The following is a 142,321-nucleotide window of genomic DNA, read 5'->3' as shown; positions in this document are numbered from 1 at the left end:
AAAACAAATGCAAGAAGAAATGGATTTTTAACCTGTCCTTCCCTGAAATAAGCCACACTAAATGTTTTTTACACATGACAGAATAAGAGAAGCAGCCACACAATTCATTTTTATGAGGCTAATGAAATCTTGGTTCCAAATCTTAAGCTCAAAAAAGAAAAATACAGAGCTGATTCCTTAGGAACATAAATGAGAAAGACCTTAGAAAAATATCAAGTGAAAAAGTTAACAGAGTATTTTTTAAATTATCGTCACAAAGGGTTTACTCCAAAAAAGCAAGGGTAGCTTAAGATTAGAATATCTGTCAGTATATTTCACCACATAAATGAATTATAAGGGGAAAAAAAACCCACATAAGTCTAAAAGATGCCAAAATGAATGTGAAGTTTCACATTGTATTATGATAAATACTCTCAAAGCCAGAAATAGAAGAAAGTGCTCAACTGATTTTCGAGGCTACATACCCCAAATTGGAGCATGAAGGATAGTAGAAAAGAGGAATCTTATGCATTTCTATGAAGATAGGAGCAAGTCAAAGATACCACCTCATGCTGTGCGTCCTGACAAACGTAAATACATATATATAAATAAAATGCTATTTATACAATAATATAAATATATATTATTAAATATTAAATAAATATAATATACTATAAAATAAATATAAATTATTGACTAAATATAATAAACTATTTTAAATATAATATATAATATACATGTATCTGGAAGACTGGAGGGAGAGAGAGAAAGTTGTCATTATTTGGAGATGACCTGATTATCTGCAGAGAAAAATCAATCAACTCTAAAAACTAATGAGAGAATTGAGTTCCCAAGTTGAAGATAAACTTCTCAGTCACATCTGTCAACACTAATTTCATGTCAACACTAAATTAGAAGACATCATTGAATCAAATATCACAGAGAGTAGCAACAAACTAAATTTAACCTGATATGTAAGAACTGTAATTCATAATTTATATGTAAATTACAAAAACTGTGAATTATAATATTTTATTATTTATTATAATAAAAACTGTAATTTCTAATAATTTTAAGACATATTAAAGGACTATGATTTTTTTAAAACTTGAAAAATAAATAACCCCATTCACAGATGCGATAAAACTATTCAGTTACCAATTCTCCCACACACTGATCTAGAAATTCGGAAAATTACAATTAAATCTTACCTGGATTACTTGGAGGACTCTCTAATTCCAAAGTTTGTATGAAAAAATATAAGTTGACAAATAAGCTAAATCAACTTTGAAATACTGCAGAAAGAAGAGATTCACACTACCTAAAAACTGACATAGCTCAAAGTCAACTAAAAAAAACCCAAAAACCACATAGTGATATTGACACAAGACACAACAGACTACTTGTGTATATATGGACCTTGATACCTGTTCAAGCAAGCAGCAAAAACAAAGGACTAGATGATCCCACATATGGTACTAGGAAAACTGGAAGAAAAAAAAACCAACGCTGGGAAAGTTTGACTACTACCTCATACCATATTATGTCCTCAAGCATAAAATCCACATGGATTAACTACCCAAGTGTGAATGTAAAATCATAAAGGTATCAGAAGAGTACCTTTATGGTTTAAGGAATTACAAAATACTTAAACATAAAATAAGAATGGATGAAAATGACATCAAAGTAAAAACTGTCTTTTCAAGAAAAGACATCATAGAACAGAAGTAATAGACAGGTGAAGGTCCTTGAGAATATATTTGAAACCCAAACAGGTATATGAAGAGATGCTCAATCTTACTTTTAATTCTAAAAATGCATATTAAAACAATCTGAGAGAGTTTTTGAGGGTTACTATGCCACCTTTGGAAGAGAATACGATTCACTGCATGGGTTAGTATTCTCCCTCTCTTCTACTCTGTAGGGATCTAGATCACGAAATCGGAGAGATCTCATTTTCTTTAAAGACTGCAGTCAAGGACTTTCAGAATTATGCTTCAGGTGTTTCTTTCCTGGATCATCATCTTGACTGCTGGTGTCACCAAAACACACACACGCACGTGTGTCTAAGATACCACTTTACACCAGTGAGATTGGCAAAAATTACAAAATTGGATAATATCAGTGATGAGGAGTGTCTTCATCTGCTAGGGCTGCTATACCAAACTACCACAAATTGAGCAGCTTAGAAAAGAGAAATTTATTGTTTCACATTCTAAAGTGTTAAAGTCAGAAATGAAGGTGTTGGCAGGGCCATGCTCCTTCTGCAACCTGTAAGGGAAGAATTCTTTCTTGCGTCTTCCTGTTTCTGATCGTTTGCTGGCAATCTTTGGTGTCCTTAGCTCGTAGGCACATCATTCCAATCTTCTATCTTCACACCTTCCCTCTCCGGGGTGTCTGTCTCTTACACGTTCAAACTTACCATTCTTCTAAAGACAGCAATCATATTGGATTAGGGCTCAACCTAAGACCACATTTTAACTTGTTTACCACTGTAAAGACCCAATTTCTAGGGATGCCTAAGTGGCTCAGTGGGTTAAGCATCTGCCTTTGGCTCAGGTCAAGATCCCAGCGTCCTGAGATCGCATCCAGCTCCCTGCTCAGAGGGGAGCCTACTTCTCCCTCTCTCTGGGGCTCTTCCTGCTTGTGCTCGCTCACGCTCGCTCTCTCTGGCAAACAAATATGTAAAATCTTAAAAAAAAAAAAACAAACAAACTCAATTTCTAAACAAGGTCACATTCTGGAATATGAAGGGTTAAAACTTCAACATATCTTTTTTTTTTAAGATTTTATTTATTTGTTTGACAGAGAGAGAGAGATCACACTTAGGCAGAGACAGGCAGGGGAGGCGAGTGGGGGGGGGGGCGGAAGCAGGCTCCCTGCTGAGCAGGGAGCCCGATGCAGGGCTGGATCCCAGGACCCTGAGACCAGACCTGAGCCAAAGACAGAGGCTTTAACCCACTGAGCCACCCAGGTGCCCCTCAACGTATCTTTTTTGGAGGGACACAAATCACCCTCAACAGTGAAGAGGGGAGGCAAGAAGAGAAACACTAGTTCAGTGCCACAAGTGTGTAGTTGTGGGAGCTTCCTGGAAGGCAATCTGGCAAGTCGTTAATGGTGAAAACAAAGGTGTGTCTATCTCATGGTACAGCAGTCTCACTCCAAAGTATGTAGCGTGGGACAGGTGGACGAGTTTGAGGATGTTTATCTCAACACCATTTGTGAACATGGTTCAGTCTTCACAAAGCTTGGTAAATAAATACATACATACACACATAAAATGGGATCTAAAATACATAAATTTATAAGACAGTCATACACAGGCACACAGAAAACAGTACCTGTTTTGTAAGGACACAAAACTCTACAGACCAAACAAACATATTGTTTGCCTGTGAATGGTCGTCTATGTGGGAAAAGGACTGGGAGTAAAAAGGATTCTAGTGTACCCTGATCACAAACCCTGAACTAAACTACAAAGTTTCATTAACTTAACTCTCTAGACATGAAGTCTGAAATAGAAGGACAGGAAAATGCACTAAAAGAGCAAAATAAAAATGATAATGAAAAGATTAAGACAAAGCTGAAGCTCACTAAAGCATATTTTTAAGTGATATTTAATAGTCAAGTTTACTGGTGAATAACAAAAAACTTCATAATAATTTCCATCCCCAGGAATGAGCTTCTGTGAATTGGATATCATTTTTACTTTTTTGCTATATAAAATTACATTTACCTATCAGAACTATTGAAATGATCAGGACACAAGTCTTTCTTTCTTTTTTTTTTTTTTAAGATTTTATTTATTTATTTAACAGATAGAGATCACAAGTAGACAGAAAGGCAGTGAGAGAAACAGGAAGGGAAGCAGGCTCCCTGCCAAGCAGAGAGCCTGATGCAGGGCTCGATCCCAGGACCCTGGGATCATGACCTGAGCATGAGGTCTTTAACCCACTGAGCCAACCAGGCGCCCCAGGACACAAGTCTTAACAAGTTTGTTTTTCTCAAATAAAGGGAATAGGGGAGTGATTTAAAACAATCACATCAGGGGGCGCCTGGGTGGCTCAGTGGGTTAAGCCGCTGCCTTCGGCTCAGGTCATGATCCCAGGTCCTGGGTTCGAGCCCCACATCGGGCTTTCTGCTCAGCGGGGAGCCTGCTTCCTCCTCTCTCTCTGCCTGCCTCTCTGCCTACTTGTGATTTCTCTCTGTCAAATAAATAAATAAAATCTTTAAAAAAAAAAAAAAAAAAAAAACAATCACATCAGGGCGCCTGGGTGGCTCAGTGGTTAAAGCCTCTGCCTTCGGCTCAGGTCATGATCCCAGGGTCCTGGGATGGAGCCTCACATCGGGCTCTCTCCTCGGTGGGAAGCCTCGCTTCCTCCTCTCTCTCTCTCTGCCTGCCTCTCTGCCTACTTGTGATCTGTCTGTCAAATAAATAAAAATCTTTATTAAAAAAATCACATTAAATCTCCCTATTTGGTGTAATATGTATATCATCAGTTCATGAGTTTCCCTGCCCTAATAACGTGTACTAACCTGCCCAGGAGAACTGCTGGGTGATCAATAATAACATGGGCTTATTCAGGAGGATGTAGCTAAGGAATCAAGGAGGGTTCCAAATGTGACACAGTGTCACCCTTTGCCTCTTGGAGACTATTTAGAGATGGTTTACTATTTTAAACTGTATTTTGTCTTTCAGATTCATGGCATGGTCTCATTTCATTAATCAGTCCTTGAAAGCGGTCTGTACTCTCTTCATTATGTTCCCCCAGCAGCATCCAGAAAATCATGCTGCTCAGTGACCCGTAGGTGCTGCCCAGTTTTCTATAATGTCCAGACGTATAGCGCTCCACAGGAAAAGAAATAAGCAAAACAACAGTCAAGTATAACTTTTCAAGTACTAAGTGTAATTCTATTTTTAAAAATTACATTATGCCAAAAATATTTGGGGGAAAAGTCTAGACTCTAGAACAGGATTGCTCAATTTCTCCACTACTGGCATTTGGGCCAGATAAATCTCTGATACATGGGCCAACCTGTGGCCTGTAGGATGGCTCACAAAATCCCTGATCGCTGTCCACTAGGACTCAGTAGCGCCCCCTACCACAGCTGTGACCATCAAAAATGTCTCTAGATATTCTTAAACATCACTTGGGGGACAAAAATCATCCCCCAGATGAGAACCAACACTCCAGAAGAATAAGACTACCATTTTGGCCCAAAATTCATATAATGTAATATTACCTTATATGGATTATCATATATAATTAAATTAATTATACTAATTATTATTTATTTATTAATACTTATTAATAAAGTTAATGGACATTAATTATATGTAATTATATAGTACAAATTCACATAATATAACATTAAAGAGTGATGTTGGGCTCACAGGTAGGCTGTTGACTCAAGAAGGGAAGAGAAAGGAGGATCCCCAAGTCTATTCTTCACAGCCAGGTCCTCCCACGGCCAGTTTGCCCATACTGAACTAAGCTTTTTCATAGCCAACACAACTGCTACAACCTTTCCAAGAATCCATATTTCACAACCTAATAAAACTTGTTGGCTAGGGTTTTATCCCCACTGGCTCCAATTATAAGTGTTCTATAGTCTACCAACCACAGGCTAAACATAGCATTTCAGAAACCATAACTGGGACATTCCCTTCATATACAAAAAATGCCTACATTTATTCCAAAGTCATAATTTAAGATAAAATGTTACAGTCTAGGTTTTGAAATATAAAAACAACTTCAGGCATTAAAAAAATCCCAAAATTAAAAAAAAATTAAACACATTTCAAAGGGGAAGAACCATTCTGAATTGGATAGGTGGTTAAAAACATAAATATTCATAGTGCACCTAGAGAAAGCCTAAAACATTTTTACATACACCAGGAGGTGGTAGTATATTAAATACTGCCTTCCTTTCTCTCCCAACTTAAAGTCCAAGCCGTATGTCCCCCATGAATTCAGTTCCATGCAAGGTATCTGGCCCCAGAGGGCATAAGAGAGCTGTTGTAGAATTATTTTCCTTCAGCACAAGCGAACTACAGGACCAACAGCAGAAGAGCCCCAGGTAAGCCCGTGACCACAGTGACTTTGAGGGAGAAGTGACAGAGAAACAGACCCGGATCCCCACTGGAACAAGAATTATCAGCTTCCATGGCCCCAGAATTAGAGCAAGTTGGGGTGTATGCCCTCTATACCAGGGTCTAAGAGCCTGAAGAAACCTAGGAGCAAAGAAGTGTCCTGCTGGTGTCTCAGGATCGAACAAGAACCTGCCTGCCACATGGACAGAAACCACGGAGCCTCCCCCGCATGAGGCAGCCCAGAAGCTGGACCTGAGCTGCAACAAGGAGACAAGGGAAAATAACCACATGCCTGCAGGCATCCAGCAGCCAAAGAAAGAACAAACAAACAAAATCTTCCCAACTCTTCCTGAATTAGACCTACCGGAGGACACAGGCGACAACCTGAGCAAAAATGAGCACTTCAGGAAATCGAGTCAACATTAAAAAATCCTTCATTGCAACTATATGTGTGTGTGTGTATATATAATACATATAATATATGGAAATATAAATACTATATGTTACATATGGACTATGTATTATATACATGGAATATATGTTATATATATGGAATATATGTTATATATATGGAATATATATTATATATATGGAATATATGTTATATATGTGGAATATATATATAATATTTTTGGGAAAATATATGGGAGATATATATATATATTCCATCAACTTAAAAAAATCAGCACATGAACTGAGGCATCAGCACTACCAAGTTTCGAGACCTCAAAAAAATAACCACAGAGCAAAACAACAAAGGGACAGAAAACATGAAAAGATTTTGGGAAGAGCTGTGGGAAACCTAAATGCAAACAAAAGGAGTTACAAAAGAAGATGGGAGATGATCATTCAACCGAATTAAGATCGCTGTATATTAAGTGATTAGCGCAATCTCACCTAACGTTATAGCTGAGTAGCAAACACTTCATATTCCTAGTGTCAGGTGATGAAATATCCGTTGACTAACAATGCCAGAATTACAGGTCTACAGTCACGAGAATAATAGAAAACGATTTACTGGGATCTGTCATCAGAGATGTGGACTATGATCCCTGCAGCCAAAAAATTCCAGAGCCATTACAGACTGCTCCCAGTTGTCCTGACGGCTTCCTTGTCTTGCTCAGCATCTCCTCCCTCCAGAAGCGACACATCTAAGTCACTAAGGCTCAGTTCTCGTTCCACAAGAACTTACAGTGCATGCAAAGCCCTGAGTTCATTGGACATTTTTTCTTTCAAGAAATTTCTCCTGAGGGTGCCTGGGTGGCTCAGTGGGTTGAGCCACTGCCTTCAGCTCAGGTCATGATCTCAGGGTCCTGGGATCGAGTTCCGCATCGGGCTCTCTGCTCAGCAGTGAGCCTGCTTCCCTCTCTCTCTCTCTATCTGCCTGCCTCTCCGTCTACTTGTGATCTCGCTCTGTCAAATAAATAAAATCTTTAAAAAAAAAAAAAAAGAAAGAAAGAAATTTCTCCTGAGCCATCATCACAAGCTTCAGGCACGGTCTGGGTGGTTGGCCGGTCTTCTCAAGAAGCCTGTAGCATGAGGTGTAGCATGAGGATAGAGTTCATGAGAACTATAGTTGACACAACATATTGTGTGTTTGACAACAAAGAGAATAGATCTTAAAAGTTCTCATCCCAAGAAAAAGAAAAGGTGTGTTTAACTACATGTAGTGGCGGATGTTAACTAGACACCGTGATCACCATTTCACAGAATGTACACATATTGTATTACACACTGTCGGCTAATAAAGTTATATGTCAATTATATCTCAAAACTGGGAAAAAGTAAAATATTAAAGTTTCATTAACTAAGGAAAAAGTAAAAAAAGAAGCTTGTAGCAAAGACAGACAACTAATTATAACAAGTGAAGCTCTCTTCTCGTTTAGGGAAACATTCACAGGAGCATCACTGGAAGCAATTCTGATGTGGGAGAAATGACACGAGGACCAAAGCCAGGGTCTCACTGTGCAGCTTATCTTTCCTGGAGCAAGTTATTAATGTTATCTGATCTTCACTTTTCTTTTCTGTCGAATGTATTGTTTGAAGTGACCAGCACATAGGTACTCAATATATGTTAACTTCCTTTTTTTCTTTGAAAGACAAATTTTTCAGAGGTTTAAGAAAGAAACTCTTATTTATTGAATAGCTATTACATGCTAGTCCCTATTCCTTCTCTGCATCTCCCCCCGACCATACTCTGAGCTCCAGGTAAAGGAGAGGCCCAGCAGCCAGGCTGTGACAGGCAGGGGTGAAGCCAGGGCTCTATCCCTGAGCTGACTGTGCTAGCACAGATATTACCACAGGGGACAGAAATTCTAACTCCTCTATGGCTTAGCTTATCTTTCTTATGCTCATTTTTTGCTTGTAGTGCATTCACCATCCCTTTGTGATTTAAATTTTGCCTCATTACAGTGTGTGAGCCCTCTCACTTCAAATTTACAGTAAGGTAGGATTTTTCTAATTTAAATAAGGTAGCATTTATTTTAACTGTATGAAATTTGTCTCGGCAATACTTGTAATCTTTATGTCTTTCTACTCTTCTTTTTCTATGATTCACTTGAAATACACACACACACACACACACACACACACACACACACACACACAGAGGACTTCTGTCTGGTTAAACACAATCAATGAACTGGTAACACATTTCTTTTTGTTGCCTCCCACAGCACGGAAATTTGAGGTTATTAACTCAGAAGGACAAAAGGGATCTGAAAAGTAGAAGAAAACTTTGAACAAACTTTTGGAAGAAAGAAAGTAGATGCAGGACAGGTAGCTGACTGAGCAGAACAGAGGAAATTTCAACTTCAGGAGATGTGAAGAGATGCGACAGACAGCAGAATAGTCCAGTTCCCCCAGGAAAGAATCAGGACCTGGAGGCAACCAGATCTTCAGGTAGGGAGGGGCAGTGAGGAACGCCACTTGATATACAGAAACTGGTAGACAATGATCATCAGAAGCTTAAAAGAAAATTACAGCTTAAAAGAGACCAAAACCAAAAAAAAAAAACGAAAACAGAAAAGGAACTTTGAAGAGACCGAGACAATGCAGGAAGTAAGAGGAAAAAAACTGTAATATGGTATCTTCCAAAAGCAAGCCATTTGATTGCCATCATAAGAAAGCAAAGTCCTGTAGAAAAGCAAATACATACAGCAGAGAATCCACTGTCAACCCAACATTGTCAGCCTGTTCTCCCTTAGTAACAGGAACCCCATATTGGTAGAGGCAGTGATGTATCCAGCTAAAAATATTTTCCAGACTCTCTTGCAGATAATGGTGACCAATGAAAAGTCAGCAAAAATATTCAGCTGGGCTTCCAAAAAAGTTCTCCTTCATGCAACTAGCAGAACTTCCTTATGGGGCCTCACCTTGATCTCCTTATGGCCTGGATTTGCTAGCCATAAGCAGAGATGCTTGACACTTCTTAGTCCCAGATGATGCCAAATACTGAGTCACTGGTTACATCATAAGCTTGTGCCCCAAAATGACTCACCCCAGAAAGCAATGTCCCCTCCATAGTATTTCAGTTTTGCAAAGGATTTTAATATCACATTGGCCATTAAAAGCACAGAGAGGGCTGCTGTTAACTGAATAATGAAACCTGAATTTTAAATGACTTGGTAATAATCAAGGAGCCAGAAACTCATCTGGAATTTATTAAGCCAAGTAGATTCATTTCCTTACACAAAAAGGATTACTGTAAATTGCAGTGTGGCTGTCAACCACATTCTTTTTACCAGAACTTAGGCCAAATTTCAAAAGTATCAGCTATTTGGCAAGTTACACCTTTTAGGACTTATATTTTCCAAGTCTAAAAATGCTTGCAAATTGTCTTAAAACCAGGCATATAAACTTTATCCTTTGAATAAACACCTAAGAATGTATTTCCTTTATTCATGGAAACCATAAAAGCTTCTCTTTCTAAAATAGCTCATTAGGTTTGTTTTTAATAAGACATCACAAAATGTTCTTCTTGGAAATATCTTACAGTTGCTTCTTCCAAATTGAATACAGCAGAAAAACTAAATAAGATGAATCAAAGACACACAAAATATGAAAAGTAAAAGGATAAAGAATAATTGAGATAACAGAAGCATAAAGGAACTTGAAAAAAATTTATATGAGAAAAAGAAACTCAATGCACAGAATCTATACACCCCCCTCTCTAATCTGGAACTTCAAATAGAAGCTGAGTGGAGAGGAGCAATGAGTACAAGAACATATGGCAGGGTTTTCAACAATACAATACATGTGGGATTCTTCAACTTGCAAAGTCTCAGGCAAGCTGACTAGCCTAAGATTTATAAAAATCCACTGACAGAGTCAATAGGAAAGAAGTGTTAAAATGCACCTGGGGATTCCTAGAGAGAAGAGAATGACAGAAGTACCATAAAGAAACAGAATTCATTACTTTTAAGGTAATGAATTGGTTGTTCATTCCAACCTCAAGGTCTCATAAGGGATTTTTATCACAGTTTAAGAACAATATAAAAAGGACTCAATAGGGGCGCCTGGGTGGCTCAGAGGGTTAAAGCCTCTGCCTTCGGCTCGGGTCATGATCCCAGGGTCCTGGGATCGAGCCCCACATCGGGCTCTCTGCTCAGCGGGGAGCCTGCTTCCTCCTCTCTCTCTCTGCCTGCTTCTCTGCCTACTTGTGATCTCTGTCAAATAAATAAATAAAATCTTTAAAAAAAAAAAAGGACTCAATAAACACCCATATTCACAAATCAGAGGTTAGAGGTCCTTTTTTTCTAAACCTATCACCACCCTACAGTCCTCATTTTACGGTTATGGGAATGTAGGCTTAGAGAAGCTTAGGTTTTGTCCACCGTGACACATTTTCTCCAGCATCTGCCCTGTGCTAGCTACACCTATCCAGTGTTACCCCAAACCTTGCCACTCTCACCACTACACCATGCTGGAAACCAAAAAAGAAACAAAGACACAGCATTTTGAAAATGTACTTTTTCATGGTAACTATTTTGTACCTCTATTTAAAGTTAGAAGTGTTGGGGCACTTGGGTGGCTCAGTGGGCTAAAGCCTCTGTCTTTGGCTTGGGTCATGATCTCAGGGTCCTGGGATTGAGCCCCACATCAGGCTCTCTGCTAAGCAGGGAGCCTGCTTCCTCCTCTCTCTCTCTCTATGCCTGCCTCTCCGCCTACTTGTGATCTGTCTGTCAAATAAATAAATAAATGAAATCTTTTTAAAAAGAGAGAGAAAAGTGTTTTCCTTTCTCATTACTGTTTTCCTATTAACATGACTTTTTTATTTTTTTAGAGATTTTATTTATTTATTTGACAGACAGAGATCACAAGTAGGCAGAGAGGCAGGCAGAGAGAGAGAGAGAAGGAAGCAGGCTCCTTGCTGAGCAGAAAGCCTGATGTGGGACTTGATCCCAGGACCCTGAGATCATGACCGGAGCCAAAGGCAGAGGCTTAACACTCTGAGCCACCCAGGTGCCCTTAACATGACTTTAATTTTCTTAGAGTCATTAAATCAAAACTATTAAGATATCTTTTTCTGAATGTTAAAAACAAAATATCTTCATCAAATTATTGTCAGCTAAAAACCCTCAGGATAGGAGAGGCATTTTTCCAGTTTAGGAGAGAGGAAATTAAATCCAGAAGATTAAAGGAAATTAAATTCAGAAGATTAAACTCTAGATGATGTTTAATATACTAAGAGAACTCTACACAGCAGACCACGAGGATTCCCTCAGAGCCGCTGTCCTAGAGCACACCTCCCCTAACCACGAAGGGTTTGTATCACTAACACATCCAATAACAAACTGGAGTTAGGAGATGGTTTTGCTAACACAAATAAATTGCTTTTTTGAAAGAATATTGGTTTCTTGGTAGCTCTTTCTACCTCTTCTCTCATGGCCTGCTTGCCTCTAAGCTAAGACTATGCTAAGCCTTTAGGATTTTCTGAAGCTTAATTTGGCTCCCACACTACCACTTTGCGGCTATACTTTCAACAAGTGAGAAATTACTGTCCTGTCAGATTCACTGGCCTTGCTCCCACTTTCTTTTCCCATGTTCACTTCTAATCCTGAACACAGTTGGTACTCCTTCCTTTCCATCTTTCATGAAACCAATGCTTCCTTAAGACTTCTAACACATGCCAGGTTTTCTGCCTCACTTTCTGAACCTGACCTCCCTTTCCTCTTCTGGTCTTCTTAATAGAAGACCTACCCCAAGGCTCAGTCTGTGATCCTTGGTGTGATCCTTGGTCTTTCCCCTCCACTGACCCATTCCGTCCCTGGAGTTCCAACATCACTTGACATGTCATTTCAAGGAAAAATTCTAATTCCGTATCCACAATTTAATCTTGTAACTCTCCCTACCTTCAAATAAGTACATTCCACAAGTAGATTACGAGCTTCATTGTCTTATCCGTAAGACTACCCAATGGACCCATGCTTGTGCCAGCACCACTCCACCTAACTCAACTGTCCTCCACATTAATTTCCACCACCATCCTTTCGGTCAAACTCAGGAAGGACTTTGTCTATTAGCTTCTAAGTGCTTTTCTGATCCCCAAAGTCCCTGCAGATTTGGTGTCTAACATGGTCACATTAGTTCCCACACTGTCTTGTGATTGTATCTTCTCTGTCAGGACAAGCCCCAGAAAGAACCACTGTAGTAAGTGCCCTCTCCATCCCCTCCTCTCCATATCCTCACTCTAAACCCATCACATTCCAATAGCAGGAAGTTGTGCAGATCTTCATGTGAATTTACACATTTTATATTAAATCTGAAAACCTTCCTATGCTTTTTAACTTAACTCCAATCTTAAAATTAAAAAGCGAGGGAGAGAAAGAGTCCAACAGAGAGCAGAGCAGACACATGGAACAGTTATAGCACAAAAGGGTGTGTATGTGTAAAAACCACAGGCACAACCATAACAGAAGGAGAGAAACAGAAAAGGTAAACAAAGTGAGTTTGGCTTTTTCCGTTAGAAAAATCTAACTTCAAATACCGGTTCTACCAATATCAGCTGTGTGGTCTTGGGAAAGAAACGTAAGTTCTCTGAGCCACTCTTTTCTCATCTGTTAAAAAAAAAAATTATGTTTATAAAAAGAATACTATCCAGGGCACCTGGGTGGCTCAGTGGATTAAGCCGCTGCCTTCAGCTCAGGTCATGATCTCAGGGTCCTGGGATCGAGTCCCGCATCGGGCTCTCTGCTCAGCAGGGTGCCTGCTTCCCTCTCTCTCTCTCTCTCTCTCTCTCTCTCTCTCTCTGCCTGCCTCTCCATCTACTTGTGATCTCTCTCTGTCAAATAAATGGGTAAAATCTTAAAAAAAAATAATAATAATAAATAAAAAATAAAAAGAATACTATCCATTAATTCATAGGACATCATCTTGGTGAGGATTTTTTCCCTTTTTTTTGGAGGGAGTGATATTTTTAAAAGTGTATTTAGACAAAGTCAGTTTGCATCAAAACAGACAGTGAGTTTCAGCTTTCCCTTTTCCCCTCATTTCTTCAAAAAAGCTCTTTGGAAAGTTTCCACTTCTCAATTTTATGTGCCATTTCAGAATTCCAACAACAAAAAAGAAAGAGTACAGCACTTTGCAACTATGAGGGAGGCCTCTGATGTTTGAGTGGGGCAGAGAAAGAAATGTTCCTGTTCTCGAATTTTTTGAATTATTTTCATTTATTTCCAAACAGGGTAAAGTTGTAGCCTGTTTCTTTGTCTCCAGTTAGTACCAGGGTTCCTACTCAGGCTGGAGGACACTGAGCAGTGAGCGGCGAGACCTTTTTCATGACTAACACCCCTAAGTTGCCTGATGAAATACTGTCCCCCGTGCAGGATATTCAGCTAAGGCAGCTCATCCTCAAACGTTCTGGGATGTCTATTATCTCATGATTCTTGCTTACCTTTAGGCATCTTTACAATTGGTTGAACAAAGTCAATTGCTCATGCTTCAAACCTGTTTTTCTAAAAACTTCCTTTGAACTTGCTCAATACAGAACTGAAGTTGAAGAAAAGCAGACAAGTAAAAAACCTGGTATAACAAAACCAGCTTGTCTTGTTCGGGGAAGCACAGCCAGAGAGGCAGTCAAATCACAGCGTTAACAAGGTATCAGGTATAAAGAATTCAAAGACATTTGTTCATTCATCCATTCATTTGTCCAACAAATATTTATTGAGTGTCTATTAACTACCTGGCACTATTTGAGGCTTAAAAACAAAGTTCAAGTGCTTACACATAAGACACTTATCTATTATCTATTATGGTGAGAGTAAGAGCCAAACCAAAACCTATATCCTATAAAACTGTTACATGCTATGAAATGTAAGAGTATGGTGTGACCAGAAATGTTATTTTACAGGGAGAGAGGGAGGGTGGAGAGAAGAAGGGGTATCATTTGAACTGAGATCAGTTCAAATCCTTCATGCAGAAGGAACAGCAACACCAGGTCCCTAAAATACAAATCTTTGCACATCCAGGGAACAGCAGGAAGCCAGTATGACTAGAGCATGGTAAGAGAGTGAGAGCAGATAAGACAGCAAGGGGGGAATTGCCCATGCATGACTCTATGGATCACAGCTTAAAAACTCAGATTTTACTCAAAATAGTCATTGTGGGGCAGGGGGAGCAGAGTTTGAAATACAATCTCTAATTTACTTTTTTTTTTAATTGAATTATAATTAACAGTGTTTTTTAGCTTCAGGGGTACAATGTAATGTTTCAACAACTCTATGCATTACTCAGTACTCATCACAGTAAGTGTACTCTCGACTCCCTTCACCTGTTTCACCCATCTGCTACCTCCCTCCCCTCTGGCAACTACCTGTGTGTTCTCTGAGGGGTTTTTGTCTATTTTTTTTATTTTTTTAATTATTTTTTTTGTTTATTAATTTGGGGGGGTTGTTTATTAATTTTTTGTTTATTAAATTCCATATGAGTGAAATCATATAGTATTTGTCTTTCTCTGGTTTATTTCACTTAGCATTATACCTTCTAGGTTCATCCATGTTGTTGCAAGTGATAAGATCTCGTTCTTTTTATGGCTGTATAATATTCCATTGTCTATATGCCACATTTTCTTTATCCATTCATCTACTGATGGACACTTGGGCTGCCTCCATAGTTTGGGTATTGTAAATAATGCTACGATATATGCAGGGGTACATACATCTTTTTCAAATTAGTGTTTTTCTCTAGGTAAATAGTAGTGGAATTACTGGACCATATGGTAATTCTATTTTTAATTTTTTGAGAAGCCTCCCTATTGTTTTTCACAGTGTCCAGCAACAGTGCATTCCCAACAATGTTCCTTTTTCTCCACATCCTCAGCAACTTGTTATTTCTTGTCTTTTTGATTCTAGCCATTTTGACTTGTATAAGGTGATATCTCATTGTGGTTTTGATTTGCATGTCCCTAATGACTACTGATATTGAGCATCTTTTCATGAGTCAGTTGGCCATTCATATGTCTTCTTTCTGGTTTACACTTTTAAAGGGGAATCTGGCTGTTACACTGGAACCAGGAAGGATGGTGGAAATAGCAAGAAGTGGTCAGATTCCAGATATATCTGAAGATATGGCCAACTGAATTTCTTGACAGACTAGATGTGGAGTGTGATAAAAACAAGAGTCAATAATGACTTCTAAGGTGGAGACCTGAGAAAGTGGGTTAACAGTGGTGCCATTTACAAAGATGGGAAACACTGGAGGGATGAGGAGGTAGGTGATGGGGAGGGGGAGGAACTCAGAGTTTTGTTTCAAACTAAGTGGAATGTGCCTATTTGACCTACAGCTGGAAATCTTGTGTGTGTGTGTGTGTCTATATGTGTCTATATATGTGTGTATGGGAACACACACACACAGGGTTCAGGGGAAGGGAAGAGGGAGGGAAGGGAGATTAAAAACATCATCAGGACCAAGAATATAAACAAGGAAGTTATCAGCATACAGACAGCATATAAACTACGGAGTTGATAATGTCTACTAGGGAAAGACTATAGACAAATGAGAGAAGACAGGGCAAGATGAACCCAGGGATACTCTAATATTTACTGATCAAATAATTGGGAAGATTCAGCAAAGGAAAATCAGAAATATCAAGTAAAATTGGAGAAAAGTCCAAAGGATGGTTGAAGGAAGTATTTCAAGGAAGGTATTACTGTGTCTGATGCTTTTGACTGACTGACAATATTTTCTTTGGACAATATGGTAAGTTCCAAATTGATTACATACTACTCAAGAAATAAAGGCAAAACGTTTGCTTATTTTCTTCCTCAGGTAGAATGAAAGACTTTAAACTCTAATGAGAGAGAATTCCAGAATCCGAGTTTATAATAAGTTTGGCAATGAGTGCCCTTTCTTGAATATTATGAAACGGTGGTCTAACAAAAGAAGATACTTCCTTCCCAGCCCAGACATCTAGATCAAATTTCAACCTAGTCAAGAAGAGGAAATCTTTGATTGTGGTCTTGGCTTCAGCCGTACTTACTCATATGAAACACTAACTAGAATGTGTCCTCATTGAAAACACCACATGTATTCTGAAGCACTGCACAATAACAGTCTGCACAAGTTCTGGTATGTCCTGGGCTACTGAAATGTAGGTCAGTAAGAAATTGATACTTCTGCAACTAGTCATATAGAAGAAACTAATTGGATATAATTTATCGCCTCTTCTAGCTCAAACTACATCTCAGTGTCATCACATAAAGATGCTTCCCTTTTATAATACTTTAAATGGTTTGCTGAGCGTCAATATATTCACTTGGATATAGCAGAACATAGAAATCTAAAATCTGCAATTGGTCAAGAATGTCTATCAGCAATTCTATAGTTTATAGAATGTTTTCAGTTATCAAGTGCTTTCCAGGCATGGACATCACAAGATAGAGGCTGTTCTAGTGTGCAGGACTTATCATAAACAGAAAATAGCAAATCTTATAGCTTCAGATGGAATGAGGACTGAGAGCCCATTCCTTCTCTTCTGATTTACAAATCCTTTACCACGATTTACTGACCAGCGTCGCTCTGAGACAGTAGAGTATAGTGATTAAGAGAGCAGGCTGTGGAGTTAAATTACCGGGGTTCAAAGCCCCACTACCACTTACTAGTTTTAGGGTTTCCCTGAGCAAATGATGTGACCTCTCACCCTCTTTTCCCTCAAAGAAAACACCCTTGGGTAAAAACAGTCCTTCATTATAAGGGCAATACACTTGCCGCATATCTTGCACTTGTAGAACAAAGTACTAGCCCCCCTAATTGTCAGTTACTCACCTTCTCTTGCAGAACCTTCATAGCAGGTAACTCACTCTCCGTGTCAGCTTATGCTGGCATAGGACAGAACTTTGTTTATAGCAACACCTTAAAAAACTTGATGCGAGCTGAGAAAGACAATTTTCATACAGTTTCACTCATATGTGGAACATAAGGAATAGCACGGAGGACCATAGGGGAAGGGAGGGAAAACTGAAGGGGGAGAAATCCGAGAGGGAGATGAACTGTGAGAGACTATGGACTCTGGGAAACAAACTGAGGGTTTCAGAGCAGAGGAAGGTGGGGACAGGGGTAACCGGGTGATGGGTATTGAGGAGCGCACGTGTTGGGATGAGCACTGGGTGTTATACGCAACTAATGATGGTTGAACACTACAGCAAGAGCTAATGATGTACCATACAGTGGCTAATTGAACATAATAATAATAAAAAAATAAAGAAATAATAAAATAGATTAAAACAAAATACTTGATGCCAAAGTCTCATTGTGCCTGATCAATTATTACTAGTGTTGCCCTTTGAACCCATATAGAATTTCTCTCTCTCCTATGACAATGCCCACTGTACCAAAGGACAGACATAATGTGTGGCACTGTGCACCATTGTCTCAATGAACTCAAACACCACACCGATCATCGTATAAATTTAAATTTTTTTTAATTTTTTTTTAAAGATTTTATTTATTTGACAGTCAGAAATCACAAGTAGGCAGAGAGGCAGGCAGAGAGAGAGGGAGAAGCAGGCTCCCCGCTGAGCAGACAGCCCCATGCGGGGCTCCATCCCAGGACCCTGGGATCATGACCCAAGCCGAAGGCAGAGACTTTAACCCACTGAGCCACCCAGGTGCCCCCAGTCATCGTATACACAGAAATGAGAACCAGTCCTTGAGCACCCTGTCAGGGCAGATTTTGCAGTTTTTGGAAAGGCTGTTTATGGGATGGTTTCTGTGTTGTGAGTCACCTGCAGAATGCACTAATGCCTACCTACTTAGAGCAACGTGGCAGATTGAGCACGTTAAACCTGGGTTCGCAAAGTTGTGCACAGATGACAGCTCTTGTCCTTATTAAGAGCTTTGAGTACATCAAAAGTGCTTTTCAAAAAAGCACACCCAGTAATTACCTTCAGAAACTGAAGAGTAAGCACGAGTACACATATTTATCATTTCCTCAGGCTCTAATACACTTTTGACAGCTAACAGGCTTACGGAGATGGGCAAGCATTAATTAAAGAAGCCAATCTCTTGACAGGATACAAAACATTCACCACTTCAACAAGCATTTGAGAACTTTCTGCCAGGAACTAGAGGATACAGAACAACAGAAGCAATTCAGTCTGCAGATGCTAAGGGATGAAATCGTTTTCCTACAACATCTATTTTCTCTAAACTAAAAGGGTTGGACAAATTTATTAATGGTGTTTTTTCTTTTTTTAAGATTTTATTTATTATCTGAGAGAGAGAGAGAATGAGCAGGGGGGAGAGGCAGAGGCAGAGAGAGAAGCCCGATGGGGGACTCCATCTCAGGACCCTGAGATCATGACCTGAGCAGAAGGCAGACACCTAACCAACTGAGCCACCCAGGCGCCCCTGATGCTTTGTTTTTCTTAACTAACATTCTCGAAACTAGTACTTGTCTTTGGCTCAAATGCTATTATGCTGACAAGCAGTTTAAAAACAAAGGAGGAGGGGCACCTGGGTGGCTCAGTGGGTTGAAGCCTCTGCCTTCGGCTCAGGTCATGGTCTCAGGGTCCTGGGATCAAGCCCCGCATCGGGCTTTCTGCTCGGCGGGGAATCTGCTTTCTCCTCTCTCTCTGCCTGCCTCTCTGCCTACTTGTAATCTCTGTCTATCAAATAAATAAATAAAATCTTTAAAAAAAAAAAAAAAAGATGATGTAAAAGGAGAAAGTTAGTCTTAACAGGAGTCCCTTGCTAGCCAAAGCACTGGGGGCATCCAGACGGCAAGCATGCTAAAGCACCACCTAGAAGGCCACGAACCAAATGAATTGAATGAAGCAACACTCTCCCTGCCACATACCCAGCATGCTTTTCCTAGAGCGAAGAGATGCTTTCAGGACTTCTATGCTTTATAAATGGCTGAAGAAACATCCTCAAAATGGCCAGTTGTTCTACTCCTCATCTCATAATTCTGTTGAGAGGGTCTATCTCCAAACAACCCAGAAGAAAAACAAGACAACTCAGGAGACACTTCCTTAATGGTCCTACCACACCCATGACCTTTACCAGGCCAGGGGCCCTCTGAGCATTTTCGTGACCTCATAGTGAGGAGACAGAACCTCCTTGTTTCAGCTTCATCCTTTCTCACTGGGAAGAAGCTCAATGAGTCATCTGTTAGATAAATTGTTTAACATCACTAGGGATCTGAGAAGAGGGAGAACAACATGCATCGTTCACCTGTTTACTTAAAGAAAAAACATAAATGACAGTTTCCAGTTCTGGCCAGGACATGGAGAAGCTGGGGCCCTCAGCCTCTATGTGAGGGTTGCAAACCAGCACAACACTTTCAGAGAGTAACTTGGTAATAGGTCAAGGACCAAATAAACCATTTGATCCCTTTGACCCAGTGAGTCGACTTCTCTAACTGGTTCAAGGACACTCCATTTTATTGAAGGCACAGGCTTTGTATTTCCCCCCATTTTGAGAAGAGGCCCATTTCTAGCTTTCAGTGCCTGAGTACATTGTAAGATCCCGAAGAGCACTGTCCTGGAATCCTCCCAGCTGCCCAGGAAGTATCTTGACATGTGTGCTTATACCTTCTGGAGTCAGGCTATTCTAATGGCATTCCCGCCCTGGTTCCTATTTGTGTGAATCAGTTCCTTCTCAAGAGGACTCTGTGAGCACAATCATCTCTTGCCAGGCTTCCTGTCCTGTTTTCCAAATAAAGACATTGTGTTCAAGTAATAGTAAAATGCTACATAAAGTAAAAAGGAATGAACTGACAATCAGGATACTTCTTGGTTGTTCAAAACTACACTAAAAAATCTAAGATGCTGGAAAGAAAAAGGGTGGTTGCCTACAAGAGGTAGAGTCTCATGTGCCCTTCTGGAAGGGAAGTTTGCTGAGTATAAAAATGTTCTACATGTCGATTCAATTGCTGGTTACATGGGTATAAACATTTGACAGAATTCCTACAACCGTACACTTCAAATCTGTGCATTTCTCTGCCTATAAGCATTACCCGAGTAAAAATAAACTACTCCCAGCAACTCCTAAGAGTTGTGCTGTATACAACTTCAAGCTCTTACAACAAGTGATAAACCAAAGGTGGGCAAATGTGTTAGCCCCACTGCAGCCTGATGGTAATGCTGCCTCACTGTGAGCTCAGTCGACTCCCTCAGCAGACTGGGGCTGCCTCCTAAATGCTGTCACCCCGCCCTGTGCAAATTTCCCTGACGACAATCATTGGACAGAGCTGCTGAGTGTGTCTGCGTGTCTGTTCCTTGCGGGGCATGCCTCTGTCTGGAGGTCCAGCAAAGCTGCTAAGAATGTGGCATTTGGATCAATAAGCCTGGCAAGTGGCTGAGACAAAGTAAGTATACTGTATGCATTTTCTGAATAACAAAATGACTGAATGCAAGCCCCCATGAGGGCAAGCCCTAATCAGAAGGCAGGAAGAGAGTGACAGGGTTCTGGAGCAGGGCTGGAGCAGGAGAGAAAATGCTACGTAAAGAGGCAAGTACACATCAGCACCCAGAGGAAGGCATATCTTGCAGACAAAAGCACCCCCAAGCAATGAACTCCGCTTTAGACACTGAAGCAAGTGTCCCCTGGGAGAAGAAATAAGCTATGGTCCTTAAAACCCTATTTTTAAATTTTGTTTAAGCTGTAGCCTTCAGATTAAACTCTTATTCAATAAGCATTTTACCAGGCACCACGCCAAATCCTTGAAATAAAGATCCTGTCCCTGCCCTCGGTTAGCTCATAGTCTAATATGGAAAAATGGATAGAATTATACCACAGAGCAGAAAAAGAGAGCTCTAGACGAGCAAGAGAGGAGAGGAAGCAACGGATGGAGTGGAGGTGTGTTGGTTCAGAAAAGGCCCCACAGGATTTTAGTCCAAGCAGGGAGGACTGAAGAGAAGTAATGTGTGTTAGGTAAACAGAGAAGACACTAACTGGCCCCTCCTTCCTTTCGAAACAAGGAATAACTGAATTCCATGCACAGTAGCCTGGAGGTGAGAAAACAGCTTCCTGGACGGTAGGAAAACACAAGCAAGGATTAGGAAGCATTAATTGCTTTGCAGTCCGTAGGTCACTAAACAGGCACAACGAGCATGCAAGCGAGGTTCAGGGAAGAAAATGAAGCCGGGGACTTGAAGCATCGTTTGTTCCCAAACCTGAGAGGCTTTTTTCCTTTTTTTTTTTTTTTCACCCCAGTTTCAATGAGATGAAACTGACACCTAGTTCCGTAGAATAAAGTGTACCACACAATCACACAATGACGTCACATACACTGCAAAATGCTTGCCACAAAAAGTTAACACCCATCTCCTCATATAGTTACAAAAAGCATTTCTCTTCCTCGCGATGAGAAATTTCAGGATGTGCTCTCTTAACAATTTTCAGATGTACCATACGGCACCATTAGCTACAGCCATCATGAATTGGATGAAGTAGTCAAAAGGTACAAAATGCCAATTATAAGACAAAGAAGTACTGGATATGTGATGTACAGAACAGTGCTCTTAATCTCTATGCTATCTGGCAGCTAGGCAAATAATTACAGAGAACAGATAAAAAAAATAAAAATAGATAGGCAGAGATGAGATTGTAAGAAACCGTCAACGCTATGGTATGCTTCATGGTACAATGTCAATAAAGACTGTGGACTTTAAAATCTTTTCATGACTTGGGGCGCCTGAGTGGCTCAGTGGGTTAAGCCGCTGCCTTCAGCTCAGGTCATGATCTCGGAGTCCTGGGATCGAGCCCCACATCGGGCTCTCTGCTCAGCAGGGAGCCTGCTTCCTCCTCTCTCTCTGCCTGCCTCTCTGCCTGCTTGTGCTCTCTCTGTCACATAAATAAATAAATTCTTTAAAAAAAAAAAAAATCTTATGACTCTCAGAAAAGGAACTAACAAAATCAGGATTTTATTTTGCAAAAATAATTTCAGCTACAACAGCTAGTATAAGAGTTGCTTCCTAACATTTAAATTTTTAAATAAATTTTTACAATCATAGTATTTCCCAGTTTAATTTCTGCTCATTGAAATTATACGTAATTACCAAAAATGCGTTTATGAATTCAATGTTCCATCATTCTACATACCTTTGAAAAGCAACAGCACAAGTCCATAAAACCTTCATTTAGTCCACAGATAATGCTTGTGGGCACTGAGGACTCCTATTTCCCAGGCAAACCCTTTCAAACCAGAACACAGGTTGGAAACCACTAGCAGAAAGGGTGCAGTTTACAGAGAAAGAGGGAAACCACTTAGAAAGATTTAGGGATGGGTGGAGAAACAGATTAATTGGAATTAACTGAGTAAGGAGTTATATTCGGGTGCCAGTTTGGGCAATGAGCTCAACTTGGCATCCTTAGGTCTTTCCCCAGGATGACAGTGATACGGAAAGAATCAAACTCAGAGATAACAGGAAGTAAAGGTGAGCAAGGGGGTAGGGAATGAAGTTAGCCTGTTCTGCTCCAACCATACTGTATTTACTACTATATTTAAACTTCAATCCAGACAGCAACATTAACCCACAGATTGGAAACTGGTGACCAGCCAATGAGTGATAGATCCAGTTTTCCATGTCATTGGTATTTTGTCTGTTCACTACAAAGATTTTTTAGTGCACCAAAACAGAGACAGAGGCAACTGTTAGGTGTAGAAAATTAGAAGGTGCTACAGAAATTCTAAAATTAGAGGGTCCGGCTGGCAATTTCTGTTCCATCACCTACTCCGTGACCTTGCTGGAATCGGGCTTCCTCCCCACCTCCCCCTTTAAACTATTACATTATTTGGTCTTAAAACAGTGTTTAATCATAAACCAGCTCTGCTACATTATTAATGTTCCAAACAGGATTTCCAACCAGATAATAATCCAATAGCATTTTATTGAATTACATTAAAGGGTGACATTCCTACATTTGCTTTAAATTGAAATATTAAACTACCGTGAAGTATACATACACTACTAACCATTTATGCAAAATTTAAAATAGTCATAAAATTTTAACTGGTAGAACAACAACCACTAGCCCCTGCCTCGTCCTTTCTCCTTCTCCCGAAATAAAATAAATAAAACTTTAACTTTGGTTGTGGGAATAATACATTAGCTATATAAAATCATAGAGAATGGAAATGACATACTAACAAGGACATTGGCCATCATTCAAAATTTTATAAGGTTATTGGTGTTTATTGACCCCGGGATAGTCAAAGCTGCAGCTAAGAATAAAAACAGCAAAGTATAGTATGTTATATAAGTTTATATATATGAATGACCTGTTTATGCCTCAATATATGTAGAGAAAACTATGATAGGGAAAATGGAGCAAGAATATTAGCAAGTAGAAGAAAGACTTATACTGTAATCTTCCCCACTTTCCAAAATACGTTATAAAATACACTTCAAAATCAATATTTTATCTTTAAATTAGGGGTTCTCAGAGTTAAGAGGCAATTGTGACAACAAGGGAGTCATCCATTCTGCTACTTTTCGCAAGAACGATATTTTAAAATATGTGCTTTAGTTGTAAAGGCAAAGGAGACAAATCAATCTGGACACTACTGGGGAGATAAAAAAAAAAAAAAAAACTAACACTGCTGTCACTTTGAATGTCCAGAGCATGTGGAAAGTGTACATGAATATGTAAATTATTTACATATCCTCAGTGAACTCACTGCCTTGGTCCCAGTGGCAGTAGGAAAAAATGATTTGAATTTTAATCTCATTAACTATAATATAATGATATCGCAAAGTCTTTAGAAAACTTGTCTGTCTGCGAAAGAGGAACAAAACATGTTTAGATGGGATGGATGAGAGTGGGAAGATGAGCACGTGTACATGCATTATGGTATCTTTTATTGCAACACACTTCCCTCGAGTTTATTAGATGCAAACTTCTCCCAGAAAGTCCACACAATCACGAGCAAGCTACAACAAACAAGGAATTTTTAGATTTCAAAAATCTGTATACTAAAAAAGAAAAGTGTGAAATCATCCATATTTATAGATTTCCTGAAGCAAATACACAGCATGCAGATAGAAACTCCACAAAGGAGCCATGTGTGACCCAAAAATGTCCTCATATTTCTTTCCTTCTTTCTCTCTCTATCCCCAACACTCAAAAGCAAAAGACAAGTTTAATCTCTTTTCTAAAATTATGCAGAACAAATACTACAAATGGAAAATTACCTTTGGACGCCTTGGCTTTTCAAAGTTTATGAATGAGGGAAGTCATTTCTCTTAACTGCATTGCTGGAATTTTTCCACTCTCATTTCAATTCAAAATAGTGTTTATTCTTCTCTGGCGTCCCTATGACCTCCCCTCACATCTCTCCCCCCACCCCCATACCTTTCTAAATCACCTTCAGACTAGTTCAAAGTTCAGTCCGGAAAGGTCACCAATAGCGAACTTCTTGACCGCCCCCCCCCCCCCCGCCACTGTCTAGTGGGTAACGCTACTCACATTTCACATTCCTTTATTTACTGTTAGAAATGTAACACTGAAAGTTTATTCTCCTTTTCCCCACATATATACATTTAAGGACAAATGCATTATATTTAAACACTGGGTGCTTTGGGATTCTTAAATATTTGGGGCGCCTGGGTGGCTCAGTGGGTTAAGCCGCTGCCTTGGGCTCAGGTCATGATCCCAGGTCCTGGGTTCGAGCCCCGCATCGGGCTTTCTGCTCGGCGGGGAGCCTGCTTCCTCCTCTCTCTCTGCCTGCCTCTCTGCCTACTTGTGATTTCTCTCTGTCAAATAAATAAATAAAATCTTAAAAAAAAAAGATTAAAAAAATATATATATATATTGTTTTTCCGATGGAATAATCTTTAAACCTAATTTGCATTTTTAAGTGGCTGAACAAGCCAGCACGCGGCATCAATAACCCTTAAGTCACGGCCAGGCTGGTAGAGGCAACAATTTTCTAACAAGCCGTCGTTCCTGATTCACATCTGCTCTGAAGAACTCCCCTAAGCATCATTTAACAAGTCATCTTTTCCATCCAGTAGAATAACGGAAAGAAGTCCTGGAGTTAACTTTTTACAGATAAATGTAACCCTAAAGCGTAGAGGAAGAAACGGCCAGGAGACCATCTCCATTTCGGTGGAAATGGAAGATCGCCTCTCTAAGGCACGGCTGGGAAAGTAACAACCCTTCAGTGAGTGATCCCAGGAGATCCTAGACTCATCAGTGCCCACTCTGTGAATAAGTAAAAACCTTGACTCGCATCCCTTCCCCCACCCCCGGGTTCCAAAGGCTGCGCGGGAGAAAACATCTCTCCAGGTGCGCCTCAAGTGCCTAACCTCCACCTGCCCTCCCACTCAACGCGCGCTTAATCCACTGCCCGTGCAGGTAAGAGTCGGGCGTTCCCACTGTAACACCCCAAAGCACAGCTCGCGAGGCACTGGGCCGCCTCGGACCCGGTGCTGACGTGGTCTGGCGCACGAGGACGTGTGGTCCCCAAACCCAAGTGGGCGAGCGCCGGCCTCTGCCCTGGCAGAGGAGCTCTGGGGAAGCCAGCGAGCCCGTCGTAGGGAGGGCAGCACTCGGCTTAGCTGGACATTAAAAGATAGGAGGAGCACGACTTGCCAAGTCCCCCACACTGCAAAGCAACCGGCTGCCACGCGCCGGCGCGGGTCCCGAGAGGAGGTGAAGCGCTCAGCGGCGGGAGCGGCCTCGAGGCCTCAAACTCGTGCGGAAAAAAGTAAAGGCACTCACCTCCACCCATCTCTGGGCCTCGGCGAAAGCTACGGCGCAGTCGGCCCCGGCCTCCTCCATCCTTTCCAGGTCTAGGGTAAGAGGGAGAGAGAGAAAGACGCGATGAGTGCGCGGAGGGGCGGGGGGTGCTGCCGGCGCGCGTCTTGCCCTGCCGCCCGGGCTCTCTTTCCTTTTGTTGCGCTCTGCAGTTTGGAAAGTTTCGAACCCACAAATACCTGAAGACGTGGCTTCCTCTCAACTCCCGAAAACGACCCCGGGGTCCCGGGGGTCCGGGCAGCGCGCGGGAGGCGGACCGCAGACGAGAGGCGGTGCGTCGCACCCGCCCCGCCACTGTTAGGACTTCAAAAGTCGCAGCGCTGGGGCCGCCGCCCTCCCCGGAATGGCCCCGCCCCAGCCCACCCCGCCGCCGCCCTCCCCGGGCCTCAGAGCCGCCGCTTCCGTCCGCCCCACTGCGGCTCCCGGGGTCTCCCGGCCGCAGTCGCCTTTGTGGGCAGACTGTCTGGGCCAGGAGATGCCACCGACCGCCAGGAGGCCGTGGCCAAGGCCACGCTCCCGCGCTGCCAGCCCAGACCGTGGCTCCGCCCCGAGGGACTGCGCCCCCGCGCCCGCATCCTTCCCGTCTCTGCCCTCCTGGCCGCCTTCCCTCTCCCGGGGACCCGGGCAAGAGGCGCCCCTCGGCTTGCGGCCGCCGGACCCGCCTGACATACCAGGAATAGCTGCACACAATTGCACCTTTCCGGGCCAAGAAACTTCCCCCTTGGAAGAGCGCGGCCCGCCGTGACGTGCAGCCGCCCGGCCCGCCGCCCTCACCTGCGGCCTGAGCCCGGCGCGCGCGGCTCCGCGGAGCCCGCTGTCCCGCTGCGCGCGGCCCCGCCGCCAGGTGCATGGCCTTCCCCACCCCAAGCTCTCCGCCCCGCGCAGCAGCCCGAGCCCTCCTGGCGGCAGGTGAGGGAAGTGGCCTGAGCGTGTGCCGCCCATCTCCCCTCACTCTGGGCCGGCCCCTCTCCCCCTCGCCTCCAGGTGCGTGAGCTTGATCTTACCTGCCACTCCAGCCCGGTCTCTCCGCAAAGGGTGGGAGCGGAGGGGAGCCTGGCATTTCTCTCGCCCTCACCCTGAGCGTCGGACAGTAAGATGACAGGTTATTCAGCGTCCCCGGCGGTCCTGGGTAGGTGCGCAGGGAGCTGGAGGGTCGGGGCTCCTGGTTTGGCTTATGTGAATTCTTTTCACTCAAAAATTAAATCTTCGGAAAGGAACGTGTTCGTTGGTCCGGTGCCCCTTGGACCTCGCGTGATGCTCCTGAAGCCCTATTCAGGCCACATGTTGATGGCGGCACCTTTGGAGGAAGGTAAAGATCGGTTCTTACTCTCCTAAAGGAAAGAAACCCTTATTTTCTTTTTTCCAGTTGATTGACGTCGTTTTTCATTACAAGGAGTAAACAAGCATAGAGCAGGAGACTAGTATAAGAATAGCTAAAACCTAGCGTCTGTATTTAACAATGGTTTGTATTTTACCCTATTTACTTCATCACCTTCATTTCCTGCTTAAAGATAGATAATACATTTCACCCCTCGATATTACAATACACATCTCGGTTTTTAAGGGACACTTTTCTACATAATATTTCCATTTTCACACCTAACTAAAGCTAACTGAAGCTAAGGAATTATCAAGTATCAGTTTATATCCCATCCAGACTCAAATTCCTCAACTGATACCAAAATGTCTTTTACAGCTGTCTTACTCAGACCAAAATCCAAACAATGACCACACAATTGCATTTGGTTAGGTCTTTTTTTAGCCTCAAATAGCCTTCTCCTTCAACCGTTCCCCAACCCCCACCCCCACACACTGCTTTTATTTTTTTTATCGTATTTTATTTTTTATTACTAAAATATTTTTTGGGGTGCCTGGGTGGCTCACTGGGTTAAGCCTCTGCCTTCTGCTCAGGTCATGATCTCGGGGTCCTGGGATCCAGCCCCACATCGGGCTCTCTGCTTGGCAGGGAGCCTGCTTCCTCCTCTCTTTCTGCCTGCCTCTCTGCCTTGTGATCTCTCTCTGTCAAACAAATAAAATCTTTAAAAAATATTTTTTAATGTTAAGTTTTTATTTTAATATCAGTAGAGTTAACATACAGTGTTATATTAGTTTCAGGTGTACAGTATAGTGAATTCGACACTTCAATACATCACCCTGTGCTCATCAGGACAACTGCTCTCTCCTTAATCTCCATCACCTATTTCACCCATTCTCACCCCACTCCTCTCATAACCAAGTAGAGAACTATAGCTAAGAGTCTGTTTCTTGATTTGCCTCTCTCTTATTTTTTTTCTCTTGTTTGTTTTGTTTCCTGAATTCATGCTTTTTTTTAGACTAGCATTGTCTTGTTAGATACTGACTCCCATATACTTCTAGTCCAGGAGAAGGACAGACATTCCCCAAGCTTCATGAGGGTTACTGTTATTACAGTTCCTATGTACATATACTATACTGTTTAAAGCCGGCTGCTATGTAACTGGGCTAAAAGCTTAGGGGGTAACAGCCCAAGATGGTCACGAGCACAAAGATGGAAATATGAATGACTAAGGTTACCAAGTAACCAGACACACTGACCTTAAATTACCTCATCTGAAAAATGTGACAATAATAACTACTTCGGAGGGAAGTCATGAGAATTAAGTAGGATGGTATATGTGGAAGCCTAGGGCATCGCTTGACAGAGAGTAGGCACTTAATGAATGATGGTTATTTCTCATTAGTCTCTCTCTAACAGCCGTGTGTCAAATATGAATTTTTCCTTATAAATGGGAGTTTCGTTTATTTGCTCAAATTCTCACATGGGAAGAGCTATAGGGGATTGTGAACTCTGTTTGAAGCCGGCTCAGACATCAGCCATTTCGACCTCTTTAATGATGCAATTTGCAACTCAGAAGCCTAAATCCAAATGGTTCCCTTCTACTATCAGTCATTAGAATGTTTTATCCTTCTGGAAAGAGTTATGCAGCTCTATAGAGAAAAGTAACCTACTGCAGGAGTTTAAAGTTAAATTCACAACAATAAATCATCAAGAATACTATTCATTTTCCCAAAGAATTTGAAGTACCTTCCAATATTTAAAAACAGTACAATTGTCATGTGTTTATACATTAGCAATGAACTGTCGGTGGGAGAAAGTGGTACAATCTTTCTTGAAGGTAATTTGACAAATATTTTAAAAATTTTAACTACTCATACTCTGTTGCAGCAATTCCATTTCTGGGCATTCATCCTAAGAATATGAAGAAAGATCTGTGCGCGAAATGAGCCACTGTGGTGGACACAGATACGCTAGCCAAACCTTCCTTTGGAGAAAGTGTGGTCAGCAGACAGCCACCAGCTGCCAGCGCTTTTGAGGTCTGCCTGAGCTGCTGAGTGCAGCCTCCTCTAAGCCCATGGTCCTTCCAGAGCTGCTCTCATCTGGTGACTGAGTGACTGTACATTAGAAAAGTCCAGTCATTTCTATCCAGAGTACGGTTGATGGGTCCTTTCCATAAACATGAAGCCTGGGTCACAGTTCAACTTCTCCCTTGCTTTTTTTTTTTTTTTTTTTAATTTTATTTATTTACTTGACAGAGAGAGATAGCGAGAGCAGGAACATAAGGAGGGGGAGTGGGAGAGGGAGAAGCAGGCTTCCCATGAGCAGGGAGCCCGATGTGGGACATGATCTCAGCACCGTGGGATTACGACCCGAGCCGAAGGCAGAAGCCCAATGACTGAGCCACCCAAGCACCCCTCTACCTTGCTCTTTCCAGTTCTTCCCTCTTTGTTTCACAGGGGTCAATCCTTAATAAGTATCTTGCTCTTCAAACTCCATTTCTTTCAGCTTCTGGAGGACTAAACTTGAAGCATTCTTAAAAATGAAAATCCCAGGGGCTCCTGGGTGGGTCAGTGGGTTAAAGCCTCTGCCTACCCCTCTCTGTCTGCCTGTCTCTCTACCTATTTATGATCTCTGTCAAAGTCCATTAAGCATCTGCCTTCAGCTCAGGTCATGATCCTGGGGTCCTGGGATTGAGCCCTGAATTGGGCTACCTCCTCAGCAGGGAGCCTGTTTCTCCCCCCCCCCTCAAATAAATAAATACAATCTTAAAAAAAAATGAAATCCCAAAGCAATCTAAAGTGACAATAGGTACAGTGGAGTAAATTACGTTTCTTCCATAGAGTGGTTATCACTCAGTCATTAAAAAAGTAAAGGGCAACTCAAGACCTAGGGAGATGTTTAAAAATATATACTGGAATGGATAAAAAGCAATGTATAAAGCACCCTAATATGTGATTGCATTTTTTAAATGTGTATTTTGCCACATAAAACAAATTAGAAAAAATTTTCCAAATTTTAATGCCAACTATTTCCAAATGGAGATATTGTGCTTCTCTTTTATAAGTTTTTTTTTTAATTTTTTTTAAGATTTTATTTATTTATTTATTTGACAGACAGAGATTACAAGTAGGCAGAGAGGCAGGCAGAGAGAGAGGAGGAAGCAGGCTCCCCGCTGAGCGGAGAGCCCAATGTGGGGCTCGATCCCAGGACCCTGAGATCATGACCTGAGCCGAAGGCAGAGGCTTTAACCCACTGAGCCACCCAGGCACCCCTCTCTTTTATAAGTTTTTAACAAAAGATCTATTACTTTCATAAATGAGAAAATATATATGACACAAAGATATGGCCAAATACCTTTTTTGGCTATCTCATCCCACAAACTTCAACCTCCTCCAGTCCTCCCTGACTTGGCAAATGGTACTGTGACTAAAATTTGGTCTTGTCTTTCACTTGTGTCTACCCCATTCCCAGTCCTGTCCATCTATTTCTGTAGTAAATCTCCAGTTGGCCCTCTTCTCCATCTCCATTTCTATTATCTTAGGTCAGACCTTCATTTGCTCTCAGCTGGATTTCAGAAATCCTATAACCTTTCTAAAATGTAAATATTATCATGAAGCCAAAATATCCCACCTTCCATTACTCCTCAGTGACTCCCAATTGCCTTTTTTTTTTTTTTTTAAGATTTATTTATTTTGAGGGAGGAGGGCCAGAAGAGAAGGAGAAAGAGTCTTAAGCAGACTCCACACTGAGCAAGGAGCCCAACATGGGGCTCAGTCTCAGGTCCCTAAGATCACAACCTGAACTGAAACCAAGAGTTTCACGCTCAACTGACTATGCCACCCAGACACCTGTCAGTTGTTTTTAAGGGTCGTTTAATGGTTTCCAGGATTTGGTCCTGCCCACACCTCTAACCACATGCCTTACCCGTGTTTCTCCCTTTGTGAGAAATGTGCTTCCCTCTCTCCTTGCCCGGCTTTCTCCTACTTATTCTTCCAGGCTCAGTTCAGGTCTCTTGCTTCTCAGTATCCTTCAAAACATCTTTGCAGATCATCCTAGGATAGGTTAGATATCTCTTCTTTATGTCATCATAGCACCTTTCATGAGGTATTGTATTTATTTTTCTCATTCAGCCATGAGCAATTTAGGAATATCTGGTATTTAACAACTGTTTATTGATGGGAGTATATGTGGGCATAAATAAATAAATAAATATATATATATATATATATATATATATACACACACACACACACACACACACACACACACACACACATATAATAACTCTTAATGCACAGAACTAGTAAAACATTGATAGAAGCAGAGTAGAAAATACTGTTGATTACGGCAGCTAATACAAGAATTTCTTTACAGCAGAGTTCCTAAACAGAAGTACAATTAATAACCCAGGCTAGATAATTCTTTGTTAGGGGAATTGTCTTGTGCATTGTGGGAGGTATAGCAGCATCCCCAGTCTCTAACCACTAGGTACTAGCAGCACCCTGAGAATTCAGCAACCAAAAATGTCTCCTGGGGGGACGGGCAAATCACCCTAGTTGAGAACCACTGCTCTTCAGGAAGAGATTGGCTTTGTTGGTTAATGCTTTGCCACCCTAGAAGCATAACCCAAGCCCAAGTTTCTTGCAACACATGGATGGGGTAGAGAAGAGTTGGGGTGAATTAGAAGACAAAGGCTATTCTGAGTTACAAAGAGGAAGGGGCAAGGAAAAACTGGACTGAATAAGGTCTGGGCAAAGATTGTAAGAGGAAAAGGATCTGATGACTGAAAACGCCGGCAAGAAGAGACAGGCACAGTGGAAATTCTTCCAATAAAAGAACTGAATTTATACTGTGGTTGGTTATGGTTCAAAATGCACCAATCCTTATGAGTTCAAAGATAGCCAATATCTGGATTGTATATATATTTCTCATGCTTCTGTAATACCTTTATTAATGGGGAGATTCACTCCTGGAGGGTAGATTAAAAAATATATATTAAATATAATAAAAATTGTTTGCAGATATGATCTTATATAGAGAAAAGTCTGAAGACTCCACCAAAAAATTAATAAATGACTTCAGTAAAATTGCCACAGAATACAGAAATAGTTGCTTTTCTGTACACTAACAACAAACTATCTGAAAAAGAAAGAATACCATTTGTAATATCTTCAAAAAATAAGATATCTAAATAATAAATTTAACCAAGAAGGTGAAAGATCTGTACCCTGAAAATTATAAGACTGATGAAAGAAATCAAAGACACAAGTAAGTGGAAAGATATTCGTGTTCATAGATTGGAAGACTTAATATTGTTAAAATGTCCATAGTACCCAAAGCCATCTCTGTGTTCAGTGCAGTCCCTATCAAGACTATACAGTGGGAAAGGATATTCTCTTCAATAATTGGTATTAGAACTGGATAGTCATGCACAAAAGAATGAAATTGGACCCCTATTTTTCATCATTTACAAAAGTTAAGCAGAAATGGATTAATTATAATACCTGAACTGTAAAACTACTAAATGAAAACATCAGGGGAAAACTCCTTGACATTAGTCTTGGCAATAATTTTTTGAATATGACACCAAAAGCACAAGCAACAAAAACAGAAATAAAGATGTGGAACTACATCAAATTAAAAAGCTCTGTACTACAAAAGAATCAACAAAATGAGAAGGCAAACTACATAATATTTGCAACTCTCTGATAAGGGGTTAATATCCAATGTATATAAGGAATCCATATAACTCAATAGCAAAAAAGAAAAATGAAAAAAAAAATCTGATTTGAAAATGAGCATAGGACCTGAAAAAATACTTTTCCAAAAAAGACATACAAATGCCCAACAGGTACATGAAAAGATGCTCAACACTGTCGGGGAAATGCAGATCAAAACCACAATGAGATTTCACCTCATACCTGTCAGAATGGCTAGAAAACAAAAGGACCAAAAGTAACAAGTATTTGCAAGGATGTGGGGAAAGGGGAATACTTATACACTGTGGGGGGAAGGCAAGTCGATGCAGCCATTGTGAAAATTAGTATGGAGTTTCCTCAGAAAATTAAAAAATAAAACTATCATATGCTCCAGCAATTCCACTTCTGGGTATACATCTAAAGGAAACAAAATCACTATCTCAGAGATATCTGCAACCCCATGTTCATTCAGAGATATCAGCATTATTCCACAGTAGCCAAAACATGGAAACAACCTAAGTATCCATTGACAGATGAAGAAATTATACATACACATACACACACGTGTACACACACATACACGTACATACAAAATGGAATATTCAGCCATTAAAAAAAAAAGAAATCCTGCCTTTTGGGACGACATGGATGGAACTTGAAGTGTTTATGCTAAGTGGAATAAGTCAGACAGAGAAAGACAGCTACTGTATATTCTTACCTATATGTGGAATCTAAAAAAGCCAAACTCGGAGAATAGAATGGTGGTTGCCAAGGGCTGGGGGTGGGGACGGGTGGGAAGTAAGGCATAAAATTAGCAGATATTGGTTAAAAGGTACAAACTTCCAGGTATAAAATGAATAAGTTCTAGGGTTTTAATGTACAGTATTGTGACTCTAGTTAATGATATTGTATTATACACTTGAAAGTTACTAAGAGAGTAAATCTTAAGTGTTATCACCCAGAATGAAAAGAAAAAATGTGAGGTGATGGAGGTGTTAACTAATCTTATTGTGGCAATCATTTCACAACTATATGTGTATTAAATCATCATGTTGTACACTTTAAACTTACATAATGTGGGGCAAATATATCTCAATAAAGCTGGAAAAAAATAAAATTCAGGTAAACAAAAAATACATACATATATAATGATAAAGTCATAATTATCCCATCTTTACCCACAAAAATGTATCTAATAGTGTTAGTAATTAAAGGATTATGATGTTGCCAGTACTTACATTAATGACATTCAGGCAAGTAGATTCAACTCAATAGAAGCCAGAGAGGAAAAGAAGCTAACATGTTACAGATTAAGAAATGAAGATAAGACAGAGGGACATAGAAGGGGGAAAATCTAGGTGAATCCATATTTTATCACTCCCCCAAAACACAGACAAACCTTGGGAGGCTTTTAGAACAGCCTTAGGATAGTGATGAGTGCTTTGCCCAGTGGATGAAGACAAGGGTCCTAAATTTGTCTTTGGAACCTGCTGGATGGTTAAATGAGAAGGAATAGATGAGAAGCCGATGGTTATTATCAATCTTCCTCCTGTGTTCACAGACATCCCATTAAGAGATCAACTGAGATTATAACTTTCACCAAAACATGGGACCAACCCCATAATAAGAAGAACGGTTAGTTATTTTCTTCTATGGTAAAGATTTTAAGAGTTTAGAGTTTGGCTTTTTTTTTTTTTTTAACACGTGGAACAGTTTCTTATCATTGAACTCAAATTATTTAACATTAAATGTAGGACCTTTTTTGTTGCTGTTGCCATTAAGATCCTGCATTTGCGTTCTAGCCAGAATTGCAAAACCACACTATAATTCTCTAAGTGATAGCAGTGAGATCAAAAGGACTTACCCTAGAATTAGCTTTAAAATAAACTATTGGGGCTTCTGGGAAAGAAGGAGAGAATGTGTGTTTACTAAATTTCTTTTCCTGAAGCTCTGTGAAATGAATAAAATAAACTCTGTATTTTCCCTAAAAAGATATCTTTAGTAATGAAAATCACAGACAAAAATAGTCAAGTCCAGATTTCTCTAAAACATATTTCTTTTTTTCTTTTTGTTTTTAACGGCTTGGAAGAGAAATTCTACCTGACTTCTCATTAAGTTTACTAAAATAGAGCAACAACCATACTATCTGTTCAAACTGTTCTGCTAAAAAAGCAGGCGAAAAAAAATAAGCACAGTGTTTATTGTATTATTAACACTTTATAATAACCATTGTTGTTTACATTTTGAAATGGACCGACAGAAGAAACAGCTCATCCATTATAGGAAACTTATTTTTATATAATTATAAAAATAAGGGCTTTGATTATAGAAATCATTATAGAATTATAGAAAATAAGGACCTTAATAATCCTTTTAATAAGCCTTTCTTACTGGCTAGGTATTGATAATATATTACCTTCAAAAAAGAAAGGATTCAAAAACTACAAAATAGACTGGCCCGAGAAACAAGAGACCAGGTTGTACTCCTGGATTTACCACTATTACTAGTGGGGCCTCAGTTGTAAGATGACAGATTTCTTTTCTTTCTTTTCTTTTCTCTTTTCTTTAAGATTTTATTTATTTATTAGAAAAGCACACACGGGGGCTGGGGAGAGTAGCAGATGGAGAAGCAGGCTCCCCACTGAGCAGGAAGCCTGATGTGGGTCTCTATCTGAGGACCCTGAACCACAGCCTTGAGCCAAGGGCAGCCACCTAACCGACTGAGCCACCCAGGCACCCCAGATGACAAATTTCTAACAAAGCTCATTCTTACTTTCATGCACTATGAAGAAACCTTACAAAGAGCTATGAAAAGAAGCCCTTGGCTGTTCTTCAGAGCTCCAGGATGGCCATGAAATCACGCCAAGACAGGTCTGGTGCTCCCTCAAGGATTGGAGATTATCACAGAAGAGGCCAGCCTTGGACCCAGCTCAGCCAGAAGCTTCCATATGAAAAGAGGTAAAGGGGTTTCCTTGAATCGGGGGGGGGGGGGTCACTTGAGAATGCTCCCAAGGATCATGAATGAAACCAGATGGTCTGTGATGTAAATCACCGAAGTCCCTGGGGTTCTTGCAGGAAGAATGCTCCATCCATGACTCTACTGTCAACTTCTTTGGTCCCTGTGGACAGAAACAGACCAGTCAGTCCAAACCATTTCAATCCTATAAGACTGAACTCAAAAACAAAAACAAAAACATGACCTTGGGGCTTTCTCAGGACAGAGAAGACACCTACCTATCCCATTTCTGCTCACTAAGACCGTTAGTTACACTATGTTATGGATCAAGGCTACACACACATGCACACACACAAGAACACTCCTCCACGGATTGTACACACACCTGTCTTCTTCTACTGGATCTTTGAATAATTAAAGGTAGTGACTACAGATATGGGGCTTTGTTACTTTGTTATTTTTGCAGAGATAGACCTCTGGGCATGGTCTAGATAAGCAAAAGTTTATAGGGAAAGACCTAACACTATGCTGTGTAAAATGTAAAGGGCTACTTATTGTAGACAGGAAAAATTCTTTTCAAGATATATTGGCAATGCGGGGTGCCTGGGTGGCTTCGTGGGTTAAAGTCTCTGCCTTCGGCTCAGGTCATGATCCCAGGGTCCTGGGATCGAGCCCCACGTCGGACTCTCTGCTCCACAGGGAGCCTGCTTCCTCCCCTTTCTCTCTCTGCCTGCCTCTCTGCCTACTTGTGATCTCTCTCTCTCTGTCAAATAAATAAAATCTTTAAAATTTTTTTTTCAAAAAAAAATATATTGGCAATGCAAAATTAGCCTTTTTAAAAAAATTTGTACAACAAAATAATTATACGGTAATATTTCATCCCAGAAAAATTCTTTGCCAAAGAGGTGCTCTGTTCATTGAACCCTCATGGCCAGAGAAAAGTTTATTGGATGCTACATCCAAAGAGAGAGCAGGAGTTACTAATTTTTAGATCAGTTTTTAATTGATATCCTGACATATTCAGCCAATACCATGAGAGAAAACAAGATTTTTCTCATGCATAACCAGATTTTTCAAAATCAGACATTAGTATTGTCTATGTTTATTGCCCTACCTGTCGACTAGATCTAATGTCAGGTTAGGGTAGTGGTCATAAATCAACATGTCACCCGCCATTAAGTATCCACTTCTAGTTTGGTCCCTTTGAAAGAAGTCTGGGGCTTATAATTCTTAAAACTCTCAAAAGCATGGCTAGAGTAAGAGCATCAATTATGAAGGTAGTGCTTACAGACAATTACAAGATTTAGAAAAAGAATGAGAAGAACTATTCAAAGCTAAGTCCAGAAGGATCTTTTTTTTTTTTTTTTAAAGATTTTATTCATTCACTTGACAGAGAGAAATCACAAGTAGGCAGAGAGGCAGGCAGAGAGAGAGGAGGAAGCAGGCTCCCTGTTGAGCAGAAAGCCCGATGCGGGGCCCGAACCCAGGACCTGGGATCATGACCCGAGCCGAAGGCAGCGGCCCAACCCACTGAGCCACCCAGGCGCCCCAGTCCAGAAGGATCTTAATAACACTGGGCTCACAAACCTAAACTGAAAGTGGCTTTGAGCAGCTTGGTTGACATTTCTGCATGTCCTTAACACCGTGTATGTGGTAGCACCTTGCAAACTACAACATGCCTTATGCTACCTTAATGTCCTCCATCACCCAGACATATCCTACCAGTACAAGAGGTCATTAACGATTACAAAATTGCTAGGAGAGCACTAGATATTTGCAGTAGTGTGGCTACTGGCAATAAAAGATCAGATTGAATATGCCTGGGAATAGTCCGTAAGATTGACTTAACTTTTTTTTTTTTAAGACTTTTACTTATTTATTATACAGAAAGAGAGACAGTGAGAAAGAGAACACAAGCAGGGGGAGTAGGAGAGGGAGAAGCAAGCTTCCCACTGAACAGGGAGCCAGATGAAGGGCTCCGTAGGACCCAGGGATCTTTTTTTTTTTTTTTTTAAAGATTTTTTATTTATTTATTTCACAGAGAGAGATCACAAGTAGGCAGAGAGGCAGGCAGAGAGAGAGAGAGAGAGAGGAGGAAGCAGGCTCTCCGCCGAGCAGAGAGCCCGATGCGGGACTCGATCCCAGGACCCTGAGATCATGACCCGAGCCGAAGGCAGCGGCTTAACCCACTGAGCCACCCAGGTGCCCCGGACCCAGGGATCTTGACCCAAGCTGAAGGCAGATGCTAAACGACTGAGCCACCCAGGCACTCTGAGATTGATTTAACTTTATCTCAGTTATAGTATTTACTTTCTAACCTCCTTCTGACTTCCTCTTTTCCAACTGTATGTGTTCCAAAAGAAAACCAGATAGAGGCATTACGCCTTAGAGCTTTCAAAGCAACCATGGAGATGTAGTCAAAGAACTATTGATATGTCCTGTGTTGTGGACCCCGCTGTGGATCAAAGCCAGCCCACACCAACCCAGACGTGGGCACTCATCAGTTGCTTCCAAATTTCCAGCTCTCAGAGGTCTATTGGGCATAGAAAGCCCAACTGTAAAAAGTGGAAATTTTGAATATCCGAATTTTCTTTACAGGAGTTGTGATAAAAATTAACATAGGTTTATATCACAAACCCCATAGTGAACTTATCTGATCTCATTTTGTTACTCTAGCACCATACTGGAATTCATCAAAATTCAAATAGCTTGTAAATGAAGCGTAAGCAGTTATAATACCTTGAAATGTTGAAATAATTATTCAGGGTGATTTAGATTCTGTAAACATAGCTATCAAAAAGAAAAACAGCCCTCAAGAGTAAAACATTCAGATAAAAATGTTTTCCTAATGAGCAGTATGCTTTGGTATAGTATTATTACAGGAAAGACCAAAATTCCAATCGTCCTTGCTAAATTGCATGTCTGCTAACTTCAGCTATTTTTAGATTTTTTTTAAAGTCAAACCATTTCTGAGTTACAGAAGTAGTATGCACAATTCCCTTGTGCATGGAAACAAAACGTGATCTATTCATTCCATCTTCTTATTCAAATTCTTCCGAAAATTAGGTGAGTCTCATGATTCATGACACAAACTTTAAAAATATGTTCAATACAGGTTATTGCACTCGTTGGGGGTGATTGTGATAATAATAACTATCTTTTTTGAGTAGGCTTTTATGTACTACAGTTACAATTCTCACAAAAAACCCACATAAAGGTACTTTTATCTAATATATTAATAATTTTCCTAAGACCAACCACACAGAGACAGAACTAAGAATCAAACCACATCTGAAACCAGAGCCTGAGTTCTGTTCCTGAATCAATGACATTTCGGTGGCTTTTTGGTAGAACCACTGTATTTGTTGCCATAATGTCAATATCATGCTGTCAATCAAGCATTGTGAAAACACTGAGATTCAATCTTAGTTTCATTTTAGAGAGGGAGAGGGGAGAGAAGCTGGTAAGGAAGGGAGAGAATCTCAAGCAGGTTCTAAACCCATCACAGTGCCCCTCACGCTGGGCTTCTTCTTAGGACCCCAAGATCGTGACCTGAACCGAAATCAAGAGTCCAGCACTTAACCGCCTGAGCCACCCACAAGCCCCAAGAACACCGAGATTCTAAATTACCAAGGTCAGAAATTTTCTAGTGAAGCAATTCTCATAAAATAGCCATTTAGTGGGAAAGGGTACTAATTGGATATTAGGGGAAAAATTCTCCCTTAAAAAGTTCCATCAGCCAGAATCTCCAAATTCCATAGGTATTTAATTCTCCTGCCCATGGTTTATCTCTTCAGCTGGGTTCTAGAATCACCCAACTCAAAGTGGGGGTCCTCAGACCGGCAGCTTGAGTGCTTGTTAGAAATGCATAATATCGGACCGTATATCTAATGGCTGAATCAGAATCTGCATTTTGGCAAGATCTGGCATCTCCAATGCTCATTCAAGTTCAAAATGTTCTGCTAGATGACACATATCTTATCCCTACCTCCCTGCCCACAGTTAGTTTCTGTGCAGGGGGCTGGGGGTGTCCCTGCTAAGCAGGAGCCTGCTTCTGCTCATGTGTTCTTTCTCTCTCAAGAAAATAAATAAAATCATTTAAAAAAATTTTTTTAAATAAAAAAACCTAAAAGTCCTCCACTGATCCTGATTCCACACACCTAAGACCTCATTTCTCTTCTCTCAACCATGTGCCTTGAAGGAGGTGACTATATTCCTTGAATCTACATCTTCGCCTTCTGTTTGTGTCTCAACCCACTGCAGTAGAGTCTAATACAGGTTAGCTAAATGTCATCTGGCCCTCTTCCATTTGCCACACATTGTGCCAGACTCTGAGGATAACATGGTGTGCAAGAGACATGGTCCTTGTCTTCAAACGACCATCTCTGAAATTGTTTTTACATGGATAACCAACTGACTCTCTAAGTTACCAATTCCACTTTTCATTCATTATCAGATAGGAGGATTCGGCTGTCTTCCGTAAGTCAGAGACTAAAGAGATTTTGCAAAAATGTAATATACTGACTGCTACTCTTCTAACTTTTTAAAGAAAAGTTATTTTTAGAATATTGTTATGTTCACAGATGATGGGTTTATTTTTATTTGAAAATGAATATATTCTGAAAATGTGTTTTAATCTTTAATATTTGTGGGTCAACAGATATCATCCCTATAGAAGTTCTCTTTCTGGGCCCCTCAATAATTTTTAAGAATGTGAAGGGCCTTCTGAGACTGCAAAGTTTGAGAGCAACTAGATCAATTTTAAAACGAGGTTCGTTGCTCAACAAATTGCTAAAATCTACATAGCTATCAACTCTACAGTTAATATAGGAGGGGTATGAATAAATTGGCCTAAGCATTTTCTATTCCATGTTTTATTCATCTAGCTAAAGACGTCACTTTCTCTAGGCATTTCATGCACGTTAAGAAAACAGTAGTTGACTACTATCCCTGAAAAACAAAGCCTTCACAGGAATATTTTCAGTATCTGAAATACATGCTCTTGTCTCCTAAAAATGAAACAATGAGGCAAAAATTAAAACGGTAAGGTGAACAGTTGGCTTTCAATATTCCTTTGTCTTTCTTTTGCCCAAAGCAATATTTTCTAAAGTTCTTAAAATCAGTACCATTATGCTATTATCTTGAATACTTCATGTGTCCCTGATTATCAAGCCATACCAGACTATGGCTTTAAAAGCAATTCTATTTATCACATTAAAATAAAGAAATATTTAAGGCATTTGCATTTTGTTTATGAAAGAAATCAATTTCTCAGAAGAATGTGTCTTTTAAATTATACCCAAACCATGAACTATGCTTTGGTCTCCACAGTAGAAATATGAACAATGTAACATTCCCATCAACTGTGTACACACTATTATTAAATGTGTGTAGTCCTTTAGTATTGATGAAGGACAGGAGAAACTTCTGATTCCAAATACTTCATGTTGGAGGCAGAATAAAGAAAAATAACTGTCTGCTACTTAGCCCTAAAGGAAAATGCAAATGTAACCTGTTGTCATCTTCTACTCCAGGCAGTTAAACTCTCAGTAGGCAGGATGATGTTTCAGCAGACAGGTTTTAGGACATTTTTAAATGGTCTGATTTACGACATGTGCCTGTGTTGCAACTCTTTGATGTTTAGGATACCAATAAAACCTCAAGCAATTTTTCATCTTGTTCTCACAGAACATGTGCAGGATGGAGACTTTATCCTTTAGCTCTAAAGGGATACACTACTGAACATAACTGGTATTTAAATACAGTTTTTAACTAAATTTAAAATTTTTAACTAAATTTAACTATACATGTTGATAAAGGGCACACTTTGAATCAACTAAAATGTGTCATTCACACTATTTGGGATTTATTCTTGACCACATGGATTTTTATTCTAAATAATTCAATTTATACTCATAGCTGTCTTATGGATTAGAAAGGCTTTATTATATATCTCTAAGCCTTTTAAAGATTCTATGTATTTTTGAGAGAGAGAGAAGGAGAGCAGGGGGAGGGAGAGAGGGAATGGGAGAGAGAGAGAACCTAGAACAGACTGCTGAGTGTGGAGTCCAACATGGGGCTCAATCTCAGGACCCTGAGATCATGACCTGAGCTGAAACCAAGAGTTGGACACTTAACCGACTGAGCCACCCCAGGTTCCCTAAACTTTTTAAATAATTAATTTTGCAAAATAGCTCTTAGTATAGGTTATGTATATTCAATGCCTCTAAACTAGGGATTCCCAACTAGCCCATCAATTAGACAGTGAGGTAATGCTCCTAATATATAGCTGTTAGTGTCTACAGAACTTCCCACTATTATCTAGGTGTGGACAATGGAAATGTCATACTGGGGACTCTCATCTATCATGTAGGTGGAAGCAATAGAGAGGTTCAAAACCACTATCCTAAACAAAGAAGTCCAGAGAAAGACTTAGAATAACTTTTATTTAAAGGCAAAACAAGTAAAAATATACAGGAAACTAAGGCATGAGGATTGGTCTGGTCCACTGGCACCGTTGACACCAGGACACTAAATTTCTTCGTTATACTGAATCATCTACAACACAACAGGCCATACTCTGAAATCAAAAGAAGCAAAAAAAATGACAAAGCTTACTTAATGGCTATCTAAAAACTCAGTATTTTCCACACTTGGTTTTTAGTGGTAATTCTGTTGAGAGTACAAGAAACCTCATTTTAAGATCTTACCAGAGAATCTTAATAAAGACATTAACTATTAAACTTTATACATGTATGTATAAATCCTTCTAAATTAGCTAAAAACCTTCTGTAATGATTACATACTTTTCGAAGTGGTTTTACTTTAATTTCAGCCAAGGATTTAAATAATCCACAGAGAATTTAGATCAAAGTTATCTGCCTATTCTAGGTACGGATGGGTGAACATGTGTGGATGTGTGTGCACGTGCATATACATGCACATGTGTATCTCTATATTTGTTCCCAGATGACATATACACAAAAATACATACATATATACAAATACATATATGTGTGTATATATACACATATTTACATATATGTGAGCTTTCTCTAAAGGAAATTTCTACAGATAGAAAAATGTTTTAGATGTGGTGAAAATATTACTTTTTGCAATTTTCTCACAAGCACCAATGTAAGAATCATAAGCCTAGAGATGCTACTTTGAAAGATATTACAGTAGACAGACAAGAGCTGAAAATGTCTCTTAAACTATATTATTTTCAAAATGAGATAAACAGGTTATATGTTATACACAACCCAATTACAAAGCTTACCTAATAAGTACTGTACACAAATCTAAGTTGGAATGAAACTAAATTTAAATCATGTTTGAATAATTTTTATACAGTATTAAAGATGGTTTCCACTTAAGACATGTTAAAATTTGATTCACCAGAGAATGCAGATAACCTCTGTTTTAGTCACAAATGAACACAGAAAATATTAGAGGTTAAATATGGATATCATAAACTCTATTTCAGTATTTAAAAGCAAACCGTTATACCTGCTGAAAGATGATGTTTAGTTAATTCCCAAAAGTCCAAGTAAAAACATTTAAAGTTTCAGTTCTCTTTAGTTCCATTTCCCCCAAATGTATTAATCATCAACAAGTTCCAGAAATGTCCCATTTGTTGACCACCCTCTCTCTCTACAACTTTCTATATAAAATTAATCATCAATTTCTTCTGTAAGTGCTAAATTTTAAGAAAGTGACTAAACAAAGTATTAGAGTTAATACAGTAGTAGGACTAAAATCCTAGACATAAATCTAAGAGAAAATTTTCAAATTTTGAGTTTCACAAGGGACTAGCGTCCTAATGTGTGCAAAAGAATGCCAGTCCTAAATGGTTGTTCCATAAAATATCTAGAAAATGACATTCATAATACATAGATTTTTTTTAAAAAGCTCTGAGTTCTGCAATGCTCCCACCCAAAAAAACTATATTTTTTCAAATGACCTTTAACCCAATGTTTTCAACAGATACTTGACTTCAAACCCTTCTTGCCCGTTAAGTCTGAAAAATTAGTATTCATTACAGCAAACTTTGAGAAATGATGTAGATTTTTGGTGATAAATTAGATACTCGGAAAAAGTCAGCAAGGGAACCAAGAGCTGTTTAGGAATACTTGAAATTTTAAGATAATATACAAGACAGCTGGGAGTACAGAATGCAAATAAATGATGGAACAGAAGAGTGGAACACTTGGTTTTACTGGCAGGACAGAAGCACCATTCTCATACACTACTGGTTGTTTCAGATTTCTTCATCCCTATTGCCGTCACTTCATTCAAGCCTTCTTCACCATAGAGAGTTTGAAGGTCTTCCAAAGGGACCCTTCTCCTTATAGTCTATTTTTCTAATCCAGTGCTTCCCAAACTTAATATGCATATTCATTACCCAAGGAACTTGTGGAAAACACAAGTTCTGATTTGGTAGGTCTAGGTTGAGGTCTGAAATAATTCTTCTTTAGCAAGTTCTCAGGTAATGCTGATGTAACACTTTGAGTACCATAGATCTAATCCATTCTTTACGTCACTGCCCTATTACTCTTCCTGAAATACCACTTATCTCAGGTCACTGCCTCAGAAATCTAGGTTACCTCAGCGAATCAGGTATACACGTTTACACTCAATGATTGCTCTAGAACTTCATTCCAGACCAATTTGGTCTTTCTCCTAACTGTTACAATCCTTCCAACCCAATTCTATTTTTTTTTCCCTGAGGTAAAATGAATGTACAGTGAAGTACAGATTTTAAATGAACAATTCAATGAGTCTTGATAATTGCATACACCGTGTAATTAATACTCTCCCCCCAAAATATAGCGCATTGCCATCACACCAAACCTGTGTTTTGACCCAGCTCTATAAATACTCTTCCACCTTTCCTCTGCCTTCCACTTCTCCTTTAAGATGAAGCTGAAGCCCTCCCTTTTTCAGAACACACATTAAATTCACACACATAGCTCCGTCTAAATTACCACTTCTTTTAAGATTAAGCCATCACCGTCTCTCATTGACCTCACAAATCTCTCTGCCTCCATTCTTACCTCCTCCCCAAAATATTATCCACAGAGGAGTCAAGATGATCTTCTGAGATTATAAATCAAATCAGGTCACTCTCCTGCTTAAAACCTTCCATGGTTTACCATCACACTTGCAATAAATCCAAATTCCTTTTTCTGTTGTCCTGTATCACTCAGCCTCTCCTCCTACGACCTTATCTCTTGCCACCTTCCCCTTCACTTTCTATGCTCTGGTCTTATGATCCTTTTTTCTGGCCCTACAACACCGTAAGATTTTCCTACTTGAGGGACTCTGTATTAATTTTTCCTTTTATTCTTCACTACCACCTTTCTCAGGTTGTTTTTTTTGGGGGGTTTTTTTTTGTTTGTTTTTTGTTTTTTTTTAGCTATTCAGATCTCAACTTCACAGTTACTTCCTCATAGGAGCCTTCCCTGACTACAGATTCTAAAGTAGCCACTCAGTTACTCTCTAATACAAATCTGACTTGGCCTAACATCTATCATTGGTGTGTCTCTTACTAATGTGTTCTTCATCTCTTCTCACAAGCACATAGGCTCCAAGACTGTGGAACTTGTGGACTGTGTTCATGGCTGTAACTCCTATACCCAAGACCGTGTCCAGCTCATAACAAATCAACACTCCCCAACTGCTTGTTAAGGGAGTATGTCAAAATATGTGATATATCATATATTTACACTATGCAGATGGAAACTGTACCTGTGCCCAAGACAAAAATCTCCCATGAAATTTAAGAGAATAAGAAGCCTATCACTAGTCCCCAGACAAGGTAAGTCGCTCACAAGAAACAAAGGGGAGAAAAGAATGACAGCTTTAACGTGGGACAAAAATAAAACGCAGATTAAGTCAAAGTTTAATTCACATAAAGTTTAATCAGTCAAGTTAATGAAAATATCAAAATTTTTGAGTTAGTGTATGGCAGCAGAAATTTAATTTTTGTTGCAAATAATACAGTATTTGGTGTTTCCGTCACTGACAAGCTATGCTGCAGATAGAGCAATTGCATTGAATCTCAGTTCATCAGGGTCACGTTCCATAAACTTCTTGCAAACTTCTATGGCATCCTATGGGGGGAAAAATGTGTAATTTTTCAGTTTATAAACTTGTGTTTTCCTTTCAAATGATAAATGTTTCGTATTTTCCCAATTCATACTAATCTTTAGCGCAGACGTCTTTTTCCAAATGCAAAATAATTTAAAGCACAGACCAGGAAGAGTGAATGGTTGGTAGCCAAATTTCCTTAGTACAAAACTTGAAGATACACTAAGTGTTCTTTCTTAAAATACTTTAAAGAAACTTAACTTGAAAATTACTATCTCAGCCACACAATTTGTTCATAAATCTAAAAATCTCTAAAATCAGGATCAAGATAAAGATGGTGGTATCCTGGAATCAGTGAAATATGGGAAAAGATGTGCAACTCTTTCAATACTATTCATATCTTTTTGAAATTTGGTACTTGTTCACAAAAAGAACTCTGAAACTCTCTTCATTTGGTGTAGATTTTTAACACTAACTCAGAATTTTCTTTTTGGATTTTCTCAAGAGGGTAAGGACACGGAAGCATTCAAATGCAGAGAAAATGTTATTCAAGTGATCTTTAGAAATATTTTAAAGATAACAAGAACATTGATAACACTTAAAGTAGGCCAACAAGTTTTATTGTTACCTCTAATAAAGTTTCATCACTAGTTTCCCCATGGTTAATTGGAAATGGTTTCCGTCCATCTGTGGAAAATGAATAAACAGTTGAAGGTTTAGCTGCTTATACAGGATAATGTACTTCCAACTTCCATTTCCCTCTTCCCACAAGTGAGGTGAAAGTTAAAATATACTGAAAATGATATATCCTAAAATAAATATTTTAAATGTGCTACCTATCAGTATTCTTTATATTAAATGTTATTAGAACCTTGCTTCCATGTTTGAAAGCCTAAATTCTCTTCATAAAAATAATTTATAAGAAATAAACATTGGCTTTAATTTCTTGAAAAAATGCAAAATTAATTAAGTCAGTTTTTAAAAAGCAACAACCCTAGTTTCTACCTTCAGGAATATGAAAAACTTATTTCAAATGAGAAGGTACCCAAGACTGACATGCTTATACCAATGAAAGGGAACCATCACAAGATTTATATAGTAATATATATTATATATATATAGTAATATATAATAATAATTGTGTACAACCAAGGCAGTAAGCAGTATAGACCAACAATCTAAATAACCTAGGGTTATTTCACTGACCACCAATGTTAATTAGACACAATTAAAAACATCTTGAAAAAAAGGAAAAAGGAAAAAGTCCAATATTATATAAACTCATCCTAACCCAAAGTTAACTGATACTCTACTCTATATGCAAATCTTAATCTCCTGTATCTCATAAACAGCACTTCGTGGGGCAGCTGGATGGCTCAGTTGGTTAAGTGTCTGCCTTCAGCTCGGGTCATGATCTCAGGTCCTGGGATTGAGCCCCTGCTCAGCGGGGAGTCTGCTTCTCCCTCTCTCCATCCTGCTCTCTCCCTCTCTATCTCTTTCAAATAAATAAACAAAATCTTTAGAAAAAAAAAAAAAAGACATTTCAAGTTCAATCCATAAAACGCAATCCCTTCTATAATTCCATGGCTTCCAAATGTAATAAAAATGTCTGAATCCATATACATACACAGTGATAGAGCTGGGCTGATACCACTGTGAAAGAAAAATATGAGGGAAGATTAACCAAACAAACCAAAAGGCAAAATGAGACAATTATTAAAACTGGATAAATAAAATTTTATTTATTTATTTTTATTTGAGAGAGTGTGAGAGAGAGAGATCACAGAGGGAAAGGAATAGGGAGAAGCAGACTCACCGCTGAGCAGGGAGCCCAATTCGAGGCTCGATCCCAGGATCCTGAGATCAGGACCTGAACCATGACATTCAACCAACTGAGCCACCCAGGCACCTCAAGTTTTTTAAAAAGTACATTAATTATGGCTCAGCTAAGAATAAATGTTTCTGTGGTCATAATACTGTAACTCCAGCAGAACTGGGAGACTAGGAGAAAGGAAAGATTGGGAGGGTGGGTAAGGAACAAGGGTGACACTGGAAAGCTAAATTCTGATCTTCCTTGTGGGAAGTGAAGAAATAGCACTGAGGCTACTTCCACCTCCAGCCACGCTGGAATAACTGATACCGGGTGACGCCTTCCACTGGAAACAACAAAAAAGCTGGAAGAAATAGCTGAAACAGTTGTTCTTAGATATCTGGAAATTGGTAGTTTGTATGTGAGCTCAACAGTAATAGCTTTCTGCCAGTTCACAAATGGGAAACCCATGCGGAGCCCAACAGTCTTAATGAGGAGACTGCAGAGAAAGAGCGCAGGATTCAGGAATTTGCAAAACATCAGAAAGAAGGTGGCTCCCCACTTTGCAGAGCTGTTGCTCTTTGTCTGGACTGGGTCAGGCCAGGATCAGTGTGCTGGGGGAGGAGGGAAAAGCGCAGGGAGCACTGTGTCTGGGTCTGATTTTTAGGCTGGGGTGGCTGAGAGCTTGTGTTATATACAAGAGGAATGGGTAAATCAAGAAATACACAAAGGGTAATGGAGCACACTAGAATAAACTCTATGCTATTAGATTTAGAAGTGCTACTGTAAGTGAATGCTTTTTAATATATAAGGTAACTGTGGGTATATTTATACTCATATTCATATATATGTACATGAGTGTATTTTTCTAATACATACAAACATTTCCTACCTCTGTCCTCTGAGAGGGCCTAGGAGCAATGATATCTTAGTAGCAATGAGCACACCTACCACCCAGATATTGGTTCTAAATACCATTTTCCATAGAACCAGGGCTCTATGGAGAAGTAACTGAATAACAGGGCCAGGGCACAGAAAACCAAAGATGAATCTAGAACATCTTATGCTACTTGACAGAAAGTGCTTAAAGAATGACAGAAACCTATCAAAAGGTCAAAAGGGCCAGCCTGACGGCTTCAAGGCCAAGTCTGGGAAAATTTAAGCAACAAAATAAATGATGATAATGAACTGTATGTACCCTCTTGCATAAAATATGAATCCATGAGTCCATTCTGACATGAATGAATGAATGAGGGAGAAAAAGGAAAGCTTCTAATGTTGGAGAAAAATTTTTTTAAAGATTTTATTTATTTATTTGACAGACGAAGATCACAGAGAAGCAGGCAGAGAGAGAGGAGGAAGCAGGCTCCCTGCTGAGCAGAGAGCCTGATGCGGGGCTTGATCTGAGGACCCTGGGATCATGACCTGAGCTGAAGGCAGAGGCTTTAACCCACTGAGCCACCCAGGCGCCCCCAGAGGAATTATTTTTTTAAACACCATTTGGCAACCATCATAGTGACAATTAATTAAAAATCATCAATGGATGCTAAATCTGATAAAGGCTTAATGAGAAACGGTACATTTACATAGGCTCAAAGTATCTCCTGATAAAATATTTATTCATTACTTATTAATTAAAAACTATAACATGTTGACATATTAATAAGTTTAACAAATGCATTAACTTTATAATGGAGAAATGCAGATAAAACCTAGACCAAAGGATAGAGGTCACCATCACCAGCCATGGGACAGATCAACATCACGAGCGTCCTGAAATGATGCCCTGAGAACACAGTGCCACTTCTGTGGTGTATGTGGCAAAATTAGATAAACAATGAGGAAATATCAGACAACCCAAACTGAAAAATAATCTCACTTAAAAATAAATGTACATTTAATGTACACTGTACACTTAAAAATAAATGTCAAAGACAGGGCGCCTGGGTGGCTCAGTGGGTTAAGCCTCTGCCTTTGGCTCAGGTCATGATCTCAGGGTCCTGGGATCAAGCCCTGCACTGGGCTTTCTGCTCAAGAGAGAGCCTGCTTCCCACTCTCTCTCAGCCTGCCTCTCTGCCTACTTGTGATCTCTCCTCTGTCAAATAAATAAATAAAATCTTTTTAAAAAATAAAATAAATGTCAAAGACAAGGAAGAAAAGAAAAGATTGAGGAACCATTCCAGATTCAAGGAGACAAATGTGACAACTGAATACAACACACAATCCTGGATTGGATTCTGAACCTACAGAGGATATTGTAAAAATCAGAACAATTTGAATAGGGTCTGTGAATTCAATCATAATATGGATTGATGTTAATCCCCTGATTTTGACAGTCACTATAGTTATGTAGGAGAGTATCCACCTGTTCTAAAGAAATATGTACAGAAATATTAAAGAATAATGGGTCACTGTGTCTGCAACTTATTTTCAAATGGTTCAGACACATTAATTGAATCTGGGGGATCTTGAGTAAAAAAAAGGTTTATGGGAACTCTGTATGCAATTTCTATGATTTCTCTAAAAATTTAAAATTATTTCAAAATAAAATTGTTTTAATGTTTCAGAGTATTCCCGTCCAGGGAGAAGATAAATTGTTAGTTATCAGTTTTCTAATCTGATGATTCAATCAGTTCTGAATTCACTACCAAATCCATTGTTCTAATTTATCCATAAAGAGTAATTATAGCTATTTAAAAACATGTACTTTTCCTCCCCTACATTTGCCATTAATGACATGAAGCCCTAAAGAAAAGGAAGGGGTGATAAAAAAAAAAAAAAGATGAGTAACTCAGTTCTTTTCATCAGTAACTTTACAATTTAGTAGGGAATAACTATATTAAAGATACCCAGTATTCTTTGTTGAATAAATTGTCCTGTAGGAATTAACTTGCACATGTCTACAATCACATAGCCTTATTTTTAAACAAATAAGGCTACTTCAAAATTTTTTTCCTTAAAAACCTATGCTGTTCTCTTAGTCACTGTTTTCTATTTACTAATTTAATAGTCTTCTTGCTCAACATTCCTTTAAAATTTATTAGGAACCCGCATCAGCGTTACTGCCAATCTCCCTTGCAGTGAATCAGCAACTGCCCATTTTCATTTGTCCTGTACCTTGTTCTCTATAGCATCTAAAAGATTACTGCTATTCTTTAGAACTCTGAAATTCTTTAAACTCATTTAAAGAATGTAATCCCCCAAAGGCTCCGATTCTCTATCAGCCATGATCATTCTTCTTACTAAAGAACACCTGACCAGCAAGACCTCAGTAGTTCTGTCTTTCTTTTCTGATGGTCTTCCTTTTCTGGTGTTCAAACCAATTTTAAAATCCTTTTTTACTGATCTTGGCATGCTACAAGAAAACCATTCTTCCTAGGTAGCTTACTCTTGATATACATCTTCCCTTCTAACTGTCCTTCCCAGCCTCTGAGATCAGGGAGCTAGCTAACCAAATGCGTTAGTCAATGCCTTCCCATTAAGATGATCAGAGATTTCTTCTTGCTAAATATCTTTCTGATGTTACTGTTTGTTCTACTGTAAGTCTCTCATTTGGAAAGTCATCATCATTTCCATAGTTTCCGGTTATGGCTCATATTTACCGTTTCTCTAGCCTTTCCTAAGTGTACTTTCTTAAAGTCAACAAAATGTGTCTGACAGGTCTCATCACTCTCTTTACTTCCCTTCCCACTAGTTATTCTTTATTATTCAAAATTCAGAGTAGGAACTCAGCTTCCTGCAATCAGGCAGATGCGTGAAATCCCCGATCACTATTATATCTTATCTCTAGATACAGACTTTTGTAGTCTGAATTCACAGGGCTGGTCTTCCACACTGCCTTGCAGGTCTGTCATATATGTCCGTTAACAATGCGTTCTTTTCATTTCAGTTTGATTCCAACTCAGTCACTCTACTACTGTACAAAGCCCATGGGGTTGTAAATTTCTCCAAAATTAAGTTCTTTACTTTCCTTGTCCCCTTTAATAGAGCCATTTCTTTTTAATTAAGTGTATTATTCTGTTGTTATATTCAAATCATAAAATCTATCTAAATTTTATGGACCTCATTTACAGTCACAGAAGTTCTTTCAGAATTCTTATGCTTTTAAATAAGCTGAGGAAAATCAAAGTGGCAAGTTAATACATAGACAGCAAGTAAGAAGAAAGAGAACTAAAAATCATGGTACCTAGAAATTGAAAAAAGACTTCTCTTTTTATTTGGCTTTTTAAAAATTTTTTAAATTGAATTAATTTCTTTTCTTTTCTTTCCTTTTATTTATTTTTCAAGTAGGCTCCTTGCCCAGAATGGAGCCCAAAGCAGGGTTTGAATTCACAATCCTGAGATCGAGACCTGAGCTGAAGACCAAGGATCAGATGCTTAACTGACTCAGCTACCTAGGCACCCCTTATTTGGCTTTTTTTAACCTAAGAAGAAAGTCTCATGGAAAAGGACAAGAAGGACTCACAATACTCACAATAAGTACCATATACCAGCCATTAAAGAATCATAATAAGTTTGTTGTATCTGAATGGATCGATTAAAATTATGAGGATCTCCTCCAAAACTCTCCAAAATAGCCTACCTACAGTTAAATTTCTAAAAAATAAGTGCAGGTTTAGGCCAAAATGCCAAATAATTAATCACGACTACTTTGACATATGCCTTAGGGAAGTGTTGCCAGAAAACAGAGACTCCTATAAAGTTAAAAAATCAGATCCAACACAAAGAGATAGTACAAAAACCTAAAAACTAGTGATACTCATTAGTGATTACAAAAATTAGTCTTTATGAATATATTTTAAAAGTTGTTTCCAGATCAAGATAGTTCATCCAGATGTTGATGATAACTAACTTAATAATTTAGTAAAGAATGCTGAAGTGATGTATAAGAGTTTCCTATGATTTTTACTTTCCTGCTCTGCTTGAAATACAAAGGAGGTATACATACTTTCTTGAATTGTAACTTATTTAAACATCAAAAAAATTTTATTTTTTTCTAGTAAAAAATCTTAAATGGAAAACTTTCATTATGTCTATTCAGTGTTATAGGGCAATTAATATTAAACACAATAAACAACAGTCCTATGAATCATAGAGACTTTCCCACTTATCATTTCCCTCCCCAGAGTAAATTTAAATAGTTCTTACCTAATTCATAGAGATGCCCATCTACATGAACTAATGCAATAAAATGAAGATCTACTTTTTCATCTATACTTGGTGCCTGAAATAGGAGGGAAAAATACATATGATGCACGTTAGTAGTCAAATCCATGAAGTACATGTAAATACATACAAATATGAAATGATATGAGAAAACATTTAACCAATATAATTCAAAGTTTATTAATCTTTGATATGGTAGACAAAGAATGAACACGACCACATTTATGACAATGACCTCAGGACATCAACCAGGAAAACACCGACTAAAAGCATATCTTTCTTAATCTCAACTGATCTAAGAACCTTTAATATTGTTCAACCTCAGAAGTCCTGGTGCCTAGCACAACGCCTGAAACATAGTAGATGCACAATGCATACTTGCTGAATGAAATGAATGCATGAACTCATTTGTCTAATTTTTGATATTTGAAATAAAAAAGTTAAAAAAAATTAATAGTGTAAGAGTTAAACTCTTTCCAAGCTAAATTTTAAGACATGAAGAAAGTGAATTCTTAATGATTTGAACTTGATAATCTCTTTTTTGAAAAATGTAATAAAGTCTTAGAGTAAAACAAGTCTCATTGTTCATCATAGATTCAAAAAATTTAAAAATGAATAAATGCAGGAAACTAGCCCAAAAGAGTAAAGGGCAGGGAGAGATAAAAGCAAATTAAAATGCAATTAACTATAACCTATGATTTTTTGCCTGCTTTCTTAGTGAACTACTTGAAATTAAAATTACACCTAGGTTTTTTTTGTTGTCTTTTTTTTTAGTTTACCAAATTCGATTTGCATTAAGCAATATCTGCTACATTTCTTAGAAATGTAAATAAGTTACCTAAAATCAATACATGATTAAATAGCACTATGGAATGCAGTAAACTGCCCAGTTAACACTGTGTGTTTGCTATATATCAAATCTTAAATGGTCTGGAATAAAATACAATCACTGTTAAATGCAAGCAGAAATTTTAGAGGCAAATATTTTTAAAAGGCATTAAGTCAAATCACATCTCATATTAACATCCTGTAACACAATAGTGTCTAAAATTTAAAGTTTATACTTTTTTCACCTTCAGATAATTTTATAATTTTAAGTAGTTTTTTAACAACAGCTTTAAGAAGTGTTCAGATGCAAAAAATTGAAAGCAACAGAATAAACATTACTATTTTGGATTTACTGAATATTTCTAAAACACGTACAGATAGAGGGACTCATCTAATCTCATTCTGCAGAGATTATTTCCTTCCATTTATGAATGGGAGAATCTCAACATAACATTAATATGGCAAACTAGGTATTCCTAACTTCAGTTGAAAATGAAAGAATTGCACTGTTGGTAGGAATCAAAATGATCTACTTTTGCTGCTGCTCCAGTAGTAGCCTCCTCCCCCGCGCAGCCCCATTTACAGTGGCCCCTAGAACAGGGGACTGCCACTAGGTTCTGAGGCAGTCCATTTCGTCTTCGGACAGTTTTGCTGGAGTTATCCTTCATACTGAGACTAATATATGTCTCCCAGTGTTTTCCATGGTCTTAGAAAAAGTCTAATCCCTCTTGAACATGATATTTCTTCAAATATTTAAAGATAGTGATAATGAGTTCCCTTACTTTCCTGGTCAGAGAGTCAAAAAATATTACTGATCACTCAAATCCAATATCCTCGTTTTACTAATGACCGGAAGAGAATCCAATTTTTCCAGGCTAAACCTAGGCAATTGTACAAAGTATAAATTCGATCTGTAACAAAAAAATGCTAGAAATGATTTTTTACCCAACTAGAAAAGAGTTTTGTTTTACTCATTACTCATTTACTCAATTTAAGATAATTCTCCAACAGGATACCAAGTATTTTAATTTTCAAAAATTATAAACTATTTTAACACCATCTCTTCTTAAAAAAATAATACATCTTATAGCTTCTATTTTTCATATTTTGTTAGTAAATACAACCATGCTAGAGGAAAAAGGAGTATAAGTGGGGTCAGAGACCTGAATATGTATCAGACCCTGTGTACACTAGGTTTTTAAATCTGTTTTAAAGTTTAAATGAAATGCATGAAAGTATTTTGTAAATTGCTAAGTGCTATAAAAGCATTATGTAACTTTGCAATATTAATACTACATTATCACAAACATAAGAAATCACTAACGCTAGTGACTCAATGGTGAGTCATTATACCTTTTATTCAACAGTGCATACTAAAAATATACAGCTCTAAAGAGGGCATGAAAAGTCTTCAAACTATTATTATAAAAGGTAAGTAAAGCTCAAAACTTCTAAGCCTTCCACAGAACCTTGGTACCTATTGCGAGCCTTTCCCTTTGATCAGATTCATTAGTCTGAGAGTTTGAAATCTGCAATTATCCAACTGCTTCAAAATTGTTCCACTTCAAACAAGACCAATAAAGTCAAAGTCTTCCATTTCAAAACATGACCAAGAAGGCAGAATCCAGAAGCTATAGACTGGATCATGTTGCCTATGCTTATTATATATACATATATATATATATATATATATATATTTTTTTTTTACAAAGGTCCCTAATTTACAATACAACATGTATTATTATCTCTGACAACTAAAAATAATATAACAAATCAATTAGAAATAAATTAAATACTAAATATAAATTTCAAATTGTTGAAAATAACATTTTAAATTTAATTTATACTTGTAGGCACTGGCACTGTTTTAAGTGCCTTCAAAGTACTGACCAACTCATCATCATGTAAACTCTATGAGACAGATAATATACTCATTTATTCTCAAGAAAACAGTTTAACAGCTAGTAGGTGATAGAATCTGGTTTCAAACTCAGGTGGGGTAGTTTAGAATCCATGCTATGCTATGAAAATACTTATGAAGCTATAAAGCAACAGAATTAATATGGAGAGTGAAGATCAAAATTATGTAAAATCATATAAAACTGGAAACACCAATTTTATGATATGTTCACTTATATTTAGAATATTTTAAAAGTACTAAGGAATCAATCATATTTAGAATCAATTTTACTCAAGATAGAATTTACAAAATTGGGGTTTTACTCTGATCAATTCACCTTTTATCTCCTACTATGCCAAACAGTGTATGGCACAGTAGGGAAGCAACAAATATTAAATCGATAAATGAATAAAAATGGCAAATGCATGTTGTGATCCAATGAGGAAAATGAAATAGACAGCAGTTTATTGACTGATACTCAGCATAAATGAAAGGCTATTTTGATGACCATACTGACATTTGGTAGAAACAGATATTTAAGGAAATATGTCAAGACTACTTCATAGTTTGTGTCTAGCTCTGGAAGAGTAAATAAAGGGAAAGAAAGAATGTTTGACACCTTTTAATTTTTTTAGCATTAAATGTACGAGGAATCAGACTTCTTCTGGCTTCAAAAGTTAGGATTTCCAGAAGCATCAAGTTTCTTATAAATGGATAGCATACATCAAATCTTTCAGATACAGCATTTCTAGGTAGACTCTGCCAAACCACAGTCATTGCTATTAACAATCTAAAAAACATCAGAAAGAAAAGAGCTGGAGTTGCCTAACCCTACAATTTATTTCAATCATGAGAATTATTAGAATTCCATCATCAACCTCAACATTTAAGATAATTGGCAAGATTTTAAGAACAAATGTACTTTTTACTAGTTTTTAATATTATCAACCTAAGAAGGAGAAATCATAAAATTTGTGGGAAGCAATTCTCAAGGAGAAAATCTTCACCTCCTACTTGGAAAAAGATCTTTAGAAACTGAATAGGTAGGGAAGATTGGATCAAGATTAAACCAAGTACCTGAGACACCTCAGGGAATAAAATAGCTTAGATGAACACCCTACACCATGAAGGATTAGGTTAAGGATAGAGTAAGTAAAGTGACCCCAGAGCATGACAAGAGACTATAGTCATGTTCAGAAACATGAAAAAAATAAAGAGATGGCAAAGAACGCAGAAGGTACACAGCATTTGTTGACCTGGGTCAACTAAATGAAATCAGAGAGATGAAGGTTAAGAGAATACATATTCACTTTAACAACAGACAGGAACTTAAACATTGTCATGAATGTCGATCAGTATTCATCAAAAGGCAGGCATCCTAATGCTGGTGGGATATGGAGTGGGAAGATGAATGTTCACCGAGGCACTGGTGAAAGTCAAGCTAGACTGCAAAGCATAGAGGTATGCTTGCAATCTTATTGGGGGAGAAAAAGCTAATGGTTGAGTGAACCAAGAGAAAAGCACTTTGAAGACTGAAGAAGTGTAAGGAAAAAAATGGACTATCCTTGTCACTGGAAGAAGAGATGGAAGATTGACTACACTTACAACAGAATGGAGACCCATAGATGGTAGGCGTAAGAAGGGTCGCCAGCGACGAAGACGGAGAGATGGACTGGTAGCTTTTGCAGGGCCTACATGGTTACGTTTGACCCAGGGCAGGGATGCATGGTGACACAATGATGAGGCCTTCGTTCTGCAGTGGCTAGAATGAGGCTGTGATGAGGATGGCGAGGAGGACTACATAATTAAAAAAGAGAACATTTTACTTAGACCACGTTACTGGGCGATCATTTTTTTTTCTTAAAAGCAACGTATGGTCATACTTGTCTTTATATGGTCTAGTACTTTTAATCAACCATAATCTAGAAAAGGATCATATATGAATGTTGGTTAAAACTGGATAAAGTGGAAATATATAAGTAAGGTATAAGGTTATATGCCATAGCTTCTGTAAGGATACATCTAAAATATTTACCTACTCTCATTTGTGTAGCACAGTCTCATGGAATTATTTAAAAGCCACTAATAATGGAATTATCACATCAAATTGTTTTAAAAAACAGAACACACACACAGAACACACAACATGTAACACATACAAAACACAAAGAATACTGTGTAGAAGAAAACAATATGGTGATAGGCAGTGATGAAAAGAATTCTTTAGTGGGAATAAGCTCTAAGAGGGAAAAAAAAACCTTTAAAATATAAAGAGGAGTAGAGCAATCCTCTGAAGCTGATAACATGCATTAAGTATTCTCTTACTTACACTGACAAGTTAAATGGAAACTACCATAGCCTATTAGCCATCTTTCACTAATCAATAGTGTTTGTTAAAATATGTACCATTTATTTTGTCCTGGGCACTCTTTTAAGAACTTTACATTATCTATTCATTTAATCTCCCAGCAATCCATGAGACTGGTACCATATTCCCATTTTACAAATGAGGAATCAGAACACACAGAGGTTAAATAATATAACCCAGGCCATTATTCTAGCAAGTGGCAGGGATAGGATTTGGATACAGGAAATCTGGTTCTAGAATCCATTGTGTAGAATAACCTTGATGTGTACCATCATTTTCCAAGGGAAAGATTTTATAACTAACTTAATAGACCAGATTCTAATGAGGAGAGGTACAATCCTCTTAAAATTAGATATTTTGAGAATCATGCTTTCAAACATAATTACGGAACAAAGGTTCACTCTGGCCCAACAGTTTTTCACAAAATGCACATGCTTACAATAAGTAACTTATTAATGGTAATCCAAATGTTAATTTTATGATTGCTACCTCCAATAAATATTACCTGATACACAATAGTACATGAAATAAAAGTTTAAGGCAGTGTGAAAAAATTATAATCATTTATAACCATAGTGAGAAGCAGCAATAAGAATAGTGTTATGAGGGGCGCCTGGGTGGCTCAGTGGGTTAAGCCTCTGCTTTCGGCTCTGGTCATGATCTCAGGGTCCTGGGATCGAGCCCCACATCAGGCTCTCTGTTCAGCGGGCAGCCTGCTTCTCCCTCTCTCTCTACCTGCCTCTCTGCTTACTTGTGATTTCTCTGTCAAATAAATAAATAAAGTCTTAAAAAAAAAAAAAGAATAGTGTTATGAGTCCTTGGGAAGCGATAATGATCACTAACCATGAATTATTCTCTTTAGGAAAATGAAGGGATTTTTCCCCGAATGATTTCTAGGACTCTTTCAACCCTAAAAATTCTGTGATCCTTTTTAGTATTTTCAATCTGTGGAAACAGTACAGTAACCTAAAATAAAGCTATCACTGCAATAAGGGTTTAAAAAACTAGTGGCTCTTAATAAGAACCAGTCAACCATAAATACATAAATAAATCCTCTTGGCTCTATACAGGAGTAAATGGTCTGCTCCCACAGACACAGTCTAATCAGAAGTTTGACGTATTCAATCTGATTACATTAAAATAGGAGAAAGAAAGGGAAGGAGAGAATGGGGAAAAGAAGAAAAATGGATGAAGAGAGAAAAGAAATGGAGGAAAGAAAGAAAGGGAAGGAGAGATGACTAATGAGCAGGGGAACAAAACAACAATCTTCTGAGCAAGGAGGAGAGATTACTAAGCTAGAAGTAGAACTGGAAGGTGAATACCAAAAGAATGTGGAAGGTTTGGGGAGGTGATATGGGAAAGGGATTCCTGGCCAAGAATTCAGTGTCAGAAAAAGAACAGAAAATAGGGACAAGGAAGACATATTCACAGAACTAGACCGCTGGGTCTAGGATTTGATTTTACCCTTTCAATCAAAAGAGCTGGCCTGTTACTTTTCCAGGGATGCTGGAAGAAGACTTGGGATGCCTGGGTCAGAGAAAAGGGACTTGACTTCTAGCACAGCCAGGAGCACGATCATCTACAGGTCTGCATGCGCTCACGCTCACGGGAGGGCAACACAGAGGGCCTAGATGGATAGCTGCACACAAGGAGAGCTGCATTCCAGGAGAGGAATATTGAGTTTGCGGAACTGTGTTTTATAGCAAAAAGCAAGCAAACATTCTCTTTCCTATAAGCAGACCTTACCTAATCCCTCACAATTTCCTACTGGGAGAAAAGCAGTCTCCCTTCAAGTGTAATGGCCTTCTTCTTTTACCATTTTTGAAAAACCTTTTAAGAACTTTAAAAAAAAAATCAAGCTTATAAAGTTGCAAAAAAAAAAGTAGCACAGGAAGCACTGAACTCTTTGCCCACGACATCCTAGCCCCCATTTGCTTTGTCCTCTGCATTTATGCTCTCCATGTAATTTTTTTCCTGAACCATTTGGGGGTTTAGGGTACGTTACATATATCATGGTCCTTTACCCTTAAGGTATTTCCTACAGACTAAGAGAATTCTCTTACTTAACATGAGTAGTTACCACCTTCATAATTTTAGATTGCTATAATATCTTGTCTAGTCTGCCCATATTTTAATTTGTTAGTTGACCTATTCATTTCTTTTAGAGCATTTTCCCTCGTGACCTAGGAACAGGTACACTGAATTTACTTGTCCCGTCTTTTCAGTATCCTTTAACTTGGAATATTTCCAACAGTCTTTCCTTGTCATTTATGACATTAACATTTCAACAGTCTCCATCCCCCATTTTTAAATAAACAATTTTCTACATAAAAAAATCATGCTATGAATACAGACACTTATTTCTTCCCTTCTAACCCATATGACCTTTCTTCTTCTTGCTTTCCTGCCAGGATCTTTAGTATAATAATGAATTTCATTGATTTCTGCTTTTATCTTTATTATTTCTTCCTTCTGTTTGACTTGGGTTTAATTTGCTCTTCTTTTACTACCTTAAGGTAAAATGTTAGATTACTGACTTGAAAAGATCTTTTCTTTTCTACTATAAGCGTTTAATACTATGAATTTATCTTGAATCCTTGCCTTTTCTTTTCTACTGTAAGCATTTAGTGCTATTGATTTTTCTGTAACTCCTCTTTTTTCTCTTTTATAAGCACTTAATGTTAAAGAGTCCCAGTTCCTGCTTTACCTGAAACCTGTATATTTTGATTTTTAAAAAATCTTATTCAATTTAAGATGTTTCCTAATTTCCTTTGTTACTTCCTCTTTGACCCATGAACTATTCTAACTTAATTTCATTAATCTAGAAAACATTCTTTGTATGATTTCCACTTTTAAGAAAATTGTTGGGACGCCTGGGTGGCTCAGTTGGTTGGACGACTGCCTTCGGCTCAGGTCATGATCCCGGAATCCCGGGATCAAGTCCCACATCAGGCTCCCAGCTCCATGGGGAGTCTGCTTCTCCCTCTGACCTTCTCCTAGCTCATGCTCTCTCTCACTGTCTCTCTCTCAAATAAATAAATAAAATCTTTAAAAAATTTAAAAAAAAAAAAGAAAATTGTTAATTTCCTGATCCAGGGTATGGTGTATCCTGGTGCACATTCCATGTGTATTTGAAAAGAATGCATAATTAAGCTGTTTGGGGATGAAATATTCATAAATGTTAATAGGGTCAAGTTGTTTAGTAACATTGTGAAGGTCTTCTATGTTAAGGTCTTACTAATTTCCTGGGTCTACTTGTTCTACTGATTACTGAGGAGACTGCTGAAATATCCAAATATTTGTGCATTTGTCTATTTCTTCCTTCAGTTTTCCCAGTGTTTGCCTCATATAGTTAGAGGTTCTATTTTCAGCTACATACACATATTTATGTCTTATTGGTGAATTGATCTCTTTATCCTTAGAATGTCCTTTATCACTGTAAAATATTCCTGGTTCTTAAATCTACATCACCTAATTTCAATATTATTCCAGCTTTCTTTTGATCGCTCTTTGCATTGTATATCTTTTCCCATTATTTTAATTTAAATCTTTCCAAGTCTTTACATTTAAAGTGACTTTCTTGTAGATACATATAATTGTGTTCTTGCTTTTTTACCAGTTATAATCTTTCTTTCAATTGATGGGTTTACATTAAGACCATTTATAGTTTATTAATTTCATGTAATCATTGATATGGTTGACTTAAAACCTACCATCTTGTCAGCTCTCTACTTTCACCATCTGTTCTTTGTTGTTCTTCCTTTGCCTTTTTTTGGATTATTTCTATGATTCCATTTTATATGTACTATTGTCTTATTGCTTATATTTCTTTTTCGGTAATTGTTCTTGGGTTTAAAATGTTTCTTTTGTCACAGTGCACCTTCAAATAATATTACACCGTATGTCATCTAAAAGCCTTATGGCAGTATTCTGAATTCTTTCTCCCATCCTTTGTGCTAATGCCATATATTTTAATGTATGCTATAAATTTATAATACATGGCTACTAAGTTATATTTAGACAGTTAATTATCTTCTAAAGCAATTTTTTAAAAGAACAAAATTTATTTTACATTTACCTTCCCTTGTTCCATTTCCAGCCCTTCCCAAGTTTTTGTGTAGCTCCAAATTGTAGTACAGGTAAGCTGCTGATGAATCGTTTTGGGTTGTTTCAATGTGTCCTTTAGTTTTGAAAGATATTTTTGTTTTAATTCTTTCAACACTTTAAAAATATCATTCCATGGTGTTCTGGCTTGCATAATTTCTCATGAGAAGCCTGCTGTAATTCTTATCTTTGTTCCTCTGTATCTTACCTATCATTTTCTTCTGGCTGCCTTGAACATTTTCTACTTATCTTTCGTTTACAGTAGTTTGAGTATTATGTACCTCAGTGTATATGTGTGTTTGGTTTTCGGAGGATAGGGGTATTATCCTACCTAGTGCTCTTTGAGATTCTTGAAGCTGTGATCTGAGGTCTTTAATTATTCTTTGAAAAGCAGCCATTAGATCTTGAAATATTTTTTCTGTCCCATGTCCCCATCTCACCCTCGCCTCTTCTTTCCTAGGATTCTCTTTTCATGTATTAGATCATTTGAAATGCCCTACAACTCTTGGATGCCCTGGGTACCCCCTGCCACCAGCAGTATATTTTACTTCTGCGGTCTAGTATGAGTATGATGTGTCTTCACATTTACTGATTTTTCCCCTCAATTTTGTGAAGTCTACTGGTTGGTGGACCCATGAAAGGATACCATATTTTTCATTACTAACATTTCCATTTGATTCTTATAGTTTCCAACTCTCTGCTGATATTCCCTCTTTGTTAGTACATGTCCACTTTGTTCTCATGAGTCTTTAACATATTATTTATAGTTATTTCAAACTACATCTGACAGGTCCAATATCTGGATCATATCCGACTCTGATTCTGTTGACTGGTTTGTCTAATAACAATGTATTGTTGTTTTTCTTGTTCCTTCTTTGTCTTGTAATTTTTGGTTAAAAGTTATACATCCTGTGTAAGAGCAGACTGAGGTAAATACTTTTTATGCCTGAGATGGGCATACCTTTTCTGCTACACCTTTAGTGTGTGGAATTGAATCAGTCTAGTCAGGGGTTGAGCTGTTTTGTGTTTTATTGTGCTACGTTTAACCTCAGCAACCTACCAGCTTAAAATTCGTCTAGCATTACCTTGTGCTTAGGGTAGCAGCTAGGCTGTTGGATGCTTTCTTTTTCAGTGTTCTTGTTCCACCCACAGCTTTAGGCTATTTCTCAGAGCCTGGGTTCAGAGGTCTCTCTCCTTGTTATTGACTCATTCACACACTTTTGACACTTGTTTATTGATGCTTACTGGTCTTTAATGGTGGGAAGGTAGAGATATTCTTTATTGCTCTGGGTTAGCCATTGCTTCTACCATTATAGCTAGGCTATCTATCCCTGGTATCAAGAACCAGGCTTTCCTCCTTTGACTATTTCACTCGTTGTTTTCTGCCCCTTCCCCAAAAAGGTTGTTTTATCTATTCCCTTACCCAAAGAAGGTGCTTTGTCCTAGCATCTTTAGGTTTTGTTCTGTAGGGGAGAAGAACCAAGGCTTGGAGCCTTAGCTGAAGGAGAAACTGCTCCCTTCCTCAGGTTTGTACCTTAAGTCTCTCTCTAGTCTTGTCTATCTTATAAGTACCAGTGAGGTTTGTGGAGTGAATGAGAGCTTCCCTTTTGGGGCCCCTTACGGCAATTTTATAATTTCATACTAGTCTATACTTGGCCTTTAGCAATTTGTTAAAATTTTTAGCATTTTGTTTCTTTTTTTCTTTTTATAAAAAGGGATCATACGCTTCATGCTGCTTCTTTCACTATCCATATATTTTGGGCATCTATCCACCCCAATAAGTATGTATCTGTATCATTTTTCAAGGCAAGATATTATTTTTTAAATATGGTTAAATAGATGAACCATAAATATATATATGTGTGTGTGTGTGTGTGTGTGTGTGTGTATAATTGTATATTTAGGTTGTTTGTAGTTTTCTACATTTATAAACTATATATAGGTTTATAACGCTATAAATAGGTTCACACAAGTATCTTTAATATGTTCACCAATGAATAATAGTAATAGCTAACATTGTGTGACTATCGTTATATACCAGATGTTCTAAACTATAGATGACATAGATCCTCACAATAACCCTATAAAGTAAAAATTATGATCACTTCTATTTAAAAATGGAGATACAATTGTTGTCCAAGCTCTATCAGATTATCTATAGGCGATTTTAGCCTTTTTTACTCATCACATCTTCCAATGTAAACTTATATAAGAGAAAAGAATGAAAAAAGTATATCGTGCTGAATGAGTTCCACACTTTAAGTTTGTATGCATGTGTGTCTGTATCTGGCTATGTTTTTATGTTGTAGAAAATAAAAAATAGGATGGTACAATACTATATTATGACTGTTTTACTTTTAACCACCTTGAGAAGGTCTTGGGGAAGAAAGCTGTTACTATTTTATAGTCCAAGTGCCAGCTTACTATTATTTTTAATAAATAAGTGAACATGTTAAGATGTTAAACGTTAGAAGCATTAATTCTAAATGTTTAGTCTAGTCATATTTATTTCTACCTAATGCTAAATGAACACAATATATACATATTTTCTCTAATAACATGATTTCTAAAGATAATCTAATTCATAATTTAGATATAACATTGTACATCATATATATTTTCAATTCTAATAAAAATTTATATGATAGGGGTGCCTGGGTGGCTCAGTGGGTTAAAGCCTCTGCCTTCGGCTCAGGTCATGATCCCAGGGTCCTGGATGGAGCCCCGCGTCTGGCTCTCTGCTCAGCAGGGAGCCTGCTTCCCTTCCTCTCTCTCTGCCTGCCTCTCTGCCTACTTGTGATCTCTGTCTGTCAATAAATAAATAAAATCTTAAAAAAATTTATATGATAATTCAGGAAAAGGCTGTCAAGTAATATCATTTCAAGAGATGAAATAACTTTGATATGAAGTATGCAATTATGGATTCTTAAAACTCCTAGGCTTTCTTTGTAGAATTACAAAGAATTACATGAACTTTAACATTTTCATATTAACTGTCAACACAAATGCTTAAGAAGCCAAGATAGGGGCTGCCTGGGTGGCTCAGTGGGTTAAGCCTCTGCCTTCAGCTCAGGTCATGATCTCAGGGTCGTGGGATCGAGTCCCATATCAGGGTCTCTGCTAGGCAGTGAGCCTGCTTCCTCCTCTCTCTCTCCCTCTCTCTCGACTTGTGATCTCTGTCAAATAAATAAAATCTTAAAAAAAAAAAAAAAGAAGCCAAGATAGGCTACCTTTCAAAATATGAAAATTTAAACTGTAAACTGAATCTTGAGACTAAATATCCAATTTTTCATTGTCTTCCATACTAATTGGAAAAGATCAAATATGTATAATTTATTCTTGAATCTTTCAGAAGAGTCATAATAAAGAGCTCATTCCCTCGGTTTTTCAGTTCTGGTAGAGGAATCCAAAATTGCTAAAAATTACGTATTTCACTAAAATTACTAAAAACATCAACATCTGCCAGGACTTTAACATTGAACCTGCATCCCCTCTGCTGTGTGGGTAATGCAACTATATAATGTACCTATATATATAGAACACTTCGCATATACTATAAATCTATCTCTTTATTACGTGATGTTTTGAAACATCTAGAATAGACTTTTCAGAACCCCAGGCATTTTAAAAGCAGAGTAAATGTTTTGCTCTTTACAAAACACTTAGGAATTTAATAAATTAGAATTAGGTATAAACATTCATTTTAAGAGATTTTTAAGCATTCTCATTTCGACTTAAATCCTCAGAGTTTAAAAATAAAACACCAAAAAAAATAAAATAAAATAATATACAGAGAGTGAGTTTATCATGACAATGTTGGGGTTTTTTAATATTCAGAAGCAAAAGAACTCAATTGACTTGCCCAGAGCATTCAACTAGTGACTGTCAAAGCGAGAGGCAGAACACATGACTCCTGGCTCTAAATTCAGTGTTTTCATTACATACAAATCCACTCACCCATCAATTGTCAACTAATTTATCTGATTCAGAGAGGGAAATCTATTACTATCTTTATCTGTATTCTCCAAACACAATTCAAGAATTTGTTTTCCAAAACTTATAAATAGTTCAGAAAAAAAAAAAAAAGAAAGAAAAAACCCAGAACCAAAATTCCCGGGTTCTACGAGGCCAAATTACTTTTCCTTCACAGGTAACAGGCATGTTACCTTGTATATGAGAAAATGAGTCAACTGCTCCTTAAACTGTTTAATAACAATTAAAAAAAAAAATAGAAATACCATGAAGACTAAAAAAGGATCTAAACCTTTAATAAAAAAGTGGAGAGTGTGTGTCCCTTTAAAAAGGAAAATTACCTTCTTTCAACTAATACACCTCTCTGTGTGTAGGAAAAATGAAGGCTATTCTTTAAACTGTTTAACATTAGGGATGCCTGGGTGGCTCAGTGGGTTAAAGCCTCTGCCTTTGGCTCAGGTCATGATCCCAGGTCCTGGGATTAAGCCCCACATTGGGCTCTCTGCTCAGCAGGGAGCCTGCTTCCTCCTCTCTCTCTGCCTGCCTCTCTGCCTACTTGTGATCTCTGTCTGTCAAATAAATAAATAAAATCTTAAAAAAAAAAAAAAAAGATTTAAACGGTTTAACATTAACCAAGGAATTAGAAATACTATAAAGGCTAAAAAGAAATGATACAGACATTTTTTAAAAAGGGGGCAGGGGATCTGCCTAAAAGAACTTGTCTATTAAGAAATCAGGGTTTGGGGGCACCTGGGTGGCTCAGTAGGTTAAAGCCTCTGCCTTCGGCTCGGGTTGTGATCCCAGGGTCCTGGATCGAGCCCCGCATCAGGCTCTTTGCTCTCCAGGGAGCCTGCTTCCCCCCTCTCTCTGCCTGCCTCTCTGCCTACTTGTGATCTCTGTCTGTCAAATAAATAAATAAAATCTTAAAAGAAAAAAAAAATAAAAGAAAAGAAATCAGGGTTTGGTAGGTTATTTAAGTGCTCAAATCTGAATTATTCTAAAATGCTAAAATAAACGAAGTAGATTTTGGCTTACACCCAAAACATCTTCTCATTTTAATGGGCATCCTATTATTAAGAAAAATATCATTATAACCATGTAATTTTCTGAACATGAAGGGATCATTAGCTGGTAGATACTTAAAATAATTACTGTTTTCTGAAATATACATGATATGATAATCAAAAGACTGTCTTGGTTTATGGGTGAGATTTTATGTTTAATATAAGGAAATATCTACTAAGAGCTAACTTAGATATAGGGGTAACAAGGAATAAAGTATTCAGCACAACTCTGGACAGTTATAATGCATTACATATTTGTATTAATTGGCTGTAGAAATAAGTCAATCAGAGAAAGACAATTATCATATGGTTTCACTCACATATGGAATTTAAGAAATAAAACAGAGGAGCGAAGGAGAAAGGAAGGAAAAGCAAAAGAAGAAATCAGAGAGGGAGACAAACCTCCAGGGTTGCTGGAAGGGAACGGGGTCATTTGGTGATGGACATTAAGGAGGTTACGTGATATAATGAGCACTGAGTGTTTAAGACTGATGAATCACTAAACTCTACCTCTGAAACAAATAATACACTATATGTTAATTAATTGAATTTAAATAAAAAATTATTAGCTGTATTTAAGTTTGCTTTTAGGACAAAAACAAATCTTTAAAATTAAAAATCCTCCCTTTCTTCTTTTTTGTGTTAGGATTTTGATTTACGTACACATTGTGTTTCTTCAGAGCATGGTTACTTACTAGCTATGTGACCTTGAACAAGTAATTTCTCAGATTTCCCACCAATAAAATGGGGTAACATATATGGATCTTAAGGAATTTAGAGGATTAGTACAGTATAACTATACTAATCATTAAAATAAGATGGCAAACATACTTTCAAAAGCAGTAAGAATTAAGAAGATGAGAATAGGGACACCTGGGTGGCTCATTGGGTAAGCCTCTGCCTTCGGCTCAGGTCATGATCTCAGGGTCCTGGGATCGAGCCCCATCATGGGCTCTCTGCTCAGCGGGGAGCATGCTTCCTCCTTTCTCTCTCTCTGCCTGCCTCTCTGCCTACTTGTGATCTCTGTCTGTCAAATAAATAAATAAAATCTTTAAAAAAAAAAAGAAGATGAGAATATTTGGAAGCTACTGAGCACCTCAATTTCTATTTTTATTCACCCATAAATGACAATAAAGAGTTACAAAGAAAACTTCCTCAATTGACACTGCAGCACCCAAAATGATGCCTAACTCCAAGCATCCCGTCACCTCGCAGCGAGAATTTTTTGGCTTTAAAACCTATATCTGGGGGCGCCTGGGTGGCTCAATGGGTTAAAGCCTCTGCCTTCAGCTCGGGTCACGATCTCAGGGTCCTGGGATCGAGCCCCCGCATCCGGCTCTCTGCTCAGCAGGGAGCCTGCTTCTCCATCTCTCTCTGCCTGCCTCTGTGCCTACTACTTATGACTTCTGTCTGTCAAATAAATAAATAAAAATCTTTAAAAAAAATAAAAATAAAACCTATATCTGTGCATGACTAGTAGAGAACAATGTGCATTCTCTTCACAGTATCTCCTTCTCTTCACAGGGTAGAAATTGGAATAAAATACTGAAAAAAAAAAAAAAGAAATTCAACTTCTAAAAATAATTTTAGCTTCTCATTATATGATCATTAGAAATCATGATTCCTGGGCACCTGGGTGGCTCAGTTGGTTAAGCGACTGCCTTCAGCTCAGGTCATGATCCTGGAGTACCGGGATCGAGTCCCACATCAGGCTCCCAGCTCCACAGGGAGTCTGCGTCTCCCTCTGACCTTCTCCTCACTCCTGTTCTCTCTCGCTGTCTCTCTCTCAAAAAAATAAATAAAATCTTTAAAAATAAAAAATCATGGTTCCTTTTATCGACCCATTGATAAAATATGTACTTGATCACAAACAAATTTCAGAGTTATTTCCCGAATGTATGTACATGTCCTTTCAGATACACGTCCTTTCAGATGTTAGAAATACCACTGAGTTTAAAAAAATGGCCTACGGACAGAAAAAGAATTAGGAACTTGCCTAGGGCTGCCAAATGCTATGAAAAGAAGTAAAATATAAATGTGTGTGCATACAGGTATGAGCACATGTGTGCAAATGCATGAGAACATATACGCATATATAAAACTTGAAAAGTTTAAAATCAAAATTATAAATTAATTCTAAATGGAGTTCTGTAGATTTTTTTTAGTAACTATCCATAGAATACATTGGATTACACTAAATGTAAGGTCCAAATTTAAAAGAGGAAAGTAAAACCAGATTCATGCAAAAGATGCAAACTTTTCTACAGAGTATCCAGTCAAAGCAGTCAAAGTGAAACATGGGCTAGATATCAAAATACACAAAATACCACCACATAGTCCTTAGAAAATCTGCATGATGGCAAATGTATTCATTTTGCTCACCTAATAGATCAAGATGCCCACAGTTAAGAATGTCTTAAAAGACTTTTCCTCTATTGGTTTTAACAACTGTGTTTTCTCACTTCAATTTTTAATTCTCCATGGCAGAAATCTCTATTAATATAATGACTTATATCTGTACATGTCATATTAAATTCAACCTTACCATTGTTAAGCTGGCCAAATGAATTCTCAGAAATACTTTTTTTTTTTGGCAATGTTAGAATAGGTTTCATTTATTACAAATGAAAAGAATCTTAAATCCTAGCATTATCCTCCATTTTGGAAAGATATGGTTTAAAACAAAACAAACAGAAAAACCTCACCATCCCAAACCTAACCTTGACTCTAGTTTATTGCTGAAGACATTTTTACATAAAGGGTTATACCCAGTCAGATCTGAAAGAGTACATTCCTGAGTTCAGTCTAAGAATTTTCTTTTAAAATAAGTAATAGCCTAATATCTCTATTTCCAAAACCCTCATATTGTCAAAAAAAAAAAAAAACCAATAAATAAATAAATAAGAAGATGAAGAAAGAAAATAATATTTTGATCTATTTTAGGACAAAGCACTTGTTAACCTAAGAAGGGAGGAAGAAAAGCATAAACAGGATAGAGTAGTAATTACATTTCTTACCCTTCAACAACTAATTTAATCTATCTACAATCATTTTTTAGTGATAGTAAATAACTGATTACATGATTGGAGACATGGTGTTAATGTTTGAATATTACTTAGCCATCAAAAAGAATGAAATCTTGCCATGTGCAATGACGTGGACGGAACTAGAAGGTATTACGCTAAGTGAAATAAGTCAGTCAGAGAAAGACAAATACCATATGATTTCACTCATATGTGGAACTTAAGAAATAAAACAGTTGGACATAGGGGAAGGGAAGGAAAAAAGAGATAAAAACAGAGAGGGAGGCAAACCATAAGAGACTCTTGACTACAGGGAGCAAACTGAGGTTTGCTGGGGGGGGATGGGATAACTGGGTAATGGGCATTAAGGAGGGCACTTTATGTAATGAGCACTGGGTATTACATGCAACTGATGAATCCCTAAATTCTGCCTCTGAAACTAGTAATATACTTTATGTTAACTAAATTGAATTTAAATTTAAAAAAAAAAGAAAATAGAGGAATGAAAAGAACCACTCCAATAACATTTTCCCAATTATGACTAAATCTAATTTGTACTCCCTCAAATTCAGCTCCTCCACTCAACTTTACATATACTTTCGAATCATGCCTCTATCTGGGTAATGATATGCAGAAGGAGCAACAGCAATAAAAAAAGATGGAGATGGAGAAGAGATGGAGGCAAAAGTGTAAGAAGTTAGGATAGGCGTTACAGAGAATTTCTCAATTTTAAGAATTGAGAATTGAGTCTTGTTGGAATGGAATAAAGAAAATGAGGTGAGGAAAGTAAATGTAGAAAAAAGATCAAAAAGTGCCAATTTCAGATTTCCTAACAGAAGTGGACTATACAGCTTAAAAAGCATACTTTTTCATCAGAGTTCCATTTGTTTCCAACTGATTCTTCCAAGAATATAAAGAACTTAAACTGTACATTATATAAGAACTAAGTTTCTTCCTAATTGGTTTAGCTTCTTTCAAAGACAGGAAAGAAAAAAAACCTTAAAGAAGAGAAATAAATGTGAATATCTTAATTGACCCCAATTCTAATATAATCAAAATCATTCAAAACTGTACTGCAGAGTAAAATGAAACCATGGAAACCATACTTCTACAATAATGAAAATGAAACCTGACACTGTTTTCCTCCACTGACAGTCTGCACTGATTGGGTCAAAAAGCAAATTAAATACACACACACACATTTTATTTTTAACTATGTATACATATATGAATACATACCTGAAATCACAAGTTACCCTTTGCTTACCTTACCTAACCTTAAACTTCCTCTTACAGGACAACAACACTAACCAGAAAATATTATTACACATTTCATCATAAATAAGTTACAATTTAATTTCACAATTTAAATTCATTCTGTAAACTTTTCCTAAAGATCTCTGAACTGTCATTAGCAATCACTTATTATTTCCTCTATCACACATGCTAAAATTTAAAAATAGGATTTAACCCTGGCAAGGGTTATTTTTGAGGCTATCTGCACTGAAGTGAGGGATCCTTAAAGACACAAAATGTGTCTTATTCAACTTTGTACATACAGCTCCTAGAACAGTGCCTGCATTATAGGTGCTCAGACAGGTTATGTGGTTGATCAAATGAAAGGAGGACAATTTTATATTCTGTAACAAGAATCTTAAAAATGTTTATCCCTTTGTCTCAATATTCTACCTAAAAGTAACTTAAAGAACCTAGAATGAATACTTGAATAAAGATATTTAATGAAATTATAGTTTTAACTTGAAAAACTGCAAACAAAACAAATATCAAAAGTTTAAAAAAATGCAAAGTAAATTATGATTCATTCACATGATAGTACACAGCCACAAAGAATTTTTTATGAGCAGGTCTTGAAGAGACAAGAAAATGCTCAAGATAAAATATAAAGAAAAAAAATCCCACAAAATTCTTTGATCTTTTTTTGAAGATTTTTGAAGTTTCTTTTTGAAGATTTTATTTATTTATTTATTTATTTATTTGACGCAGAGAAAGAGAGAGCACGCGCACACACACATGCACAAGCAGGGGGAACGGCAGAGGGAGCTGCAGAGAAAAAGGGAGAAGCTGACTCCCCACTGTGCAGGCTCCATCCCAGAACTCTGGGATCATGACCTGAGCTGAAGGCAGACGCCCAACTGACTGAGCCATTCAGCTGCCCCTTAACTGTTTTCTGTTTTAAAGATAAATTTAAAAGCGGGGGGGCACCTGAGAGGCCTCTGACTCTTGGTTTCAGCTCAGGTTATGATCTCATGGGTCATGAGATCAAGCCCTGGAATGGGTTCTGCACTCCGTATGGAATCTACTTGGGATTCTTTCCTTCCATTCTCCCTCCACCTTTTCCCCTACCCCCACTTGTACAAACACACTCTCTCTCTCTAATAAATAAATCTTACCAAAAAAAAAAAAAAAGGATAAATTTTAAAGGGGCGCCTGGGTGACTCCCTTAGTTAAGCATCCAATTCTTAATTTCAGCTCAGGTCATGATCTCAGGGTTGTGAGATCAAGCCACAAGTCAGGTTCCATGCTAGGCATGAAGCCTGCTTAAGATTCTCTCTCCCCCTCTCCCTTTGACTCTCCCCATTGCCTCTCTCAAAAAAAAAAAAAAAAAAAAAAAAAAAAGGAGGGGGCACCTGGGTGGCTCAATCAGTTGGGTGTCTGCCTTCAGCTCAGGTCATGATCCCAGGGTCCCAGAATTGAGCCCTATACTGGGCTCCCTGATCAGCGGAGAGCCTGCTTCTCCCTCTGTAGCTGTTCCCCCTGCTTGTGCTCTTTCTCGCTATTTCTGTCGCTCAAATAAAATAAATAAAATCTTAAAAAAAGATAAATTTTAAAGAAAAGATTGGAAGTAAATATATATATATATATATATATCTATCTCAAAAAGCATTTTTTGCTACACTTTCCATATTGGCATGCTTATTTAAAACCATAAATAAAACAACAGTGCCACCTTCTATTACTTTTCTTCATTATTATAAACTTGAATGGAGGGTTCTGAGCAGTAAAATAAATTTATTCTTTTGTAAAAAGTTAAATAAACAATAAATTATCGGAAGATCTCTACTTTTATCTGGACTGGCTCCCAGACTAATATGGACAAATGACAAACTTTAGAAAATGCTTTTTTTTTTTTTAATATTTTATTTATTTATTTGACAGACAGAGATCACAAGTAGATGGAGAGGCAGGCAGAGAGAGAGGAGGAAGCAGGCTCCCTGCTGAGCAGAGAGGCCAATGTGGGGCTCGATCCCAGGACCCTGGGAACATGACCCGAGCTGAAGGCAGAGGCTTTAACCCACTGAGCCACCCAGGTGCCCCAGAAAGTGCTTTTTGGATAAGCAGCAACAAAATAAAAGTACAGTTTAAAGGCAAATTAAATACCTTTTTGGATTTTTTTTCTTTTCTTCACATTGGACTTGCAGATTGCTTCCATTATTGTATCACTGATACTTGTTCACAATTTTAAAAACACATTATTTAAGTTCCTCATAGCTCATTGTTCTTTTATCTTAAGTGAAAAATGAAAGCAATAATTTTCAGTATAGGTTAATGAAACATAAGTGAGGTGGGGCTACTGTCTAAAAATTTCTGGATTAGCCAAAGTATGCCTAAGTATCATGGTGGGATGGTGGGATGGGGAAAACCATACAAGAAAACAGACAACTGGTCAATAGTAGCATATTAAGGCCAAATTCTGAAAACATTATTGCATCTGGGTGGTTTGACTTACTGATCTCTCATTTAGTCTACAAATCTCTATATGCACTAAGGCTCCTGCCTGTCCTACTTCCATGAACATGTTCTGACAGAGTACCAATGATGTCAGTGACGACTACCACTACAATTACATATTATTACTGGCTCCTCTTCTCTAACCACTTCCTTTAACACCAACATGTCCTGGGGATTTATTGTGGTCCACCACTATTCTCCCTCTATAGAATTCTCAAGATTCTAACTACTACCCAAATACAAAAGATTTCAGATATCTCCCCGAAGCTTTAGGCTCCATATCCAACTTCCACACAGATGACCCATAAATTCACCTTAAACTCAATATGCTGAAAACTCAATGCACCACCTTTGGTGGCTCCCCATTGCCTATAAAATCCAAGCCCCTCCTTGACCGGGCTTCACCTTATTACTTCTTCCTCTGCCTCATCTGGACCATATTAGAGCCTCATCCTCCGCCATCCATATTCATTTTTCTGAATGCCTAATAAAATTACCACCTAATATTTACTGAAGGTCCATTACATGCCAAGAACTATTCTAAACACTTTATCTGATTAACCCATCAATCTTCACAGCAATCCCATAGGGTAGATGCTACTGTTTCCACTTTACGCTGTGGAAAGTATCTTGTCTAAGCTACAAAGTAGTGGAGTCAGCATACAAACCTATATCTTGTGTTCCTTACCTTTGTGTATGTAATTTCTCATAAATGCCTACACATGCCAAGCACTGTCCTGGGTATTCAAGGTGAATGGGACAAACAAGGCCCATGACCACATGGGGCTTATAGTCTAGTAAGTAAACAAAAAACAAATAAACAAAACACCTTATTACAAATCACTTAGAAGTTCCATGAAGAAAATAAATAGGATTTTATGACAGAAAATTCAGAAGTGGATATACTTAACAGTGATAAAAGAAAAGCCTCTTTGAAAAAATGACTTTTAAGAAGTGACCTCATAGATAAGGTGTTAACTACACAAATAGGAGGGATATTTCCAGAAGAGTACTGAGTCAATAGAAAGCACTAAGATGGTGTTATAGATGAACTGCATTCCCCCAAAATGCTCATGTTGAAGTGCTGACCCCCAAATGGAGTTAGGGGCTTCAGGGGCATAATTAAGGTTAATAATGTGGGATTCCAACTGGATAGGACTGGTGTCCTTACAAGAAGAAGAGAAGATACCAGAGATCAGTCCATCGATGGATAGATCAATCAATCTCTCTCTCTCCCTCTCTCCATATGCACACAGAGGAAAGGCCAGGTAAGGACACAAATACCCATCTACAAGCCAGGAAGAGAGGCTCACCAAAAATCAACCCTGACAGCACCATAATATTGACTTCTAGCCTCCAGAACTCTGAGAAAATAAATTTCTGTTGCTTAGGCCACCCAGTCTGTGATATTTTGTTATGGCAGCCCAAGCAAACAAATATGAATCAGAAAGACTTAGTTGATTTCCAGGAACTGACAAAAACCAGTGTGCTAGAATACAGAGACAATGGAGATAATAATATGTCAAAAACTCTTAAGCCCATCTTGGCAGATGAACCTGAAACGAGACAATCACAAAAAAAGTATCTGGGGCAAAAGTTTTAAGCTGGTTCATACTGGATTTGAAAATGTATGCTGTAGGTTTTTGTTTCCTCAGTGACTGGGAGTCAATAAAATAGTGACTAAAATACAGTAATTTATAGTGCACCATGGAATGCACAAAACAGCCCCACACAACAAAGAACTGAACCCTTCCCAAAATGAGAGTAGTGCCCTATTGAAGAAAAATGGCTAATGGGTATGTCTTGTTTACACAGAGAACTATGGAAAAAACAAGGATGGGGGGGTTGTTGTTGCTGTTTAGTTCTTACATCACTAAAGATAGTTCTGAGGGAATTATGGTGAAATAATAAGTATGTGTGGTGCCCACGTGCAAGGAATGGTGTTGGATATTTTGGAGCACATCCAAATGAACCAGATACCAATCCTAGGTCTAAGAGCCACAGTAATATAGTAGATATGACACCCCATTTCATCAAATGTAAGGTACCAGTCGTTATATGATGTGTCACATTTTATGCATAGCTAAGCAAGTAAATTACAACATTAACTGTAAAATTACATCCTAATTTCAGGGCTGTTAAAATGTAGGGGGGAAAGTGAAAAAGTATACATCTTAAATAAGTGAAAAAGAACATGAAAATAGCTAAATGCAAATAATAGAAGTCACATAAAAGAGCCAATAGAGGGGCGCCTGGGTGGCTCAGTGGGTTAAAGACTCTGCTTTTGACTCAGGTCATGATCCCAGAGTCCTGGGATCGAGCCCCACATCGGGTTCTCTGCTCAGCAGGGAGCCTGCTTTCCTTCCTCTCTCTCTGCCTGCCTCTCTGCCTCCTTGTGATCTGTCAAATAAATTAAAAAAAAAAAAAAAAAAAGAGCCAATAGAAGGAATGGATTGTTTCATGCAGAAGGTAGTATTTAAGCCAAATCTTGAAGAATGGGTAGAAGTAGGAAAAGCAGAGATTGACAAAGGAATTTTTTTAGTAAGAGTAAACTTCAAGAGGTAAAGCATAGCAACAATTAAGTGAGGGATGGCTAGAGAGAAATATTTAAAGAGAAAACACTGATGAAAAGTTGGAAGGATAGGGCTGGGAAAACCTTGAATACAGCTAGGCTAAAGAAGTTGAAATTTATTATATATGCTTGGGGAATGGTTCTCAAACACTTTTCGTTTTTTTACCCAATACACTTGGGGGAATATAGTATACGTAAAAAAATAGGGTCACTCTAGCAGTAATCCTCAACTATAGGAGATGCAAAATGACCAAAGGCAATTAATTTTCTGAGAGTAAATTTAGAAAAAGCTGTCCAGAAAATCCTAACTTCTATCCCTACCTCACCTTGAAAATCACTGCTTTCTACACACTAAAAAAAACAAAAACAAAACAAAACAAAACAAAACCAGAAAAATCTGAGTACCCACAAAAATCAAGTTACAATTCAGGAAAAGTAATCCAGGAGAATAGTGTAAAAAGGAATGAGTAATAGAATAAAGATTAAGATTGAGGATCTACGTAAGAAGCTGATCTTCTAGGAAGAAATGAAATAAATTCGTATTCGATTAGTGATAATGGGGAAAATGTATGATGCAACTATTATAAGAAACAGGAAAAATAAAGGGAAGAAAAAGTTGAAAGTACAACATAATAAGCTCAAACAAGGACAAGTGCATTCTAAAATATTGGTGGTCATTCAGGTCATTTAGGTAATGTCTAAAAGTTTAAGATTAAAATGAAGAAAAGTGGAGGGGTGCCTGGGTGGCTCAGTTGTTAGGTGTCTGCCTCCGGCTCAGGTCATGATCCCAGGGTCCTGGAATCAAGTCCCGCATCGAGCCCCTGCTCGCAGGAAGCATCCTTCTCCCTCTCCCACTCTCCCTGGTTGTGTTACCTCTCTCACTGTCTCTCCTCTCTCTGTGTCAAATAAATAAATAAATAAATAAAATCTTAAAAAAAAAAAAAGAATGTGAATACTTTAAAAAAAATTAAGATGAAGAAAAGTAGGTCTGGAAAAAACTGTGAACATCATCTAAAAAGAATTACTGAAGCATAATATGGATAAAGCCATGAAAAAGAAGGCAAAAGAAGGTATTACAGAGAAAATTTTTTGAAGTAAACATGCATTAAAGCATTTAATAGCTCTACTATAAATTACTGTCTTCATATTTTATAAAAATCTCATGCTGATCATCATCATTGCTAATTTTAATACTGTAAGTTTACCAACAAGAAAGCAAAGCACAGTGAAGATGAAGAACATGCTTAGGACCATACAAAGCAATTTAAAAAGGGAGCATTTCATTAATTTCCAATCAAGTGTTACAGTCATTTAGAGATGCCGTGTGTGTGTGTATGTGTGTGTAAACTTAGTCAAAAAGCAATAGTCTACACCCCTGAAAACAGAACTTGAGAGCAACCAAGACGGTATATATAGGGAGAATTAGTGTTTAAATTCCTAGACAGCTTTATTCTAAACACTCAGTTATCCAGTATAATCTATGAAAAGCTGCAGTTATACCACAGTATTGAATTGTTTTCTCCTTAAAAAAAAAAAAACAAAAACACTTTCTGGAGATAGTGAATATATTTAAGAACAATATTTTTAGATTAGATATTTTTCAAGTATTTTTCCAAGTATTGTTAAAGCATAAAGGCAATATGATCTCTGTATGTGAAAAAACCTGGTTTCAAGTCACACATGTATAAGAGAAAAGAAAATCTATAATTCTCTGGTGTTAGCACTTAAATGTGTTATAAATTTACCAAACGACTTTAATTAAACTCTATTTGTTTTGACTGAAATACCTTTTGACAAACTTCCTCCAAGAGTAGGAACATGAGGCTTGGAGGGAAGGAAAAGAAATGGAGAGGGAATGAGAGAATGAGAGAAACCAAGAGAACAAAAAAAAAGAAAAAAAAAAGAGAGAGAGAGACAGAATGAGAGAGACAAAATAAGAAGAGGAGAGTTGACCCAGGTAAAGAACTACTATCAGAATGAAGATGGCAGAAATCATCATATTGCCCCAAACAAATTTAGTGAGCAAAGAGAAGGATGGGGCTTTTTGCTGGAGGTTGGGCATGATTAAAAGTCTTGAAAATCCTACAGGTTCATCTGCTTGTACTATCACACAGCTATTTTTCTCAAAACACTTGCACAAGTCAGAAGAATCTAATAAGGAAGATACAACCCGCCCACAGTCTGCAATCCTTCTAAATGATCAAACTGCGATGGCCAATACCAAAGTGCCTATTAATAGTTTATCGATACATGTTCTTGAGCTACTTCATGACTACTTTTATATAAGCAGATTCCCTCAAAGGAAAAAAAATGTCCAAGTGATTTTCTAAAACTACATGCCATACAACAACACCAGGGTTAAACTTACACAGGCAAGAAAAGTTTTGAAAAATGTGAAATACCTCAGTCTGACCTTCATGGGCACTGGTCTCATGAGTGACTCGAATAGCCTGTAATAAGAACACAAGATATTAATTGGAAAAAATGATTATATCCAAATTTTTAAAAGAAAACAACAATGCTAAATTCTAACATCTAAAGCTTTGTTAAGAGATAACAAATTGGAAGAAAATTAGGAAGAGTTTAATATTAAAGAATGATTTCTGGGTAACCAAAAAAAAAAAAAAAGAATGATTTCTGGGTAACCAAATGAATTCTCTAACTTTCAACCCACAAATCCCTGAAGACTTAGGAAAGAGATGAACTGATTACTTGTAACTTCCAGATGTGAAGTGGGAGTTATTTAAATTATTTGTTAGAACTGACGTCTTGGGTACTAGGGCGCCTGGGTGGCTCAGTGGGTTGAGCCTCTGCCTTTGGCTCAGGTCATGATCCCAGGGTCCTGGGATCAAGCCCCGAATCGGGCTCTCTTCTCAGTGGGGAGCCTGCTTCCCCCTCTCTCTCTGCCTATCTCCCTGCCTACTCGTAATCTCTGCCAAATAAATAAATAAAATCTTAAAAAAAAAAAAAAAAAAAGAACTGACACCTTAACACTTTATTCAACTGGGACTAAAATAAAGTAAGCATCTCACAGACAGAGACGGAAAAAGCTTATCTCATCTGTTTCTCCAGGTCACATGCTCCTCTGCAGCTCTGGCTGTAGTTATGCTTAATCATGCAGCTTCAGTCAGCAGTTTCAAATGGGGAGCAAAAAGCATGCACTTATCAGAAACTAGAGATTTTAGCTTTTTGAACTTAAAAAAAAAATGCCCTTACAATACCCACTATTAGCAAAGATGAAGAAAATAGGCAAAAGTAGTAAATTTGGGGTGAAAGTACCATTATGAATGGCAATTTGGCAGTAAGTGTCAAAGCCTTAAAAACATGCAAACTGTTGGATCCAGCAATTTCTGTTCTAGGAGTTGATTTACATGTAACTGTACATAAGTATATATAAGGATATTTGCAAAGATTTTGCTACAATAATATACCTTGTAGTATTTTTTAAATGGTGAATAAAGAGGAAAAGTATTAAATTTCCAACAATAATTTACTGGTAAAATAAAATACTGCTCAATGGAAAGCTATGCAGCCATTAAATGATGATGTCAAATATATACTTACTGATATGTAATACGTTTGTGATAAGTTAAATGAAAAAAGCAAGTTATAAAACAATATTACAGTGTGATCAAATTTTTGTTTTAAAAAATTGTGTATATACATATATACTCCCTATAAAAAAATATGACTAATGGTGGCTACCTCTCATTGGTGGGATTACTGGTGATTTTTATGTTGTTTATTTTACTTTGGTGGAAAATAAAGATATTTTATGAGATCTGCAGGTTTTTTTAAGAAAAAATTAAGATAATTGAAGTATATAAAAATACTAAAACAACAAAATCAAATCAATGAATTTACTGGGCACAAACTCTGTTCAAGTCATTTTTCTAGCCAAATAATCTGTATACTACACTGCTTCTAATTTTAGAGAACTTACCATCTACGTAATAGTGTTACTAAAAGGTAAAAAGAACCTCAAAAGAAAAATAGATTTCAAAACCAATGAAATTTAAATGCCACTCTAAAACAATTCTACGAAATTGTACAATTATTTAAAAGTAGATTATGTGGCTTGTGTCTTCACACATGCAAAAACATTAATAAGAGGTTAAGAGAACTAAAGTGTGGTCTAGAATGTACCATTAAACTTTTGCTTTTTCCATTGGTCTTCAGCTTTGTTTCAAATTCCCAGTGAAAGACACATAGAGTATTGGCAGGCATATATATATTATAGGTTGGGAATGGTAAGCAATAGCCAATCATAAAACATTTTCAAAATTTGTCAATAAAACTTTTTTCTCTCATTCAGCTCTGGATGTAGAAAAGTGGCAATTTATCAATATTTACGGATATTTCGGGTAATGACACAACAAAATCCTTAAGTGCTCAAAACTACAGTTTTAAGACAAACCCCCAAACAGAATCTACAATCCCACAAAACTTTGCCCGTAACTGAGATTGAGACAGAAAGAAGGTACCGACGTCATAGTTCTCTAGGTATCTGGCTCGTTCTTCAGGACTCATTGACACAGACTCCTCGAGGAATTTTTTCAAGGTTGATCCAGATTCTGAGAATATTAAAGAAGATCAAACTGAGAAGGTTTGCTATCTCACTGATACATGAAAATATTAGAAGCATGTTAACTTTTTCAGGTAAAAACTTTTTCACTGGTAAATTGGGAATGTAAGAAAATTTGGATAAGAAAATAGGCTTGCGTTTGCTCATCGGTCATATAAAAGAATGGGAAAGATTAGTATTTCTTCTACACAATACTTCCCATTATTAAAGAGAGGAGAGAGGAAAAGGTTTCCTTTAATACTCTAAAAGAAAGAACTATAGCACCACCTACTGTTCAATAAGTTAACTTTTAACTTGGGTGAGGGTGAGGGACAAGCAGTAATATAAAATCATTTACCAAAGTGCATCTTGTCTTTATTGTTGGCAATAGCATGGATCAGTCCAATTGTTCCACAGGCATTGCTGATTGTTTGCTTCATGAAATATACTGATGATGTAACATCTTGTCCCTGAGATTTTATTTTTTCTTCCTCCTCTGTTCTGAATACTTCATACTATTAAAAAAAAAGTCAGTAGTCTAAATATGAAAATAATACATTAAAAAGAAATCAAACATAGGGGCTCCTGGGTGGCTCAGTTGGTTAAGCGGCTGCTTTGGCTCAGGTCATGATCCCAGAGTCCTGGGATCGAGTCCCACATCAGGCTCCCTGCTCTGTGGAGAGCCTGCTTCTCCCTCTCCCTCTGCCTGCCATTCTGACTACTTGTTCTGTCAAATAAATAAAATCTTAAAAAAAAAGGAAATCAAACATAAAACTGGGAAACTTCTAACTATTCATCAATAGGGGTTTGGTTAACATACTATGGCATATCTTAATGGAATACTGTAAGTACTTAAAAAAAAGAACAAAACATATTTACATATTCCAACTCAGAAATTTGTCCATGATTAGAGGGTGGTTCTAGGTCAATATATATCAATATGATTCTCATTTATGTTTCTAAAACATCTACTTTATAGGGGTACCTGAGTGGCTCAGTCGGTTAAGCCTCTGCCTCCTGATTTTGACTCAACTCATGGTCTCAAGGTCTGTGAGAGGGAGCCCGGTGTCAGGCTCTGCACTAGGCATGAAGCCTGGTTAGATTCTCTCTCTCCCTCTGCCCCTCCCCATCCACTCATGTGCATATAAGCATTCTCTCTCTCTCTGATAGATTTAAAAAAAAAAAAAAAAAAAAAAAGGTTTAAGGGGCGCCTGGGTGGCTCAGCCAATTAAGCACCTGCCTTGGGCTCAGGTCATGATCTTGAGGTCCTGGGATAGAGCCCTGCATCAGACTCCCTGCTTACTGGGGAGTCTGTTTCTCTCTCCTTCTGCCCCTCCCCTCTGCTCATGCTCTCTCTTTCACTCTCTCTCTCTCCCTCTCACTCAAATAAATATTAAAAAGAAAAAGGAACAAAGAAGCCTGAAACACTTCATATTCCTCAAATATCCACTAGATATCTTTTGAGTGACTTTAATATATCACTTATGAACGGAATGAGAATATACCAAATTGTAAGAGAGATCCTGAAGTGGTAGATGCCATTATATTCTCCACTTTAGTAGTTGAGAATTTGTGTTCTTTCTAGCAGTAGGCACAATGAGCTTTTCAGTACTGGTGATCTACTAAATGAAGAGTCCAATTGATAAGGACAACAGGCTTTTTTAAAAATACTAAAGACCCACTAAATGAAGGAGACCAAATCCAATTTATTCTTTTTTTTATTTTATTTTTTATAAACATATAATATATTTTTATCCCCAGGGGTACAGGTCTGTGAATAGCCAGGTTTACACACTTCACAGCACTCACCATAGCACATACCCTCCCCAATGTCCATAACCCCACCCCCCTCTCCCAAACCCCCTCCCCCCATCAACCCTCAGTTTGTTTTGTGAGATTGAGAGTCACTTATGGTTTGTCTCCCTCCCAATCCCATCTTGTTTCATTTACTCTTCTTTAACTTAAAAAAGTGAATAAAAAAATTTTAAAAATAAGAAACTTTTAAAAAAAGATAGATTATTAAACTCAATGTTTTGGGAAATTTCCAATTCAGACTATAAACTCACATTTGTATCACACCAACTAAGAAATCCTAAGCTTTAAGCAGCTGTTTTCTTTTCTTTTCTTTTTATTGTTCCTTACAATTGGAGTAAGGGATAGCTATCCTGGGATAGCTATCTACTGGCTTATTTTAGTAATAAAAAAATAAATTAATTAATTACAATAAAACTGGACTAAGAGTAAACTTAAGTGTCCTAACACCTTCTCAAATTTCAGAATAATTACAGCCTCGCCATTAAAACTAGTTTAGTCTAATAATGGATAATCAATAAGAAATTTCTAACTTTGAGTTCCTATATTATAAACAGCAAATATGAATAAACATCCCTTCCTTAATTAATTTGCTTTATGGAAACTGAAATAGAAAAAAGAAGTATTTCAGTATTTTTAATTTATATTGAATTGAGGCTAATTAGTTATGGCATAAAGAAAATTATCCAGGAATTTCTAGGACTGAACTGATTCTTACTGACTATGAGACTTGGCTCCATTCATTCCTGAAAATTAAGGATGACCTGAGCATATATTTACCAAGTCATCAAAACTTCACTGCTCCCACATCTTTCCATTTACTTCCTCATTTTTCACAACTACTGACTTCATCCTGTTGTTTCTATGTTTAAAATAAAAATCAGAAGGATATGGACTCAAAAGCTGCTTTAAAATGAACTTAAAAGTTCTGCCTCCATAATGCATATATCTAGACCTTCTAGAAGAAAGGCCTGAAATATGGAGGTATGGAATTAAATACAGAACCCTAGGAACAGCTAATTATAATCCCCAACACATCCTAAATCTGCCAATTAAGCTGTATTTAAACTTAATCATTTCCAAACACACTGAGTTTATTCTGAAAATAACATAATCCCTGTCATTAGTTATACCTACCTCCTTAAAGACTTCTTTTTTACATATATTGCAAACAATTACATATTTTATATACTGAAATTGTGAATATTCTTTATTCATGCCTTCTCTAAGACAGATTTAAGATTATTCCAGTACCTAACATTTCTAAAGTAGATACAACGAAATATGATTAAATGTGGTATCGAAACATGCTGAGGCAAACTAATCATATTTTATAAAAGAAGAAAACCAGTCAAGTTAAAATCTAACTCGGAGCTTTATCGCCAATCTATAAAGCAAAATCTAAATATCATCTCTTTAAGATGTCTTTTAGACATCTTTAGGCCTTTAAGATGTCTTTTAGATTTCCTTATTTTATGTAAGGGAGTCATCTGTTCTTAAAGAAGAGCATGTTTTTAATTCAACATCGAAAGAGAACATTACGTTTACCAGCAACTTTATTATCTTAGTCAACAATTACCTTTTCTGTAATAGGGAAGAGAAGTAACACTGCACACACCGGTCTTGGTACCATGCTAAGAAGTTCAGGATCCATTCCATATACATCAACAAACTGCCAGTTAGGATGTAGACCTAATTGTTTGAGAAACTGGTAAAAGTTGAAAATAAACAAAAATTGTAGTGTTAACAGGGAAATAATGAACATGTATTACTGAATATCTAATACATAAAAGAGAATGAAAGGTACGATTATTAATGATGTTTGGTAAGTGAAGTAAAGTAGGTTTTCCATGAACAGGGTAGGAGGAAATAGCAATATATTTATACCAATTAAGAAACATTAAAATTTTGGGGCGCCTGGGTGGCTCAGTGGGTTAAAGCCTCTGCCTTCAGCTCAGGTCATGATTCCAGGGTCCTGGGATCAAGCCCCACATTGGGCTCTCTGTTCAGCAGGAAGCCTGCTTCCTCCTCTCTCTCTGCCTGCCTCTCTGCCTACTTGTGATCTCTGTCTGTCAAATAAATAAATAAATATCTTAAAAAAAAAAAAGAAAGGAAGGAAGAAAGATTAAAATTGTATAATATATTAAGCAAAATTCCTTTTTTAAAAATCTATTACTTTGCAATTGAACATAATAAACCAGGATTGAACATAATAAACCAGGACTTCACCAAACACATATAAATTAGTTTGGTTGAACTAAAGGAGTTGAAACTCATTCCCAATACATGATTTTTAAGAAGGCGTATTTAAGTCCTAGCAAATAAAGAGTTATATTAGATGACCAACACAGTTTATCCTACTTACCAAAGATGATGCTTGAGGTTTAAAGACAGACATATATCACAAATTATATCAATGAGCAAAAAGTACATAAAGCCAAAAAAAGCCCAGTGATTATATGAACACCAGAAAATCCTTGATATAAGAAGTAAACTATGGGCTTCCTGACCCCTACTATACAGTGAAACCTATTCAACTTCATTGTCTCTCATACTTGGCAAAACAACTGTAACAGAAGATTAGTGATTTTTTTAAACTCTTTAAGATTTCATAGGAAAATAAAATGTCAAACCCTAGTCTATTGCAAAGAGAAAAAATAATGAGAATGACGTCAATTTCACAGTGAAATCTTAATAAATATTTGTGTTGAATGAAGCTATTGATTTATAAAAGTAAACTATCACTGGGGGCGCCTGGGTGGCTCAGTGGATTAAAGCCTCTGCCTTTGGCTCAGGTCATGATCCCAGGATCCTGGGATCGAGCCCCGCATCGAGCCTGCTTCCCCTCCTCTCTCTGCCTGCCTTACTGCCTACTTGTCATCTCTGTCTGTCAAGTAAATAAATAAAATCTTAAAAATAAATAAGTAAATAAAAGTAAACCATCACAAAATAAGGTTTAGACGACAGGAAAAAAAATCATATTAAAAATGTATCACGGGACATCTGGTGGCTCAGTTGTTTGACATCGACTCTTCAATTCAGCTCATGATCTCAGGGTTATGAGACTGAACCCCATTTTGGGCTCCCTGCTGGGCGTGGAGACTGTTTAAGATTCTCTTTCTCCTTCTCCCTCTGTCCCTCCCCCTCTAAAAAAATGGATCATTATATCTTACTTCAAGAATATAAATAAGTCACGAATATAAATTAATGGGGCGCCTGAGAGGCTCAGTTCAGTTAACTGTCCAATTCTTGATTTCAGCTCAGGTCATGATCTCAGCATTGTAAGATCGAGCCCCATGTTTGGCTCTGCGCTGAGCATGGAGCCTGCTTAGGAGTCTCTCTCTCCCTTGCCCTCTGCCCCTTCCTCCCCTATCTGAGCACTCTCTTTCTCTAAAAAAATATATATATGTATGTATGTATGTGTGTGTGTGTGTGTGTATATATATATATTTTTTAAACATTGTTAGGTCAATAGGTAACATATTGTCAATAACATATTGACAATATTAGGTGTATATATATATATATATATATATATATATATATATATAAATAAAACCTATTGACCTAACATTAGCTAAAATTTGAAAATAAGACAGTGCCTTGGGTACTTCTCCCTGAAGAATGATCGCATGTACTTGGACCATCAGCTGAGATGTTGCAAAACCAACAGAAACAATGCCATGTTACATAAACAGTGCCATTTGTCTCATACAGTCAGGTTCTATAAGAAAAGACCTTCCTAATTAAATAGCTAGTCAGGGGTACCTGGGTCGCTCAGTGGGTTAAAGCCTCTGCCTTCGGCTTAGGTCATGATCCCAGGGTCCTGGGTTCGAGCCCCGCATCGGGCTCTCTGCTCAGCAGGGAGCCTGCTTCTCCATTCCTCTCTGCCTGCCTCTCTGCCTACTTGTGATCTCTGTCTGTCAAATAAATAAATAAAATCTTAAAAAAAAAAATAGCTAGTCAGTCTCCTTCTCTGCCTGGTGAAGAAACTCTAATTAATGATAATATGGTTGGTCAAAAATAAGGTCCTAGATACATTTAATAAAAAATATATGAAATTAAAAAACTCTTGGTGGAATGTGCTCAACACCTAATTAAGTTAATCAAGTCACATGCCCTCCAACAGTCTGGGGTCACAGAAATCAATGGACTCCTTTATATTATACCTATTCCTCATCTGATTCCCACTCACTCCAAACTACTTTTCTCTCCATTCTCCACTTTCTCCAAAATTCTTAGTTAATGCCCTTCTCAATATTCAGTTCTATCTAGAAACCAAAAAGAATTAAAATTGACAAAGTCAAGGGAGGGAACTATGTCTTATTCATTTTTTTAATCCCATCCCCTAGCACTGTACCTGGCTAAACCAAAGACACTAAAGTTCTACTTGTTGAACTGAAGATTATATCCCTATTTTAACAGATAATCTTGCCATCTCTATGTCTATATATGTCCATTAAGCTCTGGACATGTATTTAAAATATGTTCATTTTTATTTGTGTCATGTTAAATAGATAGGAAAAATATATTTGCCTAATCTAAAACCAGGCATTCATTTAATCAACTCAGAATACTACCTGGCCTGTCTGATCTCAGAAGCTAAGCAGTGTCATGCCTGGTTAGTACTTGGTTGGGAGAATACTACCTGCCCAGGATTGAGACCTCTAAAAGGAAAAGTATCATGAACCCCAATGAGAGGATTTAAATTGTTAATTTTATATACCCCAAAAAGTCATGCTGTCAGAAAATTATAAAACAAGATGGTACACATAACAGAGTAATTTCACATCTGTGCCACAAACAGCAAGTAAGACTTAAATATTTTAGTGATAGTCTGGACAAGACTCACTAATTTCTGTGAAGTAGAAGCCTTTTTCTCAACTGACTCCATGGCAGCCAAAGTTGTTAAGTATGAAAAGTACCAAGATCCAGGGCAGCAACTCTAGGGAGACTGGTAAGTAACAAACTGAGGAATGAATGACTAAATGAACATATAAAGGGCTAAATTTTAACTGGAATCACACTTTTTTAAACTTTTTACTCGTATTACTAATCAAATGAGATTGATACAAGAAAAATTCAGTCATTATCAAGTACATTAGTTGCATCCTCTGACCAGATTTCTGTAAGATTCACACAGGAAGTCATCATACAAATAAAAAGAACAAAGGCAGCTATTAATAGTAACTACCTCTGGAAAGGTGAGAAAGGGTGAGGAAGAAGGCTTTTAACTTTCACCTCTTTTTTTTTTTAAATCATGAAGCTGTCCTACATTGATTATTAAAACAAAAACAAAACCTGCGTTTAAAATTACCCTATGCAAATAGAGAAAGACTGAATGGAAATTCTCTAAAATATTGACTGCAGTTAGCTTGGGTGGTGTGAACTCAACTTTTTTATTTTCCAGTTTTTAAAAAATGTGTTATTTTTACAATAGGTATATATAGTTTGTAAGTTACAAAAAGCTATAGAACTGACACACATATGTATTTTAGTTAAATTTACAAAACTGGGAGAAAACTCAAAATAACAATCTTAGAACTACTCAAAAAAAAATCTCTCCAGACTACCCAGAGTATTCTTTACATGCATTTGCAAAGCCATCTCTACACAATTGGAAGCATCCAGTTTGCATCAAGCAGCTAAATGGTATTATAAACTCGAATACCATATTTTTGGCTTTTCTAAACATTGGATAATAAAATTCTGACTGATAAGCTCGCTAAACTTTCAGAGTGCCATTAAAATTTTGGCCAGTCAAGAAAAATGAGTAGGGGTACTTTAGGGGCACCTGAGTGGCTCAGTCAGTTAAGTGTCTGACTTCAGCTCAGGTCATGATCTCAGGATCCTGGGATGGAGCCCTGTGTCTGGCTCCCTGCTAAGAGGGAGCCTGCTTGTCTCTCTCACTCGGTCCCTCCCACTGCTCCTCGTGAAAGCTCTCTCACAATCCTCAGGTCACTTATTTTTTTTTATTCTATGGTCCAATGATAAAATTTTCCACCAAATAAATTTAAAATTATTTTTAAATATTTTTAAAAACTATCATGTATCAGAAACCACGCTATGGGCTTTAAGTACTTCACCATTATTGCAACAGGCAAGGTAGCTTTTATTAAATCCTTTTACCAGCTGAGAACATGGAGTCTCAGCGTTTACATGATTTTTAAGCACACACTGCCAGAACCCACATGCAGAGCTCTGGATGCTCTCATCCCTATTTACCTTTCTAGCCTCATTTTTCACTGTCTGAAGTCTCTTTTTTTGTATCTTGTTCTCTAACTTTAGCTACAAAGTCTACAGTCTCAAAGGGTCTATAACCACCTCTACTCTCTGGGTTTTTGCACACAGGTTAGAGTCCTCTACATGAAAAACTGTTACCTTCTACCCCTAATTTACAGGGAATTCTTCCTCCTTTACGGTGACAAAGAACAAAAACTCTGATTTTACAAATTTAAGAAAATAGAAAAATAATATTCACTTTCCTTTTAAATTTGTTCTAAAGCCACTTTCTCCAGCCTTTAATGGCCTGCTCACGGCAACAACAGACTCTGCCTTATTACTAAATTGTTAATGATTTAGGTTCTAACGGAAATTTTACTTATTTAGTACTTGCTTGATATTACTACTAATAAACATACATTAGTAAGAATGGCTAGATGCAGAAATAGGAGAAATGAGTTAAATGAGAATAATTTTTTCTATCACTTAACTGATTTTATTCCAGGTAAGTCTTACCTGAAACATGACAAAATATCCTTAAAAGGGACTAACAGCGTATTAATCAATAAGAAAAACCATTGCTTACCACATCTACGGAGACACATGGTTACTAGTTAGTATCTGACATTTAATAATGTTCTCCATATAGTAAATATGGATTGATCATTCTTCTACAAACTAGGTACCATTAGAACATAAAATAGTACTTGCTCAAACTAAGAGTACAATAATAATATATGCAACTATCAAACTGTAACAAGTAAAAGGCCTAAGATTCCTTTAAGTTAGGGAAATAAGGAGTGTGGGGATAGATGCTGTTGGGGTGTATGTATGGTTTAATTTATTAATTCTCCAAATTCTAAGTCAGTTATTAAATTTCTATTCCTTTTCTACCCTCAGTTTTATCACTAATACATAGACGATAAAGAAAAAAACCACGAAAATTTGGTTAGAACTAATCACTTCTTAGATATTTGGCCATTCTTCCCTAAAAGCATATTACTTCTTTAAAACAAATTGAACCATGCCAAAGCAAGCCAGAAATAGGAAAGAATCATACACTAAAATAACATCTTTTCCCTGTTTATGTCACCTCAGAATGGCCTCCTGTCACCATCCAACCTATTATGTTTCTCCTAATGGAGAAACAGTATCCTATTAATTTTTTTCATTGTACTTAAAACAATTGCTAATTGTTTGCTTACTTGTTTATTGTCTATCTTCACACTGAAATGAAAAGCAGAAAACCATGAATATTTTAATCACCAGAATAACCAGCTGCCTCTTATAGAAGATATTATTTATATTATATGAATATTATAAAAGGTATTATTATTTACAATATATTATGTGAATAATATTATTAATTAATTGAAAAAGTACATTTTGGGGGTCTTGGGGGTTTTTTAGTGAACACATTTTATAGTTTATTACAATTACCTAGGAAAAGTCCAGTAGCAGCTGGATCACATCACAGCTGAATAAATTTATATCTTATTAACAAATAACATTATAATCTAAGAAACACTTTTGTTCATTAGTCTGTTCTATGGTTGGTTAATTACACTGATTGACTTTGGAATGATGAACTAGCTTTGCAATACCTGCATAAACTGCTTAGTCTTGAAATATTAACCTTTTCACACATTGCTACATTCTCTTTGCTAACATTTTGTTGAAGATTTTTAGATCCCATGAGGGATACTGGTCTGCAGTTACTCATATTATGGCTTATCCAGTAATGCTGGCCATTAAAATGAATTCATAAGTGTCCCTCTTTCTTCTATGTTTATGTAGAATTGGTATTATTTCTTCCTTAAATAATCTTCTCAAGGGATGTGGAAAAGTCATCTGAGAAAATTGAACACGGATTCATGGTAAAAACTCTCAGCAAACTAGGAAAAAAAGTAAATTTCTTTACCTGAGAAAAAGTATTTACTGAAACCCTACAATTAATATACCAAATCATGAAAAATCAAATGTTTTCCACCCAAGGTCTGGTACAAGACAAGCATGTCCTCTCTTTCCATTCTAGCCAACTTTGTATTGAAGGTCCCAACCAGTGAAATAAGAAATATTAAAGCACACAGATTGAAAAAGAAGAAATAAAAAAGTCTATTCACAGAGAATATGATGGTCTATATAGAATGCCCCAAAACATTCATAAAAAAGCCACCAGAATAAGTGAATTTAGTAAGGTAGTAGGATATAAGTCAACGTACATAAATCAACCTCATCTCTCTATATAAAAATGGACAATTAGAAATTAAAATTTTAAAACAGTATCATTTACAACAGTACTGAAAATCATTAATATTCAAGTATATATCTTATAAAATATATGCAAGACTTAAATGCTAAAACTATAAAACACTGTTGAATGAAATCAAAGACCCAAGTAAATCATGAGATATATACTATCTCATCATTTACTTGGGTCTTACCAAGTAAATGATGGATTACAAGACTCAATATTTTTAGGATGCTAATTTTCCCCAAATTAAATCTATCTACTCAGATACACATTCACCACCAAAATCACATTTTTTTTGTAGAACTTGACAAGGTGATTCTAAAATTTATATGCTAAGGCAAAGGAACTAAAATAACTGAAAACAATTTCAAAAATGAACAAAGTAGGAGGATCCTCGCCATTTGAGTTCAAGATTTACTATAAAACTATAGTAATCAAAACAGTGTGGTATTGAGAAAAGAACAGACACACAGATAAATGGAAAAGAACAGAGTCTACATGTATGGTAAATTAATTTTTCGCAGAAGGTGTAAATATCGTTTTTGGATTAAGTCTGAGAAAAATACCTCCTTCCTCTGGCACTAAATCAGAAGTTGCAAATACTGATTTTTTTTCGGCCCCCCAATTTTTTTTCTCTTTTTACAAAAGGGTCAAAATGTTTCAGGGAATAAATGAACAGCAAATTTCAAAGGTGGAAAACAAAAGAAAATGTACATGATAATGGGCAGGGAATGCACCTAAAGAGTAATATAAAAGATATATGCTGATGGGGCGCCTGGGTGGCTCAGTGGGTTAAGCCGCTGCCTTCGGCTCAGGTCATGATCTCGGAGTCCTAGGATCCGAGTCCCGCATCGGGCTCTCTGCTCAGCAGGGAGCCTGCTTCCTCCTGTCTCTCTGCAGGCCTCTCTGCCTGCTTGTGATCTCTGTCAAATAAATAAATAAAATCTTAAAAAAAAAAAAAGATATATGCTGGTTTTCAGTTTTGTATGTTTCTAGGTTACTAAAGAGACAAGAGTTTGGAGTCATTCCGAAAGCATAAAATAAATTGCATAAGATGAAGGATTTGGTCTCAACATTAAGATAAAGCATTTCTATCTACTTTTGGTATACAAGAAATTTTTGAAAAGGTTTCTACAAGGTTTGAAAACCAAAAATCAATTAAGTACATGATGAATCATTATTCTTTGGTGATGAAAAGGAAGATCATGGTAGGGGGGTATATCATATAATAAAGTAAGAGGGCAGTAAAAAGTCAACGAGCTGTTGAGAATGAAAAACAGGTTAAGACAAAATACACCTGAGCAAATCAAAAGTTTATACCTGGTAGCACTTATTGTTCTTTTAAGGAGCGGCTGGGAGATGTTCCCTTTTCCCTCCCCAAACCTGAACCTTCCATACCCAAAGGGCTGTTAAAGTGTTGGTAGGTGGGCAAAGAATGGCGTGGGTTTCTACTAGTGCGCTTTCTACGGTACCAAAGCAAAACTGAATTCCAGTTTTAAGAGACTGGAAGAGAAAGGGGGCGTGGCGGGGAAGAGAAGGGACTTGATGGAGCAAGAGAAGATGATTGGAAGATGATTTCATAGTGCAGGCGGTGGATGAAATTACAAGGACTGGGTGGGCGAGTTTACAAAGCTTGGAGTCAGGTAGTGTAGACAAATTAGTCACCCAGAAGGTCCAAGGGTTGGGAAATTATGGAATCGGCACTAGTAGAACGAAAAGGGAAGAGGTATGGGAATACAGGGTCAACACGCCACAAGCCTCAGACCCGGAGACCCCAGGAAACGCGATGACTGGGCAATGGGACCAGAGGAGGGGCTGAGACAGCTGGGAGCATCTCCAGGAGCCAGGTGGGAGGCACACGGCCGTAAAGGGGGCACACTCGTCAGAAGCAGAGCAAGAGGGGCCCTCACGGAATCTAATTCCAGATTCCTAGTGAGCGCAGGGATGCAGGCGAGCAGGGAGGGCTCCGGGGTCGCGAGCGACAGACACCTCACTCACCTGGTTGGTGACCTGAAAACGAAACAGAGAACACAATTTATAGAAACAAACTGCTCTCGACTAGCCGCGGCAGCCCGCTTCCCTCGACCCCTGCCCGCGGCCTCAGGCCCAGATCCGAGCCGCGCTCACCTCGGGATTGGCCTCCAGCGGCAGCCAGCGCTGACCCTCCATCGCCGCTCCGGCCGGCCCCTCTCCAGGTCTGACAGCAGCCGCGGTCGCAGCCGCCGCCGCTTCCGCCCCCGCGCTTCTTGACCTGGGACGGTCTAACCCTCCGCCCCCACCCGGGAGGGGGGCTGAAGAACGAAGCGGAGCTTGACAACACTCTAGCCCCTTTCTTGCTCTCTGAAGAGCCAAACTCAAGTCTTACAAATTAAGATACAATCGGAGAGGAGAAGAGAAGCCACCTCCCTACTGCACAAGGAAAAAGAACCTGAATCCACAGCCAGCTCCCCTCTCACTTGGACTGTTCCTATCCAAGGCAGGCGCTCGCGCGCTACGCATGCGCCATGCAAGGCCCGGGGACCGCATGTTCGCCCGCGCCCTCCCATTCCTGCAGTTTCATCTGGAGGCGCTAGGGGGCGCCCGAGAGGCGAGATGGGACTGCCACCCACACATCAAGACCACAGAAGGCCAGGATGCCCAGGAGTGGTGTCCCAAAGGCTCTTTTGTCACGATGCAGTTGCTATATTGGCCTTTTCTAATGTTGTAGAATGGGGCAGGGGTAAGGGACGGAGAGTGGGTGGGGGAGGTACTGTGCCCTCTGTATACATATTCAGTTACGTCTAAAAAAAAAAAAAGCCAAGCATCAATTAAGAATCAGACTCCGCATTCACCATAGGGTAGAAGAGGTGGACAGAAGAATGAAAAATCACAGGGAAGTATGATACATATGTGATAGTGGTAGCGTGAGGCGTAGAACTGCAGAGATGTGCAGCTAAATGGGGGAGAGTGTGTCCAGAGGCTTCCAGCAGAAGGTAAACAGATGGAGTGAACTTTTTTTAAAAGATTTTATTTATTTATTTGACAGACAGAGATCACAAGTAGGCAGTGAGGCAGGCGGGGCGGGGGAGAGGGGAAGCAGGCTCCCCACCCAGCAGAGAGCCCAGTGGGGAGGGGGTGCCTGGATCCCAGGACCCTGAGATCATGACCTGAGCCAAAGGCAGAGGCTTAAACCTACTGAGCCACCCAGGATCTCCTGGAGTGAACTCTTGGGCACCTGGGTGGCTCGGTAGGTTAAAGCCTCTGCCTTCCGCTCAGGTCATGATCCCAGGGTCCTGGGATCGAGCCCCGCATGGGGCTCTCTGCTCCACGGGGAGCCTGCTTCCTCTTCTCTCTCTGCCTGCTTCTCTGCCTACTTGTGATCTCTGTCTGTCAAATAAATAAATAAAAATCTTAAAAAAAAAAAAAAAGACATAGTGAACTCTTAAGACTTTAGCCAGGCAGAGAGGAGGATGCTCTGAAGAAGGGAAAGTATGCACTGTGGCTGTAGACCCAGAAAGACTGAAGGGCTGATGTTAGAGGTGATGTTGGAAAGGTAAGAAGGGACAAGCCCATCCCGACATCTGGGCTTCATTCTGAAAACAGCAGGGAACCATGGAAGGATTTTACACAGGATTTTCATCTCTCTCCTCCACCAATCTGTAAATTCCATGAGGTCTGCAGGAGTGTCTTTTTAAATTCTTCACATTGTTTCCCTAAAGCCTCACCCAGTGTCTGATACATAGTAGATGTGTCTGATACATAGTAGATGCTCAGTAAGTACTTGAGGAACAAATAGAATCATCAGATATGCTGAAATATAATTTGTCAATAATATAGGATATGTGTAAGAGTGAATTAAGAGAGAATTAAGAGAATTAAGAGTAAGAGAATTAAGAGTAAGAGAGAATTAAGGCAATAACCATGGAGACGGAGAGGTAGGCTCAGATTAAAGAGAAACTGCTTTAAGGAGGTATCCCTTTGATGAGCAGGAATTGTCAATGGTAACCACAGATTTGACCTGGGGTCCAGTGCATATTGCTACTCTGCACCCAGTAGAGGGCATTCCAGGAAAGGAGAATTTAGAAGTGAGAAAAAGAGGGACCCCTGGGTGGCTCAGTCAGTTAAGTGACTGCCTTTGGCTCAGGTCATGATTCTGGGTCCTGGAATTGAGTCCAGTGTCAGGCTCCTCGCTCAGTGGGGAGCCTGTTTCTCCCTCTGCCTTTTCTGCTTGCTCTCCCTGCCTGCTTGGGTTCTCTCTCTTTCTCTGACAAATAAATAAATAAAATGTCCAAAAAAAAAAAAAAAAAGGGCGGGAAAAAGGTAATTTTATTATACCGAGTTTGTCTTTCTTGAACTTCCAACTCTCCCATTCATGTTATTCTGGCCACTGTTTTTTGACCTCCAAGGAATTTTCAATCTTTTGACTCCTTTCTCTCCTTATCTATCTGATAGATTACTGTTATACCTACCCATAAGTCACTTGGTAAATCTGAAATGTCCAGCTAATGATAAGCGGTCATTGTTGCATAATACTGAGTTGTATGGCAAGGCTTTCAGCAGTGTGCCTGGGGCTGCTTTTCAAATGACAGATTGTCATAGAATGGCCTTGCTCCAGAACCTTGAGGTTCTGTACTGTGATTCTCTTGCTAGGATTACCTAAGGCTCCACATAGCATCCTTACTGACCGTGGACCTCTCTTGTACCATAGGATTTGCTGAGACATAGGGCCAAACAGCAAGCAGCTTGCATTTCAGCATAGACTTGCTACAGAGCACTATCTTGCTCGGGGACCCACTCAAACTGGCAGCCATCCATGTTGCCCAATAAATGTGTTGCAGCTATATTTTCAAGTGTGGCATATGCTGCTCTCAGAAAGCCAGAGAGGCTCAAGTCCTCTGCCTCTTCTCTATTAATAGGAATTGCAAGATGAAGTAAATTAATCCTCACCTTAGAGAGGCTGTCCCACTATGCCCCCAGACTCATAAATACTCATACAAATATTATGTAGTAGGCCCCTAATCTCTGTAAGGTTTAACTTCCACACTCTGGCATGAATATACCCATCATCCTATTGAAGGCAGCACTTTTCAAACTTGAATGTGCATACAAACATCTGGGGAATCTGAAATGCAGATTTTGATTCAGTAAGTCTGAGGTGGAACTCCGGATTCTGCATTACTGGCCCCAGCTTTTTTAACCCTCCTTTCACCTACCTCTTTCTCTTTTGCCATAGAACTTTGAACTTTTTCCCCAGTAAGGGGCAAAGCAGTGTTGATCCTTGTTTTTCATGGATTCTGCATTTTGAATGTGCCTACTTGCTAACATTATTTGTAACCCCCAAATTCATACTCATGTCGCCTCCACCGTCATTTGCAGACATGCGCAGTGGCAAAAAAAAACTTGAGTTCCCATCTGAGGTCGAGCAGGCAATATTTTTCCTTCTTGTTTCAGGTCTCATACTAGAAACAAATGTCCTTTTTGCAATTTTTTAATGCCACATTTTGTTTTTGCATTTTTGCTTGTTGATGATTTCAGACTATGTATGGCCCCAAGTTCTGTCTGGTGTTCCAAACACAAGAAGACTGTGATGTGCCTTACACAGAAAATTCATGTGTTAGGTAAGTTCCTTCAAGCATGAGTTATGGTATTGTTGGTCAGAAGTTTAATGTTAATGAATCAACAATATATATTAAGTGAGGTGTCTCTAAACAGAAACACATTAAACAAGGTTATGTATTGATCTGTTGAAAATGTGATCAGAGGCTCACAGGAACCAAACCTCTATTTCTCCTGGGAGCAGTGGTTCTGTATTCAGTAATGCAGTATTCATGGTGACTTTATAGAGCATAACTATCACAAATAATGAGAATCAACTGTGTATTTCCCCACTCCTTGACACTGAGTTCAGCCATGTAACTTGTTCTGGTCAATAAAGGAGAGCAGAAATAATGGTGTGCCTGTTCCAAGTCTAGGCCTTAACAAGCTTGTGTTTCTGCTTGCTGTCTTGCACTTCTACTGTTCCCTTGAGAAGAATGTGCTTGGGCTAGCCTGCTGGTCCCAGAAACACAGTAAAAGATACCAAGAGCACAGCGGAACCACCTTACCTGGGGTCAGGCTAGACTAGCCAACACATTGCTAACCCTTGAAAATTGTAAGCTAGATTAATGTTTGCTTATAGCAGGACATTGGGAATTTGTGTGTGTTGGGGAGGAGCATTAGTTTGTTTTTACATAGCATCAGCTAATTGCTATGCCTGCCAAAACTTCAAATAATCAAGTTAAAAGGAATGGCCAGGTAATTGATACACTTGCCCCAAATTCTAAGAGCCAAGTAAAATTGTGAAGTTCTACCTCCAGAAATTAAAAAAAAAAAGTATATGCTCATGCAACTTTAATTTATTAATGAACTATTGAACTATGTTAATTAAGTGAGATGTTATGTTAGCAATAAAGCAGTAATATGTATTCAGACTTGATTCAGGCTTTACTTTTTTTTTTTTTTAAGATTTTATTTATTTATTTGTCAGAGAGAGACACAGCGAGAAAGGGAGCACAAGCAGGGGGAGTGGGAGAGGGAGAAGCAGGCTCCTTGCCAAGCAGGGAACCCCATGCGGGGCTCCATCCTAGGACCCCAGGATCATGACCCGAGCCAAAGGCAGACAACCAAGAACTGAGCCACCCAGCCTTTACTCTTAATAGAAATTTCGACATTTCTCATACGTTCGTTGAGTCCTCACCACAATCTGTCAAGTAGGCAGGTGAGATAAGGTTGTCACCATATTACAAACACAGTAGCTATGGCTTGGAGAGTGTAAGTTGTTTCCCATGGTTGCACAAGTGGCAGAATGAGACTTCAACCTAGATTTCCTGCAGCAGATCTAGAATTCTTTTCAAAGCAGGAAGGAGGCAGGAGCAGTGAAGACGTTGACAAGCCAGGGAACGGTACTCAGAAGATAAGCTGGGGATTGGAAGAAGATAAAAAGTATTGTTACAACAGCAGGTGCCAGAATTCTCTGCACTGTCTCTTCAGAAAAATTTCACTCCATTGACGAACCACTTGGTTTGGAGACTGAGCCCCAAGGACATCCAATTCAGCAACAGAAAGTCATTATTACACCTCTCTTCATGAGAGGAGAGTCTAAGGAGGTTAGAAAAGGTGGGGAAAGAAGAAGAAGGAGAGAGAGAGAGAGGATGAAAAGGAGGAGATAAAAAAGGAGGTAAGTGAGGAACTTGAGGAGCCTTATAAGGGAGAAAAATCCTAGAACTTAGTGGATGTCAGGGTATTTGATTTTATTTTCACTGCTGATGAATGAGTTTGGACATTTTTCAAGTTGTTATGGGTTATAGCTTCACATCTTTTCATCGTGGATCCATCCTAAAGTTCTTTCTTAAAGCTCCTGTAGCATTTATTATCTATTCCAGTGCTTCCCAACCTTTCTCCCACGTGATACACACAGATAAACAATATATTTCATCTTCTTTTATTGACTTTAACACCAACAGATTGATTTTGGGGGTTGTCAAAGAATATCAAGGTTTGTCACCATTTCCTACTTGACTAAACTCATGGTATCATTTTCTCACCCACTAATGAAAATTCAACAGCTTTTATTCAAAAACAGCAGTATGTTTCTAACAAAGTGGTGTTTGATGTCTTAACAAAAGTAGTTTCTTCTCAAAACTGCGCTCTCTCATCCTCATAAATTTCTTTCTCACACTCTGAGGGATTTGGTAATTTATCCATCCTTGAACTGGAATAAGCTACCTTTTTGTTTTATCTACTCAAGACCATCTACTTTTTAAAGGAGCAATAAATTATTTGGCTGTTTTGTGAGAAAACATGGATTTTTGGTCATTAATAAGCCATATTTGCCCTACTGATACAAGTTTACACCCATTGTTCTATTTCCATAGCTAGTCACTTTTTGCCAAGTAGTTGTTCTATTTCCATACCTAGTAACTTTATGCTAAATAAATAAATAAATATCTCTTTAAAGACATCTGAAGTGGCAGTTAAACATAGTAAGTATACAGTCAACAATACCCATAACTCAATAGAAGTGTTCATTGGCTATGACCAAGTTCATGCATGCACTTGAAAAAACAACTGAGTCACAACTACTGTCTGGCTACCTGTCACTGTAAGAAGCACGGCAATTGCTGAGATGTTAAGTATGAAAAGAAATAAGAATCTAACAATGGTTGTTATTGTTATGCAGTGTTTGTATAACACCTGACAACCCAGTAAGGTTGTCCTCACAATGTCAACCAGCTCAGGGAATCTTCCAGGCTCAGGCCCACCCAGTTTTCCCTGGAGCTATGGGGATCAATTTCTCTATATACCTGTAACTCATTCGTGGTGCATCACCATGACTACTCACTGTCTTATACCATTTATCTTTATAGAAATATGTCTAGCTATCTTCCTACTGTATGTGTCTGTATTCTGTTGAGCCTGCATTGCATTGCCAAACCATCATCCTAAAACACAGTCTCTTTGCAATGCTTAAGAACATATCCAGGGTGCCTGGGTGGCTCAGTCCCTTGGGCAGCTGCCTTCAACTCAGATCATGATCCCAGGGTCTTGGGATGAAGCACTGTATCATCAGCTCCCTGCTCAGTGGGGAGTCTGCTTCTCCCTCCCCTGTTGCTCCCCTCCCTATGCGCACACACTCTCTCTCTCTGTATCTCTCTCTCTCAAATAAATAAATATTTTTAAATGAAAAGAACATATCCAAACCTTACATAATTTGACCTCATCTGCCTGTGTGATGGCTTAATACGTCTCCCCACTTGATCAGAAGTCATGACTACCATAATCCAGCCGTGTTTCTATAAGCCAGGCACTTAACCGACTTAGGTCTCCTTTTAAATAAGAGACTCTACAAGGTCCCTTTAAGCCAAAGTTGAAACCTGTATCCTGCAGGTTTCAGATAAACATGCGAATTGGCCAGGTGAATTGAAAAGTAGAATACGGGGATAGTGACAAACCGGAAAACATAAAACCTGACTAAATGCATTCTGACTCAGTTTTTGAGGTAGCTCATCTTATTTTCTTTGGTTTTAAATATGTGGGTAGGCCAGGTTTGGCCCAAAGGCTAAGAATTCATATAATCCGCTATAAGCTCTAAAACCTACTATGAGTCTAGGATCAGTGATCATGGCTTATTCCCCTTCCTGCCTCTTTGCTTATGTTGCCCATCCAGTACTACTGCTATCTCCCACGGCCCCCACCCCTGCACCAAAACATACAGACATACACACAAGCACTCATATTCTTGAACAGCCTGGAGTACAAGTTGAACATTCCGTCAGCACAATACAGCTGAGAAGGACTTCAGGACGTACTCTGGGAGGTCGGAATCCCTCTGGAGTTCTCTGAGATTAGACTGCAGACTGTAAATGAATACCAGAGTTTGAAGTTTTCCCTCATAGCTAGGTGATGTTGCCGAACATTCTAAAGCTTTCGTTTTCTTCTTTTTAAGTTTTATTTGTTCATTTGAGCGGGAGAGAGAGGGAGAGAGAGTGGGAGGCTGGGGGAAAGGAGCAGGAAGAGAGGAAGAGAGAGAATCCTTCGCAGGCTCCCCACCGAATGCAGAGCCCTACATGAGGCTCTGTCTCATGACCCTGAGGTCATGATCCGAGCGGAAATCAGGAGTCAGATGGTCAACGCACTGAACCACTTAGGCGCCCTGTGAACTTTAGTTTTCTCCTCTTTAAAATGGAAACAATGGGGGTGCCTGGGTGGCTCAGTGGGTTGGGCCGCTGCCTTCGGCTCAGGTCGTGATCTCGGGGTCCTGGGATCGAGCCCCGCATCGGGCTCTCTGCTCAGTGGGGAACCTGCTTCCTCCTCTCTCTCTGCCTGCCTCTCTGCCTGCTTGTGATCTCTCTCTGTCAAATAAATAAATAAAATCTTAAAAAAAAAATTAAAAAAAAAAATGGAAACAATGTATGCTGAAGATCACTTACAGTCTTTTTTTGAGAATTGAATATCATGATGGTTATAATAGGAACCAGTATTTATTAAGTACTTAACCATGATTCAGGGACTTCACTATGTTGTGATCTCATTTAACAGTTAGTAAAAACTGTCTAAGTCAAATATGAATAGCCTCATTTTTACGGATTAGAAAGCTGTTGTTCAGGAAGGCCGCCTTTACTGAAGTCACACAGCTGAGTGGTGGAAGACAGATTTAGATTCAGGCCTATGTAACTCTAAAGCCTCCGGTGCTATCCTAGTTTCCCACTGCTGCTGGAACAAACAACCACAAACTTTGTGGCTTAAAACAATGTAAACTTGTTATCTTACAGTCTGAAGGTCAGAAATCCGAAATGGGTTGTACTGGGCTAAAATCAAGGTGGCAGCGGGGTTGTGCTCTTGTATAAGAGAATCCGTGTCCGTTCCTTTTCCAGCTTCTAGAAGCTGCCTGCTTTCTTTAGCTCTTGTCCTCCACCACTGACTCTTTCTCTGTAACTCTAACTCCTTTGTCACCATCTTCCACATATTAGGACCCTTGTGATGACATGGGGCCCATCTCAGCAATCCAGGAACACCTTCTGATTTTAAGATTCGGGGGTTAGCAAACTTAATTCCAACTGTAAATTTAATCCTTCCTTGCTACGTAACATACTATATTCATAAATTCTGGGGTTTGGGAAGTGACTATTTATTAATTAAACAAATTAACCCATTTGCCTGGGATGGATCTAATGTTGAGGTGGCCTCTGTGAAGCAAACCAAAACCCACACCTCTAAATGCCTCAAGTTTACAAGGTCAAAACGCTAAGGACAATCAAATCACGCACAGCCAACTAGGCTTTAAGCCATTGCCAATCAATATCTTCCTTACTTTGCTTCCCCCATTTCTCTATGAAATCTCTTCTTGAGTTCCTGTGAGTGGAGCGTTCCTAACCATTTCTGGCTTGGCACTGCCTGATAGGAATCGATTTCTTTGTTCAAATAAACTCTAAAAATTTTTAACAGGCCTTAGTTTATCTTTTAACACATCTTTGGGAGGCCATTATTTTGCCTATTATATCTACTGATTGTATAGTATAGCATTAATAAATGTATTTAGTGGACATCTATTGTTTTTGTTCCTTCAGTACCTTTTCATCTAACTTTTGTTGCATCATCCTCACCTCTGTCTCCTGAAGGGTATGTGTTCTTATCCCTTTTGTTGCTACGGACTGCCAGTTACACAATTCTACCTCTCGCGGCCATAATAGGGGGGCAGAGGGAAAAAATAGTAATGCATCACCCTAGACACAGGATTGGTCCAAGGGGTGACCTTGGCAAAGGGGTGACCCAAATAGGCAAATCAAAGTCTCCCTTTAAGAATTGAGATGGACTCTCTGATATGAGGAACTTGAGAAGCAGGGTGGAAGGTCATGGGGGTTAGGGAGGGAAAAAAATGAAACAAGATGGGATTGGAAGGGAGACAAACCATAAGAGACTCTTAATCTCATGAAACAAACTGAGGGTTGCTGGGGTGTGGGGAGGTAGGGTTAGGGTGGCTGGGTTATGGACATTGGGGAGGTCATGTGCTATGGTGAGTGCTGTGAAATGTGTAAGCCTGATAATTCACAGACCTGTACTCCTGGGGCAAATAATACATTATATTTAAAAAAAAAAAAAAGAAAAGAAAAAGGAAAGAAAAAAAGAATTGAGATGAAAGGGGTGCCCGGGTGGCTCTGTCAGTTAAGTTTCTGACTCTTGGTTTTGGCTTGGGTCATGATCCAGGATTGTGAGATTGAGCCCAGTGTGGGGGTCTGTGTGCTGGAGATTCTTCCCCCACTGCTTTTCCCTCCTCCTCGGTGTGCATTGCACCCGCTCCCTTGCACATGTGTGCATGTGTGCTCTCACTCTAAAATAAAATAAAATCTTTTTTAAAAATTGAGATAGAAGAGAAGCTTCCTCTTTCCCTTTGGATCATGAGCCACAGGCTATGACCTCAGCGGTGCTAGCAGTCATATATCTATGGGCAGATACTCTCTTCTACAACATAGGGAGAAACCCAAGAGAATAAGCCAACAGACAGACAAACTGAGTCAGAACACAGCTGAGAAACAGAGATTGGGCCCTTTTGCTATTAAAATCTCAGAATTCTGTGAGATTCCTGCACTTGCTCCACCCCTGCATTTCAGAGGTCACCCTATGACAGGATGATTTTGCTATTTTGCTCAGGCTAGTTTGAGCTGGGTTAATGTCTCTTGGCATGGAAAAGCCCTAAAATAAAAGCTTCGATTAAAGTACTGCTTGCTTCATGTGTATCAGTTTTGTTTTCTCCATTACACATACAGAGGTCAGAGTTCATGCCATAGTTCTGGGGACATCCTCCTACACATCTGTCAGTGCTGGCTTTGTTTGTTTGGCTAGGAGCTCCAAAACATGTTTTCTTACTTAGAGGTCCTACTTAACACGTAATCACAAAAAATAAATATAAATAAAACAGAAGTTATGGCTATACATCTTGAATTTTAGCATTTTTGACTCTATTAATAAAATCTGTGTTTTCCAAGTCTGAAACTTGCATAAGTTCTGATCTTGAATAAGATGGAGGTCTTAAAAGTAAACAGTTGAGGGACACCTGGGTGGCTCAGTTGGTTAAGCAGCTGCCTTTGGCTCAGGTTATGATCCCAGCGTCCTGGAATCGAGTCCCACATTGGGCTCCTTGCTCATCGGGGAGCCTGCTTCTCCCTCTGCCTCTGCCTGCCATTCTGTCTGCCTGTGCTCGCTCTCTCTCCCTCTCTCTCTCTGACAAATAAATAAATAAAATCTTAAAAAAAAAAAAGTAAACAGTTGATCACATGTGCTGAAGTGTCAGGAGCACAAAACAAGATTAACAACTGGCAGACATTGGCCTAAACACTATAGACATTTTACTCTCCCCAAATTTTTCAATTTTTGAAAAGGGGCACTAATGTCTAAAGAAAAAAAACAAAAAACAGTTCTAAAAGAAATTCATGAAAGGGGAGCCTGGGTGGCTCACTCCATTAAGCACGGGCCTTCAGCTCAGGTCATGATCCCAGAGTCCTGGGATCAAGCTGCTCAGTGGGGAGCTTGCCTCTTGCTCTCCCACTCTCCCCTGCTTGTGCATGCTCTCTCTCTCTCTGTCAAATTAATAAATTTTAAAAACCTTTAAAAAAATAAAAGGAGTGCAGGAAAGATACAGAAAGACAAAATTAACTTTTTAATATATGTCATCTTTTCACCTTTCAGAAACATTTTTATGTAATTAAGGGGGGTATGCACGCACACGTGTGCAGCCCTGTATGGAGCGTAATGCCACAAGGGAGCATAATCTGATGGCAACCAAGAGCTTCAGAGAAATAATCCCTGACAAATGGAATTGACATACCAGTGGGATGCATCACAGTGTTCTATCTTTCCAGACTTTCTTTCATAAGAAAGAAATCACTGGATTAATTCAGGGACTATGTTCCCAAGCCAGTTAGTACTTTTAATTTTGTCCAATAACCTTGAGTCAGTGGCTTTTTGGCACAGATTCTCAGTGTTATATGCCAGGCATGATTCTAGAAGTTTTACATGCATTAAAACAATGTAGTTCTCCAACAATCATGTGAGGTTGTGTTCAGTGGCAGAATTTTAAAGATGCTCCTCTCCCCAAGAGTCTCATCCACTGATTATTTAATCAAGTACTAATCTGGGTACTTCTCTGCAATGGTTTTGCAGATATAATTGTGATTATGGACCTTAAGAGGTAGAGATTATCCTGGATTATCTGAGAATGCTCGATATAATGATTTAAAACCTTAAGAACAGAACATTCTCAAGCTGGACTCAGAGACTGGTGAGAAGACAGCAGAGGAGAGATGATGCAGAAGAGGAGATCAGAGATTTTAAGTTTGAGGAGGACTTAACTGCTATTAATGGTTTTGAAGATGAAGAGGACCACAAGGAATGCTGATGTCCTCCGACATAAAGAACCCCACAATCAAAAGCGAGCAAGGAAGTGGGACCTGCATATAACTGAGTTCTGGCAACAAGTGGAAAACGGATCATCCCGGAGAGCCTCCAACAAAGAACCAATGCAGTCCCAAGGACATTTCGTCGGTGCAGTTTTAGATTGGCAGAGATGGAGCAGAAATGATAACCAAATTCAACGGTAGTTCTTAATTAGATTCTGGCGGTGGGTTAGCATGGGGAACAGTTCTAAAGAATATTGAGACCAATGGGGATATTTGAATTTGGCCCACGTGTTAGATCATAGTATTTTGTCAATGTTAAATCTCCTGAGTGTAGTTGTAGTATTGTGATGATTTAGGAAATCTTTGTTTTAAGGCGCTATATGCTCAAGTATTTAGAGATGAAGCGCCGTCATTACCGTATAGGTAGCTAGAGGTAAAGCAAATGGATAAAATGTTAAGTTGATGAATCTTGATGAAGGGTACACGGATGTTCATTGAACTACTTTTGCAACTTTTCTCCAAAAAATTTCAAGTTTTTCAAAATAAAAAGTTGGCGAGAAAAAAAAATCGCTTTAGATACTGCGGAGAAGGCATGTGAGATGCGGAGGGGGAAAGAAGGAAGACCCGATGAGAAGGCATCCCGTAGTCACGCTGAGAGCCGGAGTTGGTCAGTGGCAGCGTGATAAAAGAAAGCATCCCCACCCCACCCGCAGCTAGGCCAGTGAAGTAATCCGAGGGACAAAAGCCAATCACACAACTATAGTTTCCAAGGGCATCTTCCAGCCCAGCGACTTCTACAGGGAAAGAGGCGTGGTCTCCAGCTGTTTTTAAACTTGGTGGGGATCAATTCCTCCCGCGGCCGCCAGTCTGCGCGCGAGCGCAGAAAGCGGTGGGGGAGAGCCGGAGTGCGCAGACGGGAAGAGTCCACGTCTACAGGTTAGAAGGGGAAGATGGTATCCTGAAGCTAATCGGTCCTTCCCCTCACAAGGTATCTCCATAACCTTCGGACCTTTCCCCACATAAATGTCCTTAATGATGAATATCTCCTTGAAACTGATGTTTAATTGACAGTAAGGGTGAGTTACACAAATATGTTTGTTTCCGCTCCCCCCACTTCCGCTGCGTGCGCCAGGCCGCGAGGGGCAGGAGAAGGAAGCGGAAGTGTTGGCGGCCGGGGGTGGGGCAGGCCACCTGGTCAATCGGTGGTCTGAGCCCTCGTCCCTTGCCATGGAGGGCTGCAGCGAGCCGCGACTGGATGCTAAGTCCGAGGTGAGTCCTGGCCTGAGAGGATCCGGGGCAGGGGCTCTGGAACTGGAGGGATGTTTCCCTAAATTGTGTTTTCTGCCTTCATTTCAGGTCACCAACCAGGTGAGTGAATGGCCGCCCCGCCCTGAACGAGCGTCAGCTGGGCAAGGGGCGGGTGGTAGCACCTGGCCCGCACCCTGCCCTGGGGGGGACGATGCAGCCGTGAGCCTTCCCCAGCAGTCCCCCAATCCAACGCCTGTGTCTCCGAGTCTCTTTCATCCGGCCACCCTGCATTGCTCTTTCCACTTTGCACCTGCTACAGTAGCCGCTGCCGTTGTAGTGGAACCTCTTCCACCCACTCCAGCACAAAGAGTACCGAGCAATTCTTAGTCTTGGTGACCGTTTATTCAAAACTAGGTATACGGTATTTTAGAATGTGATAAATAGAAGAAATTTTTAAAAATCTACAAAGATATAGCACTGCAAACATTTCCTTAGCCTTTAAAAAAGTTATTTTGAAGAAGGAAAGTACACCTCTTGAACCTTTCAATGGCCACATATTTTACGCGACAAAAAAAGAGTTTGAATTTTTCAGTATATTTTATGCCTCTTTGTTCTAAGTGTTCCTGTCCTGTTTCAGGTAATAACTTATTTTCAGACGAACAACTTAATAACACATCTCCCAGAAGAAGAGTACAAAAACTAGAGCGTTTTAGGTCAGGGGTTTCCCAAGTCCAAACAAAACATAAGGAAGGGCTGAGATAAATAAACAGGAGTACAATGGAGAGCCCATTGGCTGCTCCTGTCAACTGTCTCCAGCTGCTGTTGCTTTTGAGGGTTCCTGGGAGGTAGGGGGAACTAAAATAGATTAATCAACCCCCTTACCTGGCTTTGCTCAGAGTTGAGTTAGTACACTTTGATTGAATCTCTCAAATCATTTTTATCTATTCACTTACACGAAGTAATATGTTTATTTCAGCAAGACGTCCTGAAACTGAATTATGTTGATTATAGGCTTTTAAAAATTGAGACTGTTTTGGGAGGGACAGTGTTTAAAACAACACAGATTTATTATCTCTGTTCTGAAGGTTGGAAGTCCAAAATCAGTCTTGTGGGACTCAAATCAAAGTGTTGCCCAGGCTGTGTTCCTTCTGGAAGCTGTAGGGAAGATTTTATTTCCTGTTCGTTCCAGCTTGTAGAGGCTGTCTGCATTCCTTGGCTTGTGGCTTCTACTTCTTTCTTCCAAGCACAGCATTCCAACCTTTGCTTCCATCATCACATCATCACTTCTTGTTCTGTTATGATCACCACAACTCTTTCTGTGACTCTGAACCTTTTGCCTCCTGATAAGGACCCTCATTATGTTGGACCTACCTGGATAAATCAGGAAAAATCTTCCAACCTTAAGATCCTTAATTTAGTTGAATCTACAAAGTCTCTTTTGTCATATAAGATAACATATTCACAGATTTCAGGGGTTGGGATGTGGTTGGGTGAAAGGGGAGCTGTTTTGAGCCAACTACCCATTCCTTCCATGGAATCATTCACAGGTTATAGGATTATTTACACAGAAGAAGCTAAGACAAAAAAAAAAAAAAAAAAGAGCCCAAGATAATTTAAAAACATTAGAATGTATGAGACTTTAGCAAGGTGATTCATTCAGTTGTTTATCTAATTCAGACACAGAGGTTGAAAAATATTTTTGTAAAAGACATCATTTACAATGTAAATTATAAACCTTGCAGTCATCTAACAAGATTATTCAACGCCTTTATGAGGAAAATGGCAGTGAGTGCTAGATGTCCGGTTTCCAGTCTGGCATATAAGGAGCTTGGAATGTGGAAGACATCACTTCATCATAAAAACAAGGAAAAAGCTGAACAAACTGAAGAGCTAACAACTCTTGGATCCATCAGAGAAGTGAGGTTCCAAGGCAAACTGCTCCCTTCAAATTGGAGAGATAGAGGTGAATACGGAGAATTACAAGTCACCAGAATAGAAATCTGTGGAAACCAGTGCCAGGGTAGGAAAACCTAAACTATAGTTGATAAAGTGCTTAGAGGAACTGTGGATAAGTCTGAGAGTGAAAACCTTAAGGACCTAATCACTGGGGGAGAAAGGGTGGGAAGCACCTGCACGCTTCCATGAGTTTTACCACCAAGAACTCCTAAGTAGAACATTTTTATTCATAGTTCATGATGCAGTTTTAAATGTGCTGCTGGGGAAAAAAAAAAAATGATTATTCAAGAATATTGTTGAGGGGAAAAATCCATTACCCAGCTTTAAGTCATTTATGTTTGCAATATATGCTCTTTAAAATGCTCCAGATAAAACTAGTGTTTAGGCTTGACCTGTAATACCTTCTGCCTTTAAATATTTCTCATGAGTGTATGAATTAGCCAGGTTAATTGAGACGATAGCTCCAGTGAGAGTTCACAACCCCCCATATCATCCATCAGCATACCAACTGTTTTCTCCACCTTTAAACTATACTCTAAATTCATCTTGCCTTGCTACCACCTAAGTGCAGCCCTCCATCCTCTTGTCTACACTGCTTTGCAGTGGGCTCTCAATAGGGTCTCCTTGCTTTTCTTCTTAAACTTAATGCTCTATCCAGCAATTTGGATGAGGCATTTTTAAGTCTACGTTAGATCATGTCTTTCTCCTGCTCAGAGTCTTTTTGAAGTGATTCCTGTCCACTAGAAAAGTCATAGACATGGCCTGCAAGGCCCTTCAAAAACTGATTCCTCATCCCTGACTCCTCTTCTGGTTCATGCCAGTCCAATTACATGGGCCTCGTTCCCTGTTCATGTCAGGCATGCTTCTCCCTTTGTCTAGACTGTTCTTTTTTCCAGAGGTCCATGTGGCTTTTTCCTTTCCTTTATTCTGTTCCCTTTCTACTCAGAAGCCACTCCTCAAAGAAGTCTCCCAGATTCTACCTAAATAGCCTTCCTGGTCACTCTATCCCTTACCCTATATTTTTTTTTTTTTACACTTTTTATATTTGTTTATTGTTTGTCTTCCCCACTAGAAGGTAAGGTCCTGAGGCCTGAGGTCAGGAACTTTTTTTAATTCTTTTTTTTAATATCCCCAATGCCTAGACCACAGTATTCTTTAGTAAATTTTTATTGAATATTGAAGCATATTGTGACTTGTCCATGGCCACATTGTTAAAAGGTAGGGGAGCTGAGATTCAAATCAGGTGGTCTGACTTCAGAATTTGAGCTTGTTGCATTGAACAAATCATAGTGCTATCTTACCCAGCACCAGAGGTCTCAGGTTACTCATTACTACACGGTTCTGATACTTATAACATTGTTTCGAAGTAGCTTGTGATTTCTTACAGATGTCTAACTAGAATGCATCATCATAGATGAATAATTATTCCTACCGCTACCACTGTTACTGCTTTCCTTGCCAGTTTTATGGTAGAAATAAAAAGTGAGATGTTCCAGGGTGCCTGGGTTGCTCAGTTGGTTAAGTGACTGCCTTTGGCTCAGGTCATGATCCTAGAGTCTCCTGATCAAGTCCCGCATCGGGCTCGCTGCTCAGTGGGGAGTCTGCTTCTCCCTCTGACCCTCGGCCCTCTCATGCTCTCTCTCTCTCTTTCTCTCTCTCTCTCTCTCATCCTCTCTCTCTCAAATAAATACTTTGAAAAAAAAAAAGGTAAGATGTTCCATTGACAATATCTTGTGCTGTTTTTTCTTTTCCCATATATGAGACATAGTGACTTAAACTTGTACATTTTATATAGTGGTTTATAAATGCTTATGTTTGTTTTTCTATGTACATGTGTTGGATGTATAAACTGCCCTCAAGGAGTTTACAGTTTAGTGGATGTGGGGGTGGGAGACAGATCCACCTGTACAAGGCAGAATGTTCTAGGTGGTCAGGTGTAAGAAATGCTGTGAATATTCATAGAAAGGTTGAGTAAACTAGGAAAGACTTCACAGTGCAAGTAGAATTTGAGAGGAATTTTAAGTAGATGTTTGAGAATTCTACTGTAAGGGGAATGAGCAGTATGAGCAAAGGTATAAAGACTGAAAGCAGATTTAAAGAAGGGATGCAGTCCTATTTGAGGATGAGTGGGAAAATGGAGTCTGTGCTGCAAGATAACTCAGGTACTTGTATCTACCTCATGAGCCAGTAAACTTTACAAGTTTTGACCTGTGATATTAGATTTGGTTAATCTATAAACAGTATTTAGAGACCATAGTCTGGATTAGAGCCAACAAAGACCTAGGCAAGAAACTAATTAAGAGGCTGCAGTAAAATTTAAAATAAGATTTAAAAACAAAAAGGGTATTTGTGTAGGTCTGGGGCAATGAGATTGGGAAGAAAGGAATAAACGTCGGCACCGTCTAAAATAAAATTGTGAATGCCTATCAGTTGTTACATATTTTGAGAAAAATCAAAGTTGACCAACTTTTCAGACCTGTCACTGAGGGAATGGGGGTCATCAGTAGAAATGAAATGAGGATGAGAAACATTTTTGAGGGAAGATGATATATGTCTGGTGTTAGAGGGCATATGTACTATGAGTTTTTTAGTAGTGAATGTGTTTATTGGGAAAGGCTTTATTGTTTCTGTCTTACTTTTATTAGAAGTATTAGCATCTCTCAGAGGTAACAGGTTAAACAAACTAAATCTGAAATATCTTTTAGTTGTTTTTGCTAAAATTTCTAGAACCTGGTATATTTCAGTTTAAACAGTTAAGAGAGTACGTTTTTGATGTCATATGTTAAATTTATTGACAAAATTATTTTCAGCCAGTTATGTTTATCTGCTTTAGTTATGTATTGGCTGTGTAATAAACTATGCAAAACTTAGTGACTTGAAATAACAGTTGAGTGATCTTTCAGGACTCTTGTGGGTTATCCAGGCTTAGCTAGGTGGTAGCTTCTACTCCTTGTCATCTAGAAGCCTGATTGAGCCAGAAACCCAGAGGGCTTACCCACATGGCTAGTGATGACGTTGGCTAAGAGCTCAGCTAGAGCTGATCATTGGAGTGGCTTGCTTCTTCTCCCTACATGGCTGTTCACCTTAAGGTAGCTGGGTTTCAAGAGGGAAAGTCCCAAGAGCCAGCATTGCATAAAGAAAGAGGCGGACACTTCCATTTCTCCTAAGGCCTGGGCTCAAGGATTCCAAAAAGCCTCTTCTGCCATATTCTGCTGGTCAGAGCAATCACAGGGACAGCTCGTATTGGTGCAGAGGGAAAATAAGCTCCACTTAATGTGAAGAGTGACATGTATGTACAGGGAGTGGTGACACTATTTGTTGGAATCTATCTTTGGAGACAGTTACCACAAGCTCCAGAAGTTACAAACATATTAGTTCAACAAATATTTATTTGAACATTCACTTTGTACCAAGTATTGTAGTAGATTCAATAATAAACTAGATGGATAATGCTCTTCCTCTTAGGAAGTTTGAATTTCCTTGGGGTACAGGTAATAAGTAAACATGATAATTTCAGATAATGATGAGTGCTATTGAGAAAATTAAAAAGCAGAGAATGGAGGAAGGTATCAAACAAGGTGAGGAAGGCTAATAACTTAGCAAATGTTGTATACTTGGACTAGAGTAATATGACTTCTCAAGTAGAAATTTGCTAATAACTAAAGCCTTAATCAGTTTTCACACACAAACACTAAGTGTAGCATAGCGCTGTCCAATAGAATTTTCTGTGATGGTGGAAATGTTCTCTGTTGGCACTGTCCAGTATGGGAGCACTGGGCACCACTTGAAATATGTGAAGATGTACTCTGGAGCTCTTGAAATATGACTAGTGCAACTGAGGAAGTGAAATTTTTTATTAATTTAAATAGTCACATTTGGGTAATGGCTACTGTATTGGACAGCTCGAGTCTAGCATGTAGAAGATGACACTCTCATGCCATCCTAGGCCTGTTTACTTTTTGACCTACTAGAACTTAATTTAACTCCAAATAGTAATGTTGCAGCTAGGTATAATGAAAATGGCATAGAATATGGAATCAGACAGATTAGGGTTGGAATAGCAACTATACAAGTTTTGTTGGGTGAGTTATTTGGTCTGTATTTTCCTCATAGTTACTTTTGAGAGAGGTTAATGTGTGGAGAATACTTTACATTCCTTCCATTGGCAGACTTTCATTTTAAAAAGAAGAGAACACAAAAGTATGTATTTTATGACTCCAGCTATAAAATATACATACAAAGACTAGAAATAAGAAAATAGTAGTTAAGATAGAGTAGTGCATGATTGCTTTTCTAATATTATATGTTGTATTTTGAAAAAATAAAAGTTAAATTTAAACTGAAATGTAAATTTAAACTGAAATGGTGTTTATCAATATTTTTCTTTACAGTTTTTATATGATGTTTTTACATTAATAACTGCAGCTACCTATCAATTATTTTTTTAAAGATTTTATTTATTTGAGAGAAAGAGAGAGAGAGAGAGAGAGAGAGAGTGTGTGTGTGCGCGCGCGCGCGTGCACGCACACATGCGCACGTGAACGAGTAGGGGAAAGGGCACAGGATGAGGGAGAAACAGACTCCCTGCTGAGTGTGGAGCTGGATGGACGTGGAGCTCTGTCCCAGGACCCTGAGATCATGACCTGAGCTGAAGTCAGGCACTCAACCGAGCCACCCAGGAGCCAATTAAATTTTAAGTCACACTAAAACCGTGACTGACTATAGCTAATTTCTTTGTTTTCCTTTTAATCTATATTTGTTTTGAGATTACTTTTCTTGTATTTTTTTTTTAAAGATTTTATATATTTATTTGCCAGAGAGAGTGTGAGAGAGAGGGGCAGGCAGAGGGAGAAACAGCCTCCCCCCTGAGCAAGGACACCAACTCGAGACTCAATTTCAGGACTCTGGAATTATGACCTGAGCCAAAGGCAGACACTTAACTGACCAAGCCACCCTCGTGTCCCTCTTTCTATTCATTTTACTTGGGGATGTTTTTATGCTTTTTCACTACTAGTTTTTTTTTCTTTGTACATTTTCCTTTTCTTAATTCTTCAATAGTTTAGAGACTGTATTATTTCCTTCTTAATATCCTCCATAATGATGTGTCCTCTGTTCTGATTTTTCTTTTATTCTTTTCTTGTTAAAATCTCCAGTGCAATTATTCCTAGTTAAGGCTAAACCACATTAATTAGAAAATTTGCTTTTAATTAGCATTCGCGTGTTCAGTTTTAGAATCATAAACTGAATCCCATCTTTCTTTTATTTATGAGTATTCATTTTGCACAGTGAGTGTCTGGATGGTAGCTCTCCCTGTTTTGTCACTTGAGAGTTCACCATTGTCAGCGGATTCCAACATTGTGTTCCTTTATTGATTTTCTGTTTGAAACGTTCTAAATAATCCAGAGTTTTATTTTAGACTCAGAGTCAGATAAGTAATGATTTTCTCTACCATTTTCCTGTAGATAGTAAAGCATCAAGAAATTGTATAGGCTCAGTGGGTTAGAGCCTCTGCCTTTGGCTCAGGTCATGATCTCAGGGTCCTGGGATCGAGCCCTGCATCGGGCTCTCTGCTCAGCAGGGAGCCTGCTTCTTCCTCTCTCTCTGCCTGCCTCTCTGTCTACTTGTGATCTCTGTCAGATAAATAAATCTTAAAAAAAAAAAATAATTGTACAGGCTGAATAAGTCTAAGAAGTACTCTGAATTAAATTTTTGGATATCCCCATTAATCTAATACAAAAACTGTGTCTCTAATCATGAACTCTCTTAGATTCTGTTCTTGGATTTTTAGCCACTTATTGAACATTCCTATTTAAATATCCTGTATCCCCACTTGCTAATCTTTAAATATACCAAGTCTGATTGGTAACATGATATCAACATTCTCCCTATCATCTGTACTCAGATTTGCATAGTTGTCTTTGATCTCCCATAATTGTGAAGAAAAACGTCAGGACCTACTGATTCATTCTTTAAGGATCAGTTTAATCCTGCTAGTTACCACCTTAGTTCCAGCACTTAAAACTTCATTCCTGGATTATTGTATTCTGCCACCACCAGATGAATATTTTTTAATCAATACTTTCATATCCTTGCCTTTACTGAAAAAGATTCAGTGAGTCTCCATTGCATACCGAAAAAGTTTAAATGATTTAACATATTTTCCATAAGATAAAGTATATGAGAATACTTTAAAAACCTCTGAAAACCCACAATTTGAAAACAATTATTGGCTTCTTCATCTCTTTTTTTCAGCTTTATCTTCCATACTTCCTTAGAGGAGCCGTCCACTTTAAGGCAGTTAAATGCTCTCTTGTATCGGATGTTGACTCTCTCCATCTCTGGTTGGTTCAGCTTAATATTTAGTAACCATTTATACTCTGTTAGGTGTATATTTTTGGAATATATAAAGAAGACACATTCTCATCTCAATTTCAGTTCTGTTTAATCTTCAAAACTGAGCTGAAAGCTTATGTTCTCTGTAAAGCGTTCCTTTGATCACTGTAGCCTACAATAAGTTTTTCCTTTCGACCAGAAATGTGTTTTGTATTCAGTGATTTATATTCACTCCCCCCACCTGATATCTACAAGATAACATATGCAAAAAAAAGTGCATTACCGTGGCCAGCTTAATGAATAATTTTAAAGTGAACACCTTTGTAACCATAATCAAATTCAAGAACTAAAATATTACTGACACCCCAGAAGCCCACCACATGCCCTTCCCCAATCACACGTCTCCCTTCTCTTCTCCCTGGAGGTAATGATGATCCTTTGGTGATAATCACATTCTTGCCTCTATATACAGTTTTCCTACCTGTGTATGCAGCCTTAAAGAATATTGTATTTCCTGTTTCTCAAGTTTAAGTGAATGGAATCATGTATCTTTTGACTTGTTTCTTTCAACATTTTGGTGTTAGTGTAGCTGAAGCTCATTGCTGTACATATTTATCTTTCTTACAACTGCTGAACATTTGGGTGGTTTCAATTTAGAACTATTATGAAGATTGCTGTGCAGAAGCTTTGAGTTTAATGTAGTCCCACTTGCTTACTTTTGCTTTTTTTGCTTTTGGTGTCATATTGAAAAAAATCATCACCAAGATTTCTAGAAAAATCATCACCAAGGAGCTTATGCCTACATTTTCTTCTAGGAGTTTTATGGTTTCAGATCTTACTTCCAAGTCGTTAATCCATTTTGAGTAAATTTTTGTGTATGGTATAAGATAGTAGTCAAGTTTCCTTCTTTTGCATGTGGCTGTTCAGTTTGCCAGTATTTATTGAAGATAATGTCCTTTCACCACTGTATATTCTTGCCTCCCTTGTCATAAGTTAATTGAGCATATATGCGTGGGTTTATTTTGGGGCTCTCTCTTGTGTTCCATTAATCTATCTGTCTCTTCATGCTAGTGCTATACTTTAAAAATTATTATAACTTTGTAATATAGTTTGAAACCAGAGAGCATGACATCTCCAACTTTGTTCTTTCTCAGAATTTGCTTTGGCTATTTGGATTTTTTCTATTTCTGTAGAGAATATCTTTGGACTTTTGATAGGGGTTGGTTTGAATCTGTAGATTGCTTTGACTAGTATGGACAATATTTTAACAACATTAATTCTTCCAATCCATGAACACAGGATATCTTTCCATTTATTTGTGTCTCTAATTTTTTTAAAGATCTTATTTATTTATTTGAGAGAGAGAGCACAAGCTGGGGGTGGGGAGGGAAAGGGAGGTTGGAGAGAAGAGGGTTGGGGAGAAGCAGACTCCCAGCCATGCAGGTTGGCTGAGGGAGGTCTGGATCCTAGGGTTCTGGGATCGTGACCTGAGCTGAAATTGAGTCAGATGCTTGACTGACTGAGCCACCCAGGTTCCCCTCTATTTTCTTGAGGTGTAAAGTTAGCTTGTTTAGTTAAAGACTTTTCTTGTTTCTTGAGGTAGGTGGGCATTTATCGCTGTGAACTTCATCTGAGAACAACTTTTGCTGTATCCCATAACTTTTGTTATATTACATGTTCATTTTCCTTTGTCTCAAGGTATTTTTTAAATTTCTCTTTTGAGTTCTTCTTTGACCCATTGATTATTCAGTAGCATGTTGTTACGTCTCCACATATTTGTGAATTTTCTCGTTTTTCTCCTTGTAATTAATGTCTAGTTTCATACCATTGTGGTCAGAAAAGATGCTTGATAGGATTTCAGTACTCTTACATTAAGACTTTCTTTGTCCTAACAAATGATATGTCTTGGCAAATGTTTCATGTGCACTTGGGAAGATGTGTATTCTCTCACTTTTGGATGGAATGTTCTGTAAATATCTGTTAAGTCCATCTGTTCTAACATATTGTTTAAGGCTGATGTTTCCTTATTGATTTTCTCTCTGGATGTTCTATCCATTGATGTAAGAGTGGCATTAAAGTCTTCTGCTATTATCGTACTGCTGTCTGTTTCTTCCTCTAGGTCTGTTAATACTTGCTTTGTCTATTTAGGTGCTCCTATGTTGGGTGCATGAATATTTACACGTTATATCTTCTTATTGGATTGAACCCTTTTTCATTATGTAATTTGCTTTTATGTTTCTTATCACAGTCATTTTAAAGTCTATTTTGTCAGATATTAAGTATAGCTACCCCAGCTTTCTTTGGTTTCCATTTGCATGGAATACCTTTTCCATCCCTTCATTTGTAGTGTATTAGCACGTCTCTTGTAGGCAGTATATAGATGAGTCTTGTTTATAAAACATCCTAAGTTTTATAAAAAGAGGTTTATTTATAAGCAAAGCTTTTTGCCCTATCAGCACTCATTTGATAGCAAAAAGTATCAATCTATCAACAAGTATTTTTTGTAAGTGCCTGTGGTGTACCATTTACTTGTTAAAGCTTTGAAAACAAGAAACAAAATCCTACTCACCATCTTAGGTTTTAGTCAGTATTAAGAGCTGCATTTATCCAATCCTGTTTTATGCCCAGAACACTGAGCGATCATCAACAGAAAATAGATTAAAAGTATTAAGGCAGCCAGTAGTCAATAAGCATATAATCTTTGGAGTCAAGCAGACTTTGGTTTCAGTTCTGATCACAGAAATGTGTGACCTTGCACACATTATCTAAGCTCTCTGAAATTCAGTTTTGTCATCCGCAAAATGGAAATAATAGCCTATAATGTTATGATGATTCAATGAGGCATTTAATACATATAAACTACATAGCACATCACCTGACAGGTGTTCATCATTAACAGTGATGAAATCTAAAACCACCTTGTCACCAAGTGCTTATGCTCGTGTATGGCTTCAGGTCGAGGACCATGGTGAGCAAGGGAACTGGAATGGTTCCTATGGGGGTCCCAGTCACATATAAAGATGGTATGTAGCTCATCTTCCATTTTAGGATTTTGGGTCGTGGAATAGGATAAAGCATATATGGAACAGGAGAATGAGGTGAGAGAGGCTACAAAGCATTTGTGGTCCCATTAAATGCAGGAGCAAAATTAAGGGAAAACCAGAAGTTGTACCACATCTTCCTTCTACTTCCATTGTACATCTGGTAAAGATGGATGTGTATGTGTTTTATTGTAATGATGACAGTGTTGTTTTCCAACTCTGTTTCTATCCCATATTGCTTCTCTCCATTTTCATTTGATTATTGTTCCCCTAGCAATATTAAAATGAAGATATTTTCTTTTACTGTGACTGGCATTGAAACTAAAAGTTCAGTGTGAGAGCAGTAAAATTGAATAAATATCTGCATTCATGGCAGTGTTATTACCCATGTATTGTTCTATAATGTTTCATTACAGCTTGTAGATTTTCAGTGGAAGCTGGGTATGGCTGTGAGCTCGGACAGTTGCAGATCTCTTAAGTATCCTTATGTTGCGGTGTTGCTGAAAGTGGCAGATCATTCTGGCCAAGTAAAGAACAAGTCCTTTGAAATGACAATTCCACAATTTCAGGTTTGTGATTTTACTCATTCAGTTGTAGTTCATTGTTCTGTAATTGCTACTTTAAAATGTCTAAAATCTTTCTTAAGGAAAATTGTAATTGTTTTTACTTTCAGTTTTGATGTGCTTTATATTTATTAGTACACACAAAAGATCTGAACTTGTTTTCTTTGGGAATTTGATAAATTTCACTATTTTCAATATAATGCTGAACTGGTGTACTGTCCTATTTGATCACTTTCACAGTACTCCTCTGTGAATATATTTAGGGAATTTTCATCTTCTTTGGCAGGAAGATGAACTTTGCATTTAACTGTTCTACTTTTATTCTTTTTAGGCTTAATATTTGAGAATGATAGCTAAATGGATCTTATCTTTGAACAGTGTTGACCCTGAATTTTCTGACTAACAATGTTTATAAAATTCTGATCAGCGTACCAGTACTTGATGATAGTTTTATCAGCTAGAGGTTTGAGTAACTCAATAGTTTATATGTAGAGTCATCTTATTCATATGATCATTTCTACCTCTTTTCTGTAAGCAAGGAAGAAAAAAAGGGGATGAGTGAAAAATTAGATTTTCTTTAAGATATATTCAAGGAAATGTTTTATCATTGACTACTTTAACTGGCCTTAAGTTTTGTTTTTGTTTGTTTTGATTGCTTGAATACTTAAGACTCCCCACAGTAGTTAGTACTCTAAGGAAAAGTACTCTAAAAACAACAACCACCAAGTGAATGCAATGGAAATATAATGAGAATTCTTTGTAAAACTGAAAATTTGCTGGTTCTAGGCTTCCTTCTTAAGAAAAGCTTCTCATGGGCCAAAGGATGCTTTTGATTTCTTTTACAATCTACACTGTTTCCTTAGCTTTATTGAGGTATAGCTGACAAATAAAAATTATATATATTTAAGGTATATGATGTGATGTTTTGGTATTACGTGTACATTGTGAAATGATTACCACAATCAAGTTAATTAACATAATCCACCACCTTGTATGGCTACCTTTTATATGTGTCTGTGTGGTGTCTACTCTCTTAGCAAATTTCAAGTACACAATACATTATTGTTTTTATCATTAACATATAATGTATTATTTGTTTCAGGGTAAGGTCTATGATTCATCAGTCTTACACAATATAGAGCGCTCACCAAAACACATACCTCCCCAATGTCTATCACCCAGACACCCCATCCCTCCCAGCCCCCTCCATTCCAGCAACCCTCACGTTGTTTCCCGAGATTGAGTCCCTTAATGGTTTGTCTCCCTCTCTGGTTTCATCTTGTTTCGTTTTTTCCTCTCTTCCCTTATGATCCTTTGCCTCTTTTCTCAAATTCCTCATATCAGTGAGATCATAGGATATTTATCTTAATCTGGTTGATTTATTTCATTTAGCATAATACCCTCTAGATTTCCATCCATGTTGTTGCAAATGGCAAGATTTCATTTTTTGATGTATATATATGAACCACATTGTCTTTATCCATTTATCTGTTGATGGACATCTGGGCTCCTTCCATAGTTTGGCTGTTGTGGACATTGCTGCTATAAACATTGATGTGCACGTGTCCCTTCGGATCACTACATTTGTATCTTTGGGGTAAATACCCAGTAGTGTGATTGCTGGGTCGTAGGGTAGCTCTATTTTCAGCTTTTTGAGGAACCTTCATGCTGTTTTCCAGAGTGGCTGCAGCCACTCCACAATACATTATTATTAACTATAGTCACCATACTATACATTAGGTCTCCAGAACTTATACATCTTATAACTGAAAGTTTGTACTTCTGAACCAACATTTCCTCATTTCTCTTACTCCCCAACCCTGGTAACCACAGTCTACTCTCTTGTAACCAAGAGTTCTACTTTTAAGGTCCCACAGATAAGTGAGATCATACAATATTTATCTGTCTGTGTTTGGCTTATTTCATTTAGCATAATGTCCTCCTAGTTCATTCATGTTATAAAAAATAGCAGGATTTCTTTCTTTTTAAGGTTGAATGGTATTCTCTTGTGTGTATATATATATATACAGACACACACCACATTTTTAAATGCATTCATCTGTCAAAATGCAGTTAGGTTGTTTCCATACCTAGCTACTGTGAATAATGCTGCAAAGAACATGGGAGTGCAGATACCTTTTTGAGGTAGTGATTTTATTTTCTTTGAATATATGCCCAGAAGTAGGATTGCTGGATCATATAGTAGTTCTGTTTTACAAATTACATTTTAAGGGTTTTTGTTCCCTTTGATTTCTTTCTTTTAAAATAGATACTGCTGCTTTCAAACAAAAACCTATGGTCACAGATTCAACATTATTATGCTAAGTAGCATCCTGGAAAGAATTAAGACTTGTCTAAAAGGAAATATAGTATAATATGATATGTGAGTAGCCTTCAATTGAATATAAGGACCAGATCAATTAAAAAAAAAAATCAGGTTTCATGGGGCACCTGGGTGGCTCAGTGGGTTAAAGCCTCTGTCTTCGGCTCAGGTCATGGTCCCAGGGTCCTGGGATCAAGCTCCGCATCAGGCTCTCTGCTCAGCAGGGAGTCTGCTTCCCTTCCCCTCTCTCTGCCTGCCTCTCTGCCTACTTGTGATCTCTGTCTGTCAAATAAATAAATAAATAAATCTTAAAAAACACAACAACAATAGTTTTCATTCCTTCATATAATTCACAATCTTGGCCCAATTCTTATTTTTTATATAGCATTCATGCTCTCTGATTCTACCTCTAAGAATTTTTTTTTCCTATAGAAAAGAATCACAAATGGGACACATTTTTTAAAGGTTGTTTTTACATGGCTTTAACCAAGAACAGAGCAGGACTGAGAGAATAGGAACTTTCTTGAACTCTTAATTTGTATCTTTCTTGTAGCTGAGATTTTGACCGTCAGTATATAGTCTTAAAGAAATCGTTTTTACATCTGGCTTCATTACATATAAACTAAAATGAAATATATATACTTTTAAGTAGCAAAGAGAATTAAGACCAAATAAGAAGGAAATGCAGATATGTAAATCATTAGAGCATATCCTAATTGCTGACGTTAAGTTTCAGATTTGCCTCCAGTTCCTAGCACGTAGAGAAGAAAGGAAAACAGAATTTGTTTACTTCCTCTCTTGGAGATTTGGGATATGGAAAAAAAGATGATTTTTATAGGAGAACAAACATACCAGCTAATTTTTAAATGAAAGGAAACTATCCTTTTACTATATAAGTCATTGTCAGTGTTGGGTCTTTTTTTTTTCTTTTAAGATTTTTAAAAATTTATTTGAGAGAGAAACAGAAATAGTGACAGAGAGCATGAATGGAGAGAAGAGGGAGAAGGAGGCTCCTCGCCAGGCAGGGAGCTTAACTTCGGGCGCTACCCTAGGACTCAGGACCATGACCAGAGCCAAAGGCAGACGCTAACCTACTGAGCCACCCAGACGCCCTAGTATTGGGTCTTTCTTACTGTAACTAATAAACCCATATCTTAAAGAAGATAGCTCCTATCATCCTGAAAAAGTCTTCCACTAGATTTAAAGTGGTTTAAAGCCTGGAAATGGATTTTTTTTTCTTTTTTTAAAAGAGCTGCGCGTTGTGTGTGCCTGGGTGGCTCAGTTGCTTGAGTATCTGACTCCTGATTTCTGCTCAGGTCATGATCTCACGGTCATGAGATTGAGCCCCATATCAGGCTCCATGCTTAGCACAGAGTCTGCTTGTCCCTCTGCCTTCCCTTCTGCCCCTCCACCTGCTCTCCCTCTCTAAAATCAGTACATAAATAAAATCTTAAAAAAAAAAAAAAAAAGAACTGCCCACTACCAACTAAGCCAGCCAGGTGCCCCCCAAACTGTCGTTTTTGTTTTTATCTTCATTGCCTAGTACAGTGTTGGGTATTTAATAACTCTTTCTGGTATAATCTCAAAAGAACTTTTTTGTGTGTGATTTTAAATATTTTAGTTGTGAGATAATAATCCAACTCTATAATAGTATTTTTGCTTGTGGTACCAAATTGTACCCATTTTTTTTTTTTTTTAATATAGCTTTCCAATAATAATAGTGATATAAACTTAACATAACAAATTTAATATGTCATATGGTCTTTAATGGTCAGGTGTAATAAGTTAAAGAATTACTTACATATCCTTTAAAAGCTAAGTTAATATTATTTTTCCTTTTTCTCTCCAGAATTTCTACAGACAGTTCAAGGAAATTGCTGCAGTTATAGAAACTGTGTGAAAACTGATTACTTGGCTGATAAATTACTACCGTCATCCTAAAATCATGGACTTCACTTCCTACACTTGATCTTAGCCAAAAGGCCGAGAAGCGATGGACTTCACTTCCTGTAACAAAACTGTATAAGGGTCAAATGGTATTTATTGAATGAAAATTGTACTTTTGTTTTTCCATTTTTTAATAATAAAAAAATGAGACAAACAGGAATTAGATAGTCGTGATCAATGCAAAACTTTTTGAATGTACTAAAAGCTGCTGAATTGAACACTCTAAAGTGTGAATTCTATGTTATATAAATTTTATCTCAATAAAAAAATCAGAAAAACAGTTGAATGATTGATATTGGAAGCAACACAAGTTTATGTGTTAGACCAATAATTTTAAAACTTAGCAATAACTGTACCCATTTTATAAACAGAATCTCCTATGGAGTCCTATATATAAACTATATATAAACTTTAAAAGTAGCATTTGATTGCAATAACATTACAAATTCAATTTTTAATACTCTTAATTTTTTATTTTTAATAAAATACATATTTAATAAAATCAAATTTTAATATTTTAATATTCACTGAAGATAACAGCAAACAGTGAGAAGACTGAGCCTGCTCCTTCTCATGCATTTGGATCAGGTTAGGACTGACCATTGCTGCCTTCTATTACCCAAGCACTTAGTTGTTACTCTTATTAATATTTGTGGGAAGTTCAAATACATGCACGGAGATAGAACAATATGATTTATCTTGAGTTCTTTATATAAATGAGTTAATCTGGTAGCACTAATTATTGTGTTAGATGGTTTCCATTGAATTTAAATTTATAAACCAGTTATTAAACTATTTTATAGAACCACAGCAAAGAATTCTATATGGCATTGCTTAGAAATAAACAAATAAATCACTGGAATAGACTAGGTGGTCTAGAAACCGATCCAGCCACTTGGGACAGGGATGTATCTCAGTTGGGTGGGGAAATGTGATTTATTTAATAAATTATACTAGCACTCACAACATAGGCAAAAATAAATTCCAGATGGATTAATACCTTTAAAATATAAAAACTAGAAGTTTTATAAAATATTTATGTTCATTAAGGCTGAGGCAGGTAGCAGCTCCATAGCTATAACATACAACACATATTTCTGAAATACAAGAACTAAAAAATTATATTTGGAGAAAAATGGGTCACTAAAGACAAATGCTAGGTTGATACATAAGTTAGTCTTGGTCTGGAGAAAAAATTGCTTTAAATATTTTGAGTAGGAAGAGATTTTATACAAGAAATGAGATGCTCACTAACCTGTCAGACTGAAGGAAAAAGTCATTAGAAATTCTTGCTGGCTTTTAGAAATCCAGTGGTGCAGGAATGTCAGGGAAAACCACGGCCAATAATCTCTGCAAAATGCAGGACATACCTGGGGGCCACCGTGTGCGCCATTTCCGCCAACTGTCAACATGTGTAATGAAATAAAGGCTGCTTGGTTTCTTTGCCCTTCCTAGTTGCTCAGTGAGAATGCTTCTTTTTGGTGGAAGTTAAACCAGGACCCTGCTATCAGTTTCTACTCTTCTCTCAGAGGGGAGATTTCAAAAGGCAAATATGGTGCCAAATATTATTACTTTGTTGAAGAAATAGGAGTTCTTATGGTCATTATACAAAGTGATGACACACGATAAAGAAATTTCATAGTCCAGAAATAAATCCTTTGAAATAAAGTTACGGTACATAAAGATATTGGCAAAATTGGTGGAATGTCATGCATTTCCTCTGTTTGGGCCCCACAGGAAGACTCATTTTCCAGCCTTCCTTGCAGTAAGGTAAGGACTTCATGATTGGGCTGTAGCCAGTGAAATCTGGGCAGAAGCATCCTAAGCCATATCCAGTTTGCGTCATAAATCCCTCTCATCTTCCGGCCAGCGACATATGAGAAAATTCTCAAAATCACTAGTCATCAGGGAAATGTAATTCAAAATCAAAATGAGGTATGACCTTACACCTGTCAGAATGGCTAAAATCAAAAGACAAGGAATAACAAGTGACAAAGATGTGGAGAAAAAGGCAGCCTCATACACTGTTGGTAGGAATGCAAATTGGGAAGGCCACTGTGGAAAACAGTACGGAAATTCCTCAAAAAATTTAAACTAGGAACACCACATGGTCCAAAAATTTCACTCCTGGGTATTTACCCAAAGAAAAAGAAAACACTAATTTGAAAACATGTACCCATATGTTTATTGCAAGACTGTTTACGATAAAGATACGGAAGCAACCCAAGGGTCCATCAATAGATGAATGGATAAGTAAGATGTGGTGTGTACACACACCCACAGGAATATGCAGCCATAACAAGGAGACTGCCATTTGTGACAATGTGGATAGAACTAGAGGATATTATGCTAAGTGAAGTAAGTCAGATTAAGACAGATAAATATATCATTTCACTCGTGTGGAATCTAAAAAACAACAGCAGAATCAAACCTGTGAATACAGGGAACAATCTGAGGGTTGCCAGAGAGGAAGGGAGTTGGGGATGGGGGGTGGGCAAAATGGGTGAAGATGCCTGGAACATACAGGCTTCCAGTTACAGAATGAATAACAAATGTGTAGTGTTTAGAAGCAGGATTATTTGTGAAGTGCCTCCCCAGACCAGGATAGACAAACCTGAAATACGTCAAACGTAGGCCTAGCGATGCTTTAGAAATGGTGAGCCTAGTTGGGTCTAACATTTTGGCTAGCACTGCTACAAGATACACGTCTTATACCTTTGTTTCCTCTTCTGATCTTCCGTGTTGGAAATTTATATCTTCTTCACACTGTTGGCATTTCCACAGGTCCCCTATGTGAATCCATTTTGTTTCTTTCTCCTCTGCCGGGAAGCACACTGCTAAGAGGGGCCCAGGTCCACTGCCTGTTGCTGCCCACCTGTGGTACTCAGAACCCACCTGCTTAAAGAGTTATCCAGATGGTCATTCATGCTTACCAGCTGCCCAGAGATATACCCTATTACCCACCCTGTGGATAGTAGCATATTAATGATACTGGGATTCTGAGAAGCCCAAATCCCCTTTCCATCCCTTTTCTATCTTGTGGGGTACCAACTTCATTGTACCCCCAGAAATCAGAGTAGAAACCAATCTGGGTAAATACAACATACTTACCTTCCCAGACTGTGCACAGGGTCTCTCCATGTCCCACCCACCCAAGTTCATTCTTCCCTCTCCATTTGCAGTGGTTCTGCAAAGAGTCCCAAAGCGAGGTCCTGGCTCAGACACTGTAGTAATGGATCTGATTAGAATACATTTTAAACTGCATGTGGAAATTTAACTTTTGCATTTGAAAGGCAAGGGCTTTTTTTTTTTCATAATACAGTTTTATACTATGTTCATTGCAAATGTCTACTTTGACTTTTTATAAGTTTAAAGAGTTCACTGGGATGGCCTGACAGTTAACCACTGTAATAACTTTTCCGTGGGAAAATGTGTTTCAAGTTTTAAACACTTGCTTTTAAATGTAAACTTTTGGGAAAAAGAAAACTTATTCTTAAGTTGAAAAGATATTAATGAGCTTTTAGTTTCCAAAAGGGAATAAATTGCCCTTGAACTCATCAAGCAAAACCCGTGTTTTCATATATTCAGCTACTGAGACGAGTTAACTTAAGTATCAGATTTATGAGGAAAGAAGGCAAAATAGCCACATTTATTTAAAGGAATTGAAACTTCCAACATACTGCCTTGATTTTAAAAGTGCTTCGCCCCTAGAATTCTCACTCTTTCATTCTCATTTTCCTGTATTAACTGTTTACCTTTTTTTTTTTCATTATTCTTTTTTCAGATGTTGTCGATTCAGTACTCCTTTTCTTCCTTCCAGTATGGCTCATCTGAAAAGTTTTGAAATGTCTGGCAACAATACAAGCAACAAAAGAGAAAAATACTGAGGAAGTTAGGACACATTAAAAATTCAAGTAGGGGCACCAGGGCGGCTCAGTTGGTTAAGCATCTAACTCCTGATTTCGGCTCAGGTCAGGATCTCGGCGTCCTGAGATTGAGCCCTGTGTCAGGCTCCATACTGGACGTGGAGCCTGCCTAAGATTCTCTGGCTCCCTTGCCCCCGCCCCTCCCCCACAATTGTGCATGCTCTCTCTCTAAAAAAAAAAAAACAACACACAAATTACGAGTCAGAAAATACAATAGCTAAAATGAGCTTAGTGCAGAGAAACATGTATAGGATACATTCTTGTACAGTAGATGAGATTGGGTTGCAATTTAACTGTTAGTTTTCTAAAGTTAAAAAAAAAACAACTCTAAAACCCTCAAGCAGTTGTTAAGAGTCACTGTAATATAAAAGCAAAACATATACTTCAAGGTAAGCCTAATTTAGTCAAAAGAGATCTGAATTTTGCCCAGGGTTCCTGCCTAATACAGAGGGCACTCTACAATGACTCAGATGTCATTTTGGATAACATCCTGACAACAACTGAAATATAATTTCCTACCAATGCTTTGTAATATTGGTTATACCACTGTAATCAAAATCACAAGTTACAATTATAATCCATTGTTGTAGATTTTTTTGTTTGACAGAATTCCTAAAATTTTCATTAGTAATGCGTTTAGAAAGCATTTCCTATCTTGAGATGCTAACAACTAATCCTCAAATTAACTGATTCTTGTAGATTAGGAGATTGTGTTGGGAGTCCTCAAGACCATTCTGAGTTTTGGGAAGTCTTTAGAACTCACAGGACTCAGCATGTAGTCATACACATGGTTACGATTTATTATAGTGAAAGGATAAAAAGCATAACCAGCAAACAGAGAAGGTCCATGGGGCTCAGTCCCAGGTAAACCAGATGTAAGCTTCTAAGATTCCTTTTCCAGTGGAGTCACACAAGATGTGCTTAATTTCTCAAGAAAAAAGCTGTGACGAATAGGAAATGTTGCCAACAGGAAAGTTCATTAGAGACTGAACACCCAAGGTTTTCACTGGGGTCTGATCATACAGGAACCCTCTGTCTGGCATATACCCCAATTTCGGATTCTTAGAGGAAAAGCAGGGGTTTGCAGAAATAATATTGTTTGTACAAACAATTTAGATACTGTGAGCCACTTATATGGGTTAATAGTAGGAACATTCCAGAAATCCATGTTCCCAGATGCCAGCTAAGGGCGGACTTTTTAAGTAAGGACTTAAGCTTTTTAAGTTAGAACTTAACTATGTTAACTTTTTCTGCACCCGGCTGATTAAACTTATTTAAAAATTCTGGAGATAACTTACTAAATAGTTTCTTATATATTGTCTAAAGAAAGAACCTACTTGTGTTAGTGCTAGTTCATTGGTATTAATTTCATTAAATCTCATGTAATGAATGATGTCAGTGTAAATTTAGCCTATATACCCTACTACACTGATTAAGAATTCATGGATTAAGAAACTTCAGAATTTAAGTATTACGTGTTTTCAAATTTGAATAAGAAACTTCTTACGTGTGAAATTGGTTAAATGGAATTATATAATTTCATATATCATTCTCAAACAAGAGTGCTGATTTTACTAGGGCCTTTATTTGATAAGGGGAATATTCCATCTATGGATTTAACCAACATTTCATAGCATGAAGAAATACTAAATATAACAGATTGCATAGCTTGATTAACTTGATTTTGATTTATGTTCTTTTGAATTACAAGTGCCCTCAGAGAAAGTAGCTATTAAGCTTTGGCTAGTTACAATTTCAGCATATGAAGAACACTGATTAAGGAAAGCCACTTACACATCTTACTGTGTTTCACATTTCTGTGCCAACGGAAAGAGGAAAGAAATATTTAAGATGTACTATTAAAGAACTGTTATTATCAAGAAAATAACTGCAGAGACTTAATCTATGTTTTCTTCCGGAAGGATTAGGTTTATGGTTTCAGGCCTTATGTTCAACTCTTTAATCCATTATGAGTTCAATTTTGTGATGGTATAAGACACTGGTTCAGGGGAGCCTGGGTGGCTCAGTGGGTTACCTTCAGCTCATGTCATGATCTCAGGGTCCTGGGATCGAGCCCCACATCAGGCTCTCTGCTCAGCGGGGAGCCTGCTTCCCTCTGTCTCTGCCTACTTGTGATCTCTCTCTCTCTGTCAAATTAAAAAAAAAAAAAAAAAAAAGACACTGGTTCAGTTTTGTTTTTGTTTTTTTTTTAAGATTTTTATTTATTTATTTGACAGAGAGAGAGAGAGATCACAAGAAGGCAGAGAGGCAGGCAGAGAGAGAGAGGGAAACAGGCTCCCTGCCGAGCAAAGAGGATCCCAGGACCCTGGGACCACGATCAGAACGGATGACAGAGGCCTCAACCCACTGAGCCACCCAGGCGCCCCAAGACACTGGTTCAGTTTTATTCTTTTAATGTGACTGTCCAGTTTTCCCAGTACCATTTATTGAACAGACAGTCCTTCCCTCATTGTATATTCTTGCCTGTGTTGTATATTAATTGACCATATACGTGTGGGTTTATTTCTGGACTTCCTGTTCTGTTCCATTGATCTATGTGCTATATTTATGCTAATATCATACTATTTTGATTACTACAGCTTTATAGTACAGTTTGAAATCAGGGAACATGATGCCTCCAATTTTTTTCTTTCTCAATATTGTTTTGACGAAGGGTCTTTTGTGGTTCCACACCAAATTTTAGGATTGTTCTATTTCTGTGGAAAATGCCATTGGAATTTTGATTTAAAAAATTGCGTTGAATCTATAGATTGCTTTGGTCAGTATATACATTTTAATAATGTTAATTATTCCAATCCATAAGCATGGAATATCATCCCATTTATTTGTGTCTTCTTCACATTTTTTCATTACTGTCTTATAGTTCTCAGTGTATAAATATCACCTCCTTGAATAAATTTATCCCTAGGTATTTGATTCTTTTTGATACAATTGCAAATGTGATTGTTTTCTTAACTTCTCTTTCTGATAGTTCATTATTAATGCATAAAAAACCCAACAGAGTTTTGGTTTTATTTATATATTACTTTTGTATCCTGCAAGTTTACTGAACTCTTTTGTTAGTTCTTTTTTTTTTTTTAAGTTTTCTTTTTTTAGTTTTAAATAGAGAGAGAGAATGAGCAGGGGAGTGGCAGAGGGAGAGGGAGAATCAGGATCCCTGCTGAGCTGGGAGCCCCATGTGGGGCTCTACTCCAGGACCCTGGAATCATGACCTGAGCTGAAAGCAGAAGCTTAACTGACTGAGCCACCTTGGCGCCCTGTCTTTTTTTAGTTTTAACAGTTTTTTGACAGAGTCTTTAGGATTTTCTGTATATGATATCATGCAAATAGTGACAGTTTTACTTATTTCCTCCCAATTTTGATGCCTTTTATTTCTTTTTCTCGTGTAATTGCTCTAGCTAGGACTTCCATACTGCCATGTTGTCTTCAGATTACATTTACACATATGTATGTTTTATACCAAATAATCTTTGTTTCCTCTCACCTTACTCCCACCCTCCTTCTCTCTTTCTCTCAACATTTCTTTTACTGGTAAAATTTGTATTTTTGCTTGGATGTCTTTTGTATACTAATACCTTTATACTAAGTTACTCTTAGTAACTTTTTATTTGTTCTCTACTATGAGAAATAATTGAAATTGGCCAACCACCTCTTCTTCCTTCCTTCTCTTTCTGTCTCCCAGCATCTGATGTGAAGTAATATCCTTTTATTTTTAGGGAATAGCTATAAGGTAATCAGGTAGCTTATTCTACTTTTCACATGTTCTCCCCATCTCACACCTACTCCTCCTATGTTTGATCGTTGTGGTCTACTTTATTAGACCATGTGACCAATAACATATTATATTCTCTCCTTTATATCATTATTTAGTCTTAGTTCCATAGGTCAAGATATTGAAGTCTGTCCAGCCATTTTGGTGGTTCGAAGCTCATTCTCTAGTAGATAATCTTAGAAAGGGGCAGGAAACAGTATTTCTTTTGTTCATGAATGTTTATAACTGTTTGTCTATGGCCTTTATTCTTTTTTTTTTTTTCATCAGAGAGAGCAAGCACAGGCAGACAGAGTGGCAATCAGAGGCAGAGGGAGAAGCAGGTCTCCCGCCGAGCAAGGAGCCCGATGTGGGACTCGATCCCAGGACGCCGGGATCATGACCCGAGTCGAAGGGAGCCGCTTAACCAACTGAGCCACTCAGGCATCCCTGGTCTTTATTCTTGAATATATTTGCACGGTACAAAGCCCTTAGGTCACTTTTTCTTGCCTTGAGTGTGTTAAGTATCATACTCTATTATCTTCAACCCATAAAGGGTTGAGGTAGAAAGATTTGGCAATTAATATTCTTTCTCTTGTAAGTGATTAGCTGTTGGTGTTTGCCTTGATACAATAGAATATTTAAAGTTTTTCTTTAAAATTCATTTGTTTTGGGGCACCTGGGTGGCTCAGTGGGTTAAAGCCTCTGCCTTCCGCTTGGGTCATGATCCCAGGGTCCTAGGATCGAACCCCACATCGGGTTCTCTGCTCAGTGGGGAGCCTGCTTCCTCCTCTCTCTGCCTGCCTCTCTGCATACTTGTGATCTTTATCTGTCAAATAAATAAATAAAATCTTTTTTTAAATTTTTATTTAATTTTTTTTAATTTTTTTTTAAAAATAAAATCTTTTTAAAAATTCATTTGTTTTACTAGAATAATTCTTGGCATTGGCCATTTTGGTGTCAGTGTTTCCAGGTATGCTTTCCAGTATATTTTCCAGGTTTTTCTGTTTTGTTTCTTTCCTTCAAAAAAATTTTCTTAGATTATTTTGTTCTGTTCTGTTGCTCTGGTTCTCTCCCTGGGGTACTTCTGGCATACATATGTAGGAACGTGTCCTTTATCTGTCACTTTCTCTCAAAACTGTTTTACCTCCTTCTTCATTTCTTTTTGATTTTTAACATTTTTCTCCTCTTAAACTTCGATTTCTGTTAAAACATTATTTGTTACTGTTATATGCTCTTGTGTTTCTTGTTTATGCTTCCTTAACATTTTTTAAAATTTATGTTCTGAGTTCTCTCATTTTTTTCCTCACAAAAAACTTTTGTTTTATTAAATAAAGCATATTTACATACGAGGAAAACGCCTAGGCCCAAATAACAGAAGCTACTAAGGCTATAATGAATGCTTGCCTCCTGCTTAGTAAATCAAAAAAAGGCAGAGACTTACAGGGGCTTAAGTTACCCACTCTGGTCCTTGTGCTCTCCAAGCAATTGAAATTTCCTAGAGGCCAAGCTGGAAGTTCCAGGCAAGGCTTTTATGGGGGCTTATGCTTGAGCACAAAGGAGACAGCACAAAGGAAAAAGTCCTTCCTGCTGGCTCTCCAGACAAAGGCTGGGGAAAATTTTTACAGAGACTGAGGTGGGAAAGGAGAGATATCTAAGCATGTAGGGGCAGGGAGGTACAGGAAGTTGGGCACACAGTTTCAGCGGACAGAACACGTTTCATCAATGTCTCATTAGTATGTTAAATCCCCACCCCTGGGTGTGATTTTTAGTATTATAATGAAGGAACAAGTCAGTGAAAGGTCAGCCGTGGAGTCTGCCTTGGTGCAGACTGGTTTGGTTTGGTCTTTACCAGTCTTCGTAGTGGAGTCCCTCCTTTGGTAAGCATCCCCCTTTAAGTTTTACTTAAAACTCTCTAAAATATCTGGAGCTAGAGAATAGGGAGAAGACTAGGTAAGTCATACAACCATTGTCTGATCCCCTCTACCTCCGGCTCAAAAGTTGTATTGTTGGGTCCCCCAATAATGGGTCCGTGATTAAAGGAGCGAGACTGATACAAAGCGAAGGTCAAACAAAGCTTTATTTCGCACCAAGCATCAAGAATCAAACCGAACATTTGGGGCCGTTCCTCTTACAGAGATGGCAATCTCTCTCCGCTTCACAGACTATCTTTTAAGGGCGAAGGCCATATAGTTGGGCCTGGCCACACACAGGTGGCCAATGAAATTGTAACACACAGAGAAAGCTGCACAGTCATGTTAGGTCACACATAAGTGACCAATTGAATTACAATTTACCCTAGTAGATATTTGAACCAACCTATCACCTTGGTCAGAATTGGTGCCCAAAGGTGCCCAAAGGGCGGGCCCCATACTCCTTGGTAACCAGGGAGACAGTTTGCGTATCTCCACTGATCGGATGTCTCCACCTCGCCTGACCCACCCTTGTATTTGGGCTTTGCTACCTGGGACTGGTTTCCTGGACTTGTTTTCAAGTAAGTCCCCTGGGGAAAGGGGGGCAGGGACAGTTTAAGTTTTACTGCAAAAACAACAAAATGACTAATCCAAGATGGAATCCTCTGGCTAAATAGGCCCTTACAGTATTACTTCTAGAACTGGAGGCGTGTTCCTGTTTGTTCAAGTGCATTTTCTCCCTATGTAATGGTTAGGACAAAGGCAATAGCTACAGAAGAGGTATTCCACTGGTAAATATAGAACTGTATCAGAACAAAGAGGGGGGTGACATAGAAAATCTTGTCTTTCCAAATATCAGTTGCTTTCGTAATATAGTCATATGCAGTGAAGAAAACTCTACCTCCCACAGGCTTAATCCAAAAACTTTCTGTTGCTATTCATACCAAACAAGGCTCACCATACTTCTGGCATCATTCCTGAACTAAGAGATCCAGATGGCATTTTAGGGTATTGGAAAACTTCATTTTGTGACCTCCATTACGGATTTCAACACTGCTGGCTATTGGCTCAGACAGGTGGGTCTCCTGATCAATTTAGACTTCAGCAGTTTTTGTCTTAAGGGATCATTCCTTTGCACCTCAGCCTTTACTAGAAGGAAGTCCTGATTCCTGCAATGAACAGTCATTGGAAGCTATAGCAAGAGGGCAGTGCTTCCAGCACTCAGTGCCTGGTCGAACCTTCACCACCTTGTTGAGCATGTGTTTTGCTTCTCGTAGGTCGTAATAAGGTCATTTCTGGCTCAGGAGACTTTTAAATGTGCTTGCTTCAAGTTGGGCATTTAAATTTCCTTCTGCTGCACAATCTGCATTTTTTCCCTTTCATGATATTCTGTTACATTCAGTCTTTTTGTTTGCACAAGAGAACCTTTCAAATGTTTTGCATTTTCTTGGCCTTTGTCTCTTTTCCTTTCCCATTGTTTTCTTGTTCAGTGAAAGCTATCATGCCTAATCTGCTATTGTGTGTCCACATTGCTGAGGGCCATGCAAAGCCTGAGAGTTGGCTCAAGCTGATCTTTGGTGGGAAAAGATTTAGCAAAAAAGAAATTTAGCAAAATTCTTGGCATCTTTGCTTTAAAGCCCCAGATCCTGGGGCGCCTGGGTGGCTCAGTTGGTTATGTGTCCTACTCTTGATTTCGAACTGGGGTCATGATCTCAGGGTCATAGGATTAAGCCCAGCAACCAGCTCTGTGCTCAGCATGAAGTCTGCTTGAGGATTCATCCTCTCTCTGTCTCCCCTGCTCCTCCCCCCTCCACTCTCTCTTTCTATTTTTAGAATTTTATTTTATTTTATTTATAAATAAATAAAACTTTAAAAAGACAAATAAAATAAAACCCCAGGTTCTTGCTTGGCAGTTTTTGAGTTTTTCTAATGCTAATTTATGTGCTTTTAATGGCTTTTATACTTTTGTTAAAAATTTTTAGTTTATTTTGAAATATCAGATTTTACAGTTTCCCAATTTGTTGGCATGTCTTCCTGAAGTGTTTTCATCATAGTGTGTGGGGATTTTATCCTGCCCCTTATTCCTTTTCTTCTTACAATAATTTTGCATGAAATTTGACTGCAATTCTTTTTTACTGCTTATTTTGAACATGAAGTAAGTTTTCCCACACTTTTTTAATGGGGGAGGTCCAAAAAGATAGATTTTCCCTTATTCCAGGAATCCTTCTGTTGTTTTTGCAAAGCAACAAGGAAAAAAAAAAAAGAAGAGGAAGAAATAGATCTCTTTCAGAGATCTGCCTCTCATTGCCTCCCCCCCCTTTTTTTTTTTTAAAAGATTTTATTTATTTATTTGTCATAGAGAGAGAAGCGAGAGTGAGCACAGGCAGACAGAGTGGCAGGCAGAGGCAGAGGGAGAAGCAGGCTCGCTGCCAAGCAAGGAGCCCGATGTGGGACTCGATCCCAGGACGCTGGGATCATGACCTGAGCCGAAGGCAGCTGCTTAACCAACTGAGCCACCCAGGCGTCCTGCCTCCCCCCTTTTAAGGAAAACAATGGATCACTTAACAAAGGAGAATTACTTTAAAACCAGGACTATCACAATGAGTAGCTGAGAAAGCAGTGGAATTTTAATAAAATGTATGTATGGAGTTTAATAATCCAAAGTAGAGATTAATAATTCTTCTCTAGATTTATACCCTAACCCTGAAAAAAAATGGCCTTGTCTAAATAACCTATTGCACACACATTAGAGCAAACTGATGCAAAAATTTAAGAACTAATCCAGAAGTAGTCCCACCACTTCTCAGGGTATTTTTAACCCTTCAACCATTGTTTTTTTTCTTTCTTTCATCCCTTCCCTTCACCCATTTGCTTAAAAATGAATTCTCTAGGCCACCTTTTTCACTGTTTTCTCTTAAGTAATCTCACTACTAGATAATCCGTTATTTTGGCCAAGTTCTCTATGAAGCTAAATTTTGTGGAGAACTGATTTAAAAGTCTGTAGTTTGTTTAAAAAATGCATTGTATAATATTATCTATTGGTTAGGTAACGACTACAAATCAACATATAGTTCATTCAATCATCTGTTCAATTTCATGTTGGGTTGTAGTATTTATCCTTATACAGATTTGGCAGTTCTTCTGATTGTGTAACAAACTCACTTGTCTTATGACTATTTTCTCCTGTAGGGGAGTGCTAGGTTTTCTGTGTTATGTCCTCACAGGGTTTCCTTGATGCCATGGGCTAAGGTCAGAGGGCTGTAGATTTTGAAGTAGGATCTCTTCTTGGAGGGAGAAGCCCTTTCCACCATCGGCCACATGGAAGACTGAAGGGGTTAAGCTGTTGGGAGGCTAGAGCAGGGGCTTACAGTCAGGCTTCTGGGGCCCTTGCTTCCCTGCCCAAAGATGGCTCAAGTTCTGTGAGAAGGGACTATGTAGACAGTGAAGTAGTTCTATCTTACTTCATACATCTCATGCTCAGTTTATTCCTTGGAAGACTGGTGGGTGCCTTGATGGTTGTTTCAGTGTCTGGGCAGCCAGGTGTCAGAACTGTAGTGAGCTGTAAGAAATGTCCTCAAGATGGAATGATGAAACACTGTCCAGGTGGGGAGACAGAACTGTGGAAGACTGTGGACTCTCGGGAGCCATCATGTTTCAAATCTGCTGGAGCACTGCCGAGAAAATAGGGGCACCTGGGTGGCTCAGTTGTTAAGCGCCTGCCTTCAGCTCAGGTCATGATCCCAGGGTCCTGGGATCGAGCCCCACATCAGGCTCCCTGCTCCACAGGAAACCTGCTTCTCCCTCTCCCACTCCCCCTGCTTGTGTTCCCTTTCTCGCTGTCTCTCTGTCAAATAAATAAATAAAATCTTAAAAAAAAAAAAAGAAAGAAAAGAAAGGAGAAAACAAATATTAAAGTTTGTGGCCTAGAGTTTTAAGTTTTAAGGAACAGGTAAAGTGCCAGAAGATCTGATTCAATACTGAGGCCCAGGATGGGGAGTGCATGTGGGTCAACCCCTTTCATGAGCCTCCACACATACAGCAGAGGCTGGCAGGTGCTTCAAGAGGCTTTCCTCTGAAGCGTCTTTCCAGAACATGAAACTATTTCATCAACTTTTTTCATTCTTTTCGGTGGCTCCAATATACCTTTATTTCCGTCAGATGATCCCATCTTTCATTTCACAGAGAAAATAGAAGTTATCTGATGGAAGTTTCTCCAGTTCTTCATACAACGTCTACCAAATATGCTGTATCCACCTTATTTCCTTTTCTTGGCTTTTCTGATGGAAGAGATATCCCACCTCTTGTCTTAGGATAATTTCTTCACCCAGCTTCTGGATTAAATGCCTTCCTGTCTTGTCAGGGAATATACTCATTTATTTAATAAACACTTAACTGAACATCCATTTTTTAATAAACACCATGCTCCATCCATTCTCTCTTTTGTAGAGTCAGCTGCTCTCACACTACTGCCTCCTTCCCAATAGCCTTTAGCCATGCTCAATGCTCTCCCAGTGAAAAACCAACCAGGCTAAAAAAAAGTCTTTCGCCATAACTCCTTCCTCAGCTACTAGCTTGTTGTTCTCCTCTACCCAGCCAAACATCTCTAAAACATCGTCTGTACTCGGTGTTTTCATGTCTGCCTATCTTATTTAGTCTGCAACACACAGATTTATAGCTACTGCTCTCATGGCTCCCAATGAAAGTGCTTTCATTGTGGTCGCCAATAACCAGCTTGTGGCTGAAATGCATGGAACCACTTCAGTTCTCACTTTGATCTGTAAGCAGCATTTAAACATGTGGACCACTTCTTCTTTCACGAGGTTTCTATAATACCACATTCTCCCTAGTGTCTGGTTCATCCTTATCCGTCTTTTTGCAGGTACATTTTGGTCTGTATTTCTCTTAAGTGTTGATGTTTCTCAGGGTTTCCTGGGCAATCTTTCCTTTGTCAGCACGTTATGGTTGATGTCATCAGCTTCTGAGACTGTAATTATCATCCATATCATGTAGAAAAGATACTTGCCATTGTGTTGACATGAAGATGTGAGACTCTCAAAGACTGTTTTGTTTAAATAGGTCTATAAGGAGAAGGCCAAAATAAATGGCCTGATTAGCAATCTATCTCATGCCAATTAAATACCAGTGGAGTGACCAAAGAAAGTTCCTAGGTTTATAGTAGGACCTTAGTCATCCCAGTGCTGGGTATATTTTACAATGTAGATGTGTAGAGACAATTTTTACAATGAAGTTTCACGCAGTACTGATGTAGTGCAGAAATACAGTACCATAACAAAATGGAAAACAAACTTTATGGTATCTATTGCCTTGAGTTAATGTTCCATTCCAAAGAAGATGATGACGGTAATCCTTTTATAATTAAAAAGTAGACTATTACGAAGAAGGTTCTTTTTGTCCTTCTCAGTGAACTGTCCAGTGATTGATATTTATAAGGGACAGAACCTGTATATGCAAATTGAACATGACCTTCTTCCCACCTGGCTCATGCTACATATTCTTTGTGGGTTTACGATATGTGATTTATCAGTATTATTAAATCTTCTCCTTTACCTTAACACCTGTGTTATTCTCTACTTACTTATCTAGATACATTGTCTGCCCTTATCTCCTTTGCTTTATGCCCTGGAATATTGTCCTTTGAGAAATATATCACCTGTGCTCTTTTGGCTTTTCCAGTGGGAGATACACCAGCAGGAGATGTAACACAGGAGGACAGCAAGGTCAGGGTGTTTCTTCTCTGCTCCTGTCCTGCTCTGTGCTGTATCTCTGGCAGTATCTGCATCCCTCCCCAGTGAAAGGTTCTGCTGGGCTGTGCCTCCCATGAGGTTCCATTAACAATTTTTTACTCTTGACTTTTTGGTCCTAGGTGTCATAATGGTTTCCCATTGTTGCAAGTCTCTCAAATCCCTCGATATTGTGTTTTTTTTCCCATCATATCGTCCCATACCTTTGTAATCCTTCCACTGAAGTTTTTTGTTTTTTGTTTTTAATTTTATTCGTTCTTTTTGACAGAGTCACAGTGAGAGAGGGAACATACTCGGGGGAGTGGAAGAGGGAGAACAGGTTTCCCGCGGAGCACGGAGCCTGATGCGGGGCTTGATCCTAGGGACCCTGGTATCATGACCTGAGCTGAAGGCAGATGCCCAACAACTGAGCCACCCAGGCGCCCCTGATTCAAGTGTTAATTTGAACTCATTTAGGCTAATTTTTTTTTTCTTTCCAAGAACCTGACTGATAGGACAATGTTGTAAAATTAGCCCAGTGCCTTGCATTCTCAAAAGCACTTGTGTCAACAATTCTGTTTCTATTTAGGATTCTCATTGAATAATGTGATGTGGGGTCCTAAGATTTCACTTATACTTCATTCAAGGCTGAAAGCTTATATTCATACTTCCGTATTTTTACTATGTACTAAAGACTCACAGACTTATACATTTAGCCCATACATGTCTCCTAAGATTCAGAACTATATGTTCAACTCTTCTGATTCGTCTGCTCTGATATCCCACAGTTACATAAAATTCCAAATGCTCGATTCCATTTTATCTCCTTATATATCTTTTGAACAACTTCTCAGCCTGTTCCTGTCTGTGTTAGGTTAGGGGTCCAGGAACCTCTTTACAATTTGAACAGTCACGGTCCCTATGAGTCTGGCCTGGTAGTACTTTTGCTAATACAATTCCCTTAAGAACTCTGGGGGCTTTCTATATTTGAGATCAAAGCCCACTCTATGCTCTAGAAGTCAAAGCCGCAATTGTTTTCAAAACAGTTTTCTTCTTTGAGACTGATTTATTGCTACTTTGGTATCAGGCCTCTGTGGGACATTATCTTTGCGCTTTCAAAATGCCATTTGGTTTAGCTGAGCAAGAAAGCACCAATTTAAATTCCTTAGCAGCCTTAAAAAAGTGTCCTAGGGCCAAACCTTTGATTTGACCTTTATCCTTTATCCTTAGGCCATGTCTTAATTTGAGAACCTTATTTGCTTAAGAAACTGTAAATAAGAGATAGTTTATATTCCAGACTGGCAGGTTCTAGCCTCTCAGTAGATCTACTTAAGATGTGACCCAAATAATTTCATTGCCAAAACAAGTCTTTTTTTTTTTTTTTAAGATTTTATTTTTTAATTTATTTGACAGAGAGAGAGAGAGAGAGAGAGATCACAAGTAGGCAGAGAGGCAGGCAGAGAGAGCAGGGGTAGCAGGCTCCCTGCTGAGCAGAGAGCCCCATGCAGGGCTGGATCCCAGGACCCTGAGATCATGACATAAGCTGAAGGCAGAGGCTTAACCCACTGAGCCACTCAGGCGCCCCTTACTGCCAAAATAAGTCTTATGACCACACCTAAATTTAAGTGGGGGCAGAGAAGAGCTATCTTCCCATGTGTCATGATGCAGAGAAGATCAGATATTGGTAAATGGTAATGATACTCACTGCATCGTAAGATAAACATCACAAAAAAGTCACAAAGAAAATGCTAAAGGCTCTTAGAGCAGGAGGCAATCACAATTAGGGTATCACATGATGTAAAAGACAATTCTTCTGTTTTTCTGTCCAGGAGGGAAAGTTAATTGTTTCACTTTCTTTTACCATTAGGAAATGGTCTGCAGGGGTTCCAAATTCAGTCCCAGCTCCCAAGCAGGTTGAGTTGGTAGAACCAACTCACAAGATGTCCATGCTTTCCTTGTTCCACAGATAAGCCTAGATAACACCCACATCAGTGTAAATAATCCAGAGAATGATCCAAGACTGGCAGAAGAGACTCTTCACAACTAATCCTAGAGAAGAGGCCACAGCAAAAATGGGATATATCTCTTTAAAAAAAGAAGAAAAAAAATGCCAATACTACTAAACCCACATGATTGTCCTGAGGATCATTTGTACAGAGTAAGTACTCAACAAATGGTGGCTATTATTAATTCATTTTTAGATCCATACATAAAAATTTGAAAAAATGGCTGCTTCCAGAAAGAAAATGGGTTGCTGGGGAAAGGAGTAGAAGGAAGGCTTGTATTTTGCTCTATTTATTTTTTTTGTAATCTTATTATTTTTTGTAACCTTATTTTTTTTTGAGAGAGAGTGAGCCGGGAGTGGGGCAGGAGAGAATCTTCAAGCAGACTCCCTGCTGAGTGTAGAGCCCCACAAAAGATTTGATCTCAGGACCCTGAGATTATTACCTGAGCCGAAATCAAGGGTTGGATGCTTAACCAACTGAGCCACTCAGGCACCCCTATTTTTTGTAACTTCTAGAATTTTCTACCATCTACCTATGTCATCTATTCCAAACAATAATGGGTGTTAAAAATACTACTTGTATATTTGTTCCTTTTACTCCCTATTATATTAGAAGCTTGAAAGTTGCATCTTAAAATCATCAAGGAATATATGAAACAGTTCATTCATGAGAGACTTAAAATAGACTCCTTAAGATTCTTAGGGCCCATTAGAAATAGTAAGTAAACAAGAAGTTTTCTTATAGGGAGACAGTTTTTTTGTGGTATCAATATAGTTTTGGTGGCAAAAAATTCCACTAAGTTCAAGAGAAAATAGTCAATAATACCAATGTAAATCTACACAGTTTTGAAGAGCATAAATGTGAAATTTCATTCAGTGATAAAGGAGTGTTTAGTGGGGAAAATATCTAATCTCGCTACACTAATATCTTCGCTCAAATATATGGTACTTCCCAACGTATGGCTGATTTCATATGCTTTGTTAAGATGGAGCTCTTTGACTTGAGGGCATGCATTAAATAAATGTTCATTTTAATCCTGCTTCCTTTCACCTCTCAAACTGGTTTTATGACAACAGAGATTTTTAGATCACTTGAGGCACTTCTGAATTATACAGTCAGACAAAAATAGGTATCGTAAAATTATCTCAGCCTTATGGTAGAAGAAAAATCTGTTTCCTCTGTAGAAATTCTTAACTTCTGAAACTAACTGATTCTGTTCTTTGGCATTTGAGAGAGCTGTAAATCCATTCATTCACCAGACATTTATTAATCACCTTCTGTTTGCAAAGTACTGTGCATTTGATTAGTAATCAGTTGCTATTCATTCCATTCCATTTTCTATCATATTACTTTCATTGCCCACTTATTTTGTGCTTCAATTTCCTAATTTTTAGAAAAATAGCACTTTTATAATTCTTGTCATCCATTTATCTGTCAAGAGCATTAATAAGTAATGCCTATATTTGGGGTGTGGTCTGGTGTAAATGAATAATTACTTTAATTTTTGTCAAGACATCTTAAACAATGTCAAAAGGCAGGTGTAATTTCTTTGAATATTCCATGAATGTTTGAAAGAAAAATCTGTATTCTCTCTTTTTGTTATGTTCAAAAAAGATAAATAATAAACTGGGAAAAACATACGAAATATATTTTGGACAAAATGTTACTATCCCTAATACCTTACAGGACAATTCTATAAGTTGACCCTGGTTAAAAAAAAAAAAAAAAAAAAAAGGCAAAAGATATGAACACCAAATCCTTCAAGGAGAAATACAGATGATTGATCAGTAGACATGTAGAGACTATTATTTGCTATTCCCTTCTATTGTTTTCCCATTTTTTATTTTCCTAATTTCTAAACTTATCTCTATTACTTTCTCCCTTTATATTTCTTTGGGC

General features: G+C 38.2%; 2 protein-coding genes, 1 long non-coding RNA gene and 1 pseudogene across 8 annotated transcripts; 2 read left to right on the top strand and 2 right to left on the bottom strand.

Moving 5' to 3' along the window:
* Positions 1 to 34,848: 34,848 nt before the first annotated feature.
* On the top strand, positions 34,849 to 46,363 carry LOC125094708 (uncharacterized). Its single transcript, XR_007125662.1, has 3 exons — positions 34,849 to 34,924; positions 36,080 to 36,247; positions 45,983 to 46,363. It is a non-coding gene; the product is annotated as an uncharacterized LOC125094708 (long non-coding RNA).
* UCHL3 (ubiquitin C-terminal hydrolase L3) lies at positions 46,143 to 94,171 on the bottom strand. 2 transcript variants are annotated; one of them, XM_047720158.1, is made up of 10 exons: positions 93,874 to 94,171; positions 93,745 to 93,756; positions 84,850 to 84,978; positions 81,817 to 81,973; positions 81,383 to 81,468; positions 79,297 to 79,344; positions 57,647 to 57,838; positions 53,296 to 53,371; positions 46,966 to 47,024; positions 46,143 to 46,360 (listed from the first exon to the last, which is right to left on the bottom strand). In XM_047720158.1, the coding sequence occupies exons 1-10, from the start codon at positions 93,913 to 93,915 to the stop codon at positions 46,277 to 46,279; spliced, it is 885 nt and encodes a 294-aa protein (XP_047576114.1). In that variant the 5' UTR covers positions 93,916 to 94,171; the 3' UTR covers positions 46,143 to 46,276. The 2 variants fall into 2 exon arrangements, with proteins under 2 accessions (XP_047576114.1, XP_047576115.1); XM_047720159.1 differs by lacking the exon at positions 57,647 to 57,838 and having other exon boundaries at positions 93,874 to 94,155.
* Positions 94,172 to 106,542: 12,371 nt separating this feature from the next.
* COMMD6 (COMM domain containing 6) lies at positions 106,543 to 123,341 on the top strand. Of its 5 annotated transcripts, none has more exons than XR_007125661.1 (5): positions 106,543 to 106,925; positions 107,013 to 107,024; positions 108,647 to 108,924; positions 118,651 to 118,803; positions 122,970 to 123,056. XR_007125661.1 is itself a non-coding variant. In XM_047720138.1 (5 exons), the coding sequence occupies exons 1-4, from the start codon at positions 106,884 to 106,886 to the stop codon at positions 123,018 to 123,020; spliced, it is 258 nt and encodes an 85-aa protein (XP_047576094.1). In that variant the 5' UTR covers positions 106,789 to 106,883; the 3' UTR covers positions 123,021 to 123,065; positions 123,114 to 123,341. The 5 variants fall into 5 exon arrangements, 4 of the variants coding, with proteins under 4 accessions (XP_047576095.1, XP_047576094.1, XP_047576096.1 ...); XM_047720138.1 differs by lacking the exon at positions 108,647 to 108,924 and adding an exon at positions 123,114 to 123,341 and having other exon boundaries at positions 106,789 to 106,925; positions 122,970 to 123,065; XM_047720140.1 differs by having other exon boundaries at positions 106,802 to 106,925; positions 108,647 to 108,867.
* A 10,246-nt stretch (positions 123,342 to 133,587) lies between these two features.
* LOC125095651 (V-type proton ATPase subunit E 1-like) lies at positions 133,588 to 137,309 on the bottom strand (annotated as a pseudogene).
* Between the last annotated feature and the right edge of the window lie 5,012 nt (positions 137,310 to 142,321).

Source organism: Lutra lutra, chromosome 3, assembly GCF_902655055.1.
Source record: "Lutra lutra chromosome 3, mLutLut1.2, whole genome shotgun sequence".
Classification (NCBI taxonomy): domain Eukaryota; kingdom Metazoa; phylum Chordata; class Mammalia; order Carnivora; family Mustelidae; genus Lutra; species Lutra lutra.
This window is presented reverse-complemented; position numbering and strand designations above follow the sequence as displayed.

Bases quoted from the DNA above. Each gene is read 5' to 3' on its own strand.
- COMMD6 (XM_047720138.1), top strand. From the start codon at position 106,884: ATGGAGGGCTGCAGCGAGCCGCGACTGGATGCTAAGTCCGAG. The intron at 118,804-122,969 runs GTTTGTGATTTT...TTTTCTCTCCAG, and splicing joins TGACAATTCCACAATTTCAG to AATTTCTACAGACAGTTCAA.
- UCHL3 (XM_047720158.1), bottom strand. From the start codon at position 93,915: ATGGAGGGTCAGCGCTGGCTGCCGCTGGAGGCCAATCCCGAG. The intron at 81,974-84,849 runs GTAATTGTTGAC...TTTTTTTAATAG, and splicing joins TCTTCCCTATTACAGAAAAG to TATGAAGTATTCAGAACAGA. The intron at 53,372-57,646 runs GTAAGTGTAGTC...CTCCTATTTCAG, and splicing joins CTATGGGTCTCCATTCTGTT to GCACCAAGTATAGATGAAAA.